General features: G+C 43.3%; 4 protein-coding genes and 1 long non-coding RNA gene across 11 annotated transcripts; 1 reads left to right on the forward strand and 4 right to left on the reverse strand.

The window, feature by feature from the left end:
* Nucleotides 1-5798: 5798 nt before the first annotated feature.
* LOC114912232 (uncharacterized) lies at nt 5799-6653 on the reverse strand. Its single transcript, XR_003798162.1, has 3 exons — nt 6609-6653; nt 6403-6482; nt 5799-5867 (listed from the first exon to the last, which is right to left on the reverse strand). It is a non-coding gene; the product is annotated as an uncharacterized LOC114912232 (long non-coding RNA).
* Nucleotides 6654-20862: 14209 nt separating this feature from the next.
* On the reverse strand, nt 20863-24591 carry LOC114912172 (uncharacterized). 2 transcript variants are annotated; one of them, XM_029257719.1, is made up of 3 exons: nt 24542-24591; nt 24336-24415; nt 20863-23776 (listed from the first exon to the last, which is right to left on the reverse strand). In XM_029257719.1, the coding sequence occupies exon 3, from the start codon at nt 23774-23776 to the stop codon at nt 21191-21193; it is 2586 nt and encodes an 861-aa protein (XP_029113552.1). In that variant the 5' UTR covers nt 24336-24415; nt 24542-24591; the 3' UTR covers nt 20863-21190. The 2 variants fall into 2 exon arrangements, with proteins under 2 accessions (XP_029113552.1, XP_029113551.1); XM_029257718.1 differs by having other exon boundaries at nt 20863-23779.
* Nucleotides 24592-38823: 14232 nt separating this feature from the next.
* LOC114912188 (uncharacterized) lies at nt 38824-71010 on the reverse strand. Of its 3 annotated transcripts, none has more exons than XM_029257845.1 (3): nt 70957-71010; nt 42297-42376; nt 38824-41740 (listed from the first exon to the last, which is right to left on the reverse strand). In XM_029257845.1, exon 3 carries the CDS (start codon nt 41735-41737, stop codon nt 39152-39154), a length of 2586 nt encoding a protein of 861 aa, XP_029113678.1. In that variant the 5' UTR covers nt 41738-41740; nt 42297-42376; nt 70957-71010; the 3' UTR covers nt 38824-39151. The 3 variants fall into 3 exon arrangements, with proteins under 3 accessions (XP_029113678.1, XP_029113679.1, XP_029113677.1); XM_029257846.1 differs by lacking the exon at nt 70957-71010 and adding an exon at nt 42503-42552 and having other exon boundaries at nt 38824-41737; XM_029257844.1 differs by lacking the exon at nt 70957-71010 and adding an exon at nt 42503-42552.
* On the reverse strand, nt 67281-71028 carry LOC114912189 (uncharacterized). Its single transcript, XM_029257847.1, has 3 exons — nt 70968-71028; nt 70754-70830; nt 67281-70197 (listed from the first exon to the last, which is right to left on the reverse strand). Exon 3 carries the CDS (start codon nt 70192-70194, stop codon nt 67609-67611), a length of 2586 nt encoding a protein of 861 aa, XP_029113680.1. The 5' UTR covers nt 70195-70197; nt 70754-70830; nt 70968-71028; the 3' UTR covers nt 67281-67608.
* An 83-nt stretch (nt 71029-71111) lies between these two features.
* On the forward strand, nt 71112-85585 carry LOC108920582 (male-specific lethal 3 homolog). Of its 4 annotated transcripts, none has more exons than XM_018729453.2 (13): nt 71112-71359; nt 72267-72349; nt 72692-72787; nt 73181-73281; nt 74346-74449; nt 74528-74647; nt 75769-75929; nt 77002-77160; nt 78689-78936; nt 79550-79659; nt 80245-80344; nt 80688-80772; nt 85124-85585. In XM_018729453.2, exons 1-13 carry the CDS (start codon nt 71261-71263, stop codon nt 85221-85223), a joined length of 1566 nt encoding a protein of 521 aa, XP_018584969.1. In that variant the 5' UTR covers nt 71112-71260; the 3' UTR covers nt 85224-85585. The 4 variants fall into 4 exon arrangements, with proteins under 4 accessions (XP_018584969.1, XP_018584968.1, XP_018584966.1 ...); XM_018729452.2 differs by having other exon boundaries at nt 71114-71359; nt 74525-74647; XM_018729450.1 differs by lacking the exon at nt 71112-71359 and adding an exon at nt 71384-71590 and having other exon boundaries at nt 74525-74647.
* Nucleotides 85586-133131: the final 47546 nt, after the last annotated feature.

Here is a 133131-nt window from a genome sequence, read left to right on the forward strand (position 1 = left end):
GCGGCGGAATGTGCTGCATTTAACAGATGGTCTCTTAGCTCAGCACTTTTCATGCCACACATGAATCTATCGCGTAAAGCCTCATCTACAACCGATCCAAACTTACACGTCGCCTACAATTTTCTCAGATTCGCAACGTACTCACTTATCGATTCACCATCCAGGTGATTCCTGAAGTGAAACTTCAACTTGTATCTCTCCGCAATGAAATTTGTCCGGGGCACGTAGTGATTTTTCAACAGCTCAATTAGCTCTGTGAAAGTCTTTTGCGCTAGTTTTAAATGGTGTGCGTAAGTCCATTAGCAAACTGTGAGTCCTTTCCAATCGTCAGAAATACCACTTTCGTCTTTTTGTCGGTGACTTTCAATCCATTTGCCACAAAATACAGTTCGAGCCTTTCCAAGTAGGCATCGAATTGTTCCTTACTTTCGTTGAAGTGGAAGTCCTCTGGCTTACCGAAAGTCATGATTTTCGACCACCTCTGTTTGCCGTCATTCTTCAGCACTCTCTGTCCCAGGGCCTGGCCTCACCGGAGTTACTCATAAGTCTGTTTCTTCACGGTAAAACATTCCATCCTTGTCGCCAAAACTGTGGTGTCCGAAATGAAGGTGCACCGTTTTTTGGAGGTTTTACTGGAACACTTGGAGTGCACAAATAAAAGAGTTATTAAGAACGGTAGCTCGTATCACAATCTCACTTCTCACCATGGAACCTCTCCTGCTCCCGCGCGAAAAAGCCTACGTTATACATAGTGCAGCCTATAACAATTCCCGCTTCAATCAAGGAATAATCAATAACAATTATCCATTGTGTACGTACACCTTAGCTGGCAGGAACCTTTCTTTTACAAAACTTTCAATGATTCGTTCTTGGTGTATAACACCACATAAGATATACCAGGTTACGACGGTATCCAAGAAAACATTAAAATCCTGCTCTGCCAGTTATTTATACAGCTACAGATGTATAGTTTTTTGTTGTAATAAACTAAATCGTCGTGTATCACTTTGTGTCTTTGACGGAATGGGTGAAATAGCGATTGAGGAGAGCACCATCTAGTGGTGAATGTCTCCAGCATTACTCGATTCCGCTTTATTTTACTGCGCTTCATTGGCATGACAAAGATTTTATACACTTACTTCCAAATGGTTTATGAAGGGCTTTAGGAACATTTTCTGACGAAAAAAAACGGTACATAAACGTAGCAGTAAGCAGTAAAAGTAAACTGATATCAATAGCAATAGTGTACTGATAATCCATATAATAGTGAGGATGTGGATGAGTGCATTCACTTCCCCTTTTGTGGCAAACGTTACATGCTGTGCTGCGAATTTCAGTCTCTTCTTTCTCCTAATAAAAACGTGAGCAAGTCATCATCCCTGAGATTGTGGAGCTCGGCACTGGTATTTACGAACGTACGGAAGTATTTCTCTTTGATTCCTTTATACCTGTCGCCGCATTTTGTTGGTCACAGTTAGAGCACAGCTGCTCCTCTCTGGGTAAGCAGGACTGGGCTGTGAGGTCTCACCTTGCTCTGTCATCGGTCACCACGGTAAAGTAGGCTGCGGTGGTGCACTGACTGTTTAGGCCCAAATAGCACTCCAGTTGACTTTAGGCTTCTGCTGTCGGGCTCCGATGGGTCCGATATTCTTTTTGTTTATTAATGATTTGGTGGGGCCAGATTTTTCCAGTTGGGGTTTGAGTGTCGCGAGGGACACTGTTGTTACTGCTCTGGGACTGGCGAGTCAGATGAGCCTGAGGGGTCGAGCCGGAGGCTGACGGGACTGTACAGTTGCCTCTTAGCTTCTTAGCACCTTGAAGCGATAAGAGATGAGCTCCCTCGTTTCTAGGCGATTCCAAAATATTACGGCTCTTTCCTTTGGATTTTCATCAGTACAAATAAGGGGTTCCATCTAACTCAGCCTGCTGTGGGTCAATAGATGCTTTTCTCTGCACCCTGAGGACATTTAACAAAGCTCTGTAGACAGGATTTGTCCCATTTTTCAAATTCCTCATTGCTGAGCAGACCCCGCCTCCCTCACAACCATACATTGCACTTCTCTTCTATAAATTAATGCTGAGTGGCACAGCATAGGAAAAAGAACAAGCAACAGCTAACTGATAGTGTAGTGGTTACTGGTGCTGCCTTTGGACCAAAAAAAAAAAAAATAGCAGGTTCAACTCCCACCCCTAGCTGTAATATCATTGGGCAGTATAGTCACTCTCAATTGGTTAGTGGAACAGGGAACTAACAGTGTAGTCGTCACAGGTGCTAACTTTAGACCCAAATGTAGTGTCCTTGAACAGTGCATTACCCTAAATTGTGCATTAAAATTGCCCATTTGTGTAAATGGGTAAATAATTGCAAGTTGCACTGGTGAGAAACAGCTAAATTAGTAAACGTAATGTGAAAGACTGAAATTCGGAGACTTTATTAATCCCAGACTTAAATACGACACAGTTAGAGCAGCATCCAAACAACTGAGTTTATGTTATAGAGCAGTCTTCTCGTGCAGTGACACAGAGCACTTGAACACATGAAAAAAAAAAAAAAATAAATAAATAAAAAGACAATAGTTGACTACAGACTATGGTAACACAAAGCTTTTACAGAACTATAAGTATGCCTACTGGCCACAGAGGAAAAAAACAAAAACTCCTCCTAAAAGTAAAGAGAAAAAAAAAAAACCCCTGAGGGTCAAGTGGCAGTGGCTTCCCACCCCTCCTGGGCATTCTAGGTTAAATAAGAATTTTATGTTTACAAGTAATAATGGCATTCTTGCTGTACGCTAGCTTTATTTCCCAGTTCAGCAAGGTACATCTCGTCCATCACGGCAGTTGGTCTTCGTTCTTCAGTCGGCATAGGGTGCACCTGCGACCGCCGGCCGGCTGGTCGACCTTCTCGGGTATGACTGTAGGGAAACAATGCTCAACAACAAGAAATTTAGTAATTTATAACAAAGTAATTTAATCTGCTTTGGTATAGAGGTGGGAAAAACAAACACAGCTAAGTGGAATTATATTCAAAGTGAAATTCCTGAGAAAACTGCAAGTCTTTAGATTTGAAGACAGACAGACGGGGCACTTCGGACCGTCACAGGTAGACTCTTCCACAGTTTAAGCAAAGATACACATGTGATGACTGCGCATACGTACTTGCATAGAACCAACAAAACAACAATAAGTAGATAAGTAAGCACACGAATACCCAAGAAAGGGGAGAACAAAGTGAGGTCGAAGCCAGCATACGGTATAGTGAGAAGGCACAGAACAGAGAGCGTTCAGCGCTACTAGGTCAATAAGAAGGGACCCCTCCCCCTAAACCTTCTTTCTTGTAATGTTTTTTCTTTCCTGCTGTTTGTCTTTCTGCCGCCTAATCAGCTCCAAACTCAGTTCTCTGCGAGTCATCCTTTTCCTGTCTCTTTGCATTCGCCCCCATCGGACAGCCTTTTCCAGCACAAGTTCCCTCCTTTCATCGTCTAGCTCCTCCAGGTACTCCACCGTCTTGTTCTTGCAGGCTCTCATCCGGGCAGAGAGAAAAACTGACCGTGGCACTCGGTGCCTTTTTTAGTAAAGCATAAACATCCCTATTAACCCTTCTGAATCCATGTTGTGACATCTAACGAAGCGGTTTCCTCCCGAAGCTTTTCTGTCACTTCCAGCGCGAAGTACTTGGCATACTGGCGCTCAAGGACATCAATAGTTGCCTGAAGACAAGAAGACATCATGGGAACAAATTGGCGATGATGAGGCATTGCCTCAACTTCGCTAATGTATTGCCCAACACAATCTCTTGGCCAAAAAAATCCTCGTGGATGACAGAATCTGAGAGGGGTCCTGCAACATCTCCTTGAGTTCCGAGTGGCCTGCTTGACCAGTTCTATGCCATCAACCATGACTTATCCCAGCACCCACTGGGGTGTACAAATTTAGTCATCCAAGGACCCTGTCAGGTGCTTCCCAATGATTCCTAGGAACTGAAGTTCCACTTGAGCTATTTCACTTGAAAAATCTTGCAAAGGCTCTCTCTCCAGTTACGCTCTAGCGTTGGCCATCTTTCAACAACTCCGAAAATACCTCATAGTGCTCAATAAGTACACCAGCACTGTGAAATAACACGTGAAATCGATTGCCCCTGTAACGAGGTAGAATGCCCCCTCGGGAGTTTCTTCTGATCCAAAAAAAGTCGCAAAACCACGGGGGTCCTCCCTTTCCGTCCTTGTAACGAAGTTTGCTAAGGACAGTATGACATTTGCTGCCATACAGTCCCCGCCATAAACATTCCCCTCAGTTTCTTCAACTTTCTTCAATGCAGACCTACATGCTGTCGCAATCGAATCCAGGGGGTGCAAGTGGCAGTTCATCTCGTTCAGCGTTTTCCCCCACTCGCTACTTACGAGACGGACGGCCGCGTGATTGGTCGCACATCGGTTCAGTCATCGTATTCGATATTTCTCAATCAATTTTGCCCTAGTTTCCTCGAAGTTTGTCCCTTCAGTAAAGAAAACATAAGTGTGGGCCAAGTCATCTACAGTTTGGCAGATATGATTGCAGTAGTCTTCTGCTGTTCCTCCTGCCAACTCATCCACTGCAGCTGACATGCTGTCATGTTCGGTACTAAATGGATTTCGTTGACATGGGTACCTTCCGGGTAGTTGCATCAAATCCCAAAGTCACATTATTATTAGCCAATATCATTTCAGCCGTCTGCAGTTGAGAAATCCTAATTCCTGGGCCATCAACTCAACAGTGCTCCTTTGGGGTACAGTTTTGAGCTCAATTCCATCATGCTTCGCTATTCTCTGTAGATTACTGGTATACTTGCTGTTGACGTTTACTACTTATACAGTCATATACTTTCAATCTCATGGCTGATGAGTACATCTTTCCATTACTTCTTGCTCCTCAGGATGTTCCGTGGTTGAAGTCAGCTCCAACTCTTTCTGAAGAAGCAGGATTTCATGTTGAAGTTGTGATATCACATTGTCCTTCTTCTTCGTCTGTATTCGGACTTCATTATACTTGGCCACAGAAACAGTCTTGGTCCTTTTTCGGAGAAGTTCCTGTGCGCATCCTTCAGCCTTTTGTTGCGAATTCTCTGTTCCTGTATGCAGGAAGCATTCAGGCAGACATCCCAATCCTTTAGCTTTTAATCTCTTCCTTTTTTCTGTTAACTCTGTCTTTTGCCTCTGATAGCTTGATTTGTGCACTTTCTTGGGGTCTGAAGCTGTCTCCTCAATTCTCTCACTTTTTCGGGTATCTCTTTTTCATTGCTCTGTGGGTTGACAACATAAAATCCGATCGTTGTTTCATCTTAGCTTCTCGAGGAGGAGCAGGTCACCTCGACAACTCCTTGAATTGGCAGAGGAACCTGGCTCAGAATGAACTTGAAGGACTCTCTGGAGTTCTGGTCATTGTGTCAGAATCTGTTTGTTCAACAGTTAATTTCTCATCAAATTCCAGGTGAAACACAGGAACTTGAGGAACTGGCAACTGTGCAACAGGAACTGTGACTCAGGATCAACTGCCTCAGTGAGGTCAACGGTTCATCCACATATTGCTGAAAACTGTTCAAATGCTTTTGGGTCAGTGAGTTTTTTAAACTATTCCATGTTGCGTCACAACCACTCTTATATCTTACTCAGGACTTACTGAAAGAAAGCCCTCAGATGAAAATGTGTTTTTAATTGTCTCGCTGCTCAGCTCTACTACTTCCCGCTGCAGAGACGTACGGTGTAATACATGTCCCTTTTTCAACTCAGTGCTGGTAGCAGGAAGTGTTGAAAATTCTCGTTCAGGTGCCATCTTCCACACCCGTTGGGCATGTGCATTGACAATGAGGTTGCGTCTTTTTTTGGAGGCATCTTCTCGAGAAGTGGAACTGATTAGGTGAATTTCTAGACAGGTCAAAAATCTATGATCCGATGACCTCAGAGAAATATTAGATATTGGGTACAGGTTGTTATAAAACCCAAATTAATTGCATCACCAGATTTTCAGCACAATGGATAAACCAAGGAACACAATCAACATTTGATTCCCCGCCAGGATAGCAACTGACTTGTTTGAAGAAGAATGCTTTCAGCCTGGGTCCAGGCAAAACCCCTAAACCCCCTCTTTTTTTGAAAGACAAAGAAGTGGGACAAGCCACTCGTTTTGTGGGACAAAGCCTTCTGAATTAAATTAGAAAATGCCCAAAACCCCCAATTTTCTCCTGTTTCTGCACAAGTCTTAATGCCATGATCATTAATTGGATAAAATAATATTATACAAATTGCAATAAAATTAATTATGCATTTCCCAGGTTCAGAAACAACTTTAAGTTAATAAATACTGGACTGATGCGAAACTTCATCAACATCTATAGATTCTAGGAAAATATTATATTAAATTCCTACTTACCTCAGAAAAAAATCGGGTCGATCAAACTTGGTAACCTGGCTGAGGCTGAAGAGTGGACCAAGCCACAAAGTACAAGATATCTTTAAATAAAATAAAATAAAAATTCGATTACTCAGGTTTTTTATAACACGAAAGTGGAGCGATGCGGTTTTCAGAGTTAGAAAGCGCTTTTTAATTCAAACGGACTCGCAATGTATGCTACTCACTGCTCAGCTGTAGTATCCCGCTTCCCACGTGCCACTGCACAGCAGACGTTTGTTCTCGCTCTTACGTGTTTTAGCGTACTACAGTGACGTCACTTCACTGTCTACAGTGCCCCTGAAGCCCCATTCCACATGTATTCGCATTCCGCGTTTCCGTAAAGTGCGATGGGCTGTATCCTTGGTCTCCTCGGTTTTTTCCCCCAGCGCCAGTATTTATTTGATCAAGCCCGGCGGTGAACGGGTTAAGGAGTGGGGGCTCGCATTCCTCCTCTCCTGCTCGCCATCATGAACAAATGAACTCTCGGGGAATGAAATTTAAATTCCACAAAGGAGAAAAGTTCTCTGCTTTGAATCAGACACAACCAAGCGTGGAAACGGCTGGACGACACTCCCATGTTTGTTCCTCGGCAGTATTATCATGCTAAAAAATGTTAGCGTTAATGTATCGTATCATATATATATACGCTACGTTACTGTACAGTTTTATCCCATGATCTTCCGCTCGACTGTCCGCCGTCGTGGGAACGTATAATTTTAATGTCACTACAGTACACATCAGCAGCATAATGCCATGAAGATGTGTTTGCAGGATCAGCAAGTAGAGAGAAACCTCCCTGCACGAATGAAGACAAACCAAGTTCCTTTTTGCACATAACGCACATCCAGACCTTTCAGCTACACAGTCAGTACGGAATGCCATCGACTATTCTATTTGTCCCTGGAAGTAGCACTAAAAATAGCCGCCAAATACGTTTCTGCTGGAATTTCATTATCTGCATAGCTGCCATAGTGTATATTAATTGAGGGATGTTTTTAGCCGTAAGAAATTTTGCCATGACCTCGCTTGGCAAGGAGAGGGTCGTTTTACTCCTGCGCTTCCTTCTCGAAGTCGGTTTTTATTCTCAATCTTCATTCTCTTTCTATACTATATATAATATATATATATATATATATATATATATATATATACACACATACTATACACACACACACCACAACATACTTTTTGGTGAACCGATAGATATCCATGTTATAGAACACATACATATAACACATAAGGAGTAGTGTGTATGTGTGTGTTCATACTGTGTGTTTACTGTATACCGTGTACTGTACTGTGTATATTTATTGTTTATATTTTTTATGTTTATATATTTATTGTTACTGTGTAGGTAACCGAGTTGTTTCAATGTAACACCGTAGTCCTGGATGAACGTTGTTTCGTGTCACTCTACTGTACCAGCTGTATGTGGTTGGAATGACAATAAACTAAAGCCACTTTGACTTTTGACTTTGTTTTGTAACTGCCATGTCCTGAAGAGACTCTGTGTTAGGCACCCTTGTCAATTTGCAAGTATCGACTGTTAACATTAATAGTCGCCTAGTATAATCTGGTATCTGTAACGGAACTGTACCGATTGACGGCGCGCGATCCTGTACACAGTTTTTTTATTATTAATTAGCTTCATTTAATAAAGTTATCAATAAATAAAATAAAATACACAACCAAAAACAAACATCAATAAATCCACAGTCAAACGAACCCAAAACCATTTTCCTATAGTTGGGCAGCAATATTACTAACCATTACATAAAATACATTATCAAGACAGTGAAACTGGGGTCGCGGGCAGTCGGGACGTCCGGTCGGACCTATAAAGTTTCTCCATTACGGGTAGTCTTGGAGGCACTGCCAGTTTAGATCCTGAGCCTATTGTCGAGCTCCTTTGGCTGAATTCGGGCCCAAATGTCTTCCTCAAGGCCTAACATCACTCATGTTCCCCTCCTCTCTAACAAAGCATTATATAACACTTTGTGCTTCAGGGGGGTATCTGCGTCAGTGTCTGTCGGAATGATCTTGCTCCATTTCACCATCTGTTTGTAGTGATCTGGCAGAGACTCGGCCTTGGTCCAGCATTAGACCACGAATTCACCAAATGCCGCAACGGGAAAGACAGCCAGAGGCGAACAAAATGCTGGTGTGGGTGTTCCAGCGGAGCTGCCAGATGGAAACAGTGCTGCGCAAAAAAGAGGCAATCAAATTTTAGGGGGAAATCAGGGACCTCCCCTTCTGCCCCTGTTCTTCCCTAGGTACATCACCTCCCTCCTCACAAACTCATGCTTCCCACCCCATACTATGCCAAACACGTCTTTCACAAACCCTTCCTTAAATTACGAGGCATGTGGTAGACATGAGCCAATACAGTAAGGTCGGGAGGACGTCAACTTTCAAGATCAGTACTTTTACCCAGGAAGGACAGGGACCTTGCCTTCACACGCCCCATCTTCCACCTAGCTATCGCAAGACACTCCTCCCGTTGATCCAGGCTACTCCTTTTGAAAGAAAACTCACACCCAGCACTCTGAGGGGACTGCTATAAAGCGAGAGACCACCAAAGTTTTTTTTTTCGCGCTCCCCAGAATCCAACGTACTTTACCTCTGTCTTCCCGAGGTTGAGCACCGAACTCGAGGCCCTACCGACGTCTGAGTCAGGTGCAGTCCTGGGCAAGTGAGCGGTCGGAACATGCAAACAGGACTGTGTCATCTGCCATACTGGACCAACTTAACAGTCCTACCCCTGTCTTCCTGGAATGAGCAACACCATCTATTCCCGGTGGGCCCGAACTGCTGCTTGCCAACGGCTCCACGTACAAAATGTAGAGGAGGGTAGACAGTGGACACCCCTGTCTGACCCCACTCATCTGCGGCAACCACTCCCCGAGGAAGCCGTTAATAAGAACCCGGCTACCAACCTGTGATAAAGTGTTCGGACCCACCCGAGAAAGGTGGGCCCATCTCGATCCGCCCAAAACGTTAAACTAAAAGTATGGTCCACCCGATCAAACGCCTTCGCCTGGTCCAGGCTGACCAGTGCTAGAGAAATTCTTCAGTCCTCCACCTAGGCGATCGCGTCTCTAATAGATGTAAATTCCAGACTGCTGAGCGCCCTGGAACCCCGCACGTCGGCGTTCACGGACCAGGAGGGTCATAACCTTCATCAGATGCTCGGTTAGGATTTTAGCAATTAACTTTACATCAACACACAGCATGGTCAGGGGCCTCCAGGTGCCCAGGTCGGCTTCTATCGGCTTTCTATGCAACAAGGATAAAACCCCCGACATCATGCTTGTCCGTTAACTTACCTCGGGTCAGCACTTCTTCCACAACCTCAGGGAAACAGGGCCCAGGACATCCCAAAATGTGGAATAAAATTCCACCGGCAGTCCGTCCAAGCCTGGGACTTCCTCTGGTTCATTCTGGAGAGCACCTCAGACAGTTCCCCCAGAGGTGATGGGTGCCTCTAGGCAAGCCTGGGAATCAGCCGGGAGGGTCGCCTGCAAATGCTGTCAAAAGGAATCCCCTGTGACAGGGTCAGTTTCCCTTACGTTAAAAAGAGTTTCATAAAATTCTGTAGCAACCTCAATCATCCAGGCCGTATCCTTAACCAGCTCTCCTTGTCTAGTTCGCAAAGAAGTAAAACCCATATCATGTTGAAAGCCCCTCATTTTATTAAAGAAAAAGGAGCAACATTTTTCGTCTTGCTCCAATTCTCTTATCTGGGCTCTTGCAAGGAGAGCACTAGCTTGCTGGTCATATAGTCACCTTAATTCCGCCTTTAATTCCGCTTCTCTGTCGCTGTTCAAATCTTTTCCATTATTATGGTGGGAATAGAGCTTTCCCAACTTTTTCTCCACTTTCCGCATGGCTCTGCAAGATCGAGCCCTCCTACAAACACAGTACTGCCTAGTAATGATTCGCACCTTCGTTTTGGTGGCTTCCCACCAATCCGAGACAGAGCTACAGAAAGATTGAGCTCCTTCCATAACTTAAAATGTTCATAAAAAAGGTCCCTGTACTCTTCTCCTTTAAACATCTACGTTCAGTTTCCAGTACCCAGGACCGTGCCAATGGGAACTCTATGGAAACCGTGGCCTCTACCATCAATGATCCGTTGGCTAATAAGGAGAGAGATGAACCCGCTTGAAAACAACAGAGTCAGAAGCTAAAATATAAATCCAGGTGACTTTGTGCTCCTCTACTATTAGACCAGGTAATGCCCGGATGATTGGGGTTGCACCTTTAAAACCATTCGAAGATCAATCTGAGCATAAATTCTTAAAATGTTTGATGCTAACATCCTCTCTACCCTCCAGATGTATATTAAAATCACCCCCAATTATTAAGTATCTATTGCAGACACAAAAGGGGTCAACTCTTCTAAAAATGTGGAATGTGGCCTCTACCGAACGTAGACACACATCGCATGGATGAGCTGTCCACTCCCAGTACTCTACCCTGTAGACTGTAAACATGCTTACATTCTCAAGCTTCGTTCACCAAAGAGAATGCCAACATCTGTTGAGTGGACGCCACCTACACTCCAGGTATGATCTACCTTTCCGTCCAACCCAAAGAGAAATGGCCACATCCCACTGGTCTCGAAGATGGACTTCCTGTAAAAAACATAGCTGGAAGGCAGAGGATGCAAGCTGACCAAACACTGCTGCTCTTCTTCAAGACATTCTTTATTTGTATGACGTTTAAGGTTAAAATGTTAAAATCAGCATAAAAGGGGGCAAATTAAATAATTAACCAACCATAAGAACAATAAAAACCCTACTAAAATCGTTAATAAAACAGATTAAAAACAAAATCATTCCCCTCCCGACATTTCTATTATACTCTGAAGATCTGCAGCAACATATGGCTGCTCATTAATATCATCCATTCTGGTCTGAATAAAGAGGGGAACTCATCACACTGTAGGGGGGTGCAGTCACAACCGGCCAATCCGTATGGCTTCCATCCCCTACCAGCAAACATTGATCTCGGTCCTCCTCCATCTTTGCTGCTGGCTTTTCTTCTTTCCTGCTCACCCCCTCCTCTTTTCTGCTCTTCTTATATTCCTTTGGAGTAGGGCCTTTGCTCCTTTTCCGATTTGTATCCTTTGAGGTACTCTGGGCTTTGGTGGGCGAGGTCCTTGGGGTCACAAACATCAGGTGTTCCTTCTCTACTGCTAACTCTGCATGCACCTGCACCTCAGAAACATTAGATTGAACAAACATTTCTTCCTCCCTTCCGCCAGACACCAGCTCCCTGACACAGCGTCGGCATAGGTGGGTTTCCTCTGAGAGCAGGTGCAGGAAAGATGATCTTCTGCCCCGAAGATATTACACCTGTGTGGACCTTTACGATCTCTAGCCATGTGACCTTCCTCCAAACAGTTATTGCACTGCATATTGGTGCACTCAGCCCCCGTATGCCCAAACCCCTGACACACTCGACAGAAGGGTGGCTGGTTAGAATAAAATAAATAGCCCTTGCTTGTGCCCAAATTAAACGTAGCAGGTGGGTGGCGAAACCCATCAAAACCTTGTGGATCAGGGAGCAAACGGACCCGAAACTGTCTTTTCCCATTCCAAAAACCAAGTTCATCCTTCATGTCTTTGTGACCGGGCAGAACTTCAATATACCTCTGTAAAAATTCTTGTATCGACTCCGCCATAATAAAAGGGTTAAAAACATGCACAGTCACTATGCGCTGGTTGTTAACCCAGCGGTTCTCAACATCAAAGAATTTCAATGCAGGATGATCAGCGAGGGTTCGGCAACTCTCAATCACCTTTTTAAAACAAAGTTCTGTAGTTAAAGTGACGTCAAAGAACCACAGCAGGTTATTCCGTTGAATGCAAATAATGTCCTCCACAGTAAGACCGAGGAGACCAAAAATTACCTCTTTATAAAGGTAAGTCGGTCATGGAAGTCTCTGTCTTCCTCCTGGGATCTCCAATAAAAATGGTCCTCCATCTGCTGCCTGCATTCCATTTGGCGGAAAAGAAGTTCTGCCAGGGTCCATTGTTTCGCCAATGGTCCGTCGGCGTTCTTCAGTGGTGAACCCATCAAAGGTTCCTCCCTTGCAGATGGAGTCCTTCTTGGCGAATACTTCATGTATAAACTAACATAAAACTGATAAAGGGATTTAGGAAACAAAAAACTCCAGCTCACCCCATGACAGCAGCGGTCATGCCACCTACTAGACACGCATTAGGATCGCTGGGCTACCCAAGAAAATAAAAGCCTTCCAGAGGATAGAGGATCACCCCATGCCAACGGCGGACAAGCCACCTACTGGTCACGCAGTAAGATCACCTCTGTCCCCTCTAAGCTCTGCAGCAGCACCTGTGGCAAGAAAGCGGAAAACAATCTTAGCCAAAAAGCCAAGAACCGATACTGAGAAAGGGAGCCCCGTACACAGTTACTTACTGCAGTACACTGGCTGGTGTATGAGTGAAGCTTGCGCTTTCGGCCACTTCTGCCCCCTTTATTCATCGCGGACCGAACTTCCCGGCGGGACCGCTGGGGAGGGAGGGAGGGAGGGAGGAAGGAAAGGAGGGACACCGCTCACGACCGCTCACACGCGTCACCTGGGCTGGCGCTCTCACCTCGGACCTCCACGCGGCGCACGGCTGCACTCCGGACCCCTGCAGCTTCCTCTGGAGCCACCTGCGCGGCGAGAAGATGGAGCTCGTGCTGCCGTGTGGCGTGATCGCGGGGCTCCTGGCCAGTGAGGAAGGACAGCTCCCAGGGGGCCCCCCGCTTGGCAGCGCGCACGTCGTAGTGGAAGACGGCGGACGGGGACACCTGGAGCGGGGTGGACGGGCTGGAGAAGGACGAGGGTTTGAACCTGGGCGCCTTTTCCGCGCAGCTCCAGCCTGGAGGAGGACAGGCAGTCGAAGAAGCTCTGCACCGTGCACAGGGCACCAGCGGCGTCCCCCGAACATGCTGCGCACTCCGGCGGCGGCCTGGAGAAGCTCTCCGGACGGCCCTTCAACCAAGGTGTCGTTGGACCGCTGCAGTGACATCACCACCACCTCCGTCCGAGACCCACGAGTTTATCGCACTCAGTAGACAAATCTGACCATCAGCGGTCCGGTCCTGTTTGACTAGTGGGTCACACACTGGGATCCCATCAGAACCAAAAAGGACTTGGACCGATATCAGAGATGTTTTAGGAATTTAAAAAAAAAAACAGCACTGACTGTAGTAAAGGTTTCCCTCTGCAAAGAAATGAGTAATGTAATAAAACAGCCTTGTTTTTCAGGCTTCTGAAGACATCATTAAAAAAAGTAACTGGAAAAATAACACTTACCAAAAGGCTCCTATTAAAGAGCAGCAAATAAACGCAAATCATGATCACGTTAGGAGAAAAAAAGGTGTGGTGTCCGAAATGAAAGTGCACCGTTCTTTAAAGGTTTTACTTAAACAAAGCACTGGAACACTTGAAGTGCACAAATAAAAGAGTTTTATCAAGAACAGCAACTCGTGTCACAGTCTCACTTCTCACCCTGGCATCTCTCCGCTTCGCGCAAAAAAGTCTGCGTTATACATACAGTGCAATTCAATTAAGAAATAACCAATGACAATTATCCTTTTTCAACTTACACCCTACAGGCTGGCAGGAACCTCTCTTTTACAAAATTCTCAATGATTTATTCTTGGTTTAAAACACCACACCTCCTCCCCTGTAGCTTCCAATCTCTTACTAATCCTTAAGAAAACACACACTTTCTGAACCACTTGTCCCATACAGGGTCATGGGGAACTGGAGCCTAACCCGGCAACACAGGACACAAGGCTGGAGGGGGAGAAGACACACCCAGGACAGGACTCCAGTCCATCACAAGGAACCCCAATGCAGGACTTGAACCCCAGCCCCACCAGAGAGCAGGAACAGGTCCAACCCACTGCACCACTGCGCCCCCATTCCTTAAGAGAACAATTATTTACAATCCTTATCAACCTCTAACCAAAACAACCAACACAGAATTTTGTTTTGTTTTTCTTTCTTTGGTTACAGGTTGAAATTTTCCCTTATGACTGTGGTTACATTATTTTCTTTACCAGTTCAACCTTTGGGGAGCACGCCTGCTACGAACCGGACGAGCTTTCACAAAAATGCTTTCAGTGGTGGATGAAGGTGATGAGGACAATACCAACAAGGGCGGCACTGCTTCAGGTGCTGACTCTGCCTCCGATTCAGTCGCAACTCTTTCTGATACGACAGTTTCACTGCCATCCTTAACATCCATGTCAATGTCACCATAGTCCCAGTTTCTTCCCTTGTAAGGAACCCAACCATGCTCAACATCACCACTGTTACACATAGATTTACTACTCAACATCTGATTCACATGTCTCTTTACACAGTTTCCGTTCACATCAATCATGTAAGTTACTGGATCCAGCACTTTTGAAATGATACCATTCAACCATTTCTCCCCTCCCCTGTAATTCTTTACCAAAACATTTTGCCCAACAGTAAAGGTCCTGACTTTACAGGGTGTCTCAGTTTTGGCAGGGCTCTCATACTTCAGAGCTTGTGAAAAGTGTGGCTTGATAAGATAATCGCATACAAACTGATCTCTTGAGAAGTAATTCTGCTGGTGTCTTGTGAGTAGTACTATGAGGTGTGTTGCGGTAACTGTAAAAAAAAAAAATTAGCAACACAGTGTTGAAGCGTCCTACGCCCAACTGTTCTCTTCTTTGCAAGTGTTCTTTTTAGATTCTGCACCAACCGTTCAGCCACCCCATTTGAGGCAGGATGATACACAGGAGATGTAGTATGTTTTACCCCATTCAGCAGTAAGAATTGTTCAAATTCTCTGGATGTAAACTGGGGTCCATTATCAGTTACTACTTCCTGAGGAAGACCGTAAGATGCAAATAAATTTCTCAGCACTTCGATCGTCTTTGCTGAAGTAATTGATTGCGTACGAACAATCTCAGGCCATCTAGCATAAGCATCCATTACCACCAAAAACAACTGCTGGTGATCCTCAGCAAAATCTAAGTGGATTCGTTCCCAGGGTCCCCATGACCATTTCCATGTATGTACAGGAACAGGAGCAGGCATGCTACGCTGCTGCTGACACACGTCACGCTGACTAACTACATTCTCAATGTTCATATCAAGAGCAGGCCACCAGAAAAAACTTCCGGCCAAAGATTTTATCTTTACCATACCCCAATGACTGTCATGAAGTTATGCCAGTAGTCTGTCATGCAATTTTTCAGGTATTACTACATGATACCCCCAAAGACGACAACCATTTTCCATGGAAAGTTCAAATTTCTTAGAAAAGTACGGCTTAAGTGCTTCTTCGGATACATGCTTTGGCCAACCACACATTACATATTCCTTAACCCTTTTAAGCACAGGGTCAGTCTCCATTTCTCGTGCTATTTCGTTTTCAGTGACAGGTAATTCTTCAAGATAAGACACCCTATACACTGGATTGGACCTAATAGCGTTATTGTCGTTCATGGGTAGTCTTGACAAGGCATCAGCATTTCCATGCTGTTCTGATCTCTTGTACTGGATTTCATACTTGTATGCAGACAAGATCAAGGACCATCTCTACATCCTAGCTGCAGCGAGACAAGGTACCCCCATTTTAGGACCTAGGATTTTCAGCAGTGGCTTATGATCTGTTACTATGGTAAACTGTCTACCAAACAGATAATCATGGAATTTCATTACTCCAAATTCCAGTCCTAAAGCCTCTTTTTCAATTTTGAGAGTAGTTTCTCTCAGTTTTTGTTAGCATCCTTGAAGCAAATGCAATAGGCCTTTTGCTACCATCACTCATTCTGTGGGAAATTACCGCACCAACTGCTACAGGAGACGCATCACATGCTGAGACTAAAGGTAACTCAGCGTTGAACTGAATCAGAACTTGAGTGGACATCAAATGCCTTTTTGAATTCTCAAAAGCTGCCTGACATTTCTTTGACCATTCTCAGTTCACATCTTTATGCAACAACTCTGTCATGGGCTGTATGATGGTGGAAAGATTAGGAATGAACTTGGCATAATAATTTAGCAGAGCTAAGAAAGACCTGAGTTCCGTCACATTTGTGGGAACTGCAGCGTTTTCTATGGCATCTGTCTTTTCTTTCATGGGGTGAATACCCTCCGCATCAATGACATGTCCTAAGTAAGAGATGCTACTTTGGAAAAAAGAGCATTTATCTCATCTGACTCTGACATTATATGCTTGCAACCTCTTTAGAACTCCTTCTAAAGCTTTCATATGCTTTTCAGTGTCACTTCCTGTGATCAAGATATCATCAAGATAACATATTACACTATCCATGCCCTGTAGTACTTGATCCATAATTTTCTGAAAAATGACTGGAGCACTAGTAACCCCATAAGGTAGCCTATTATAGGTATACAACCCTTTTGGTGTATTTATGGTAGGATATCTTTTGGAGCTTTCCTCTAGTGGTACTTGTTGATAAGCTTGAGACAAATCTAATTTAGTGAATCTCTGACCTCCTGACAACTTAGCAAACAAGTCCTGTGTTCGAGGTAAAGGATACTGCTCTACTTCCAACCAAGGGTTAATAGTAACCTTGTAGTCACCACATATCCTTACACTGTTGTCCTTTTTGGGAATATACTCAATGGGTGCTGCCCATTCACTGTAACTTACAGGAGAGATTACACCTTCTGCTTCTAGCTTGCATAGCTCCTTTTGAACACTATCCCTCAAAGCATAGGTAACAGTGTGTGGCTTGCAAAATTTTGGCACTGCCTCTTTCACTACATGGAGTTTAGCACTTATTCCCTTAAGCATCCCTAAATCTGACTGAACACTGAGGAATATCTGTCACACAACTGCTCAACTGTCTCACTAGTCACTATGTTTATGCATGACCAATCAAGATTCAGGTGACTAATCCAGTCTACCCATTAGAGAAGGCCCATTACCTTTTACAACCATCAAGTCTACAATCATCATGTGTGTTTGTTCCTTATTTTTCACTCTTACTGTGATTTTACCCTTAAGCTCTAAGGACTCTTTACTGTATGTTTTCAAAACACAGTTAGCTGGAGGTAGTTTTACCTTGTAAAATCTACGGTGGTACAATTTTTCTGAAATCACAGAAACAGCTGCCCCTGTATCTACCTCCATTTTCACTCGCACATTATTGATTTGGACATAAACATATGGTTTGTTTACTTAGTGCACATTCGTGTCAATAGCAAACAGTTCTTTCCCTTGTATGTCACTTTCTCTGTAAACATCACTGACTTGTGACTCCTTAGTGCGGTCAAGTCCGACCTTCTGTAGCTGGAGTGCATCGCAATCACCTCCGCGTCCGCGCTCGTGTGCGATGCAATCCGATGCATGGAGTTTGTTGCTCCTTGCAGTTAGCGGCGGTCTCGGATCCAGCGAAATGTTGTCCTGTAACGCGGCGGAATGTGCTGCATTTAACAGATGGTCTCTTAGCTCAGCACTTTTCATGCCACACATGAATCTATCGCGTAAAGCCTCATCTACAACCGATCCAAACTTACACGTCGCCTACAATTTTCTCAGATTCGCAACGTACTCACTTATCGATTCACCATCCAGGTGATTCCTGAAGTGAAACTTCAACTTGTATCTCTCCGCAATGAAATTTGTCCGGGGCACGTAGTGATTTTTCAACAGCTCAATTAGCTCTGTGAAAGTCTTTTGCGCTAGTTTTAAATGGTGTGCGTAAGTCCATTAGCAAACTGTGAGTCCTTTCCAATCGTCAGAAATACCACTTTCGTCTTTTTGTCGGTGACTTTCAATCCATTTGCCACAAAATACAGTTCGAGCCTTTCCAAGTAGGCATCGAATTGTTCCTTACTTTCGTTGAAGTGGAAGTCCTCTGGCTTACCGAAAGTCATGATTTTCGACCACCTCTGTTTGCCGTCATTCTTCAGCACTCTCTGTCCCAGGGCCTGGCCTCACCGGAGTTACTCATAAGTCTGTTTCTTCACGGTAAAACATTCCATCCTTGTCGCCAAAACTGTGGTGTCCGAAATGAAGGTGCACCGTTTTTTGGAGGTTTTACTGGAACACTTGGAGTGCACAAATAAAAGAGTTATTAAGAACGGTAGCTCGTATCACAATCTCACTTCTCACCATGGAACCTCTCCTGCTCCCGCGCGAAAAAGCCTACGTTATACATAGTGCAGCCTATAACAATTCCCGCTTCAATCAAGGAATAATCAATAACAATTATCCATTGTGTACGTACACCTTAGCTGGCAGGAACCTTTCTTTTACAAAACTTTCAATGATTCGTTCTTGGTGTATAACACCACATAAGATATACCAGGTTACGACGGTATCCAAGAAAACATTAAAATCCTGCTCTGCCAGTTATTTATACAGCTACAGATGTATAGTTTTTGTTGTAATAAACTAAATCGTCGTGTATCACTTTGTGTCTTTGACGGAATGGGTGAAATAGCGATTGAGGAGAGCACCATCTAGTGGTGAATGTCTCCAGCATTACTCGATTCCGCTTTATTTTACTGCGCTTCATTGGCATGACAAAGATTTTATACACTTACTTCCAAATGGTTTATGAAGGGCTTTAGGAACATTTTCTGACGAAAAAAAACGGTACATAAACGTAGCAGTAAGCAGTAAAAGTAAACTGATATCAATAGCAATAGTGTACTGATAATCCATAATAATAGTGAGGATGTGGATGAGTGCATTCACTTCCCCTTTTTGTGGCAAACGTGTACATGCTGTGCTGCGAATTTCAGTCTCTTCTTTCTCCTAATAAAAACGTGAGCAAGTCATCATCCCTGAGATTGTGGAGCTCGGCACTGGTATTTACGAACGTACGGAAGTATTTCTCTTTGATTCCTTTATACCTGTCGCCGCATTTTGTTGGTCACAGTTAGAGCACAGCTGCTCCTCTCTGGGTAAGCAGGACTGGGCTGTGAGGTCTCACCTTGCTCTGTCATCGGTCACCACGGTAAAGTAGGCTGCGGTGGTGCACTGACTGTTTAGGCCCAAATAGCACTCCAGTTGACTTTAGGCTTCTGCTGTCGGGCTCCGATGGGTCCGATATTCTTTTTGTTTATTAATGATTTGGTGGGGCCAGATTTTTCCAGTTGGGGTTTGAGTGTCGCGAGGGACACTGTTGTTACTGCTCTGGGACTGGCGAGTCAGATGAGCCTGAGGGGTCGAGCCGGAGGCTGACGGGACTGTACAGTTGCCTCTTAGCTTCTTAGCACCTTGAAGCGATAAGAGATGAGCTCCCTCGTTTCTAGGCGATTCCAAAATATTACGGCTCTTTCCTTTGGATTTTCATCAGTACAAATAAGGGGTTCCATCTAACTCAGCCTGCTGTGGGTCAATAGATGCTTTTCTCTGCACCCTGAGGACATTTAACAAAGCTCTGTAGACAGGATTTGTCCCATTTTTCAAATTCCTCATTGCTGAGCAGACCCCGCCTCCCTCACAACCATACATTGCACTTCTCTTCTATAAATTAATGCTGAGTGGCACAGCATAGGAAAAAGAACAAGCAACAGCTAACTGATAGTGTAGTGGTTACTGGTGCTGCCTTTGGACCAAAAAAAAAAAAAATAGCAGGTTCAACTCCCACCCCTAGCTGTAATATCATTGGGCAGTATAGTCACTCTCAATTGGTTAGTGGAACAGGGAACTAACAGTGTAGTAGTCACAGGTGCTAACTTTAGACCCAAATGTAGTGTCCTTGAACAGTGCATTTACCCTAAATTGTGCATTAAAATTGCCCATTTGTGTAAATGGGTAAATAATTGCAAGTTGCACTGGTGAGAAACAGCTAAATTAGTAAACGTAATGTGAAAGACTGAAATTCGGAGACTTTATTAATCCCAGACTTAAATACGACACAGTTAGAGCAGCATCCAAACAACTGAGTTTATGTTATAGAGCAGTCTTCTCGTGCAGTGACACAGAGCACTTGAACACATGAAAAAAAAAAAAAAAATAAATAAATAAAAAGACAATAGTTGACTACAGACTATGGTAACACAAAGCTTTTACAGAACTATAAGTATGCCTACTGGCCACAGAGGAAAAAAACAAAAACTCCTCCTAAAAGTAAAGAGAAAAAAAAAAACCCCTGAGGGTCAAGTGGCAGTGGCTTCCCACCCCTCCTGGGCATTCTAGGTTAAATAAGAATTTTATGTTTACAAGTAATAATGGCATTCTTGCTGTACGCTAGCTTTATTTCCCAGTTCAGCAAGGTACATCTCGTCAATCACGGCAGTTGGTCTTCGTCTTCAGTCGGCATAGGGTGCACCTGCGACCGCCGGCCGGCTGGTCGACCTTCTCGGGTATGACTGTAGGGAAACAATGCTCAACAACAAGAAATTTAGTAATTTATAACAAAGTAATTTAATCTGCTTTGGTATAGAGGTGGGAAAAACAAACACAGCTAAGTGGAATTATATTTCAAAGTGAAATTCCTGAGAAAACATGCAAGTCTTTAGATTTGAAGACAGACAGACGGGGCACTTCTGACCGTAACAGGTAGACTCTTCCACAGTTTAAGCAAAGATACACATGTGATGACTGCGCATACTGTACTTGCATAGAACCACAAAACAACAATAAGTAGATAAGTAAGCACACGAATACCCAAGAAAGGGGAGAACAAAGTGAGGTCGAAGCCAGCATACGGTATAGTGAGAAGGCACAGAACAGAGAGCGTTCAGCGCTACTAGGTCAATAAGAAGGGACCCCTCCCCCTAAACCTTCTTTCTTGTAATGTTTTTTCTTTCCTGCTGTTTGTCTTTCTGCCGCCTAATCAGCTCCAAACTCAGTTCTCTGCGAGTCATCCTTTTCCTGTCTCTTTGCATTCGCCCCCATCGGACAGCCTTTTCCAGCACAAGTTCCCTCCTTTCATCGTCTAGCTCCTCCAGGTACTCCACCGTCTTGTTCTTGCAGGCTCTCATCCGGGCAGAGAGAAAACTGACCGTGGCACTCGGTGCCTTTTTTAGTAAAGCACTAAACATCCCTATTAACCCTTCTGAATCCATGTTGTGACATCTAACGGAAGCGGTTTCCTCCCGAAGCTTTTCTGTCACTTCCAGCGCGAAGTACTTGGCATACTGGCGCTCAAGGACATCAATAGTTGCCTGAAGACAAGAAGACATCATGGGAACAAATTGGCGATGATGAGGCATTGCCCTCAACTTCGCTAATGTATTGCCCAACACAATCTCTTGGCCAAAAAAATCCTCCGTGGATGACAGAATCTGAAGAGGGTCCTGCAACATCTCCTTGAGTCTCCGAGTGGCCTGCTTGACCAGTTCTATGCCATCAACATGACTTATCCCAGCACCCACTGGGGTGTACAATTTAGTCATCCAAGGACCTGTCAGGTGCTTCCCAATGATTCCTAGGACCTGAAGTTCCACTTGAGCTATTTCACTTGAAAAATCTTTGCAAAGGCTCTCTCTCAAGTTACGCTCTAGCGTTGTGCCATCTTTCAACAACTCCGAAAATACCTCATAGTGCTCAATAAGTACACCAGCACTGTGAAATAACACGTGAAATCGATTGCCCCTGTAACGAGGTAGAATGCCCCTCGGGAGTTTCTTCTGATCCAAAAAAGTCGCAAAACCACGGGGGTCTCCCTTTCCGTCCTTGTAACGAAGTTTGCTAAAGGACAGTATGACATTTGCTGCCATACAGTCCCCGCCATAAACATTCCCCTCAGTTACTTCAACTTTCTTCAATGCAGACCTACATGCTGTCGCAATCGAATCCAGGGGGTGCAAGTGGCAGTTCATCTCGTTCAGCGTTTTCCCCCACTCGCTACTTACGAGACGGACGGCCGCGTGATTGGTCGCACATCGGTCAGTCATCGTATTCGATATCTTCTCAATCAATTTTGCCCTAGTTTCCTCGAAGTTTGTCCCTTCAGTAAAGAAAACATAAGTGTGGGCCAAGTCATCTACAGTTTGGCAGATATGATTGCAGTAGTCTTCTGCTGTTCCTCCTGCCAACTCATCCACTGCAGCTGACATGCTGTCATGTTCGGTACTAAAATGGATTTCGTTGACATGGGTACCTTCCTGGGTAGTTGCATCAAATCCCAAAGTCACATTATTATTAGCCAATATCATTTCAGCCGTCTGCAGTTGAGAAATCACTCCTAATTCCTGGGCCATCAACTCAACAGTGCTCCTTTGGGGTACAGTTTTGAGCTCAATTCCATCATGCTTCGCTATTCTCTGTAAGATTACTGGTATACTTGCTGTTGACAGTTTACTACTTATACAGTCATATACTTTCAATCTCATGGCTGATGAGTACATCTTTCCATTAACTTCTTGCTCCTCAGGATGTTCCGTGGTTGAAGTCAAGTCTTCAACTCTTTCCTGAAGAAGCAGGATTTCATGTTGAAGTTGTGATATCACATTGTCCTTCTTCTTCGTCTGTATTAGGACTTCATTATACTTGGCCACAGAAACAGTCTTGGTCCTTTTTCGGAGAAGTTTCCTGTGCGCATCCTTCAGCCTTTTGTTGCGAATTCTCTGTTCCTGTAATGCACAGGAGAGGGCATTCCCATACAACATATCCTTTAGCTTTTTAATCTCTTCCTTTTTTCTGTTAACTCTGTTCTTTTGCCTCTGAATAGCTTGATTTGTGCACTTTCTTGGGGTCTGAAGCTGTCTCCTCAATTCTCTCACTTTTTCTTGGTATCTCTTTTTCATTGCTCTGTGGGTTGACAACATAAAATCCGATCGTTGTTTCATCTTAGCTTCTCGAGGAGTGAGCAGGTCACCTCGACAACTCCTTGAATTGGCAGAGGAACCTGGCTCAGAATGAACTTGAAGGTGACTCTCTGGAGTTCTGGTCATTGTGTCAGAATCTGTTTGTTCAACAGTTAATTTCTCATCAAAAATTCCAGGTGAAACAACAGGAACTTGAGGAACTGGCAACTGTGCAACAGGAACTGTGAACTCAGGATCAACTGCCTCAGTGAGGTCAAACGGTTCATCACATATTGCTGAAAACTGTTCAAATTCTTTTGGGTCAGTGAGTTTTTTAAACTTATTCCATGTTGCTGTCACAACCACTCTTATATCATTACTCAGGGACTTACTGAAAGAAAAGCCCTCAGATGAAAAATGTGTTTTTAATTGTCTCGCTGCCTCAGCTCTACTACTTCCCGCTGCACAGACGTACAGGTGTAATACATGTCCCTTTTTCAACTCAGTGCTGGTAGCAGGAAGTGTTGAAAAATTCTCGTTCAGGTGCCATCTTCCCACACCCGGTTGGGCATGTGCATTGACAATGAGGTTGCGTCTTTTTTTTGGAGGCATCTTCTAAGAAGATAAATGGTGAACTGAATTAGGTGAATTTCTAGACAGGTCAAAAATCTATGATCCAGATGACCTCAGAGAAAATAATTAAGATATTGGGTACAGGGTTGTTATAAAACCCAAATTAATTGCAATTCACCAGATTTCTAGCACAATGGATAAACCAAGGAACAACAATCAAACATTTGTATTCCCCGCCATGATAGCACACTGACTTGTTTGAAGGAATGCATTTCAGCCTGGGTCCAGGCAAAACCCCCCTAAAACCCCCTCTTTTTTTGAAAGACAAAGAAGTGGGACAAAGCCCACTCGTTTTGTGGGACAAAGCCTTCTGAATTAAATTAGAAAATGCCAAAACCCCCAATTTTCTCCTGTTTCTGCACAAGTCTTAATGCCATGATCATTAATTGGATAAAATAATATTATACAAATTGCAATAAAATTAATTATGCATTTCCCAGGTTCAGAAACAACTTTAAGTTAATAAATACTGGACTGATGCGAAACTTCATCAACATCTATAGATTCTAGGAAAATATTATATTAAATTCCTACTTACCTCAGAAAAAAATCGGGTCGATCAAACTTGGTAACCTGGCTGAGGCTGAAGAGTGGACCAAGCCACAAAGTACAAGATATCTTTAAATAAAATAAAATAAAAATTCGATTACTCAGGTTTTTTATAACACGAAAGTGGAGCGATGCGGTTTTCAGAGTTAGAAAGCGCTTTTTAATTCAAACGGACTCGCAATGTATGCTACTCACTGCTCAGCTGTAGTATCCCGCTTCCCACGTGCCACTGCACAGCAGACGCGTTTGTTCTCGCTCTTACGTGTTTTAGCGTACTACAGTGACGTCACTTCACTGTCTACAGTGCCCCTGAAGCCCCATTCCACATGTATTCGCATTCCGCGTTTCCGTAAAGTGCGATGGGCTGTATCCTTGGTCTCCTCGGTTTTTTCCCCCAGCGCCAGTATTTATTTGATCAAGCCCGGCGGTGAACGGGTTAAGGAGTGGGGGGCTCGCATTCCTCCTCTCCTGCTCGCCATCATGAACAAATGAACTCTCGGGGAATGAAATTTAAATTCCACAAAGGAGAAAAAGTTCTCTGCTTTGAATCAGACACAACCAAGCGTGGAAACGGCTGGACGACACTCCCATGTTTGTTCCTCGGCAGTATTATCATGCTAAAAAATGTTAGCGTTAATGTATCGTATCATATATATATACGCTACGTTACTGTACAGTTTTATCCCATGATCTTCCGCTCGACTGTCCGCCGTCGTGGGAACGTATAATTTTAATGTCACTACAGTACACATCAGCAGCATAATGCCATGAAGATGTGTTTGCAGGATCAGCAAGTAGAGAGAAACCTCCCTGCACGAATGAAGACAAACCAAGTTCCTTTTTGCACATAACGCACATCCAGACCTTTCAGCTACACAGTCAGTACGGAATGCCATCGACTATTCTATTTGTCCCTGGAAGTAGCACTAAAAATAGCCGCCAAATACGTTTCTGCTGGAATTTCATTATCTGCATAGCTGCCATAGTGTATATTAATTGAGGGATGTTTTTAGCCGTAAGAAATTTTGCCATGACCTCGCTTGGCAAGGAGAGGGTCGTTTTACTCCTGCGCTTCCTTCTCGAAGTCGGTTTTTATTCTCAATCTTCATTCTCTTTCTATACTATATATAATATATATATATATATATATATATATATATATATACACACATACATATACACACACACACACACACAACATACTTTTTGGTGAACCGATAGATATCCATGTTATAGAACACATACATATAACACATAAGGAGTAGTGTGTATGTGTGTGTTCATACTGTGTGTTTACTGTATACCGTGTACTGTACTGTGTATATTTATTGTTTATATTTTTTATGTTTATATATTTATTGTTACTGTGTAGGTAACCGAGTTGTTTCAATGTAACACCGTAGTCCTGGATGAACGTTGTTTCGTGTCACTCTACTGTACCAGCTGTATGTGGTTGGAATGACAATAAACTAAAGCCACTTTGACTTTTGACTTTGTTTGTGTAACTGCCATGTCCTGAAGAGACTCTGTGTTAGGCACCCTTGTCAATTTGCAAGTATCGACTGTTAACATTAATAGTCGCCTAGTATAATCTGGTATCTGTAACGGAACTGTACCGATTGACGGCGCGCGATCCTGTACACAGTTTTTTTTATTATTAATTAGCTTCATTTAATAAAGTTATCAATAAATAAAATAAAATACACAACCAAAAACAAACATCAATAAATCCACAGTCAAACGAACCCAAAACCATTTTCCTATAGTTGGGCAGCAATATTACTAACCATTACATAAAATACATTATCAAGACAGTGAAACTGGGGTCGCGGGCAGTCGGGACGTCCGGTCGGACCTATAAAGTTTCTCCATTACGGGTAGTCTTTGGAGGCACTGCCAGTTTAGATCCTGAGCCTATTGTCGAGCTCCTTTGGCTGAATTCGGGCCCAAATGTCTTCCTCAAGGCCTAACATCACTCATGTTCCCCTCCTCTCTAACAAAGCATTATATAACACTTTGTGCTTCAGGGGGGTATCTGCGTCAGTGTCTGTCGGAATGATCTTGCTCCATTTCACCATCTGTTTGTAGTGATCTGGCAGAGACTCGGCCTTTGGTCCAGCATTAGACCACGAATTCACCAAATGCCGCAACGGGAAAGACAGCCAGAGGCGAACAAAATGCTGGTGTGGGTGTTCCAGCGGAGCTGCCAGATGGAAACAGTGCTGCGCAAAAAAGAGGCAATCAAATTTTAGGGGGAAATCAGGGACCTCCCCTTCTGCCCCTGTTCTTCCCTAGGTACATCACCTCCCTCCTCACAAACTCATGCTTCCCACCCCATACTATGCCAAACACGTCTTTCACAAACCCTTTCCTTAAATTACGAGGCATGTGGTAGACATGAGCCAAATACAGTAAGGTCGGGAGGACGTCAACTTTCAAGATCAGTACTTTACCCAGGAAGGACAGGGACCTTGCCTTCCACAGCCCCATCTTCCACCTAGCTATCGCAAGACACTCCTCCCCGTTGATCCAGGCTACTCCTTTTGAAAGAAAACTCACACCCAGCACTCTGAGGGGACTGCTATAAAGCGAGAGACCACCAAAGGTGTTTTTTCGCGCTCCCCAGAATCCAACGTACTTTACCTCTGTCTTCCCGAGGTTGAGCACCGAACTCGAGGCCCTACCGAACGTCTGAGTCAGGTGCAGTGCCTGGGCAAGTGAGCGGTCGGAACATGCAAACAGGACTGTGTCATCTGCATACTGGACCAACTTAACAGTCCTACCCCTGTCTCCTGGAATGAGCAACCCATCTATTCCCAGGTGGGCCCGAACTGCTGCTGCCAACGGCTCCACGTACAAAATGTAGAGGAGGGGAGACAGTGGACACCCCTGTCTGACCCCACTCATCTGCGGCAACCACTCCCCGAGAGAGCCGTTAATAAGAACCCGGCTACCAACCTCGTTATAAAGTGTTCGGACCCACCCGAGAAAGGTGGGGCCCAATCTCGATCCGCCCAAAACGTTAAACATAAAAGTATGGTCCACCCGATCAAACGCCTTCTCCTGGTCCAGGCTGACCAGTGCTAGAGAAATTCTTCAGTCCTCCACCTAGGCGATCGCGTCTCTAATAAGATGTAAATTCCAGACTGCTGAGCGCCCGGGAACCCCGCACGTCTGGCGTTCACGGACCAGGAGGGTCATAACCTTCATCAGATGCTCGGTTAGGATTTTAGCAATTAACTTTACATCAACACACAGCATGGTCAGGGGCCTCCAGTTGCCCAGGTCGGCTCTATCGGCTTTCTTATGCAACAAGGATAAAACCCCCGACCTCATGCTGTCCGTTAACTTACCTCGGGTCAGCACTTCTTCCACAACCTCAGGGAAAACAGGGCCCAGGACATCCCAAAATGTGGAATAAAATTCCACCGGCAGTCCGTCCAAGCCTGGGACTTTCCTCTGGTTCATTCTGGAGAGCACCTCAGACAGTTCCCCCAGAGTGATGGGTGCCTCTAGGCAAGCCTGGGAATCAGCCGGGAGGGTCGCCTGCAAATGCTGTCAAAAGGAATCCCCTGTGACAGGGTCAGTTTCCCTTACGTTAAAAAGAGTTTCATAAAATTCTGTAGCAACCTCAATCATCCAGGCCGTATCCTTAACCAGCTCTCCTTGTCTAGTTCGCAAAGAAGTAAAACCCATATCATGTTGAAAGCCCCTCATTTTATTAAAGAAAAAGGAGCAACATTTTTCGTCTTGCTCCAATTCTCTTATCTGGGCTCTTGCAAGGAGAGCACTAGCTTGCTGGTCATATAGTCACCTTAATTCCGCCTTTAATTCCGCTTCTCTGTCGCTGTTCAAATCTTTTCCATTATTATGGTGGGAATAGAGCTTTCCCAACTTTTTCTCCACTTTCCGCATGGCTCTGCAAGATCGAGCCCTCCTACAAACACAGTACTGCCTAGTAATGATTCGCACCTTCGTTTTGGTGGCTTCCCACCAATCCGAGACAGAGCTACAGAAAGATTTGAGCTCCTTCCATAACTTAAAATGTTCATAAAAAAGGTCCCTGTACTCTTTCTCCTTTAAAACATCTACGTTCAGTTTCCAGTACCCAGGACCGTGCAATGGGAACTCTATGGAAACCGTGGCCTCTACCATCAAATGATCCGTTGGCTAATAAGGAGAGAGATGAACCCGCTTGAAAACAACAGAGTCAGAAGCTAAAATATAATCCAGGTGACTTTGTGCTCCTCTACTATTAGACCAGGTAATGCCCGGATGATTGGGGTTGCACACTTTAAAACCATTCGAAAGATCAAATCTGAGCATAAAATTCTTAAAATGTTTGATGCTAACATCCTCTCTACCCTCCAGATGTATATTAAAATCACCCCCAATTATTAAGTATCTATTGCAGACACAAAAGGGGGTCAACTCTTCTAAAAATGTGGAATGTGGCCTCTACCGGAACGTAGACACACATCGCATGGATGAGCTGTCCACTCCCAGTACTCTACCCTGTAGAACTGTAAACATGCTTACATTCTCAAAGCTTCGTTCACCAAAGAGAATGCCAACATCTGTTGAGTGGACGCCACCTACACTCCAGTATGATCTACCTTTCCTCCAACCCAAAGAGAAAATGGCCACATCCCACTGGTCTCGAAGATGGACTTCCTGTAAAAAACATAGCTGGAAGGCAGAGGATGCAAGCTGACCAAACACTGCTGCTCTTTTCAAGACATTCTTTATTTGTATGACGTTTAAGGTTAAAATGTTAAAATCAGCCATAAAAGGGGCAAATTAAATAATTAACCAACCATAAGAACAATAAAAACCCTACTAAAATTCGTTAAAAACAGATTTAAAACAAAATCATTCCCCTCCCGACATTTCTATTATACTCTGAAGATCTGCAGCAACATATGGCTGCTCATTAATATCATCATTCTGGTCTGAATAAAGAGGGGAACTCATCACACTGTAGGGGGGTGCAGTCACAACCGGCCAATCCGTATGGCTTCCATCCCCTACCAGCAAACATTGATCTCGGTCCTCCTCCATCTTTGCTGCTGGCTTTTCTTCTTTCCTGCTCACCCCCTCCTCTTTTCTGCTCTTCTTATATTCCTTTGGAGTAGGGCCTTTGCTCCTTTTCCGATTTGTATCCTTTGAGGTACTCTGGGCTTTGGTGGGCGAGGTCCTTGGGGTCACAAACATCAGGTGTTCCTTCTCTACTGCTAACTCTGCATGCACCTGCACCTCAGAAACATTAGATTGAACAAACATTTCTTCCTCCCTTCCGCCAGACACCCAGCTCCCTGACACAGCGTCGGCATAGGTGGGTTTCCTCTGAGAGCAGGTGCAGGAAAGATGATCTTCTGCCCCGAAGATATTACACCTGTGTGGACCTTTACGATCTCTAGCCATGTGACCTTCCTCCAAACAGTTATTGCACTGCATATTGGTGCACTCAGCCCCCGTATGCCCAAACCCCTGACACACTCGACAGAAGGGTGGCTGGTTAGAATAAAATAAATAGCCCTTGCTTGTGCCCAAATTAAACGTAGCAGGTGGGTGGCGAAACCCATCAAAACCTTGTGGATCAGGGAGCAAACGGACCCGAAACTGTCTTTTCCCATTCCAAAAACCAAGTTCATCCTTCATGTCTTTGTGACCGGGCAGAACTTCAATATACCTCTGTAAAAATTCTTGTATCGACTCCGCCATAATAAAAGGGTTAAAAACATGCACAGTCACTATGCGCTGGTTGTTAACCCAGCGGTTCTCAACATCAAAGAATTTCAATGCAGGATGATCAGCGAGGGTTCGGCAACTCTCAATCACCTTTTTAAAACAAAGTTCTGTAGTTAAAGTGACGTCAAAGAACCACAGCAGGTTATTCCGTTGAATGCAAATAATGTCCTCCACAGTAAGACCGAGGAGACCAAAAATTACCTCTTTTATAAAGGTAAGTCGGTCATGGAAGTCTCTGTCTTCCTCCTGGGATCTCCAATAAAAATGGTCCTCCATCTGCTGCCTGCATTCCATTTGGCGGAAAAGAAGTTCTGCCAGGGTCCATTGTTTTCGCCAATGGTCCGTCTGCGTTCTTCAGTGGTGAACCCATCAAAGGTTCCTCCCTTGCAGATGGAGTCCTTCTTGGCGAATACTTCATGTATAAACTAACATAAAACTGATAAAGGGATTTAGGAAACAAAAAACTCCAGCTCACCCCATGACAGCAGCGGTCATGCCACCTACTAGACACGCATTAGGATCGCTGGGCTACCCAAAGAAAATAAAAGCCTTCCAGAGGATAGAGGATCACCCCATGCCAACGGCGGACAAGCCACCTACTGGTCACGCAGTAAGATCACCTCTGTCCCCTCTAAGCTCTGCAGCAGCACCTGTGGCAAGAAAGCGGAAAACAATCTTAGCCAAAAAGCCAAGAACCGATACTGAGAAAGGGAGCCCCGTACACAGTTACTTACTGCAGTACACTGGCTGGTGTATGAGTGAAGCTTGCGCTTTCGGCCACTTCTGCCCCCTTTATTCATCGCGGACCGAACTTCCCGGCGGGACCGCTGGGGAGGGAGGGAGGGAGGGAGGAAGGAAAGGAGGGACACCGCTCACGACCGCTCACACGCGTCACCTGGCTGGCGCTCTCACCTCGGACCTCCACGCGGCGCACGGCTGCACTCCGGACCCCTGCAGCTTCCTCTGGAGCCACCTGCGCGGCGAGAAGATGGAGCTCGTGCTGCCGTGTGGCGTGATCGCGGGGCTCCTGGCCAGTGAGGAAGGACAGCTCCCAGGGGGCCCCCCGCTTGGCAGCGCGCACGTCGTAGTGGAAGACGGCGGACGGGGACACCTGGAGCGGGGTGGACGGGCTGGAGAAGGACGAGGGTTTGAACCTGGGCGCCTTTTCCGCGCAGCTCCAGCCTGGAGGAGGACAGGCAGTCGAAGAAGCTCTGCACCGTGCACAGGGCACCAGCGGCGTCCCCCGAACATGCTGCGCACTCCGGCGGCGGCCTGGAGAAGCTCTCCGGACGGCCCTTCAACCAAGGTGTCGTTGGACCGCTGCAGTGACATCACCACCACCTCCGTCCGAGACCCACGAGTTTATCGCACTCAGTAGACAAATCTGACCATCAGCGGTCCGGTCCTGTTTGACTAGTGGGTCACACACTGGGATCCCATCAGAACCAAAAAGGACTTGGACCGATATCAGAGATGTTTTAGGAATTTAAAAAAAAAAACAGCACTGACTGTAGTAAAGGTTTCCCTCTGCAAAGAAATGAGTAATGTAATAAAACAGCCTTGTTTTTCAGGCTTCTGAAGACATCATTAAAAAAAGTAACTGGAAAAATAACACTTACCAAAAGGCTCCTATTAAAGAGCAGCAAATAAACGCAAATCATGATCACGTTAGGAGAAAAAAAGGTGTGGTGTCCGAAATGAAAGTGCACCGTTCTTTAAAGGTTTTACTTAAACAAAGCACTGGAACACTTGAAGTGCACAAATAAAAGAGTTTTATCAAGAACAGCAACTCGTGTCACAGTCTCACTTCTCACCCTGGCATCTCTCCGCTTCGCGCAAAAAAGTCTGCGTTATACATACAGTGCAATTCAATTAAGAAATAACCAATGACAATTATCCTTTTTCAACTTACACCCTACAGGCTGGCAGGAACCTCTCTTTTACAAAATTCTCAATGATTTATTCTTGGTTTAAAACACCACACCTCCTCCCCTGTAGCTTCCAATCTCTTACTAATCCTTAAGAAAACACACACTTTCTGAACCACTTGTCCCATACAGGGTCATGGGGAACTGGAGCCTAACCCGGCAACACAGGACACAAGGCTGGAGGGGGAGAAGACACACCCAGGACAGGACTCCAGTCCATCACAAGGAACCCCAATGCAGGACTTGAACCCCAGCCCCACCAGAGAGCAGGAACAGGTCCAACCCACTGCACCACTGCGCCCCCATTCCTTAAGAGAACAATTATTTACAATCCTTATCAACCTCTAACCAAAACAACCAACACAGAATTTTGTTTTGTTTTTCTTTCTTTGGTTACAGGTTGAAATTTTCCCTTATGACTGTGGTTACATTATTTTCTTTACCAGTTCAACCTTTGGGGAGCACGCCTGCTACGAACCGGACGAGCTTTCACAAAAATGCTTTCAGTGGTGGATGAAGGTGATGAGGACAATACCAACAAGGGCGGCACTGCTTCAGGTGCTGACTCTGCCTCCGATTCAGTCGCAACTCTTTCTGATACGACAGTTTCACTGCCATCCTTAACATCCATGTCAATGTCACCATAGTCCCAGTTTCTTCCCTTGTAAGGAACCCAACCATGCTCAACATCACCACTGTTACACATAGATTTACTACTCAACATCTGATTCACATGTCTCTTTACACAGTTTCCGTTCACATCAATCATGTAAGTTACTGGATCCAGCACTTTTGAAATGATACCATTCAACCATTTCTCCCCTCCCCTGTAATTCTTTACCAAAACATTTTGCCCAACAGTAAAGGTCCTGACTTTACAGGGTGTCTCAGTTTTGGCAGGGCTCTCATACTTCAGAGCTTGTGAAAAGTGTGGCTTGATAAGATAATCGCATACAAACTGATCTCTTGAGAAGTAATTCTGCTGGTGTCTTGTGAGTAGTACTATGAGGTGTGTTGCGGTAACTGTAAAAAAAAAAAATTAGCAACACAGTGTTGAAGCGTCCTACGCCCAACTGTTCTCTTCTTTGCAAGTGTTCTTTTTAGATTCTGCACCAACCGTTCAGCCACCCCATTTGAGGCAGGATGATACACAGGAGATGTAGTATGTTTTACCCCATTCAGCAGTAAGAATTGTTCAAATTCTCTGGATGTAAACTGGGGTCCATTATCAGTTACTACTTCCTGAGGAAGACCGTAAGATGCAAATAAATTTCTCAGCACTTCGATCGTCTTTGCTGAAGTAATTGATTGCGTACGAACAATCTCAGGCCATCTAGCATAAGCATCCATTACCACCAAAAACAACTGCTGGTGATCCTCAGCAAAATCTAAGTGGATTCGTTCCCAGGGTCCCCATGACCATTTCCATGTATGTACAGGAACAGGAGCAGGCATGCTACGCTGCTGCTGACACACGTCACGCTGACTAACTACATTCTCAATGTTCATATCAAGAGCAGGCCACCAGAAAAAACTTCCGGCCAAAGATTTTATCTTTACCATACCCCAATGACTGTCATGAAGTTATGCCAGTAGTCTGTCATGCAATTTTTCAGGTATTACTACATGATACCCCCAAAGACGACAACCATTTTCCATGGAAAGTTCAAATTTCTTAGAAAAGTACGGCTTAAGTGCTTCTTCGGATACATGCTTTGGCCAACCACACATTACATATTCCTTAACCCTTTTAAGCACAGGGTCAGTCTCCATTTCTCGTGCTATTTCGTTTTCAGTGACAGGTAATTCTTCAAGATAAGACACCCTATACACTGGATTGGACCTAATAGCGTTATTGTCGTTCATGGGTAGTCTTGACAAGGCATCAGCATTTCCATGCTGTTCTGATCTCTTGTACTGGATTTCATACTTGTATGCAGACAAGATCAAGGACCATCTCTACATCCTAGCTGCAGCGAGACAAGGTACCCCCATTTTAGGACCTAGGATTTTCAGCAGTGGCTTATGATCTGTTACTATGGTAAACTGTCTACCAAACAGATAATCATGGAATTTCATTACTCCAAATTCCAGTCCTAAAGCCTCTTTTTCAATTTTGAGAGTAATTTCTCTCAGTTTTTGTTAGCATCCTTGAAGCAAATGCAATAGGCCTTTTGCTACCATCACTCATTCTGTGGGAAATTACCGCACCAACTGCTACAGGAGACGCATCACATGCTGAGACTAAAGGTAACTCAGCGTTGAACTGAATCAGAACTTGAGTGGACATCAAATGCCTTTTTGAATTCTCAAAAGCTGCCTGACATTTCTTTGACCATTCTCAGTTCACATCTTTATGCAACAACTCTGTCATGGGCTGTATGATGGTGGAAAGATTAGGAATGAACTTGGCATAATAATTTAGCAGAGCTAAGAAAGACCTGAGTTCCGTCACATTTGTGGGAACTGCAGCGTTTTCTATGGCATCTGTCTTTTCTTTCATGGGGTGAATACCCTCCGCATCAATGACATGTCCTAAGTAAGAGATGCTACTTTGGAAAAAAGAGCATTTATCTCATCTGACTCTGACATTATATGCTTGCAACCTCTTTAGAACTCCTTCTAAAGCTTTCATATGCTTTTCAGTGTCACTTCCTGTGATCAAGATATCATCAAGATAACATATTACACTATCCATGCCCTGTAGTACTTGATCCATAATTTTCTGAAAAATGACTGGAGCACTAGTAACCCCATAAGGTAGCCTATTATAGGTATACAACCCTTTTGGTGTATTTATGGTAGGATATCTTTTGGAGCTTTCCTCTAGTGGTACTTGTTGATAAGCTTGAGACAAATCTAATTTAGTGAATCTCTGACCTCCTGACAACTTAGCAAACAAGTCCTGTGTTCGAGGTAAAGGATACTGCTCTACTTCCAACCAAGGGTTAATAGTAACCTTGTAGTCACCACATATCCTTACACTGTTGTCCTTTTTGGGAATATACTCAATGGGTGCTGCCCATTCACTGTAACTTACAGGAGAGATTACACCTTCTGCTTCTAGCTTGCATAGCTCCTTTTGAACACTATCCCTCAAAGCATAGGTAACAGTGTGTGGCTTGCAAAATTTTGGCACTGCCTCTTTCACTACATGGAGTTTAGCACTTATTCCCTTAAGCATCCCTAAATCTGACTGAACACTGAGGAATATCTGTCACACAACTGCTCAACTGTCTCACTAGTCACTATGTTTATGCATGACCAATCAAGATTCAGGTGACTAATCCAGTCTACCCATTAGAGAAGGCCCATTACCTTTTACAACCATCAAGTCTACAATCATCATGTGTGTTTGTTCCTTATTTTTCACTCTTACTGTGATTTTACCCTTAAGCTCTAAGGACTCTTTACTGTATGTTTTCAAAACACAGTTAGCTGGAGGTAGTTTTACCTTGTAAAATCTACGGTGGTACAATTTTTCTGAAATCACAGAAACAGCTGCCCCTGTATCTACCTCCATTTTCACTCGCACATTATTGATTTGGACATAAACATATGGTTTGTTTACTTAGTGCACATTCGTGTCAATAGCAAACAGTTCTTTCCCTTGTATGTCACTTTCTCTGTAAACATCACTGACTTGTGACTCCTTAGTGCGGTCAAGTCCGACCTTCTGTAGCTGGAGTGCATCGCAATCACCTCCGCGTCCGCGCTCGTGTGCGATGCAATCCGATGCATGGAGTTTGTTGCTCCTTGCAGTTAGCGGCGGTCTCGGATCCAGCGAAATGTTGTCCTGTAACGCGGCGGAATGTGCTGCATTTAACAGATGGTCTCTTAGCTCAGCACTTTTCATGCCACACATGAATCTATCGCGTAAAGCCTCATCTACAACCGATCCAAACTTACACGTCGCCTACAATTTTCTCAGATTCGCAACGTACTCACTTATCGATTCACCATCCAGGTGATTCCTGAAGTGAAACTTCAACTTGTATCTCTCCGCAATGAAATTTGTCCGGGGCACGTAGTGATTTTTCAACAGCTCAATTAGCTCTGTGAAAGTCTTTTGCGCTAGTTTTAAATGGTGTGCGTAAGTCCATTAGCAAACTGTGAGTCCTTTCCAATCGTCAGAAATACCACTTTCGTCTTTTTGTCGGTGACTTTCAATCCATTTGCCACAAAATACAGTTCGAGCCTTTCCAAGTAGGCATCGAATTGTTCCTTACTTTCGTTGAAGTGGAAGTCCTCTGGCTTACCGAAAGTCATGATTTTCGACCACCTCTGTTTGCCGTCATTCTTCAGCACTCTCTGTCCCAGGGCCTGGCCTCACCGGAGTTACTCATAAGTCTGTTTCTTCACGGTAAAACATTCCATCCTTGTCGCCAAAACTGTGGTGTCCGAAATGAAGGTGCACCGTTTTTTGGAGGTTTTACTGGAACACTTGGAGTGCACAAATAAAAGAGTTATTAAGAACGGTAGCTCGTATCACAATCTCACTTCTCACCATGGAACCTCTCCTGCTCCCGCGCGAAAAAGCCTACGTTATACATAGTGCAGCCTATAACAATTCCCGCTTCAATCAAGGAATAATCAATAACAATTATCCATTGTGTACGTACACCTTAGCTGGCAGGAACCTTTCTTTTACAAAACTTTCAATGATTCGTTCTTGGTGTATAACACCACATAAGATATACCAGGTTACGACGGTATCCAAGAAAACATTAAAATCCTGCTCTGCCAGTTATTTATACAGCTACAGATGTATAGTTTTTTGTTGTAATAAACTAAATCGTCGTGTATCACTTTGTGTCTTTGACGGAATGGGTGAAATAGCGATTGAGGAGAGCACCATCTAGTGGTGAATGTCTCCAGCATTACTCGATTCCGCTTTATTTTACTGCGCTTCATTGGCATGACAAAGATTTTATACACTTACTTCCAAATGGTTTATGAAGGGCTTTAGGAACATTTTCTGACGAAAAAAAACGGTACATAAACGTAGCAGTAAGCAGTAAAAGTAAACTGATATCAATAGCAATAGTGTACTGATAATCCATAATAATAGTGAGGATGTGGATGAGTGCATTCACTTCCCCTTTTTGTGGCAAACGTGTACATGCTGTGCTGCGAATTTCAGTCTCTTCTTTCTCCTAATAAAAACGTGAGCAAGTCATCATCCCTGAGATTGTGGAGCTCGGCACTGGTATTTACGAACGTACGGAAGTATTTCTCTTTGATTCCTTTATACCTGTCGCCGCATTTTGTTGGTCACAGTTAGAGCACAGCTGCTCCTCTCTGGGTAAGCAGGACTGGGCTGTGAGGTCTCACCTTGCTCTGTCATCGGTCACCACGGTAAAGTAGGCTGCGGTGGTGCACTGACTGTTTAGGCCCAAATAGCACTCCAGTTGACTTTAGGCTTCTGCTGTCGGGCTCCGATGGGTCCGATATTCTTTTTGTTTATTAATGATTTGGTGGGGCCAGATTTTTCCAGTTGGGGTTTGAGTGTCGCGAGGGACACTGTTGTTACTGCTCTGGGACTGGCGAGTCAGATGAGCCTGAGGGGTCGAGCCGGAGGCTGACGGGACTGTACAGTTGCCTCTTAGCTTCTTAGCACCTTGAAGCGATAAGAGATGAGCTCCCTCGTTTCTAGGCGATTCCAAAATATTACGGCTCTTTCCTTTGGATTTTCATCAGTACAAATAAGGGGTTCCATCTAACTCAGCCTGCTGTGGGTCAATAGATGCTTTTCTCTGCACCCTGAGGACATTTAACAAAGCTCTGTAGACAGGATTTGTCCCATTTTTCAAATTCCTCATTGCTGAGCAGACCCCGCCTCCCTCACAACCATACATTGCACTTCTCTTCTATAAATTAATGCTGAGTGGCACAGCATAGGAAAAAGAACAAGCAACAGCTAACTGATAGTGTAGTGGTTACTGGTGCTGCCTTTGGACCAAAAAAAAAAAAAAATAGCAGGTTCAACTCCCACCCCTAGCTGTAATATCATTGGGCAGTATAGTCACTCTCAATTGGTTAGTGGAACAGGGAACTAACAGTGTAGTAGTCACAGGTGCTAACTTTAGACCCAAATGTAGTGTCCTTGAACAGTGCATTTACCCTAAATTGTGCATTAAAATTGCCCATTTGTGTAAATGGGTAAATAATTGCAAGTTGCACTGGTGAGAAACAGCTAAATTAGTAAACGTAATGTGAAAGACTGAAATTCGGAGACTTTATTAATCCCAGACTTAAATACGACACAGTTAGAGCAGCATCCAAACAACTGAGTTTATGTTATAGAGCAGTCTTCTCGTGCAGTGACACAGAGCACTTGAACACATGAAAAAAAAAAAAAAATAAATAAATAAAAAGACAATAGTTGACTACAGACTATGGTAACACAAAGCTTTTACAGAACTATAAGTATGCCTACTGGCCACAGAGGAAAAAAACAAAAACTCCTCCTAAAAGTAAAGAGAAAAAAAAAAACCCCTGAGGGTCAAGTGGCAGTGGCTTCCCACCCCTCCTGGGCATTCTAGGTTAAATAAGAATTTTATGTTTACAAGTAATAATGGCATTCTTGCTGTACGCTAGCTTTATTTCCCAGTTCAGCAAGGTACATCTCGTCAATCACGGCAGTTGGTCTTCGTCTTCAGTCGGCATAGGGTGCACCTGCGACCGCCGGCCGGCTGGTCGACCTTCTCGGGTATGACTGTAGGGAAACAATGCTCAACAACAAGAAATTTAGTAATTTATAACAAAGTAATTTAATCTGCTTTGGTATAGAGGTGGGAAAAACAAACACAGCTAAGTGGAATTATATTTCAAAGTGAAATTCCTGAGAAAACATGCAAGTCTTTAGATTTGAAGACAGACAGACGGGGCACTTCTGACCGTAACAGGTAGACTCTTCCACAGTTTAAGCAAAGATACACATGTGATGACTGCGCATACTGTACTTGCATAGAACCACAAAACAACAATAAGTAGATAAGTAAGCACACGAATACCCAAGAAAGGGGAGAACAAAGTGAGGTCGAAGCCAGCATACGGTATAGTGAGAAGGCACAGAACAGAGAGCGTTCAGCGCTACTAGGTCAATAAGAAGGGACCCCTCCCCCTAAACCTTCTTTCTTGTAATGTTTTTTCTTTCCTGCTGTTTGTCTTTCTGCCGCCTAATCAGCTCCAAACTCAGTTCTCTGCGAGTCATCCTTTTCCTGTCTCTTTGCATTCGCCCCCATCGGACAGCCTTTTCCAGCACAAGTTCCCTCCTTTCATCGTCTAGCTCCTCCAGGTACTCCACCGTCTTGTTCTTGCAGGCTCTCATCCGGGCAGAGAGAAAACTGACCGTGGCACTCGGTGCCTTTTTTAGTAAAGCACTAAACATCCCTATTAACCCTTCTGAATCCATGTTGTGACATCTAACGGAAGCGGTTTCCTCCCGAAGCTTTTCTGTCACTTCCAGCGCGAAGTACTTGGCATACTGGCGCTCAAGGACATCAATAGTTGCCTGAAGACAAGAAGACATCATGGGAACAAATTGGCGATGATGAGGCATTGCCCTCAACTTCGCTAATGTATTGCCCAACACAATCTCTTGGCCAAAAAAATCCTCCGTGGATGACAGAATCTGAAGAGGGTCCTGCAACATCTCCTTGAGTCTCCGAGTGGCCTGCTTGACCAGTTCTATGCCATCAACATGACTTATCCCAGCACCCACTGGGGTGTACAATTTAGTCATCCAAGGACCTGTCAGGTGCTTCCCAATGATTCCTAGGACCTGAAGTTCCACTTGAGCTATTTCACTTGAAAAATCTTTGCAAAGGCTCTCTCTCAAGTTACGCTCTAGCGTTGTGCCATCTTTCAACAACTCCGAAAATACCTCATAGTGCTCAATAAGTACACCAGCACTGTGAAATAACACGTGAAATCGATTGCCCCTGTAACGAGGTAGAATGCCCCTCGGGAGTTTCTTCTGATCCAAAAAAGTCGCAAAACCACGGGGGTCTCCCTTTCCGTCCTTGTAACGAAGTTTGCTAAAGGACAGTATGACATTTGCTGCCATACAGTCCCCGCCATAAACATTCCCCTCAGTTTCTTCAACTTTCTTCAATGCAGACCTACATGCTGTCGCAATCGAATCCAGGGGGTGCAAGTGGCAGTTCATCTCGTTCAGCGTTTTCCCCCACTCGCTACTTACGAGACGGACGGCCGCGTGATTGGTCGCACATCGGTCAGTCATCGTATTCGATATCTTCTCAATCAATTTTGCCCTAGTTTCCTCGAAGTTTGTCCCTTCAGTAAAGAAAACATAAGTGTGGGCCAAGTCATCTACAGTTTGGCAGATATGATTGCAGTAGTCTTCTGCTGTTCCTCCTGCCAACTCATCCACTGCAGCTGACATGCTGTCATGTTCGGTACTAAAATGGATTTCGTTGACATGGGTACCTTCCTGGGTAGTTGCATCAAATCCCAAAGTCACATTATTATTAGCCAATATCATTTCAGCCGTCTGCAGTTGAGAAATCACTCCTAATTCCTGGGCCATCAACTCAACAGTGCTCCTTTGGGGTACAGTTTTGAGCTCAATTCCATCATGCTTCGCTATTCTCTGTAAGATTACTGGTATACTTGCTGTTGACAGTTTACTACTTATACAGTCATATACTTTCAATCTCATGGCTGATGAGTACATCTTTCCATTAACTTCTTGCTCCTCAGGATGTTCCGTGGTTGAAGTCAAGTCTTCAACTCTTTCCTGAAGAAGCAGGATTTCATGTTGAAGTTGTGATATCACATTGTCCTTCTTCTTCGTCTGTATTAGGACTTCATTATACTTGGCCACAGAAACAGTCTTGGTCCTTTTTCGGAGAAGTTTCCTGTGCGCATCCTTCAGCCTTTTGTTGCGAATTCTCTGTTCCTGTAATGCACAGGAGAGGGCATTCCCATACAACATATCCTTTAGCTTTTTAATCTCTTCCTTTTTTCTGTTAACTCTGTTCTTTTGCCTCTGAATAGCTTGATTTGTGCACTTTCTTGGGGTCTGAAGCTGTCTCCTCAATTCTCTCACTTTTTCTTGGTATCTCTTTTTCATTGCTCTGTGGGTTGACAACATAAAATCCGATCGTTGTTTCATCTTAGCTTCTCGAGGAGTGAGCAGGTCACCTCGACAACTCCTTGAATTGGCAGAGGAACCTGGCTCAGAATGAACTTGAAGGTGACTCTCTGGAGTTCTGGTCATTGTGTCAGAATCTGTTTGTTCAACAGTTAATTTCTCATCAAAAATTCCAGGTGAAACAACAGGAACTTGAGGAACTGGCAACTGTGCAACAGGAACTGTGAACTCAGGATCAACTGCCTCAGTGAGGTCAAACGGTTCATCACATATTGCTGAAAACTGTTCAAATTCTTTTGGGTCAGTGAGTGTTCTAAACTTATTCCATGTTGCTCTCACAACCACTCTTATATCATTACTCAGGGACTTACTGAAAGAAAAGCCCTCAGATGAAAAATGTGTTTTTAATTGTCTCGCTGCCTCAGCTCTACTACTTCCCGCTGCACAGACGTACAGGTGTAATACATGTCCCTTTTTCAACTCAGTGCTGGTAGCAGGAAGTGTTGAAAAATTCTCGTTCAGGTGCCATCTTCCCACACCCGGTTGGGCATGTGCATTGACAATGAGGTTGCGTCTTTTTTTTGGAGGCATCTTCTAAGAAGATAAATGGTGAACTGAATTAGGTGAATTTCTAGACAGGTCAAAAATCTATGATCCAGATGACCTCAGAGAAAATAATTAAGATATTGGGTACAGGGTTGTTATAAAACCCAAATTAATTGCAATTCACCAGATTTCTAGCACAATGGATAAACCAAGGAACAACAATCAAACATTTGTATTCCCCGCCATGATAGCACACTGACTTGTTTGAAGGAATGCATTTCAGCCTGGGTCCAGGCAAAACCCCCCTAAAACCCCCTCTTTTTTTGAAAGACAAAGAAGTGGGACAAAGCCCACTCGTTTTGTGGGACAAAGCCTTCTGAATTAAATTAGAAAATGCCAAAACCCCCAATTTTCTCCTGTTTCTGCACAAGTCTTAATGCCATGATCATTAATTGGATAAAATAATATTATACAAATTGCAATAAAATTAATTATGCATTTCCCAGGTTCAGAAACAACTTTAAGTTAATAAATACTGGACTGATGCGAAACTTCATCAACATCTATAGATTCTAGGAAAATATTATATTAAATTCCTACTTACCTCAGAAAAAAATCGGGTCGATCAAACTTGGTAACCTGGCTGAGGCTGAAGAGTGGACCAAGCCACAAAGTACAAGATATCTTTAAATAAAATAAAATAAAAATTCGATTACTCAGGTTTTTTATAACACGAAAGTGGAGCGATGCGGTTTTCAGAGTTAGAAAGCGCTTTTTAATTCAAACGGACTCGCAATGTATGCTACTCACTGCTCAGCTGTAGTATCCCGCTTCCCACGTGCCACTGCACAGCAGACGCGTTTGTTCTCGCTCTTACGTGTTTTAGCGTACTACAGTGACGTCACTTCACTGTCTACAGTGCCCCTGAAGCCCCATTCCACATGTATTCGCATTCCGCGTTTCCGTAAAGTGCGATGGGCTGTATCCTTGGTCTCCTCGGTTTTTTCCCCCAGCGCCAGTATTTATTTGATCAAGCCCGGCGGTGAACGGGTTAAGGAGTGGGGGGCTCGCATTCCTCCTCTCCTGCTCGCCATCATGAACAAATGAACTCTCGGGGAATGAAATTTAAATTCCACAAAGGAGAAAAAGTTCTCTGCTTTGAATCAGACACAACCAAGCGTGGAAACGGCTGGACGACACTCCCATGTTTGTTCCTCGGCAGTATTATCATGCTAAAAAATGTTAGCGTTAATGTATCGTATCATATATATATACGCTACGTTACTGTACAGTTTTATCCCATGATCTTCCGCTCGACTGTCCGCCGTCGTGGGAACGTATAATTTTAATGTCACTACAGTACACATCAGCAGCATAATGCCATGAAGATGTGTTTGCAGGATCAGCAAGTAGAGAGAAACCTCCCTGCACGAATGAAGACAAACCAAGTTCCTTTTTGCACATAACGCACATCCAGACCTTTCAGCTACACAGTCAGTACGGAATGCCATCGACTATTCTATTTGTCCCTGGAAGTAGCACTAAAAATAGCCGCCAAATACGTTTCTGCTGGAATTTCATTATCTGCATAGCTGCCATAGTGTATATTAATTGAGGGATGTTTTTAGCCGTAAGAAATTTTGCCATGACCTCGCTTGGCAAGGAGAGGGTCGTTTTACTCCTGCGCTTCCTTCTCGAAGTCGGTTTTTATTCTCAATCTTCATTCTCTTTCTATACTATATATAATATATATATATATATATATATATATATATATATATATACACACATACATATACACACACACACACACACAACATACTTTTTGGTGAACCGATAGATATCCATGTTATAGAACACATACATATAACACATAAGGAGTAGTGTGTATGTGTGTGTTCATACTGTGTGTTTACTGTATACCGTGTACTGTACTGTGTATATTTATTGTTTATATTTTTTATGTTTATATATTTATTGTTACTGTGTAGGTAACCGAGTTGTTTCAATGTAACACCGTAGTCCTGGATGAACGTTGTTTCGTGTCACTCTACTGTACCAGCTGTATGTGGTTGGAATGACAATAAACTAAAGCCACTTTGACTTTTGACTTTGTTTGTGTAACTGCCATGTCCTGAAGAGACTCTGTGTTAGGCACCCTTGTCAATTTGCAAGTATCGACTGTTAACATTAATAGTCGCCTAGTATAATCTGGTATCTGTAACGGAACTGTACCGATTGACGGCGCGCGATCCTGTACACAGTTTTTTTTATTATTAATTAGCTTCATTTAATAAAGTTATCAATAAATAAAATAAAATACACAACCAAAAACAAACATCAATAAATCCACAGTCAAACGAACCCAAAACCATTTTCCTATAGTTGGGCAGCAATATTACTAACCATTACATAAAATACATTATCAAGACAGTGAAACTGGGGTCGCGGGCAGTCGGGACGTCCGGTCGGACCTATAAAGTTTCTCCATTACGGGTAGTCTTTGGAGGCACTGCCAGTTTAGATCCTGAGCCTATTGTCGAGCTCCTTTGGCTGAATTCGGGCCCAAATGTCTTCCTCAAGGCCTAACATCACTCATGTTCCCCTCCTCTCTAACAAAGCATTATATAACACTTTGTGCTTCAGGGGGGTATCTGCGTCAGTGTCTGTCGGAATGATCTTGCTCCATTTCACCATCTGTTTGTAGTGATCTGGCAGAGACTCGGCCTTTGGTCCAGCATTAGACCACGAATTCACCAAATGCCGCAACGGGAAAGACAGCCAGAGGCGAACAAAATGCTGGTGTGGGTGTTCCAGCGGAGCTGCCAGATGGAAACAGTGCTGCGCAAAAAAGAGGCAATCAAATTTTAGGGGGAAATCAGGGACCTCCCCTTCTGCCCCTGTTCTTCCCTAGGTACATCACCTCCCTCCTCACAAACTCATGCTTCCCACCCCATACTATGCCAAACACGTCTTTCACAAACCCTTTCCTTAAATTACGAGGCATGTGGTAGACATGAGCCAAATACAGTAAGGTCGGGAGGACGTCAACTTTCAAGATCAGTACTTTACCCAGGAAGGACAGGGACCTTGCCTTCCACAGCCCCATCTTCCACCTAGCTATCGCAAGACACTCCTCCCCGTTGATCCAGGCTACTCCTTTTGAAAGAAAACTCACACCCAGCACTCTGAGGGGACTGCTATAAAGCGAGAGACCACCAAAGGTGTTTTTTCGCGCTCCCCAGAATCCAACGTACTTTACCTCTGTCTTCCCGAGGTTGAGCACCGAACTCGAGGCCCTACCGAACGTCTGAGTCAGGTGCAGTGCCTGGGCAAGTGAGCGGTCGGAACATGCAAACAGGACTGTGTCATCTGCATACTGGACCAACTTAACAGTCCTACCCCTGTCTCCTGGAATGAGCAACCCATCTATTCCCAGGTGGGCCCGAACTGCTGCTGCCAACGGCTCCACGTACAAAATGTAGAGGAGGGGAGACAGTGGACACCCCTGTCTGACCCCACTCATCTGCGGCAACCACTCCCCGAGAGAGCCGTTAATAAGAACCCGGCTACCAACCTCGTTATAAAGTGTTCGGACCCACCCGAGAAAGGTGGGGCCCAATCTCGATCCGCCCAAAACGTTAAACATAAAAGTATGGTCCACCCGATCAAACGCCTTCTCCTGGTCCAGGCTGACCAGTGCTAGAGAAATTCTTCAGTCCTCCACCTAGGCGATCGCGTCTCTAATAAGATGTAAATTCCAGACTGCTGAGCGCCCGGGAACCCCGCACGTCTGGCGTTCACGGACCAGGAGGGTCATAACCTTCATCAGATGCTCGGTTAGGATTTTAGCAATTAACTTTACATCAACACACAGCATGGTCAGGGGCCTCCAGTTGCCCAGGTCGGCTCTATCGGCTTTCTTATGCAACAAGGATAAAACCCCCGACCTCATGCTGTCCGTTAACTTACCTCGGGTCAGCACTTCTTCCACAACCTCAGGGAAAACAGGGCCCAGGACATCCCAAAATGTGGAATAAAATTCCACCGGCAGTCCGTCCAAGCCTGGGACTTTCCTCTGGTTCATTCTGGAGAGCACCTCAGACAGTTCCCCCAGAGTGATGGGTGCCTCTAGGCAAGCCTGGGAATCAGCCGGGAGGGTCGCCTGCAAATGCTGTCAAAAGGAATCCCCTGTGACAGGGTCAGTTTCCCTTACGTTAAAAAGAGTTTCATAAAATTCTGTAGCAACCTCAATCATCCAGGCCGTATCCTTAACCAGCTCTCCTTGTCTAGTTCGCAAAGAAGTAAAACCCATATCATGTTGAAAGCCCCTCATTTTATTAAAGAAAAAGGAGCAACATTTTTCGTCTTGCTCCAATTCTCTTATCTGGGCTCTTGCAAGGAGAGCACTAGCTTGCTGGTCATATAGTCACCTTAATTCCGCCTTTAATTCCGCTTCTCTGTCGCTGTTCAAATCTTTTCCATTATTATGGTGGGAATAGAGCTTTCCCAACTTTTTCTCCACTTTCCGCATGGCTCTGCAAGATCGAGCCCTCCTACAAACACAGTACTGCCTAGTAATGATTCGCACCTTCGTTTTGGTGGCTTCCCACCAATCCGAGACAGAGCTACAGAAAGATTTGAGCTCCTTCCATAACTTAAAATGTTCATAAAAAAGGTCCCTGTACTCTTTCTCCTTTAAAACATCTACGTTCAGTTTCCAGTACCCAGGACCGTGCAATGGGAACTCTATGGAAACCGTGGCCTCTACCATCAAATGATCCGTTGGCTAATAAGGAGAGAGATGAACCCGCTTGAAAACAACAGAGTCAGAAGCTAAAATATAATCCAGGTGACTTTGTGCTCCTCTACTATTAGACCAGGTAATGCCCGGATGATTGGGGTTGCACACTTTAAAACCATTCGAAAGATCAAATCTGAGCATAAAATTCTTAAAATGTTTGATGCTAACATCCTCTCTACCCTCCAGATGTATATTAAAATCACCCCCAATTATTAAGTATCTATTGCAGACACAAAAGGGGGTCAACTCTTCTAAAAATGTGGAATGTGGCCTCTACCGGAACGTAGACACACATCGCATGGATGAGCTGTCCACTCCCAGTACTCTACCCTGTAGAACTGTAAACATGCTTACATTCTCAAAGCTTCGTTCACCAAAGAGAATGCCAACATCTGTTGAGTGGACGCCACCTACACTCCAGTATGATCTACCTTTCCTCCAACCCAAAGAGAAAATGGCCACATCCCACTGGTCTCGAAGATGGACTTCCTGTAAAAAACATAGCTGGAAGGCAGAGGATGCAAGCTGACCAAACACTGCTGCTCTTTTCAAGACATTCTTTATTTGTATGACGTTTAAGGTTAAAATGTTAAAATCAGCCATAAAAGGGGCAAATTAAATAATTAACCAACCATAAGAACAATAAAAACCCTACTAAAATTCGTTAAAAACAGATTTAAAACAAAATCATTCCCCTCCCGACATTTCTATTATACTCTGAAGATCTGCAGCAACATATGGCTGCTCATTAATATCATCATTCTGGTCTGAATAAAGAGGGGAACTCATCACACTGTAGGGGGGTGCAGTCACAACCGGCCAATCCGTATGGCTTCCATCCCCTACCAGCAAACATTGATCTCGGTCCTCCTCCATCTTTGCTGCTGGCTTTTCTTCTTTCCTGCTCACCCCCTCCTCTTTTCTGCTCTTCTTATATTCCTTTGGAGTAGGGCCTTTGCTCCTTTTCCGATTTGTATCCTTTGAGGTACTCTGGGCTTTGGTGGGCGAGGTCCTTGGGGTCACAAACATCAGGTGTTCCTTCTCTACTGCTAACTCTGCATGCACCTGCACCTCAGAAACATTAGATTGAACAAACATTTCTTCCTCCCTTCCGCCAGACACCCAGCTCCCTGACACAGCGTCGGCATAGGTGGGTTTCCTCTGAGAGCAGGTGCAGGAAAGATGATCTTCTGCCCCGAAGATATTACACCTGTGTGGACCTTTACGATCTCTAGCCATGTGACCTTCCTCCAAACAGTTATTGCACTGCATATTGGTGCACTCAGCCCCCGTATGCCCAAACCCCTGACACACTCGACAGAAGGGTGGCTGGTTAGAATAAAATAAATAGCCCTTGCTTGTGCCCAAATTAAACGTAGCAGGTGGGTGGCGAAACCCATCAAAACCTTGTGGATCAGGGAGCAAACGGACCCGAAACTGTCTTTTCCCATTCCAAAAACCAAGTTCATCCTTCATGTCTTTGTGACCGGGCAGAACTTCAATATACCTCTGTAAAAATTCTTGTATCGACTCCGCCATAATAAAAGGGTTAAAAACATGCACAGTCACTATGCGCTGGTTGTTAACCCAGCGGTTCTCAACATCAAAGAATTTCAATGCAGGATGATCAGCGAGGGTTCGGCAACTCTCAATCACCTTTTTAAAACAAAGTTCTGTAGTTAAAGTGACGTCAAAGAACCACAGCAGGTTATTCCGTTGAATGCAAATAATGTCCTCCACAGTAAGACCGAGGAGACCAAAAATTACCTCTTTTATAAAGGTAAGTCGGTCATGGAAGTCTCTGTCTTCCTCCTGGGATCTCCAATAAAAATGGTCCTCCATCTGCTGCCTGCATTCCATTTGGCGGAAAAGAAGTTCTGCCAGGGTCCATTGTTTTCGCCAATGGTCCGTCTGCGTTCTTCAGTGGTGAACCCATCAAAGGTTCCTCCCTTGCAGATGGAGTCCTTCTTGGCGAATACTTCATGTATAAACTAACATAAAACTGATAAAGGGATTTAGGAAACAAAAAACTCCAGCTCACCCCATGACAGCAGCGGTCATGCCACCTACTAGACACGCATTAGGATCGCTGGGCTACCCAAAGAAAATAAAAGCCTTCCAGAGGATAGAGGATCACCCCATGCCAACGGCGGACAAGCCACCTACTGGTCACGCAGTAAGATCACCTCTGTCCCCTCTAAGCTCTGCAGCAGCACCTGTGGCAAGAAAGCGGAAAACAATCTTAGCCAAAAAGCCAAGAACCGATACTGAGAAAGGGAGCCCCGTACACAGTTACTTACTGCAGTACACTGGCTGGTGTATGAGTGAAGCTTGCGCTTTCGGCCACTTCTGCCCCCTTTATTCATCGCGGACCGAACTTCCCGGCGGGACCGCTGGGGAGGGAGGGAGGGAGGGAGGAAGGAAAGGAGGGACACCGCTCACGACCGCTCACACGCGTCACCTGGCTGGCGCTCTCACCTCGGACCTCCACGCGGCGCACGGCTGCACTCCGGACCCCTGCAGCTTCCTCTGGAGCCACCTGCGCGGCGAGAAGATGGAGCTCGTGCTGCCGTGTGGCGTGATCGCGGGGCTCCTGGCCAGTGAGGAAGGACAGCTCCCAGGGGGCCCCCCGCTTGGCAGCGCGCACGTCGTAGTGGAAGACGGCGGACGGGGACACCTGGAGCGGGGTGGACGGGCTGGAGAAGGACGAGGGTTTGAACCTGGGCGCCTTTTCCGCGCAGCTCCAGCCTGGAGGAGGACAGGCAGTCGAAGAAGCTCTGCACCGTGCACAGGGCACCAGCGGCGTCCCCCGAACATGCTGCGCACTCCGGCGGCGGCCTGGAGAAGCTCTCCGGACGGCCCTTCAACCAAGGTGTCGTTGGACCGCTGCAGTGACATCACCACCACCTCCGTCCGAGACCCACGAGTTTATCGCACTCAGTAGACAAATCTGACCATCAGCGGTCCGGTCCTGTTTGACTAGTGGGTCACACACTGGAATCCCATCAGAACCAAAAAGGACTTGGACCGATATCAGAGATGTTTTAGGAATTTAAAAAAAAAAACAGCACTGACTGTAGTAAAGGTTTCCCTCTGCAAAGAAATGAGTAATGTAATAAAACAGCCTTGTTTTTCAGGCTTCTGAAGACATCATTAAAAAAAGTAACTGGAAAAATAACACTTACCAAAAGGCTCCTATTAAAGAGCAGCAAATAAACGCAAATCATGATCACGTTAGGAGAAAAAAAGGTGTGGTGTCCGAAATGAAAGTGCACCGTTCTTTAAAGGTTTTACTTAAACAAAGCACTGGAACACTTGAAGTGCACAAATAAAAGAGTTTTATCAAGAACAGCAACTCGTGTCACAGTCTCACTTCTCACCCTGGCATCTCTCCGCTTCGCGCAAAAAAGTCTGCGTTATACATACAGTGCAATTCAATTAAGAAATAACCAATGACAATTATCCTTTTTCAACTTACACCCTACAGGCTGGCAGGAACCTCTCTTTTACAAAATTCTCAATGATTTATTCTTGGTTTAAAACACCACACCTCCTCCCCTGTAGCTTCCAATCTCTTACTAATCCTTAAGAAAACACACACTTTCTGAACCACTTGTCCCATACAGGGTCATGGGGAACTGGAGCCTAACCCGGCAACACAGGACACAAGGCTGGAGGGGGAGAAGACACACCCAGGACAGGACTCCAGTCCATCACAAGGAACCCCAATGCAGGACTTGAACCCCAGCCCCACCAGAGAGCAGGAACAGGTCCAACCCACTGCACCACTGCGCCCCCATTCCTTAAGAGAACAATTATTTACAATCCTTATCAACCTCTAACCAAAACAACCAACACAGAATTTTGTTTTGTTTTTCTTTCTTTGGTTACAGGTTGAAATTTTCCCTTATGACTGTGGTTACATTATTTTCTTTACCAGTTCAACCTTTGGGGAGCACGCCTGCTACGAACCGGACGAGCTTTCACAAAAATGCTTTCAGTGGTGGATGAAGGTGATGAGGACAATACCAACAAGGGCGGCACTGCTTCAGGTGCTGACTCTGCCTCCGATTCAGTCGCAACTCTTTCTGATACGACAGTTTCACTGCCATCCTTAACATCCATGTCAATGTCACCATAGTCCCAGTTTCTTCCCTTGTAAGGAACCCAACCATGCTCAACATCACCACTGTTACACATAGATTTACTACTCAACATCTGATTCACATGTCTCTTTACACAGTTTCCGTTCACATCAATCATGTAAGTTACTGGATCCAGCACTTTTGAAATGATACCATTCAACCATTTCTCCCCTCCCCTGTAATTCTTTACCAAAACATTTTGCCCAACAGTAAAGGTCCTGACTTTACAGGGTGTCTCAGTTTTGGCAGGGCTCTCATACTTCAGAGCTTGTGAAAAGTGTGGCTTGATAAGATAATCGCATACAAACTGATCTCTTGAGAAGTAATTCTGCTGGTGTCTTGTGAGTAGTACTATGAGGTGTGTTGCGGTAACTGTAAAAAAAAAAAATTAGCAACACAGTGTTGAAGCGTCCTACGCCCAACTGTTCTCTTCTTTGCAAGTGTTCTTTTTAGATTCTGCACCAACCGTTCAGCCACCCCATTTGAGGCAGGATGATACACAGGAGATGTAGTATGTTTTACCCCATTCAGCAGTAAGAATTGTTCAAATTCTCTGGATGTAAACTGGGGTCCATTATCAGTTACTACTTCCTGAGGAAGACCGTAAGATGCAAATAATTTCTCAGCACTTCGATCGTCTTTGCTGAAGTAATTGATTGCGTACGAACAATCTCAGGCCATCTAGCATAAGCATCCATTACCACCAAAAACAACTGCTGGTGATCCTCAGCAAAATCTAAGTGGATTCGTTCCCAGGGTCCCCATGACCATTTCCATGTATGTACAGGAACAGGAGCAGGCATGCTACGCTGCTGCTGACACACGTCACGCTGACTAACTACATTCTCAATGTTCATATCAAGAGCAGGCCACCAGAAAAAACTTCCGGCCAAAGATTTTATCTTTACCATACCCCAATGACTGTCATGAAGTTATGCCAGTAGTCTGTCATGCAATTTTTCAGGTATTACTACATGATACCCCCAAAGACGACAACCATTTTCCATGGAAAGTTCAAATTTCTTAGAAAAGTACGGCTTAAGTGCTTCTTCGGATACATGCTTTGGCCAACCACACATTACATATTCCTTAACCCTTTTAAGCACAGGGTCAGTCTCCATTTCTCGTGCTATTTCGTTTTCAGTGACAGGTAATTCTTCAAGATAAGACACCCTATACACTGGATTGGACCTAATAGCGTTATTGTCGTTCATGGGTAGTCTTGACAAGGCATCAGCATTTCCATGCTGTTCTGATCTCTTGTACTGGATTTCATACTTGTATGCAGACAAGATCAAGGACCATCTCTACATCCTAGCTGCAGCGAGACAAGGTACCCCCATTTTAGGACCTAGGATTTTCAGCAGTGGCTTATGATCTGTTACTATGGTAAACTGTCTACCAAACAGATAATCATGGAATTTCATTACTCCAAATTCCAGTCCTAAAGCCTCTTTTTCAATTTTGAGAGTAATTTCTCTCAGTTTTTGTTAGCATCCTTGAAGCAAATGCAATAGGCCTTTTGCTACCATCACTCATTCTGTGGGAAATTACCGCACCAACTGCTACAGGAGACGCATCACATGCTGAGACTAAAGGTAACTCAGCGTTGAACTGAATCAGAACTTGAGTGGACATCAAATGCCTTTTTGAATTCTCAAAAGCTGCCTGACATTTCTTTGACCATTCTCAGTTCACATCTTTATGCAACAACTCTGTCATGGGCTGTATGATGGTGGAAAGATTAGGAATGAACTTGGCATAATAATTTAGCAGAGCTAAGAAAGACCTGAGTTCCGTCACATTTGTGGGAACTGCAGCGTTTTCTATGGCATCTGTCTTTTCTTTCATGGGGTGAATACCCTCCGCATCAATGACATGTCCTAAGTAAGAGATGCTACTTTGGAAAAAAGAGCATTTATCTCATCTGACTCTGACATTATATGCTTGCAACCTCTTTAGAACTCCTTCTAAAGCTTTCATATGCTTTTCAGTGTCACTTCCTGTGATCAAGATATCATCAAGATAACATATTACACTATCCATGCCCTGTAGTACTTGATCCATAATTTTCTGAAAAATGACTGGAGCACTAGTAACCCCATAAGGTAGCCTATTATAGGTATACAACCCTTTTGGTGTATTTATGGTAGGATATCTTTTGGAGCTTTCCTCTAGTGGTACTTGTTGATAAGCTTGAGACAAATCTAATTTAGTGAATCTCTGACCTCCTGACAACTTAGCAAACAAGTCCTGTGTTCGAGGTAAAGGATACTGCTCTACTTCCAACCAAGGGTTAATAGTAACCTTGTAGTCACCACATATCCTTACACTGTTGTCCTTTTTGGGAATATACTCAATGGGTGCTGCCCATTCACTGTAACTTACAGGAGAGATTACACCTTCTGCTTCTAGCTTGCATAGCTCCTTTTGAACACTATCCCTCAAAGCATAGGTAACAGTGTGTGGCTTGCAAAATTTTGGCACTGCCTCTTTCACTACATGGAGTTTAGCACTTATTCCCTTAAGCATCCCTAAATCTGACTGAACACTGAGGAATATCTGTCACACAACTGCTCAACTGTCTCACTAGTCACTATGTTTATGCATGACCAATCAAGATTCAGGTGACTAATCCAGTCTACCCATTAGAGAAGGCCCATTACCTTTTACAACCATCAAGTCTACAATCATCATGTGTGTTTGTTCCTTATTTTTCACTCTTACTGTGATTTTACCCTTAAGCTCTAAGGACTCTTTACTGTATGTTTTCAAAACACAGTTAGCTGGAGGTAGTTTTACCTTGTAAAATCTACGGTGGTACAATTTTTCTGAAATCACAGAAACAGCTGCCCCTGTATCTACCTCCATTTTCACTCGCACATTATTGATTTGGACATAAACATATGGTTTGTTTACTTAGTGCACATTCGTGTCAATAGCAAACAGTTCTTTCCCTTGTATGTCACTTTCTCTGTAAACATCACTGACTTGTGACTCCTTAGTGCGGTCAAGTCCGACCTTCTGTAGCTGGAGTGCATCGCAATCACCTCCGCGTCCGCGCTCGTGTGCGATGCAATCCGATGCATGGAGTTTGTTGCTCCTTGCAGTTAGCGGCGGTCTCGGATCCAGCGAAATGTTGTCCTGTAACGCGGCGGAATGTGCTGCATTTAACAGATGGTCTCTTAGCTCAGCACTTTTCATGCCACACATGAATCTATCGCGTAAAGCCTCATCTACAACCGATCCAAACTTACACGTCGCCTACAATTTTCTCAGATTCGCAACGTACTCACTTATCGATTCACCATCCAGGTGATTCCTGAAGTGAAACTTCAACTTGTATCTCTCCGCAATGAAATTTGTCCGGGGCACGTAGTGATTTTTCAACAGCTCAATTAGCTCTGTGAAAGTCTTTTGCGCTAGTTTTAAATGGTGTGCGTAAGTCCATTAGCAAACTGTGAGTCCTTTCCAATCGTCAGAAATACCACTTTCGTCTTTTTGTCGGTGACTTTCAATCCATTTGCCACAAAATACAGTTCGAGCCTTTCCAAGTAGGCATCGAATTGTTCCTTACTTTCGTTGAAGTGGAAGTCCTCTGGCTTACCGAAAGTCATGATTTTCGACCACCTCTGTTTGCCGTCATTCTTCAGCACTCTCTGTCCCAGGGCCTGGCCTCACCGGAGTTACTCATAAGTCTGTTTCTTCACGGTAAAACATTCCATCCTTGTCGCCAAAACTGTGGTGTCCGAAATGAAGGTGCACCGTTTTTTGGAGGTTTTACTGGAACACTTGGAGTGCACAAATAAAAGAGTTATTAAGAACGGTAGCTCGTATCACAATCTCACTTCTCACCATGGAACCTCTCCTGCTCCCGCGCGAAAAAGCCTACGTTATACATAGTGCAGCCTATAACAATTCCCGCTTCAATCAAGGAATAATCAATAACAATTATCCATTGTGTACGTACACCTTAGCTGGCAGGAACCTTTCTTTTACAAAACTTTCAATGATTCGTTCTTGGTGTATAACACCACATAAGATATACCAGGTTACGACGGTATCCAAGAAAACATTAAAATCCTGCTCTGCCAGTTATTTATACAGCTACAGATGTATAGTTTTTGTTGTAATAAACTAAATCGTCGTGTATCACTTTGTGTCTTTGACGGAATGGGTGAAATAGCGATTGAGGAGAGCACCATCTAGTGGTGAATGTCTCCAGCATTACTCGATTCCGCTTTATTTTACTGCGCTTCATTGGCATGACAAAGATTTTATACACTTACTTCCAAATGGTTTATGAAGGGCTTTAGGAACATTTTCTGACGAAAAAAAAACGGTACATAAACGTAGCAGTAAGCAGTAAAAGTAAACTGATATCAATAGCAATAGTGTACTGATAATCCATAATAATAGTGAGGATGTGGATGAGTGCATTCACTTCCCCTTTTTGTGGCAAACGTGTACATGCTGTGCTGCGAATTTCAGTCTCTTCTTTCTCCTAATAAAAAATGTGAGCAAGTCATCATCCCTGAGATTGTGGAGCTCGGCACTGGTATTTACGAACGTACGGAAGTATTTCTCTTTGATTCCTTTATACCTGTCGCCGCATTTTGTTGGTCACAGTTAGAGCACAGCTGCTCCTCTCTGGGTAAGCAGGACTGGGCTGTGAGGTCTCACCTTGCTCTGTCATCGGTCACCACGGTAAAGTAGGCTGCGGTGGTGCACTGACTGTTTAGGCCCAAATAGCACTCCAGTTGACTTTAGGCTTCTGCTGTCGGGCTCCGATGGGTCCGATATTCTTTTTGTTTATTAATGATTTGGTGGGGCCAGATTTTTCCAGTTGGGGTTTGAGTGTCGCGAGGGACACTGTTGTTACTGCTCTGGGACTGGCGAGTCAGATGAGCCTGAGGGGTCGAGCCGGAGGCTGACGGGACTGTACAGTTGCCTCTTAGCTTCTTAGCACCTTGAAGCGATAAGAGATGAGCTCCCTCGTTTCTAGGCGATTCCAAAATATTACGGCTCTTTCCTTTGGATTTTCATCAGTACAAATAAGGGTTCCATCTAACTCAGCCTGCTGTGGGTCAATAGATGCTTTTCTCTGCACCCTGAGGACATTTAACAAAGCTCTGTAGACAGGATTTGTCCCATTTTCAAATTCCTCATTGCTGAGCAGACCCCGCCTCCCTCACAACCATACATTGCACTTCTCTTCTATAAATTAATGCTGAGTGGCACAGCATAGGAAAAAGAACAAGCAACAGCTAACTGATAGTGTAGTGGTTACTGGTGCTGCCTTTGGACCAAAAAAAAAAAAAATAGCAGGTTCAACTCCCACCCCTAGCTGTAATATCATTGGGCAGTATAGTCACTCTCAATTGGTTAGTGGAACAGGGAACTAACAGTGTAGTAGTCACAGGTGCTAACTTTAGACCCAAATGTAGTGTCCTTGAACAGTGCATTTACCCTAAATTGTGCATTAAAATTGCCCATTTGTGTAAATGGGTAAATAATTGCAAGTTGCACTGGTGAGAAACAGCTAAATTAGTAAACGTAATGTGAAAGACTGAAATTCGGAGACTTTATTAATCCCAGACTTAAATACGACACAGTTAGAGCAGCATCCAAACAACTGAGTTTATGTTATAGAGCAGTCTTCTCGTGCAGTGACACAGAGCACTTGAACACATGAAAAAAAAAAAAAAATAAATAAATAAAAAGACAATAGTTGACTACAGACTATGGTAACACAAAGCTTTTACAGAACTATAAGTATGCCTACTGGCCACAGAGGAAAAAAACAAAAACTCCTCCTAAAAGTAAAGAGAAAAAAAAAACCCCTGAGGGTCAAGTGGCAGTGGCTTCCCACCCCTCCTGGGCATTCTAGGTTAAATAAGAATTTTATGTTTACAAGTAATAATGGCATTCTTGCTGTACGCTAGCTTTATTTCCCAGTTCAGCAAGGTACATCTCGTCAATCACGGCAGTTGGTCTTCGTCTTCAGTCGGCATAGGGTGCACCTGCGACCGCCGGCCGGCTGGTCGACCTTCTCGGGTATGACTGTAGGGAAACAATGCTCAACAACAAGAAATTAGTAATTTATAACAAAGTAATTTAATCTGCTTTGGTATAGAGGTGGGAAAAACAAACACAGCTAAGTGGAATTATATTTCAAAGTGAAATTCCTGAGAAAACATGCAAGTCTTTAGATTTGAAGACAGACAGACGGGGCACTTCTGACCGTAACAGGTAGACTCTTCCACAGTTTAAGCAAAGATACACATGTGATGACTGCGCATACTGTACTTGCATAGAACCACAAACAACAATAAGTAGATAAGTAAGCACACGAATACCCAAGAAAGGGGAGAACAAGTGAGGTCGAAGCCAGCATACGGTATAGTGAGAAGGCACAGACAGAGAGCGTTCAGCGCTACTAGGTCAATAAGAAGGGACCCCTCCCCCTAAACCTTCTTTCTTGTAATGTTTTTTCTTTCCTGCTGTTTGTCTTTCTGCCGCCTAATCAGCTCCAAACTCAGTTCTCTGCGAGTCATCCTTTTCCTGTCTCTTTGCATTCGCCCCCATCGGACAGCCTTTTCCAGCACAAGTTCCCTCCTTTCATCGTCTAGCTCCTCCAGGTACTCCACCGTCTTGTTCTTGCAGGCTCTCATCCGGGCAGAGAGAAAACTGACCGTGGCACTCGGTGCCTTTTTAGTAAGCACTAAACATCCCTATTAACCCTTCTGAATCCATGTTGTGACATCTACGGAAGCGGTTTCCTCCCGAAGCTTTTCTGTCACTTCCAGCGCGAAGTACTTGGCATACTGGCGCTCAAGGACATCAATAGTTGCCTGAAGACAAGAAGACATCATGGGAACAAATTGGCGATGATGAGGCATTGCCCTCAACTTCGCTAATGTATTGCCCAACACAATCTCTTGGCCAAAAAAATCCTCCGTGGATGACAGAATCTGAAGAGGGTCCTGCAACATCTCCTTGAGTCTCCGAGTGGCCTGCTTGACCAGTTCTATGCCATCACATGACTTATCCCAGCACCCACTGGGGTGTACAATTTAGTCATCCAAGGACCTGTCAGGTGCTTCCCAATGATTCCTAGGACCTGAAGTTCCACTTGAGCTATTTCACTTGAAAATCTTTGCAAAGGCTCTCTCTCAAGTTACGCTCTAGCGTTGTGCCATCTTTCAACAACTCCGAAAATACCTCATAGTGCTCAATAAGTACACCAGCACTGTGAATAACACGTGAATCGATTGCCCCTGTAACGAGGTAGAATGCCCCTCGGGAGTTTCTTCTGATCCAAAAAAGTCGCAAAACCACGGGGGTCTCCCTTTCCGTCCTTGTAACGAAGTTTGCTAAAGGACAGTATGACATTTGCTGCCATACAGTCCCCGCCATAAACATTCCCCTCAGTTTCTTCAACTTTCTTCAATGCAGACCTACATGCTGTCGCAATCGATCCAGGGGGTGCAAGTGGCAGTTCATCTCGTTCAGCGTTTTCCCCCACTCGCTACTTACGAGACGGACGGCCGCGTGATTGGTCGCACATCGGTCAGTCATCGTATTCGATATCTTCTCAATCAATTTTGCCCTAGTTTCCTCGAAGTTTTGTCCCTTCAGTAAAGAAAACATAAGTGTGGGCCAAGTCATCTACAGTTTGGCAGATATGATTGCAGTAGTCTTCTGCTGTTCCTCCTGCCAACTCATCCACTGCAGCTGACATGCTGTCTGTTCGGTACTAAAATGGATTTCGTTGACATGGGTACCTTCCTGGGTAGTTGCATCAAATCCCAAAGTCACATTATTATTAGCCAATATCATTTCAGCCGTCTGCAGTTGAGAAATCACTCCTAATTCCTGGGCCATCAACTCAACAGTGCTCCTTTGGGGTACAGTTTTGAGCTCAATTCCATCATGCTTCGCTATTCTCTGTAAGATTACTGGTATACTTGCTGTTGACAGTTTACTACTTATACAGTCATATACTTTCAATCTCATGGCTGATGAGTACATCTTTCCATTAACTTCTTGCTCCTCAGGATGTTCCGTGGTGAAGTCAAGTCTTCAACTCTTTCCTGAAGAAGCAGGATTTCATGTTGAAGGTGTGATATCACATTGTCCTTCTTCTTCGTCTGTATTAGGACTTCATTATACTTGGCCACAGAAACAGTCTTGGTTCCTTTTCGGAGAAGTTTCCTGTGCGCATCCTTCAGCCTTTTGTTGCGAATTCTCTGTTCCTGTAATGCACAGGAGAGGGCATTCCCATACAACATATCCTTTAGCTTTTTAATCTCTTCCTTTTTTCTGTTAACTCTGTTCTTTTGCCTCTGAATAGCTTGATTTGTGCACTTTCTTGGGGTCTGAAGCTGTCTCCTCAATTCTCTCACTTTTCTTGGTATCTCTTTTCATTGCTCTGTGGGTTGACAACAATAAATCCGATCGTTGTTTCATCTTAGCTTCTCGAGGATTGAGCAGGTCACCTCGACAACTCCTTGAATTGGCAGAGGAACCTGGCTCAGAATGAACTTGAAGGTGACTCTCTGGAGTTTCTGGTCATTGTGTCAGAATCTGTTTGTTCAACAGTTAATTTCTCATCAAAAATTCCAGGTGAAACAACAGGAACTGGAGGAACTGGCAACTGTGCAACAGGAACTGTGAACTCAGGATCAACTGCCTCAGGAGGTCAACGGTTTCATCACATATGCTGAAAACTGTTCAAATTCTTTGTGGGTCAGTGAGTGTTCTAAACTTATTCCATGTTGCTCTCACAACCCTCACGACCGCTCACACGCGTCACCTGGCTGGCGCTCTCACCTCGGACCTCCACGCGGCGCACGGCTGCACTCCGGACCCCTGCAGCTTCCTCTGGAGCCACCTGCGCGGCGAGAAGATGGAGCTCGTGCTGCCGTGTGGCGTGATCGCGGGGCTCCTGGCCAGTGAGGAAGGACAGCTCCCAGGGGGCCCCCCGCTTGGCAGCGCGCACGTCGTAGTGGAAGACGGCGGACGGGGACACCTGGAGCGGGGTGGACGGGCTGGAGAAGGACGAGGGTTTGAACCTGGGCGCCTTTTCCGCGCAGCTCCAGCCTGGAGGAGGACAGGCAGTCGAAGAAGCTCTGCACCGTGCACAGGGCACCAGCGGCGTCCCCCGAACATGCTGCGCACTCCGGCGGCGGCCTGGAGAAGCTCTCCGGACGGCCCTTCAACCAAGGTGTCGTTGGACCGCTGCAGTGACATCACCACCACCTCCGTCCGAGACCCACGAGTTTATCGCACTCAGTAGACAAATCTGACCATCAGCGGTCCGGTCCTGTTTGACTAGTGGGTCACACACTGGAATCCCATCAGAACCAAAAAGGACTTGGACCGATATCAGAGATGTTTTAGGAATTTAAAAAAAAAACAGCACTGACTGTAGTAAAGGTTTCCCTCTGCAAAGAAATGAGTAATGTAATAAAACAGCCTTGTTTTTCAGGCTTCTGAAGACATCATTAAAAAAGTAACTGGAAAAATAACACTTACCAAAAGGCTCCTATTAAAGAGCAGCAAATAAACGCAAATCATGATCACGTTAGGAGAAAAAAAGGTGTGGTGTCCGAAATGAAAGTGCACCGTTCTTAAAGGTTTTACTTAAACAAAGCACTGGAACACTTGAAGTGCACAAATAAAAGAGTTTTATCAAGAACAGCAACTCGTGTCACAGTCTCACTTCTCACCCTGGCATCTCTCCGCTTCGCGCAAAAAAGTCTGCGTTATACATACAGTGCAATTCAATTAAGAAATAACCAATGACAATTATCCTTTTTCAACTTACACCTACAGGCTGGCAGGAACCTCTCTTTTACAAAATTCTCAATGATTTATTCTTGGTTTAAAACACCACACCTCCTCCCCTGTAGCTTCCAATCTCTTACTAATCCTTAAGAAAACACACACTTTCTGAACCACTTGTCCCATACAGGGTCATGGGAACTGGAGCCTAACCCGGCAACACAGGACACAAGGCTGGAGGGGGAGAAGACACACCCAGGACAGGACTCCAGTCCATCACAAGGAACCCCAATGCAGGACTTGAACCCCAGCCCCACCAGAGAGCAGGAACAGGTCCAACCCACTGCACCACTGCGCCCCCATTCCTTAAGAGAACAATTATTTACAATCCTTATCAACCTCTAACCAAAACAACCAACACAGAATTTTGTTTTGTTTTTCTTTCTTTGGTTACAGGTTGAAATTTTCCCTTATGACTGTGGTTACATTATTTTCTTTACCAGTTCAACCTTTGGGGAGCACGCCTGCTACGAACCGGACGAGCTTTCACAAAAATGCTTTCAGTGGTGGATGAAGGTGATGAGGACAATACCAACAAGGGCGGCACTGCTTCAGTGCTGACTCTGCCTCCGATTCAGTCGGCAACTCTTTCTGATACGACAGTTTCACTGCCATCCTTAACATCCATGTCAATGTCACCATAGTCCAGTTTCTTCCCTTGTAAGGAACCCAACCATGCTCAACATCACCACTGTTACACATAGATTTACTACTCAACATCTGATTCACATGTCTCTTTACACAGTTTCCGTTCACATCAATCATGTAAGTTACTGGATCCAGCACTTTTGAAATGATACCATTCAACCATTTCTCCCCTCCCTGTAATTCTTTACCAAAACATTTTGCCCAACAGTAAAGGTCCTGACTTTACAGGGTGTCTCAGTTTTGGCAGGGCTCTCATACTTCAGAGCTTGTGAAAAGTGTGGCTTGATAAGATAATCGCATACAAACTGATCTCTTGAGAAGTAATTCTGCTGGTGTCTTGTGAGTAGTACTATGAGGTGTGTTGCGGTAACTGTAAAAAAAAAAATTAGCAACACAGTGTTGAAGCGTCCTACGCCCAACTGTTCTCTTCTTTGCAAGTGTTCTTTTTAGATTCTGCACCAACCGTTCAGCCACCCCATTTGAGGCAGGATGATACACAGGAGATGTAGTATGTTTTACCCCATTCAGCAGTAAGAATTGTTCAAATTCTCTGGATGTAAACTGGGGTCCATTATCAGTTACTACTTCCTGAGGAAGACCGTAGATGCAAATAAATTTCTCAGCACTTCGATCGTCTTTGCTGAAGTAATTGATTGCGTACGAACAATCTCAGGCCATCTAGCATAAGCATCCATTACCACCAAAAACAACTGCTGGTGATCCTCAGCAAATCTAAGTGGATTCGTTCCCAGGGTCCCCATGACCATTTCCATGTATGTACAGGAACAGGAGCAGGCATGCTACGCTGCTGCTGACACACGTCACGCTGACTAACTACATTCTCAATGTTCATATCAAGAGCAGGCCACCAGAAAAAACTTCCGGCCAAAGATTTATCTTTACCATACCCCAATGACTGTCATGAAGTTATGCCAGTAGTCTGTCATGCAATTTTTCAGGTATTACTACATGATACCCCCAAAGACGACAACCATTTTCCATGGAAAGTTCAAATTTCTTAGAAAAGTACGGCTTAAGTGCTTCTTCGGATACATGCTTTGGCCAACCACACATTACATATTCCTTAACCCTTTTAAGCACAGGGTCAGTCTCCATTTCTCGTGCTATTTCGTTTTCAGTGACAGGTAATTCTTCAAGATAAGACACCCTATACACTGGATTGGACCTAATAGCGTTATTGTCGTTCATGGGTAGTCTTGACAAGGCATCAGCATTTCCATGCTGTTCTGATCTCTTGTACTGGATTTCATACTTGTATGCAGACAAGATCAAGGACCATCTCTACATCCTAGCTGCAGCGAGACAAGGTACCCCCATTTAGGACCTAGGATTTTCAGCAGTGGCTTATGATCTGTTACTATGGTAAACTGTCTACCAAACAGATAATCATGGAATTTCATTACTCCCAAATTCCAGTCCTAAAGCCTCTTTTTCAATTTTGAGAGTAATTTCTCTCAGTTTTTGTTAGCATCCTTGAAGCAAATGCAATAGGCCTTTTGCTACCATCACTCATTCTGTGGGAAATTACCGCACCAACTGCTACAGGAGACGCATCACATGCTGAGGACTAAAGGTAACTCAGCGTTGAACTGAATCAGAACTTGAGTGGACATCAAATGCCTTTTTGAATTCTCAAAAGCTGCCTGACATTTCTTTGACCATTCTCAGTTCACATCTTTATGCAACAACTCTGTCATGGGCTGTATGATGGTGGAAAGATTAGGAATGAACTTGGCATAATAATTTAGCAGAGCTAAGAAAGACCTGAGTTCCGTCACATTTGTGGGAACTGCAGCGTTTTCTATGGCATCTGTCTTTTCTTTCATGGGGTGAATACCCTCCGCATCAATGACATGTCCTAAGTAAGAGATGCTACTTTGGAAAAAAAGAGCATTTATCTCATCTGACTCTGACATTATATGCTTGCAACCTCTTTAGAACTCCTTCTAAAGCTTTCATATGCTTTTCAGTGTCACTTCCTGTGATCAAGATATCATCAAGATAACATATTACACTATCCATGCCCTGTAGTACTTGATCCATAATTTTCTGAAAAATGACTGGAGCACTAGTAACCCCATAAGGTAGCCTATTATAGGTATACAACCCTTTTGGTGTATTTATGGTAGGATATCTTTTGGAGCTTTCCTCTAGTGGTACTTGTTGATAAGCTTGAGACAAATCTAATTTAGTGAATCTCTGACCTCCTGACAACTTAGCAAACAAGTCCTGTGTTCGAGGTAAAGGATACTGCTCTACTTCCAACCAAGGGTTAATAGTAACCTTGTAGTCACCACATATCCTTACACTGTTGTCCTTTTTGGGAATATACTCAATGGGTGCTGCCCATTCACTGTAACTTACAGGAGAGATTACACCTTCTGCTTCTAGCTTGCATAGCTCCTTTTGAACACTATCCCTCAAAGCATAGGTAACAGTGTGTGGCTTGCAAAATTTTGGCACTGCCTCTTTCACTACATGGAGTTTAGCACTTATTCCCTTAAGCATCCCTAAATCTGACTGAACACTGAGGAATATCTGTCACACAACTGCTCAACTGTCTCACTAGTCACTATGTTTATGCATGACCAATCAAGATTCAGGTGACTAATCCAGTCTACCCATTAGAGAAGGCCCATTACCTTTTACAACCATCAAGTCTACAATCATCATGTGTGTTTGTTCCTTATTTTTCACTCTTACTGTGATTTTACCCTTAAGCTCTAAGGACTCTTTACTGTATGTTTTCAAAACACAGTTAGCTGGAGGTAGTTTTACCTTGTAAAATCTACGGTGGTACAATTTTTCTGAAATCACAGAAACAGCTGCCCCTGTATCTACCTCCATTTTCACTCGCACATTATTGATTTGGACATAAACATATGGTTTGTTTACTTAGTGCACATTCGTGTCAATAGCAAACAGTTCTTTCCCTTGTATGTCACTTTCTCTGTAAACATCACTGACTTGTGACTCCTTAGTGCGGTCAAGTCCGACCTTCTGTAGCTGGAGTGCATCGCAATCACCTCCGCGTCCGCGCTCGTGTGCGATGCAATCCGATGCATGGAGTTTGTTGCTCCTTGCAGTTAGCGGCGGTCTCGGATCCAGCGAAATGTTGTCCTGTAACGCGGCGGAATGTGCTGCATTTAACAGATGGTCTCTTAGCTCAGCACTTTTCATGCCACACATGAATCTATCGCGTAAAGCCTCATCTACAACCGATCCAAACTTACACGTCGCCTACAATTTTCTCAGATTCGCAACGTACTCACTTATCGATTCACCATCCAGGTGATTCCTGAAGTGAAACTTCAACTTGTATCTCTCCGCAATGAAATTTGTCCGGGGCACGTAGTGATTTTTCAACAGCTCAATTAGCTCTGTGAAAGTCTTTTGCGCTAGTTTTAAATGGTGTGCGTAAGTCCATTAGCAAACTGTGAGTCCTTTCCAATCGTCAGAAATACCACTTTCGTCTTTTTGTCGGTGACTTTCAATCCATTTGCCACAAAATACAGTTCGAGCCTTTCCAAGTAGGCATCGAATTGTTCCTTACTTTCGTTGAAGTGGAAGTCCTCTGGCTTACCGAAAGTCATGATTTTCGACCACCTCTGTTTGCCGTCATTCTTCAGCACTCTCTGTCCCAGGGCCTGGCCTCACCGGAGTTACTCATAAGTCTGTTTCTTCACGGTAAAACATTCCATCCTTGTCGCCAAAACTGTGGTGTCCGAAATGAAGGTGCACCGTTTTTTGGAGGTTTTACTGGAACACTTGGAGTGCACAAATAAAAGAGTTATTAAGAACGGTAGCTCGTATCACAATCTCACTTCTCACCATGGAACCTCTCCTGCTCCCGCGCGAAAAAGCCTACGTTATACATAGTGCAGCCTATAACAATTCCCGCTTCAATCAAGGAATAATCAATAACAATTATCCATTGTGTACGTACACCTTAGCTGGCAGGAACCTTTCTTTTACAAAACTTTCAATGATTCGTTCTTGGTGTATAACACCACATAAGATATACCAGGTTACGACGGTATCCAAGAAAACATTAAAATCCTGCTCTGCCAGTTATTTATACAGCTACAGATGTATAGTTTTTTGTTGTAATAAACTAAATCGTCGTGTATCACTTTGTGTCTTTGACGGAATGGGTGAAATAGCGATTGAGGAGAGCACCATCTAGTGGTGAATGTCTCCAGCATTACTCGATTCCGCTTTATTTTACTGCGCTTCATTGGCATGACAAAGATTTTATACACTTACTTCCAAATGGTTTATGAAGGGCTTTAGGAACATTTTCTGACGAAAAAAAACGGTACATAAACGTAGCAGTAAGCAGTAAAAGTAAACTGATATCAATAGCAATAGTGTACTGATAATCCATAATAATAGTGAGGATGTGGATGAGTGCATTCACTTCCCCTTTTTGTGGCAAACGTTGTACATGCTGTGCTGCGAATTTCAGTCTCTTCTTTCTCCTAATAAAAACGTGAGCAAGTCATCATCCCTGAGATTGTGGAGCTCGGCACTGGTATTTACGAACGTACGGAAGTATTTCTCTTTGATTCCTTTATACCTGTCGCCGCATTTTGTTGGTCACAGTTAGAGCACAGCTGCTCCTCTCTGGGTAAGCAGGACTGGGCTGTGAGGTCTCACCTTGCTCTGTCATCGGTCACCACGGTAAAGTAGGCTGCGGTGGTGCACTGACTGTTTAGGCCCAAATAGCACTCCAGTTGACTTTAGGCTTCTGCTGTCGGGCTCCGATGGGTCCGATATTCTTTTTGTTTATTAATGATTTGGTGGGGCCAGATTTTTCCAGTTGGGGTTTGAGTGTCGCGAGGGACACTGTTGTTACTGCTCTGGGACTGGCGAGTCAGATGAGCCTGAGGGGTCGAGCCGGAGGCTGACGGGACTGTACAGTTGCCTCTTAGCTTCTTAGCACCTTGAAGCGATAAGAGATGAGCTCCCTCGTTTCTAGGCGATTCCAAAATATTACGGCTCTTTCCTTTGGATTTTCATCAGTACAAATAAGGGGTTCCATCTAACTCAGCCTGCTGTGGGTCAATAGATGCTTTTCTCTGCACCCTGAGGACATTTAACAAAGCTCTGTAGACAGGATTTGTCCCATTTTTCAAATTCCTCATTGCTGAGCAGACCCCGCCTCCCTCACAACCATACATTGCACTTCTCTTCTATAAATTAATGCTGAGTGGCACAGCATAGGAAAAAGAACAAGCAACAGCTAACTGATAGTGTAGTGGTTACTGGTGCTGCCTTTGGACCAAAAAAAAAAAAAATAGCAGGTTCAACTCCCACCCCTAGCTGTAATATCATTGGGCAGTATAGTCACTCTCAATTGGTTAGTGGAACAGGGAACTAACAGTGTAGTAGTCACAGGTGCTAACTTTAGACCCAAATGTAGTGTCCTTGAACAGTGCATTTACCCTAAATTGTGCATTAAAATTGCCCATTTGTGTAAATGGGTAAATAATTGCAAGTTGCACTGGTGAGAAACAGCTAAATTAGTAAACGTAATGTGAAAGACTGAAATTCGGAGACTTTATTAATCCCAGACTTAAATACGACACAGTTAGAGCAGCATCCAAACAACTGAGTTTATGTTATAGAGCAGTCTTCTCGTGCAGTGACACAGAGCACTTGAACACATGAAAAAAAAAAAAAATAAATAAATAAAAAGACAATAGTTGACTACAGACTATGGTAACACAAAGCTTTTACAGAACTATAAGTATGCCTACTGGCCACAGAGGAAAAAAACAAAAACTCCTCCTAAAAGTAAAGAGAAAAAAAAAAACCCCTGAGGGTCAAGTGGCAGTGGCTTCCCACCCCTCCTGGGCATTCTAGGTTAAATAAGAATTTTATGTTTACAAGTAATAATGGCATTCTTGCTGTACGCTAGCTTTATTTCCCAGTTCAGCAAGGTACATCTCGTCAATCACGGCAGTTGGTCTTCGTCTTCAGTCGGCATAGGGTGCACCTGCGACCGCCGGCCGGCTGGTCGACCTTCTCGGGTATGACTGTAGGGAAACAATGCTCAACAACAAGAAATTTAGTAATTTATAACAAAGTAATTTAATCTGCTTTGGTATAGAGGTGGGAAAAACAAACACAGCTAAGTGGAATTATATTTCAAAGTGAAATTCCTGAGAAAACATGCAAGTCTTTAGATTTGAAGACAGACAGACGGGGCACTTCTGACCGTAACAGGTAGACTCTTCCACAGTTTAAGCAAAGATACACATGTGATGACTGCGCATACTGTACTTGCATAGAACCACAAAACAACAATAAGTAGATAAGTAAGCACACGAATACCCAAGAAAGGGGAGAACAAAGTGAGGTCGAAGCCAGCATACGGTATAGTGAGAAGGCACAGAACAGAGAGCGTTCAGCGCTACTAGGTCAATAAGAAGGGACCCCTCCCCCTAAACCTTCTTTCTTGTAATGTTTTTTCTTTCCTGCTGTTTGTCTTTCTGCCGCCTAATCAGCTCCAAACTCAGTTCTCTGCGAGTCATCCTTTTCCTGTCTCTTTGCATTCGCCCCCATCGGACAGCCTTTTCCAGCACAAGTTCCCTCCTTTCATCGTCTAGCTCCTCCAGGTACTCCACCGTCTTGTTCTTGCAGGCTCTCATCCGGGCAGAGAGAAAACTGACCGTGGCACTCGGTGCCTTTTTTAGTAAAGCACTAAACATCCCTATTAACCCTTCTGAATCCATGTTGTGACATCTAACGGAAGCGGTTTCCTCCCGAAGCTTTTCTGTCACTTCCAGCGCGAAGTACTTGGCATACTGGCGCTCAAGGACATCAATAGTTGCCTGAAGACAAGAAGACATCATGGGAACAAATTGGCGATGATGAGGCATTGCCCTCAACTTCGCTAATGTATTGCCCAACACAATCTCTTGGCCAAAAAAATCCTCCGTGGATGACAGAATCTGAAGAGGGTCCTGCAACATCTCCTTGAGTCTCCGAGTGGCCTGCTTGACCAGTTCTATGCCATCAACATGACTTATCCCAGCACCCACTGGGGTGTACAATTTAGTCATCCAAGGACCTGTCAGGTGCTTCCCAATGATTCCTAGGACCTGAAGTTCCACTTGAGCTATTTCACTTGAAAAATCTTTGCAAAGGCTCTCTCTCAAGTTACGCTCTAGCGTTGTGCCATCTTTCAACAACTCCGAAAATACCTCATAGTGCTCAATAAGTACACCAGCACTGTGAAATAACACGTGAAATCGATTGCCCCTGTAACGAGGTAGAATGCCCCTCGGGAGTTTCTTCTGATCCAAAAAAGTCGCAAAACCACGGGGGTCTCCCTTTCCGTCCTTGTAACGAAGTTTGCTAAAGGACAGTATGACATTTGCTGCCATACAGTCCCCGCCATAAACATTCCCCTCAGTTTCTTCAACTTTCTTCAATGCAGACCTACATGCTGTCGCAATCGAATCCAGGGGGTGCAAGTGGCAGTTCATCTCGTTCAGCGTTTTCCCCCACTCGCTACTTACGAGACGGACGGCCGCGTGATTGGTCGCACATCGGTCAGTCATCGTATTCGATATCTTCTCAATCAATTTTGCCCTAGTTTCCTCGAAGTTTGTCCCTTCAGTAAAGAAAACATAAGTGTGGGCCAAGTCATCTACAGTTTGGCAGATATGATTGCAGTAGTCTTCTGCTGTTCCTCCTGCCAACTCATCCACTGCAGCTGACATGCTGTCATGTTCGGTACTAAAATGGATTTCGTTGACATGGGTACCTTCCTGGGTAGTTGCATCAAATCCCAAAGTCACATTATTATTAGCCAATATCATTTCAGCCGTCTGCAGTTGAGAAATCACTCCTAATTCCTGGGCCATCAACTCAACAGTGCTCCTTTGGGGTACAGTTTTGAGCTCAATTCCATCATGCTTCGCTATTCTCTGTAAGATTACTGGTATACTTGCTGTTGACAGTTTACTACTTATACAGTCATATACTTTCAATCTCATGGCTGATGAGTACATCTTTCCATTAACTTCTTGCTCCTCAGGATGTTCCGTGGTTGAAGTCAAGTCTTCAACTCTTTCCTGAAGAAGCAGGATTTCATGTTGAAGTTGTGATATCACATTGTCCTTCTTCTTCGTCTGTATTAGGACTTCATTATACTTGGCCACAGAAACAGTCTTGGTCCTTTTTCGGAGAAGTTTCCTGTGCGCATCCTTCAGCCTTTTGTTGCGAATTCTCTGTTCCTGTAATGCACAGGAGAGGGCATTCCCATACAACATATCCTTTAGCTTTTTAATCTCTTCCTTTTTTCTGTTAACTCTGTTCTTTTGCCTCTGAATAGCTTGATTTGTGCACTTTCTTGGGGTCTGAAGCTGTCTCCTCAATTCTCTCACTTTTTCTTGGTATCTCTTTTTCATTGCTCTGTGGGTTGACAACATAAAATCCGATCGTTGTTTCATCTTAGCTTCTCGAGGAGTGAGCAGGTCACCTCGACAACTCCTTGAATTGGCAGAGGAACCTGGCTCAGAATGAACTTGAAGGTGACTCTCTGGAGTTCTGGTCATTGTGTCAGAATCTGTTTGTTCAACAGTTAATTTCTCATCAAAAATTCCAGGTGAAACAACAGGAACTTGAGGAACTGGCAACTGTGCAACAGGAACTGTGAACTCAGGATCAACTGCCTCAGTGAGGTCAAACGGTTCATCACATATTGCTGAAAACTGTTCAAATTCTTTTGGGTCAGTGAGTGTTCTAAACTTATTCCATGTTGCTCTCACAACCACTCTTATATCATTACTCAGGGACTTACTGAAAGAAAAGCCCTCAGATGAAAAATGTGTTTTTAATTGTCTCGCTGCCTCAGCTCTACTACTTCCCGCTGCACAGACGTACAGGTGTAATACATGTCCCTTTTTCAACTCAGTGCTGGTAGCAGGAAGTGTTGAAAAATTCTCGTTCAGGTGCCATCTTCCCACACCCGGTTGGGCATGTGCATTGACAATGAGGTTGCGTCTTTTTTTTGGAGGCATCTTCTAAGAAGATAAATGGTGAACTGAATTAGGTGAATTTCTAGACAGGTCAAAAATCTATGATCCAGATGACCTCAGAGAAAATAATTAAGATATTGGGTACAGGGTTGTTATAAAACCCAAATTAATTGCAATTCACCAGATTTCTAGCACAATGGATAAACCAAGGAACAACAATCAAACATTTGCATTCCCCGCCATGATAGCACACTGACTTGTTTGAAGGAATGCATTTCAGCCTGGGTCCAGGCAAAACCCCCCTAAAACCCCCTCTTTTTTTGAAAGACAAAGAAGTGGGACAAAGCCCACTCGTTTTGTGGGACAAAGCCTTCTGAATTAAATTAGAAAATGCCAAAACCCCCAATTTTCTCCTGTTTCTGCACAAGTCTTAATGCCATGATCATTAATTGGATAAAATAATATTATACAAATTGCAATAAAATTAATTATGCATTTCCCAGGTTCAGAAACAACTTTAAGTTAATAAATACTGGACTGATGCGAAACTTCATCAACATCTATAGATTCTAGGAAAATATAATATTAAATTCCTACTTACCTCAGAAAAAAATCGGGTCGATCAAACTTTGCTTGGTAACCTAGCTGAGGCGGACCAAGCCACAAAGTACAAGATATCTTTAAATAAAATAAAATAAAAATTCGATTACTCAGGTTTTTTATAACATGAAAGTGGAGCGATGCGGTTTTCAGAGTTAGAAAGCGCTTTTTAATTCAAACGGACTCGCAATGTATGCTACTCACCCCCGGCTCACTGCTCAGCTGTAGTATCCCGCTTCCCACGTGCCACTGCACAGCAGACTCGTTTGTTCTCGCTCTTACGTGTTTTAGCGTACTACAGTGACGTCACTTCACTGTCTACAGTGCCCCTGAAGCCCCATTCCACATGTATTCGCATTCCGCGTTTCCGTAAAGTGCGATGGGCTGTATCCTTGGTCTCCTCGGTTTTTTCCCCCAGCGCCAGTATTTATTTGATCAAGCCCGGCGGTGAACGGGTTAAGGAGTGGGGGGCTCGCATTCCTCCTCTCCTGCTCGCCATCATGAACAAATGAACTCTCGGGGAATGAAATTTAAATTCCACAAAGGAGAAAAAGTTCTCTGCTTCGAACCAGACCCAACCAAGGCCAAAGTGTTGTATGATGCGAAGGTAAATCGGACAGCGTGGAAACAGCTGCTGGGCGACACTCTCCTGACATGTTTGTTCTTCGGCAGTATCATGCTAAATCAAATGTTAGCATTAACCGTACGCTACGTTACTGTACAGTTTTATTCCATTTTCCACTCTGAGTCTGAGCTTCTGCATTTGGAGTTGGACTTGATGCGCCTCTCTCTGCTCTTCCTGTACTTTGTTTGTGTTGTGCGTGTTAAGACCTCTCTGGTAAGAGGCATTAGACCGCACATTTCACATTTCGGAGACCAGAAATAGCACGTTGGTGTCGAATCTCCATGTTTGCTGTCCTGCTCGGTCGCCCAAGCGCCTGCAAACACAGCGCTTTTGCGTTAACACAGCATTCCGGCGCGACGCGGCCTGCGGCCGACTCACTGTCCGCCGTCTCCCCCTCCCCCCTTCTTTCTTTTTTGTTGTGTAATAATTATATACATTCAGTTCGGAGTGTAAATTACCCTGCTGACAAATGTCTTTCTAATTTTCAAAGCAGCTTGCTTGCTTGCTTTTCGCTCCCCTGGCTGAGTAACAGTGGCGTGAACTTGTTTTAGGTTAGAGGCTAACGTTAGCATAGCCCGCTAGCACCGCTCTATTTATATCGCGAAGCTCACCTTCTTTGCAGTATATGAATGATCTATTGGATTGTCGTGTTATGTCATCGAATATAGACTCGAAACATGATTGTCACGACAACGGCAGTGAGCAGTCTCAGTGTCACGCTTGTTGGTTGTATGTATGTAGCTTCTCTGTGCTGTTAGTGTTAGCATCATGCTCGCAGTGGAGGTCGGACCGCAGCGTGAGGCGCCAAACAATCCGATCGATGTGGCGCTGATTATAGACATGTCATATTCCGCACCTATAACTTTCTCCATATCATATGGACTCTTAGGTGGTTGATGTTGTCCTTGGAAAAGATGAGCGAGGCAAGAAGGTCCCAGAGTACCTGATTCACTTCAATGGTTGGAACAGAAGGTAGGATCCGCTGGAGCAGGGATGACTGACACAGGCCGGGGGGGGTTCTCGATTTTATTCATGATTATGTTATAATCGATGTACAGTATGGGAGCAGGTGGAATAGTATTAGGGCTCTTGCCTTGCCATCGGATGGTTCCTGGTTCAAATCCCTCTCCTGTAGTCCTCTTAAGTAATAGGCAAATCAGTGTGAAATTGATGATCTAACATTGTAAGTAATTTCAGGCAGAGATATCAGCTCAGTAAATTATAATTATGCAGCGTTATTGGCATGTAACAGTTACAGCAGCATTCTATGGTAGTGTCGCATGAGGAGATCCTTTTGTTTCCTTTGTGTTTCAGCTGGGATCGCTGGGCAGCAGAGGATCATGTTCTCCGTGACACAGATGAAAACCGCAGGTTACAGCGTAAACTGGCTCGCAAAGCTGTGGCTCGCATGTAGGTGTTACTCATGAAGAAATAAAACAGGGTTCTGATTTCTCTTGTTGGATAAACGTTTTGATTTGTTGAGAATTTTGGATACTTGTGAGCCCCCCCCCCCCCCATTTTTTTTAGAGATGAAAGTTTGAGGCCATTTGTGTATAATAAAACATATCAAATAAATGTTCCTTAAGTGCGGTCTGTGATTGTAAGCCGAAAAGGCAAATTTAAGTTTCTACTAAAGTTTTTAATGTTTATTTAACAGTTGAGATTTCTGTATTTCTGTTTGCATGTTCCATTTTATTGAAATGATTTGTTTTGTACTGCTCCTTGTGAAAACAAGCAGGAGGAAGCAGCGATTGATTTTAAGGGGAAAAAGGGGCCTGACAGTAATGACTTTCTTTCATTTAGGAGGAGAAAGGGATGGAGGAAGAGACGCTGTCGTCTTCCAGGTGTTGACTCTGTGTTAAAAACTCTACCTGAAGAGGAGAAAGAGGAGAGCGATGATGCCTGTAAGTGTTCACTTGTGTCACCTAGTAAATACAGGAAAACAGGGGCTCCATCCATGTTTGGAGAAGGTACTCTTCAGATGTGGGAGAACTTGGGCAGGTTCAGCAAGAAGAGTGCTCCCGATTGCTGGCACAGAGGTGCTGGAAGCTCATCGGTGGCTATAGGAAGCGCTTGATTGTGGTTATTTTGACCATATGCTGTACTACCAAATAGTGAGTCTATAGTGACAATTTTTGCAATTCCCTTTCTTTTTTTATCTTGTGATTTAAAATCATTTGTTAGATTCTGAATGAAAATAAAGGCCCTATAATACTAGTCTTTGGGGGAACACCTGGTTTATGAAATCGGCTGGAGGCTGAATGAGCAGCAAAAGGGAGACATTTTCTGTTGGAGAAAGGATAACACCCAGAAGGTATGTATCCTGAGGATTGGTGCAGGGGCTGGCAGGGAGATGCCCCTTCCTTTCACCCACTACTAGGTGGTGTTCTAGGATTAAAGGGGAGAAATATCAGTTGAGTGACTGCTGGCTGTTGACTCTTCAGCTGGTTCAAAGACAATGACAAAGTGCTTAGCTGGAGATACACTAACCTGTATATGTAACTAACAGTGAAATAAAGAATTGTGGAGACTGAATACTTTGTTCAGTTTCCACTTGTTTTTAGAGCAAACTGTGGGTTATTTGCAAAAACAAGTATTTTGGCCTTGACTATATTCCACAGCAGTCTCAGCTTGTCAGTCTCTTGAGTTAATCAGCTTGTCTCATTCATTACATTAACTTTCTTAAGGTGGTATTTAGTGCTCGGTTAGAAAATCTTTAAATGGGCTAAAAGATAATATCTAATTTTGTGTAGAATTACATTTATTTATTCATTTAGCAGACACTTTGCTCCACAGCTACATGGTTTGTAATCACTGCAATGACATTCAGGTGTGGGTTTGAAGGCCCTGCCCTGTAAAAGAATCTCACAGGGTTTGCTGTCTGTTGTGAAAGCAGCTATCATTTCAACTGCCACATGGCCTTATCTTGTACATGTATGTGTAAATATCCTTTTCTCCTTCTTTGTAGCTCTAATTTCATCGTCATCTGAAGACAGTGACGAGGGCAATTCAGAGGACATTGAGTCGTTGAAAAGCGAGGATAGTGACTCATCTGAGGAGCTGAACGAAATGGTAGTGTTTCCTTCAGATGTGGTGTATTTTAAAATGAAGAAGCAGGGTATTGGCTAATAGCTCCTCGTTCCTCAGAAGGAAGAACAAGAAGCTCATAACAAGAGGGACAATGAAGATAAAACCATCAACATCGAGATCCCAGAGGTGCTGAAGAAGAAGCTGGAGGATGACTGCTACTACATAAACAAAAGGAAAAAGGTACGGAGTCATAACGGCAGGTTTCAGATGATATTCCTAAAACTTCGAAGTGATTTTAAATATCACAAGACTCTGTGTATATGGGTGCTATACTACTCCGTAGCACTGGTGTCTCATTGGCTCTTCGCTTGAATGTAGGTTTGAATCTGGCTAATAGTTTGCATATTCTCCCTACCATGATTGCATGACTTTCCTCTGGCTGCTCAGGTTGTTTCAACAGTCCACAGATGTTTTTCAGGTGGATTTGTGACTAAATGGCCCTTTGTGTGTATGCGTGAGCGAGTATGTGTGCAATTGCTGTGAAACACCGGTGTCCCGTTGAAGGTGATCCCTGCTTTACACATGATTAGGTGACTGTAAAGGATAAGCAGTTTCAAAAAATTAATGGGCAGAGTTAGCATAGTAGCTTGGCAATAATAATGATGATTCCATAATGTATTCTTCATTACATTACATGTGTATTTCATGGCATGGGAGTATAGGTGTTGCAGAGACACTTTGTAGCATGCCAAATGGATATACGCCCCTCCCCGCCAGATAGATTTCATCATTATTAAATTTGGTGCACATCATAAGTACTTCATGGGTTTTCAGTTTCAGTGTAAAGTAGACTCATTTGTTCACTTATAAAAAGTTTATAAGCAGCAGATGGCAGACAAGAATTGTCGGAGTTGGCTTCTTGCAGCTTAGTCCAATAAGGCTTGTGTTACATCTAAATCAATAAAATCTGTATGGAAGAAGTGCAGAGCTGATATGCTGTGTAGTTTACAAGATCTAAGTGAAGGATCTTGGCTTTTTAAATGCTTCTTTGTACGGTTGGGAGCATTTAGCAACAGCTCCTCAATCAGGCCCGTACGTGATGAGTTCTCCTCCTTTGGAAGTGTATTAAAATGTTTAAATAAGAGGAAATGGTACAGGTCATACATGCATGTAATCTTTAGAATCACATAAACCTAAATATGTTATATAATTTAAATTAGATTTTGCCGAAACATTCTTTGCTCAGTTTTTTCTCTGACTGAGGAGTTGGATCTTTCAAAGAGGTATGCAGATTATGAGCTAACATTCCTGTGTAACTGCTGCTGTTCTGAAGGCTTATTTGTTTTTCTGTTGTCCAACAGTTGGTGAAGCTTCCCTGCCAAATGAACATTGTTAACATCTTAGAGTCCTATGTAAAGCACTTCACCATAAATGCTGCCTTTTCTGCTAACGAGAGGTATCGGCATCACCACAGTGCAACCCAGACTGGCCACAATCCGCACTACGTTCCCCCTGAGAAGAAGTAAGTTCCAGCACAGAGTGGACCCACAGCCATCAACAGTCCCTTTAAGATTCCTGTAGATCATTGTAGCTGTTCTTCCTTATAGAGGAGTGTACTGTATATCTATGGGAGGTACCAGTGCTACTTCAGAAATAACGCTTGGAGAAACAATTAGCATTACAGACACGTGTCGCTTAACAACAGGGATACATTCTGAGAAATGCGTCGTTAGGCGATTTCATCGTTGTGCAAACATCATAGTGTACTTATACAAACCGGGATGGTATAGCCTCAATACAGTCAAGGGATGCGGTAAACACGAGATTTATGGAGCTGTTCCCAGTGTGACGTAGCATACTGTTTTACAGTAAACTTTTTTTTTTAGAAGTACAGAGTACACTTAACTATAAAAAGTACAGTATAGTAAATACCTAAAACAGTAACAGGTGTTATCATTATCAAGCATTATGTCCATCCCTTGTCAACAACCACTTGTCCCGAGCGGGGTCGTGGTGAACTGGAGCTTTACCCCACAACGCGGTGCAAGGCCGAAGGGGGAGGGTGTACACAGTCCGTCGCAAGGCACCCTAACTAGGGCTCGAACCCCAGACCTGCCACACACCGGGCATCGGCTGAACCCGCGACAGCCCCCTCCTCAAGCCTTATGTACTTTACATAATTGTATATGCTGTATTTTTATGACTGGCAGCGCAGTAGGTTTGTTTACACCAGCACCACCATGAACACATAACATGTTGTGTTATGACTTTGCTAGTCTTAGAATTTTTTTTTTTTTAGCTCCGTTATAATCTTATGGCACCATCGTCGTCTGTGTGGCCGGTCGTTAAGCGGTGCATTACTGTATATATCTTTGTTAGAGCTGCATCCTGTAGCCCAGTTCTTGTGTTCATTGTTTGTGTTGTGCATCAGCTATGTATGCATTGTCATTCTCAGCAGTATGCACCTTTGATCAAAACATAAAAAGCTGAATATTTGAATAGCCCTCTTTATGTTTGCAAACCTGTAATTGCTGTTGTGTGTTTTTTTTTTTTTTTTTTTTTTTTTTTTTTTTTTTAATTTGTTTAACTTTTAGTGAGGAGCTGTGCAAGGAGATGGTGGATGGATTGCGAATAACATTTGATTTCACTCTCCCAATGATTCTTCTGTATCCTAATGAGCATGCTCAGTTCAAGAAGGTCAGCTCTGCCAAATTCTTCCTGCCCATTAGGGACACAGCTGCAAGTTCTGGAAGGTAAAACTGACAAAATGTAGAACAAGTTCTATTTTAGTACTTTATTCAGTTTCAGGAACCAGATATGGTTGTGATGCTTCCTCAGGAGGTGTCATCTCAAGTGTTTGGCCTTTGCTGCTGCTGTTGCAAATGTCAGAGTTTGGCCCTTCTTTACCTTTGGAACTGAATGGCAACTTTTTTCTGTATGTAAGTAGGATTGAGGTGATTGTGTCCCATTGGGCATTAGCAACCTTGACTGCCCAAGTGGGAATACCACTTGGTTCTTTCCCAAAGTATCTGTTTGTTTTTTTTTTTTTTCTTTTCTTTTATAAAAAAAAAAAAGAAAAAATTTATTGTGGGTACTTCTTGACTTACCCTCGTATAATCAGTGTAATACTGTGACCAGTGAAGTGGGGTCATGTTCATTTGAGCATTAGCCCGAAGAAAGTATAGAGAGAAGGTACATCACTTGCAGACAAAACATGTAATTTTTCATAATGTTAATATATTCCTTTTTGGGGTGCTTTTACTTTATTTCTGTAGTTTTCAGTAAACCTCACTACCCTATCATAAATTTTTTCCCTCCGTCACACAGCAATACACAATGGGTGGAACTTCCACAGTAATAACACCTATGACATAAAGGTGTCAAATAATAGTATGCGTGAGTTTGAATAAATGGCTCAGGCCGAACTGAGTGTAGTGAGATCAGCTAGTTCTCATGACATCACTGTAGTTGGTATCAGTTTATTTTAGCTACTGTGGTAGCTGTGTTAAGTGTTCTGAAGATGTTTGTGCAACCTTCAATCTAGAGTAATGAGGTGAAGTAAATCGTAGAGATCACGTTGTTTCAAGGCCTACTATGTTTCCATTTCTTCATATGCATGTGTATAGTACAGTATTATGTCTATGTGGGGCCAGCAGGTAGCATAGTGGTTAAAGCTGTCACTTCCCACACATATGATCCTAATCTACGCCCCTGCCTAAACCATGTTATAGTACCCTTTGAGCAAGATACTTATCCTAAATTGCTAAAGTAAAAATGACCTACCTGTATAAATGAATAAATCGTTGTAAGGAGTTTAGTATACAAACCTAACATTGCTTATTGCAACATCACTTTTTTTTTTAAATTAACTTAGCTGATGCTTTTTTCCAAAGCAAATTACAGTGTTATAATTATTTACCCATGTGTACAGCTGGGTAATTTTACTTGAGCATTTTAGGGTAAGTACCTTGCTCAGGGGTACTACAGGTGGAGGTGGGAACTAAACTTGTGACCTTTGGGTCCAAAGGCAGTAGCTGTAACCACTGCATTACCACACAGAACAGAGTACTTCTAAAAATTTAAACTGTGTATACGATGCTTATAACTGCATACACAACTGATAGGAAAGGAATGAAAATCAAATGGCAGAGTGCTAAATGAAATGCAGATGCTGTTGTTAAATTGTTTTGTTAATGTGCTGTTAATGGTCTGAATTACGAAATGAATGCCTTCTGCTGTTATCCTTGGCTGCTCACAAGCATTTTTATTTTACGTGCACAGAACGCTGCGGGAGCGTTCGCCCAGCCCGTCCGGCCTGAACTCCTCCACCCCACAATCCACAGACAGCCAGCCGGCACCGAGTGAACCATCTACGCCCAAGCGGCGCCGGGCTGACCCCGATGCTGGGCAGTCGCTGCGTCGTTCTACACGACACACATCCGGGGGGGAGCGGCTGTCTCCACAGCCTAAGCGCCGACATGCAGATACTCCTGCTGCACTGCCCAGGTTCTTCCTTAACTTGGAGAAGAGTGAGTTTCCAGTTGTGGACTATGTCCTGTGCTGTTAACTGCAGCACTTGTCAAGTGTCAGTTCAGTGTTTTATTCTAGACAGCTTGCTAGGATCTAACTTTTACACAGCACTTTGATGTCGAACAGACTGACTACTTATGTTTGTTATTCCTGTTAGTTTTCTTCTTGTTACTCGGTGAACATTGATTACTTACAAACACCAGCATCCTGCTTGTCTGAGCTCATTCAACCTTAGAGTGGATTATTTCGATGTTATACAGACAATATACATTCTTATATGCAGATATTGTAGTAGTTAGAAATGTCAAATTGAAATACAAAGCCTTGTATTCAAATCCCCCACCTTAAGCAAGGTACATACTATGAATTGCTGTAGTCAAACTTACCTTGGTGTATAAGTTGGAAAATAATTAATTGAAATAGTGTGTGTCTAAAGAGAAACATCATCTGACTGGGTAAATTATCTCATTATTTAGAACTCAGAAATAATATAGATCTTCGAGCCTTAGTCTTATTCTAGGCTCAAAGATTTTAGTTCATTCAGGAATGTACATGTTGCATTCTTTCCTCTAATGGTTGGGGTTTTTTTTTTTTTTTTTTCTGTCTCCTTAGAAACACCTGTTCACAGTGGTTCCTCATCCCCCCTGCCCCTGACCCCCAGCAAAGATGGCAGCTGTGTGTTTTCTGGCCTCGAGAGCAGGAGGAACAATGAACTCAATGAGGTGAGTTTATCCACAACAGTTTCATCCACCTTTACCTTTGTTGTGGAGTGGTAGGTCATGAGAATCATTTGTCACACATTGACTCTTTCTCTAGAATCTTTCTCTGTGTGTTTGTGTGATATCCCCCCCTTCCCTGAACTTTTTATTTAAAGGCTTTCCAGGAGTCAACGTATGTAGCACTTTCATATACACAAATTTTGGTTTTCATTCTCAACTCGGATGACACGGATTGTTGTAGAACTGCTTAGTTAGAATCTCTTTGGTTACACCATTTTTGATAGCTTCTAAGAACTTATTTAGAGCTTCACACATTGTATAATCCTCTATCAAAGTATTAATTACATTATTTTACAGCACTCAGTTGGCAGTATTCATTTGTGTCAGTGGATGCCAACTTGTGTTGCTGGCCAAAAGTGATGTACCTAGTTCTTTATTTTTTACTTTCTTTTAATTGAATCACTCAGTATGTTCCCTACCCTCTTAATATTGCTGTTGCACCCCCTCCCCCCCCCTTTCAGTTTGCATACTTGAGCCATAAATGCACTTTAAAAAAAACCAAGAGTATTTTCTGGCTTTTGTCTTTAGGTTTTGAGCTGGAAACTCACGCCTGACAACTATCCTCAAAGTGACCAGCCTCCACCACCTTCTTACATGTATGGATCCCAGCACCTCCTACGCCTCTTCGGTAAGAATCTTCAGTGCATTCACCAAAGTACTTCAAACTTGCACCTCACTGTTTGATGATAACTTCACAAGAGTACTGAGCAGCAGTCAGATTATGGTGGCAAAGTTCAGTGGTTGTCTTCGCAATCTCACAGCAAGAAACGCATTCGTTCTGCATGCCCATCCACTTTACGGAAATTAAATCCCTTTGTTAGCAGTTGTGGTTTCGTTTCCTGTTGTCTAGGGCCCACAAGGTTGAAAGCTTATCATTTCCTCACCTGCAGTACACTTGTACTCATTGGCTTTTGTTTCTTTAGTACACTCTCCCATATGCTTTATCATGGTGTTGTTTTCTTTCCAACCAGTGAAACTTCCAGAGATCCTGGGTAAAATGCATATTCCTGACAAAAATCTGAGGGCCCTAGTGAAACACTTGGAATTATTCCTCAGGTATGTCTGTTTTTCTGCTCCCACTTAAGTTTCCTGCCTGTAGTGTCAATTGACCTTAAAACTTGCTCTACTCATAATTTTGCAGCCCCCCCATCCCCCCAAAGTTTGGCTCTGCATAAATCTGATTTTCATCTAAATGGACCAAGCAGAAGTAGAACATATGCACAAATGAGCCCATCTAGTGGTTCTTCACGTGGCAAATTAAATGAAATGCTCAATATACTGCCAGGAATGAATAGTTTGCCTTAGTGTAATTACATTCTTCAGTGAAAACGGATGGGTATTGCATAGTTGCAGTCTAAATGACACCAATAACAAACTGCTCAGCTTAAGTTCATTAATGAGTAGCTAAATGCCAACTTTCAGGGCATTTCCAGTGTGACAGCTTGCACATCCTAAATACTACTTAAGCATTATGCAGGCAAGTAACACGGGAATGTGATTGCTTCCACGTTCAAGTTACAAACGTTTACCATTTATCTGTTACTTTAGATCCATCAAAAGTGTATTTCCAGTTGTATCCTTAGGTTGAACTAGCGTCTGAACTTCAGTTTTAAATGCATTTATGTACATTTTGGAGGTCTAGTGCATCATAAATAAGAAGCATAGCAGCAGTGTTCTCCCTTTAGTGGCACAGTAGGTAGTACTGGTGCCTCACAGCTCCTGGGTTTGAGATCTGTGCTTTCTTTGTGGAGTCTGCAACATTCTTCATTTTTTATAGGTTGTGTGCTTTTTCTTCCCACAGTGCAAAGGTGCGTTGCAGCTCGATTGGTGACTCTAAATTGGTGTTACTGCTTGTGTGAGTGAATGAGTTGGTGCGTATGCTAGTGCTGCAATGGGCTGGGATCCCATCCTGCCCTGCCCCACATGCTGTGTGTCGGCAATAAAGGTGGATGGATAGTGAAAGTGTACATTTTTGAGCTGAAGGTGGTATTCTTGTGGAAGGTTAACCTAATTTTCTTGACATATAACTTTTTTTTTTTTTGTGTAAACAGAATTCAAATGGACCTAATTTTGATTAGGTTTCATGACTAAAATGGTAACTTTGTGTTGTTGGCAGTGTGGTATGTTGCTTGTCTAAATAATAAATGGGTAAAAAAAGCTGACAGAAGCAGCTAAGTTACTTGTTGAGATGAAGAGATCAAATTGCTTGGGACATTATATACTTTGCTGGGTTTTCTAATTGGACAGAAAACCCTATATGCTTTCCAATCTCTTTTGAACACACAATAAAAGTGAGGAAGATTAGTGCAGTTATGCAAGCCCCTCTATGAAGAATAATCTTTAAATCCTGCCAAATGATCTTCAACTGGCACAAGCTGAAGGGATTTTTTTTTTTTTTACACACACACACACACACACACACACACACAAAAATCAACATGCAGTTTTCTTTTCTTTCCACTAGTCTGTGCTGATTGGCAGAGAAGCTTCTCGTAGTGCATGTGTTTTTTCTAATAAAGCTCATGTTAGATTGGCAGAGACTGTTTTCAGCCATGGCCTTTAAGAGTCTGCTCTGGCATAGTGGATAAGTCCATGTAAGGACTGAGCATGGAGCTGTACATAAATAATTGAGCTTTTTCCTTCTTTCCAAGTTTGGTTGTTTTGTAGTTCGGTGTGTCTTGTCCTTAAGTGCGCTCCCAATGTTCCCGAGTCCATCAGGAGGCAGACAACAGCTGAAACATGGTCTTCCAATTCATGTCCTTGTCAGTTTGTCACACTGTGAGTCTGGCATCGTGTGGGTGGACTAAGGATAGGAGCAGCAACATAATACAGGGACCTGACAACGTCGAGGTTCATGATTACAGATATATTACGATCATTCAAGGGGCAGATCCCTACTGATTCTCTACCCGTTTCCAGTGGAATGAAGCCAATTTGTTCTGGTAGGACTCCTAGTAACATTTTATTCATGTTGTAGTGTGGATCTGAACCTCAACTTTTGCTTTTTCTTCCACTCTCTACAGAGGTACTATCACTCTGGTGCCCCCAGAATTCTGGTGATTACAGATAATTAAAATATCTGATTAGAGAAATATTTCTGGGAGAAGCTACGTCCATCTGTATTAATTGGAATATTGTAACGGTCCTTTAAACCCTTATATACCAGGAATAAATTTGGTAATCCTTAGCAGGTAGTGTTAATTTTACTTTCCATAGGAAATGGGTCTTTGTTTAATTTCTTTGGTTATAAGAATAATTGCTGCCATAAGATTAAGAGCTATGAGGCTAAGATGGCTAAGATGTAATGGCAAGATTTAGGGATTTAGCCATACAGCAGATACTAAGAACATGTGGGATTATTTCTGATTATACAGGAGATTTTGCCTTCAACTTTGAATTGGGTTATTCAAGGCAAGTAAATGTCCTGTTGGAGATTTCTTGTCACAGTGATTTCTCCTTTATGTGTGGGTCGGCAGCAGTGAGAGTGGCCCTGGGGGCTATGAAAAGGGAGGGAAGCTGCATCAGTCCGATCCAGTCAGCTGCGTAACTTGCTACGCTGGAGTAGGCAAGCGTCACTGTCACCAAGTGGCTCTGATGATTCCGGTATCGCTTCTGCTGAGTGTGGTTATCTCTCCACCAGACACCATCAGGAATTCAGCCAGAAATATGTCCACCCCCAGTTCCATCTCCCAAGATGCACGTTGGCACGGTGTCTGTGCCAGAGCTTTGTGTTTTTTTTAAAAGCTTCAGTCTTCACGTTGCTGGGCAACAATTTAAACCACACTCTGTGAGCAGCGAAGAATGAAAAGGCTCTGTACAAATTCACCCCAAATGTGGCTGAAGAGCCAGATTGTCCATATGATGATAATGGTTTGGGCAGCATCGTGAATGTTTTAACTTGTTTGAACTGGAGTGTGATCAACATTTGTGTTTTTGTACACATTAAAAAAAAAAAAAAATGCCCACTCTCTAAATTAATAAAATTTTAAGCTGCTTTGGGTAGAAGGCAGCTAAGCAATGTAGTAGTATGGGGCGACACAGTGACACGATGAGTAGCGCTGCTGTCTCAGTGCCTGGGTGGTGAGAAGACATAGGTTTGATCCCCACTCAGTCTGTATGGACTTAGCATGTTTTCCCAGTGTCTGTGTGGGTTTCCTCCCACGGTTGAAAGATGTGCGTTTATCACTGTAAAATCACCCATAGTGTGGAAAATGCTTCAGTGGAATGGGGAAAACAAGCTGTATTTTCTGTGAGATGTACAGGTGGTCCCCGATTTACGATGGGGTTACGTTCCCCGAAAATGTATGTCGAAAATATCTTAAGTCAGAAATGCATTTAATACACGCCTCTACGTGACAAAACGGGAGATGTGGATTGCTGTTGCTGCCCAGGATTGCAAGAGAGTAATCGCTCTGAGTATCGCTTGCCTGGGAAAAAAAATCAAAATTAGAAGTACAGTTTCTACTGAATGTCTATTGCCAGCTCACTATCGTAAAGTTGAAAAAGTTGCAAGTCAAACTGTCGTAAATCGGGGACCACATGTATGTTTTGGAGAGAAGTCTGCTAAATGAATAAATGTAAATGTGGATAAATGGCTCATAAGTAGTGTATCTAGCAGTGTAAGTCACCTTGGTGAATAAGGTGTGGGCAGATAGTAACAGTACATAGTGTTCATTGGAATTTGCTTTGGAGAAAAGTGTCTGCTAAATGAATTTACATAAACATAGTAGTAATGTTTATCTTAATTTGTGCAGTGGGTAGCACTGGAGCTTCACAGCTCCTGGGCTTTGGGTTTGGATGTGGGTTCAAATGGAGCTCAGTTTCTGTGGTGTTGGCATGTTGTCCCATTGTTCCCTTGGGTTTTCTCTGGGTTATGTGGTTTCTTCACAAACTCCAAAGATGTATTTTTCAGGTCAACTGGTGACGTTAAATTACCCGTGGTGTGTGTGTGTGTGTGTGTGTGTGTGTGTGAGAGAGCGAGAAAGAAAGAATGTGTGTTCAACTGATCTCACATAGACTGGTGTCCCTCCATCCAGTGTGTCCTGCCTCATTCCCTGTACTTCTACTACATTCTCCATACCGTCTGCACATTAAACAAGTGGCTATATATGATGACTTGAAGGGTCAGTTAAGATTAAATTTACTTGTTGTGTGTTTTTTTTTTTTTTTTTTTTTTTTTTTTTTTTTTTTTGAGAAACATATTTCTGTAGTGCTTTTGTAAAGTACTCTCAATATAAGTACTTGAAGGCATGTCTGGTCCATGGAGCTGTTTAACAGAGGGGATGTGAATATTATAGAGGGCATATGAATAGGAATATTTCCTATTATAAATGGCCATTTACAATAGGTTCTTGCTGTTTGTCATCACAGCCTTGCAGTAGTCTTACCTTTGTTTGCTTCATACTAGGTTCTTGGCCGAGTACCACGAGGACTTCTTCCCCGAGTCAGCCTACGTCTCAGCCTCAGAGGCCCACTACAGCATGAAGCACCCTCGGGCCGTCTGCTGATGCGCGGCTGAACAAAGTGCTGCTGCATGGTGGTCCCGTGTGTTTAAGCCATGCTTCAGCACTCGCTGCGCTCCTTGGCTGCCAACTACTGCATTTTGCCTCCATAAACTGATTTTCTACATGGGCATCTGGAGGCTGTTTCTCTGCATCAGTCTCTTGTATCCTGGACTGCAAGTGGTCACCTATGGACGCCCACTTCAACAGGAAATGCCCTGTTTTTCTTATGCTGTTGCTCTTTTGACGTTCAGTGACTTTTGATCTCCCCCGCCTTGCAGTGTTGGCACTGCAGTGGTGTCTTTGCTTTCTTGAGCAAATTTTGAGGGAACGAAGGCAAACGTCATTAAAGACATACTTCGCTACCAGTCCTGACCTTCGCCTCCATGTGAGCTTTCCATCTCTCTTGCAGTTCTGACTCCCTTCAACAAACTTTGATTCATAGTTTCTTTTATGATTAGGGATATTGATTCTTTTTACTGAAAAAATACTTGGAGAATAATTCACACCACTGAGACTTTCGCTTTATCCGTTTCTTTAGATATCTTCTTTTAACGACTTTCTACAGCTTCATTGGTTTATTTAAATTAACAGGAAATTATCCAGAGAAGTTTTTCCATCTATTTCTATTAAGAATCTCTATAAAGATTTATTAGTTGGTAAATACAAAGTGAACTCTTCAGAATAATTTGAACAGCTTATTCAGCAAATATTAACTTTTTTTGTCTGACCAAGTTGAAATGATCTCTGAAAGCATCTCCTTTCTTAAGTGTGACATAAGTAACGAAAGGGAAGCTGCCTACAACATGGAGAATGTTTAGTTGCACTTCCCCTGTCACTGGGTTGTTGCAGTGTAAATGTAGCTTTCATAAAATCTGATTTATTTTTTGAGGGGTTGTGTGTTCTGTTTCATCTTTTTTGTGTTGCCTTGTTGCTCTCCTTTTCCTCAACTGTTTCCCACTGAGAATGTAGGCATTTTTTTTTACTCCAGCTGGCAGTCTGTACAGAGTACTGTTAGTCACACAACCTTATCGTTGAGAAATGGAGGCAATTGAGTGATAAGCACTGTAATTTAACCTGTCAGTTCACCCTGATTTGGGTTTTGTACATTTTTTGCCCTAAATTGATGTGTATATAACCAATGTTAAATTAAGTAAACCGTCATAGTTCCTCATCATTGCTGATTTAAGTTAAAGCTAGACTTAGATTTGCAAAGGAAGTGATACGTGTAAAGTATTGCTGAAGGACTGGATTGTTTTGTGGATGATTCAAAACTTCCTTGTAGACTTAAATGATCAGCCATATCTATTGAAGGGGTGGCATGATGGAGCAGCGGATTCTTCAGTTCTCGGGCTATGCGATTGGAGTCTGGGTGGAGTTTGCATGTTCTTCCTGTGGGTTTCCTCATGTTCCAGTTTCTTCCCAACATCTAAGGACACTTATTTCAGGGGTCTTGATGAATAAATTACATTTAGTGTGAGACCGTTCATGAATGAGTGTGTTTGTGGCTACCCTGTAGTAGACTGGCATTATGTGCAGTCTGTGCACATAATACCAATCCACTACAGCAGCCTGTGATTCTGGGATAGGCTCCAGACCACTGCCAGCCTGACCTGGACAAGTAATTTTGCACTTTGGAGCTTAACCTCAAAATATAAGAAAATTGCAAAGGTTTTTCATTAATTACCTAAAGAATATTTTCAGGTTTCAAATGTTGATTTATCTTTCTGGATTCCTAGCAGGCTTGTGAATTTTTAAAGCCCCCCGCAGGTTACCTAAGTGTGCCAGAGGGAAATTTCCTCATCTGCAAAAATATTACTTAATATGAAGTGTTCTGCCATCCACAGTGGTTTAAGTATGTTGACAACTGTAGAAACGGCTTACAATGATGGTTAAAGTTTTATTTTTAAACAATGCATATAGAACATATAGATTAAAGAACTATTTTGATAAACTCTTGTGTGATTTTCATTAATTTAAATTGCATTATTTCACTTGCTTGCTACAGAATGCTCTGTACCTTTTATTCTCATGATTAAAAATGCACCCTTATTGTTATGTTCTTAGCAGACAGGCGTGAACCCAGTGTGGTCATCTGCTGCTGTAGCCCATCCGTTTCGATGTTTGACAAGTTGTGTGTTCAGAGATGTCTTCTGCTATTCTACTGAGCTGTCATTTTTGCACTTGTTACCTTTAATGTTTCTGGTTATTCACCTCTGACCTCTTCCAGGTATAAGGTAATTTTGTCCAAAGAGCTGCTTAGTGGATTTTTACATTTTATTTATTTTGCCATTCTCTGTAAATCCTAGATTCTGCAGTAGTCAAAAATCCAAAGAGTGCATCTTTCTGAGATACTGGCACTCATAATTATACTATGTTCCAAACTAATGTTCAGAACAGTAACAGGACTACTTCACCCTGTCTGCATGTTTTGTACAGCATGGATTGAGGTGCACCTTCTTTTGTTTGTAATAGTTGCTGCTAATTCAAAGGTGACATTAAGGTTTATTTTTCAAAAGGGGTATGGGGGGTGTGCGGTGGCGCAGCGATCTTGGCTGGGTCCTGCTCTCTGGTGGGTCTGGGGTTCGAGTCCCGCTTGGGGTGCCTTGTGAAAGACTGACGTCCTGTCCTGGGTGTGTCCCCCCTCCCCATCCAGCCCTATACTCTGTGTTGCTGGCTCGCCGCGGCCCTGCTCGGGACAAGCGGCTTCAGCCAGTGTGTGTGTGTGTATGTATTTTTCAACAAGCATGAAGGTAATTGGTGGTATGCGTTGTTTTAAAAAACATGTTACACACAAGTATCTTAAAGTAAATTGGTTGAGTCCATGACTTTTTCAGATTCTGTTGTATCAATAGTTTTAAGCACAGTTCAAAATTTTGCTTGTGCGGAATGTGACCCCCAGCAGTACTCTGGAAAATTATTTTACAACTGCAATCATTACTCTCTTTACAGCTGAGCTTTCACAGAAGGATCTGGAGGTGATTAAAATAAATTTAATCTACACCCAAGAGATCACAGCTACTAAACAGTATGTGTGTTAGTGATCATGTAAAACGCTGTTCAGCAAATAGTCTTTGGTAGGACATGTTTTCACATGGCAGCTGTGAGATCACGAGCACACGATCTCGTGTAATGAATATGATCTCTATGGGTTCTGTACCATCTGAGTTTCCTCTAGGGGCGAAGCTTGGCCCTGTTATTGGTAATCATGCAAGTAAAGAAGCAGAATTTGCTAAAGGCACATTAACCATGTTTGGCACAATTTCTGTCCTTGCAAATATAAAGCAGTTTCTTTGTTGCTTATGGTTACTTGTGGTACTTTCTCTCTTTGTAATTTCATGGTTTCAAAAACAAATCAAATCATGCAAAACATACCCTTACAATTAAAATTATAAACAGGGTATCCTTACTGAGTTACTCGCTCACTTTTGTCAACCACTTGTTTCTGTCATGGTTGCAGGGGTCCATAGCTTATTCCGGAATCACTAGGCAAGGAGGGGTATGCCCTGTTGGGGGTACAGCTAGATTTGTGGTTTTAAATAATCAGCATAAACAATTTGCTTTTTATAAATATCTAAATATTTGTTTGTTCATTCATTTAACTGATGCGTTTCACCAAAACTTCATACAGTCTTATAAGCAACGCATTCCCTATTGGTTACTTCTGTACAGTTTTGGCACCTTTCAGAAACCTGTCTAGGTACAGTTTACCATTGAGCCACTTGATTTCATCTGTAGCTGTAAACATACCCTTCAGAGAATACTGGAATAACAATCCGTTCTCAGTATTTGCTGCTGATCTGATCTGTTTTCACGCAGCAGGTGCCTGATAATGGCTGGTACTATACAGATTTTGAAGCTATTGGTTGATATTATTGATCATGATACTGTTGTTCATTTGAGCTGTCATGAATACATTCAACACAAGTATCTGATTTTATCCAGCCCCAGGGAGTATAGTGGATAAACGACCACGATTTTTGACCATACGCTTTTACCTTGGAATTGAGATGCTTAAATCCAATTTTTCCAATGGCATTATGCAAAAGTAAAACTGAATCAAAGAGGAACAAACCTCTTTCAATAAGCAGCCACCCTAAATATTGACAGTTTGTCATAACACTGTCCTCTATTTAAAGCAAGAAAACTTTCATGTTTTTTTACACAATATTTAGGCTAACGTGTCACCACAGGCTACACTACCTTTTAAATATAACAGTTCTTAGTACAGTATTTTAATTTTGAAGAATAATTCAAATAAGTATTGCATCCATGATGCAAAATAGTTACACTATGGCAACCGAAACTTTGAACACAACTCTGTTACACACTTTGAATGGAGGTGCATGTGAAGAAATGAGTCGTTAGAAGGACTTTGAACAGAATCAGTTTTTACTGGAATGCCATGAGGTCTTTTGCCAGGCAGTATATGACCACTTTTGCTCTTGAACAGGGCATTTCAAATAATGAACAAATATGCTTATAATCAGTTTTGAATCCCTTTGCAGCCTATGTTGTTGAGTAGAGCAACGTGATCGTCGCCCACCAAGCTGCCACGCTTTTAGTGCCCTTCTTTAGGATTCAGATCACAAAATCGACTGACGATGATTAATGCTTGTTTTTACAGATGTCCATGCAAACAAGAAATAGGTTCATTAGTATACAATGGATGAGAAAACGGTTAGTGAGGTAACTGCTTATCTTAGCACTAACAGCATGATGGGCAAAACAGTTCAATCTATTACCATATCACACCTTTTGGCACTTTTCAGAAGTGTTTCTTTTTTTTTAAAATTTTTGTGTAATTTGATTTCACATCTCCTCCGTGAACCGCCACCTTACCATGGTGGAGGGGTTTGAGTGCCTGAATGAGTCCAGGAGCTATGTTGTCTGGGGCTATATGCCCCTGGTAGGGTCTCCCATGGCAGACAGGTCCTGGATGACAGACGAGACAAAGCGCGGTTCAAAAACCCCTTATGAAGAAAAAATCAAGGCTTTCGTTTACCCCGCCCGGTATGGGGTCACCGGGGCCCCACCCTGGAGCCAGGCCTGGGGGGGGGGGCTCGCATGCGAGCGCCTGGTGGCCAGGTCTGTGCCCACGGGGCCTGGCCGGGCTCAGCCCGAAGCCACGACGTGGAGCCGCTCTTCGGTGGGTTCACCACCTGCCGGAGAAACCGTAAGGGGCCGGTGCATTGTGATTTGGGCGGTGGTCGGGGCCGAGTGCCCGGCCGACCCAAACCTCGGGCGCCAACTCTGGTTTTTGGGACTTGGAATGTCACCTCACTGGCGGGGAAGGAGCCTGAGCTGGTGCGGGAAGTTGAGAGATACCATCTAGATATAGTCGGGCTCACTTCCACTCACAGCTTGGGTTCTGGAATCACTCTTCTCGATCGAGGGTGGACTCTCCACTATTCTGGCGTTGCCCAAGGTGAGAGGCGGCGGGCTGGTGTGGGCTTATTAATAGCCCCCCAGTTCAGCCGCCATGTGTTGGAGTCTACCCCGGTGAATGAGAGGGTCGTCTCCCTACGCCTTCGGGTCAGGGAACGGTCTCTCACTGTCGTTTGTGCTTATGCGCCTAGTGGCAGTGTAGAGTACCCGGCCTTTTTAGAGTCCCTGGGGGGCGTGCTGGAAAGCGCTCCCACTGGGGACTCTGTCGTTCTATTGGGGGACTTTAACGCCCACGTGGGCAGTGACAGTGATACCTGGAGGGGCGTGATTGGGAGGAACAGCCTCCCTGATCTGAACCCGAGCGGTGAGTTGTTATTGGATTTCTGTGCTAGTCGCGGTTTATCCATAACGAACACCATGTTCATGCATAAGGGTGTCCATCAGTGCACTTGGCACCAGGACACCCTAGGTCGAAGGTCGATGATCGACTTTGTAGTCGTTTCTTCTGACCTTCGGCCATATGTCTTGGACACTCGGGTGAAGAGAGGGGCTGAGCTGTCAACTGATCACTACCTGGTGGTGAGTTGGATTCGATGGCGGGGGAAAAAGCTGGACAGACCTGGCAGGCCCAAACGCATAGTGAGGGTCTGTTGGGAACGTTTGGCGGAGGCCCCTGTTAGAGAGGTCTTCAACTCCCACCTCCGACAGAGCTTCAACCAGGTCCCGAGGGAGGTGGGGGACATTGAGTCTGAATGGACTATGTTCCATGCCTCCATTGTCGGGGCGGCGGTTCGGAGCTGCGGCCATAAGGTCTCCGGCGCCTGTCGCGGCAGCAATCCCCGAACACGGTGGTGGACACCGGAAGTAAGGGATGCCGTCAAGCTGAAGAAGGAGTTCTATTGGGCCTGGCTGGCTCATGGGACTCCTGAAGCAGCTGACAGGTACCGACGGGCCAAACGGAGCGTGGCTCTGGCAGTCGCCGCGGCAAAAACTCGGGCTTGGGAGGAGTTCGGTGAGGCCATGGAGGAAGACTTTCAGTCGGCCTCAAAGAGATTCTGGTAAACCGTCCGGCGACTCAGAGGGGGGAAGCGGTGTTCCACGAACACTGTTTACAGTGGAAGTGGTGCGCTGCTGACCTCAGCTGAGGATGTTCTCGGGCGGTGGAAGGAGTACTTTGAGGATCTCCTCAATCCCTCCGACACGCCTTCCGTAGAGGAAGCTGAGGCTGGGGACTTGGAGGGGGACTCGTCCATTACCCTGGCTGAAGTTGCTGAGGTAGTCAAAAAACTCCTCGGTGGCAAGGCTCCGGGGGTGGATGAGATCTGCCCCGAGTTTCTCAAGTATCTGGATGTTGTGGGGCTGTCGTGGCTGACACGCCTCTACAGCATCGCGTGGAGTTCGGGAACGGTGCCTCTGGACTGGCAGACCGGGGTGGTGGTCCCTCTTTTTAAGAAGGGGGACCGGAGATTGTGTTCCACTACAGGGGGATCACACTCCTTAGCCTCCCTGGGAAAGTCTATGCCAGGGTACTGGAAAGGAGAATCCGACCGATAGTCGAACCTCGGATTCAGGAGGAGCAATGCGGTTTTTGCCCTGGCCGTGGAACACTGGACCAGCTCTATACCCTCACTAGGGTGCTGGAGGGTTCGTGGGAGTTTGCCCAACCAGTCCACATGTGTTTTGTGGACCTGGAGAAGGCATTCGACCGTGTCCCTCGTGGCATCCTATGGGGGGTACTTCGGGATTATGGGGTTCAGGGCTCGTTGCTACGGGCTGTTCGTTCCCTGTATGACCGGAGCAGGAGCTTGGTTCGCATTGCCGGCAGTAAGTCAGACCTGTTCCCGGTGCATGTTGGACTCCGCCAGGGCTGCCCTTTGTCACCGATTCTGTTCATTATCTTTATGGACAGAATTTCTAGGCGCAGTCAGGGAACGGAGGGTGTCTGTTTTGGTGGCCGCAAGATCTCGTCTCTGCTTTTTGCGGACGATGTGGTCCTGCTGGCTTCATCAAGTCAAGACTTGCAGCGTGCACTGGGGAGGTTTGCAGCCGAGTGCGAAGCGGCGGGGATGAGAATCAGCACCTCCAAATCCGAGGCCATGGTTCTCAGTCGGAAAAAGGTGGATTGCCCCCTTCGGGTTAGGGGGGAGTTGCTCCCTCAAGTGGAGGAGTTTAAGTATCTCGGGGTCTTGTTCACGAGTGAGGGAATAATGGAGCGGCAGGTTGACAGACGGATCGGTGCGGCGTCCGCAGTAATGCGGTCATTGTACCGGTCTGTTGTGGTGAAGAGGGAGCTGAGTCGTAAGGCGAAGCTCTCAATTTACCGGTCGATCTACGTTCCTACCCTCACCTATGGTCATGAACTCTGGATCATGACCGAAAGAATGAGATCGCGGATACAAGCGGCAGAAATGAGTTTCCTCCGCAGAGTGGCTGGGCGCACCCTTAGGGATAGGGTGAGGAGCTCAGTCACCCGGGAGGAGCTCGGAGTAGAGCCGCTGCTCCTCCGCATCGAGAGGAGCCAGTTGAGGTGGCTCGGGCATGTGTTCCGGATGCCTCCTGGACGCCTCCCTGGGGAGGTGTTCCGGGCTTGTCCCACTGGGAGGAGGCCTCGGGGCAGACCCAGGACACGTTGGAGAGACTATGTCTCCCGGCTGGCCTGGGAACGCCTTGGGGTTCCCCCAGAGGAACTGGAGGAGGTGTGCGGGGAGAGGGAAGTCTGGAGGACTCTGCTCGGACTGCTGCCCCCGCGACCCGGCCCCGGATAAAAGTGGAGGAAGATGGATGGATGGATGGATTGATTTCACATCCTGAAAATTATTTGTAATTTGATATTAATAGCTAAATTGGAAGTACAGCGCATTTAAATAAAGTCCTTGCAGTTTTTCCCTCTGCTTTTCTCAGCAGTATTTTGGATATAGTCATGTCATGATACAACTGTTTGTCCACCACAAAAACCTTGAATATCTGAATACAAAAATGACAGTACTATACCTGTGCCATCATTGCCAGTATGTGTAAGCAACATTTTATATGTGAATACGAGCCCCATATTTGCGTGCAAGTGGAGGGAACCCACTGACATTTACATTTATTCATTTAACAGATGCTTTTGTCCAAAGTGACATACATCTCAGCAAAAGTACAATTTATGCATTACATTAAGAGAAGGAGACATGAAAGTCTGACGCCTCCAATATAGAACCAATTTCACCACATTAACCATGTTTTTAACAACTTTGACCTGAGACTAAAGAAACATCTGAAGGATGGACTGTAAACCTGCTAATGGGATCATAACCTTCTGCTCCATATTTTTTGGATTTATCCTGTTTTTAAAAATTTAGTAACATGTAGGTAGTGTAGTGTTAAAGTTGTTACCTTGTTGTAGTAGGACCTGTGTTCAAGTCCCTGCTCCTGCTCTTGTTTTCCTGGCCCTGATTTGTTCTAGTAAGAATACCCTGCTGTATAATTGGGTAAATTATTGTAATTAGCTTAATATACAAATTCCCTTTTATACATCATCACCTAGAAAAAAAGTGTCAATTAATCACTGAATTTTTGGCTTCTCCATCATCCAGACTCAACCTTGAGTTTTTAACCTGTGATTGTCACAATTCCCCAACAACTGACAGCACAAACACAGGCTGTTTGAATTTATAACGGTCATGGTGGCTGCACTTTGACATGCTAAATGAAATCTGTGTATTTAATGATTTTTTTTAATCAAACGCGCTCATATGTGAAATGCTTTCGCCAGGCAGTCATTTATTTCTACCTTGCTGCCTTGGAAAAAGGAAAGCCATCCAAGCCCAGGGAAGTGGATGGACGACATCATATCAACGAATGCGAACTGAGAAACCGCAAAGGGTCTGAAGTGATGCCGTCTGACATTCCTCTGCTAGGTGCTCCATACCGTGCTGCTCGGCTGCTTCTGATGACAAAACAGAATATTGCTGCTCCAGGCCGCTTGCTCAGCCACTCCGTCTTCTCCGCTGTACCATTTAACGGCAAAGAGGAGGTGTTGCTCATCCATTTAATTGGCTTTCTGCCACTTTCCGCTTCTTTTCAGTCATGTCCCCCGCAGGAAACACGATATCGATACATGCAGACTATACAGTATATATAAGGTAGGTATCTACACAAGGTATTAAAACCAGGATTTTCTGCATTTCAGAGTATTTGTTTAATTTTTCAAAATGTAGTCATTGAGATTCTGTGTTGGGCTTGGCTGTCAGCACACTCCCCCCCCGCCCATCCCGCCCCACCTCGCATGGGAATATGCCCCGGGGGCCGCAGAGAATTCTCCTCCGGCACACGTCCCACCAAGCCAATTAGCGGTGAAGAGCTCAAGTATGCTGGCGTGTCTCTTGCAGCAGCCTGCTGCCACCTGACAGGCCTGCGGGACACGTGCACAGAGCCGGCAGACCGTGGTGGAGTGATGTAACAGAGACTGTAACCTGGCCTTCCTGACAACTACCCGAGGGTCCCTTGGTGTGTGCAGTCTTTGTGCGACTCACATGATTTCACTGGTTATATGAGTAAATTACTCACACGTTCCCGTAAAAAATTCTGGAAATTGGAGGCCTAATCCCCCTTTCTGAATAGGGTGATAAGAGCAAATTAATATTTTTTCTTCTTTGCTATATGTTTATGGTGCTAATGATTATTTTGAGTTTGGCTGGATTAAAATAATGGTTTCTTCAAACCTGGACAAAACAACAGCAAAGGAGGGGAAATCACACTGGTCACAATGACACCAAGCTTTACTTTAGGAGTGTGACAAATGACACTCTGTGTTATTAGATAATTTTTTAATTGTAACTGACAATAGAACACAACTGCACCACAACAACGCAAAGAGACGGTGTAGACAATGCAAATATATACTGTATATAGATACAAGTAAATGCAGCACAAGGGAAAAGGTTACAGTATTTAGCAGCGGTGGCCATGCAGCTCTAAGATGTTCCAAAGATCTCCCAAAATTCATCAGAATGATGACTCAAATATTAACCTTTCTAATGGAATCAACCATATGTCTGTTCTGTTTCTTCTGCTGTAGATACAGCAATGAAACACCTTTTTTGGATAAAAGAGGCAAGAATAATCAACATGCACTCAAAGAACAAGCTTGACTTACGCTTTAATAATAATTAAGAAAGTACTGAAGAATCTTTAAACCTATTATATCCAGTATTAATTACCAATACTACAAATGTGTGTTCATTCCACAGTATTCCAGGCAATACCATAACCTGCAACTGTAAGGAAATTATGTTCAGTAATACAGTCACAGAATATTCTAGTGCCACACAGTCTGCACACTTAGATTTTTAATTTTCAATGGAGTACAGTGAGCCATCAGCTTTGAGTGCTATGATTAAAATATACAGAGAATCTCTTATGCTGAAATGGATCTAGTGGAGAGAGCTAAATGTAATTTAAAAGTGAGAGAAGTTCTTTTTTCATGCACTTATAAGAGCAACCCTAGCCTGGAATGTGACGCCATGGAGTATCATATTGAAGCAGGCAGAGCTCTAAAACACGTCCACCCACAATATATTGATCTTCGCTTCCAGTTACTGCGAATAGAATTTATAGTAGAACTAACAGTGAGTGAAGCCATTTCACCCTGCAGGGCAAGTCAGAATAGCTGCTGTTCTTCACTTAAATGTTCTGGGTGTTATGGAGCAGCAGGATCAGCCTCGGGAGGTGAGCGTGGACCAAGAAGACAGCAGGCAGGCTTGGATGCCATCCTTGGATACCACAGTCGCTGGAGCCCAGGATCAGCAGCAAATGGCGTGAGTGTGTGCATGCATGCTGTAAACTCGCATTTCTTACACCACAGTGCCACGTGTTCTTACCACGCAATCACGGCATGGAGTCCGCAATAAACGAAAAACGATTATTATCGCATTACAAGGAGTCTGATCATGACCTTAGTGATATGTAGCCGGTTTACAAGTTTGCATGCAAAGCATTCCAGACAGCGACAGTGTTTTGGTAAAAACCTGGATTTACTGAAGTTATACCTTTCCCTGCTTGCTTTGACTTGAGTGTTTCACCATTTGCATAATGCATAGTTAAGTTGCATTAAACTTCAGAACACTTCATTAAAATTCACCACAACCTCAATCAACACATCATGCTTGATTTAGGAATCAATGACCTGCTGTCGCATCCAACAGCTGTAATCATAAACTTATTGCCAGGATTTTAGCTGTTGCTCAGTGATAAGATAATAAGTGACAGGCTTCCTGTCAAAGATGCTATTAACTCACATTAGGAATGTCATAGAGTAGCATTATGGTATTACTGCCTGCCAAACTAAATTTGGGGATGGGGTTCTGATGGCGTGTGCGGACGGACGTGGCACTGGGTAACGGGGTGCTCTAGTCACATATGTCACACATTTCGACTTGCAAACAACAACTTGGATGATTAATTTGCAATTGAGGGGTGAACAATTGAACGGTGAGCACGTCTGGAAGATGCCGAGTGCTGCAGTTCTTAGTGCCTTGCAGCACGGTGACCTCGGCGGCTTCTCCAGTAGCAGAATGGATTTTTCTCCTGTATTACAGATAATTGCCGATTACGCAGAATCCGATCCCCCCCAGAGGGTTCGAGAGAGGACCGCTCGTGCTCATGAGTGCTGCTATCAGATATCTGGAGTGTGGCCCCTGGAAAACTCATTGTCTGGGATTTACTGCTGCCACGCACTGCACTCTCACTTCACCGTTAGGGGCTGTTTGCTTCTGATTGTGATGTATGTTCCTATCCATCTGTTTCTTTACACATACCCATTTTTAGCCAAAGGCACCTACATCACTATCAACAGGCTTCAGTGCTTGATATATGTAAGAAATTTCACTTCCACCTCATCCACTTTGGAATGCGTTGGTGTGCATTCACTGACACAGTTGTATTTGCACATGGTGCCTGTTGCGTGTCCATCATCGGTCGGATTTCCATTCAATCTGTAGCCATACACTACAGTTTAAAGATCAAAAATGCAGAGACAGTCTATATTTCTTCATAATCCCAATGACTATGAAAATGTGATTTTTTTGTATTTATATGCTGACGCCCTAGCTTACTTGGTCAAGACAATTCGAATGGGTAATTCTTGTTTCTATACACAGATGTTGTCAAAAATGAGTTACTATCTGGACAGTTTAAATGAAACGGTAAGACAAGAAATGTCTGTTTAAGAGCAGAAAATAAGGAGAATGGCTGTATAATTGAATATAGTTACATTTATAGGCTAAATCAGCTCTGCCCTACATAGAGACAAGTTATTCATCGATATTCATTCTCATTAAAGAGGGGTCGTCCCAGTAGCATTACGAGGGTGTGAATTTCCTCTATTTTATAGGAGCACAAACCCCTCCCCAATTTTTCGCAGCCTGCGCCACATTTTGTTTATTTCCACGAGTGTATCAACACACAGAAAAGTTTTGTTTTTTTCCCCCCTTTCTTCCAAGAATCATAGCATAGTAATATAGGAGCTCTTTCCAAGCTGAGTGCAAGGTTACTGGGAATGGCTGAATCATGAATGATTCATCGTGCTCCTCTGTACCGATCATTGTCTCAGAATCGAGGTTTTCTTGCTTCCTCCGTGTGCGCAAGGGTGTTTTTAAAATAGCTTCTCCCAGCATCTCGACCGAAACAAGCCTCCTCTTGCCAGATTCTATCTGCCGCCACTTTCTAGCTGCAAAAGCACACAAACAATGGCAAAAACGCAGCAAAAGTGTGAGCCTTGGAGGTGCCAGGAGACACGCTCCCCATTAACGGTCCTTCTTCACAAGTACATCAGGTTAAGGGCTTTTGGGGAATGGCAGCGATGCAGACTGCACATGGAACAATGGACACTGGGTCTGTTCATAAGCCCCGGTAAAACGTTTCTAAGATGATGCCGTCATTCACCGAAAACAAACTCTGTGCCAAAGTAGTTAGATAAAATATATTGACTAATTAACAACATTAATGCCACTACAAAAGCCCTTTTTGGCCCATTAAACCTTTTCTTTTAATTAGTAAAGGCAATACTGGTTTCCTGTCTCTTTCCACATCTATGATGTACAGTGAAATACAGCAGCAATAATAAAAAGTGACACATTTATAGGCAGTTCTGCAATGAATAACAGTGGAACGTGTCGTGTCTTCCTGATGCACTGTTTATTTACACACCGCGGCTCCCTGCAGTTCTGCATGAAGCTACTCTCATCACTTTATGCAAATGACACCACCAAAGACTTGCTCTGCTTCATAAACTCCAGCACGTCCTGATGAGAAAACTGCTTTTCTCTTTATCAGCCTGCTGGACAAGAACGCCAAATGTTTTCGCTCGAGAATTGATTAGAATTGTTTTATGACGGAGTCAGGAATGTGGCCCTTGTTTCGCTGCAAGTAGGATGTGTTCAGTTGAGAAAAGAAAGCATTCAGCAGATGTGAACATTTTGCTGGAAGTTATATCTATAAAAGAATGCATTGTTTAAAAATGGATTGCAAGTAACTTAATTGTAAGCTTGTTGTTGGTATTGTTAATACCAAAGAGTAATAATGATGATAAAGAGAAACTTATTAATAAGGTAAATTAAGAACTGACATAAAGTCAAACCACAAAATGCAATAGTTAAGATTTTTACTTAAAAAGCAATAGCAATGGTCTTTACAACTTTTTTCCATGTGAACTCAGCTCGAGCTCGCCTTCCCCTTCCCCCTTAACATCGAAACTGTGGCAGTTATTACTGTTTGTACTTGACCCATCTGAAAATGTATAATTCTGCACAGAAATCTTAATGAATACTTCATAACAAAGTGTGATTTGTGTGTTTTTATAGGTCATCATAGGAATAGAGGTTTTTTCAGTGCTGTAGGATAACCCACATTGCTGTGATTACCAGGCCCAGTGCAGGTCAGGGATGTGTGGCTTATGTGGGAACCGAGACAAAAAATCCTTTTGCTTTACGTAACATTATGTAAGAAGGACACGGACCTCACGTTGCCAATATATGTGCCAGAGAAGCGAGAGGCTCTCACATCCGTGATGAGGCTAACCGGACTGGGTTGTCAGATAACTAATATTGACAGCTGTGGCAATTATCTTGGGCAGGAAGATTTCCCCTGCGTGCAATGTGCCCCTCACAATAAAGTGTGGCGATAAAACAATTCTAATTATAAAGCTGTAACTGTGCATATTTCATTATGCAGAGCATTTAAATTTACCAGTTAATTTCCTGTTTTCCATTTTCCTTCCTTTTAATTGCACTTTTGGCACAAGCAACGCTATTCACATTTCCTTGTGATTTAATAAGGGGAAATTTAAAGTACTGTCAGCGCTATTCATCGTAGGAATCGCACCCTGCGCTATTTGCTCTGTCTGTTGACGATACGGACGACGTGACTGCGCTGTGGTGCATATTGGAAGAGGTTTCCATCGCTGTTCTGTAGGCATTGTAGTGGAGGAAAAAAAGGCTTCAACCTCAGCAGAGATGAATATGATTTCTTACGTTATAACAGAGACTGCTGATGTCAGCAGTTAAAGATGAGACAAGTGACTGAGTAACAGCAGGCAAAGCAAAAAAAGTTTTTTTTTTTTTTTTGGTACACAGCTTCTAGTTCACTAATTCTGACTAGTTAACAAACATTTTAAGCAAGCGTTACAATGAAAAATTCTGCATCACCCTCTGCTATCCACAGAACCCCCACAGCGAGGGGTAGAAGAGACATTCAAAGCCGAACATGAGCAGTTTGGTCTCATAACTGTAGGGTTTCCAGCCAAAGACCATAGAGAGTCTAACCTGAGATTGCAGACTGAGCAGGAGGACAAGGTTTATAGTTTTGGCAAAATGAAGACTTCCACTCTAGGTCTCAGTGCACATCATTTTTTCTGTTATAGCTACAAAACTCCTAATGAATAATAAGCTACAAAATGAAAAGGCTGATGATGATTATTTAATACAAACAAATCTGCATCTCATCATGAGCTTAATGAATGTAAAGACTAGATCTGCAAGGTATGTTTTGAATTATGTTTATTATTGTTTAATGCTTTAGGATGACCCAGTGCATGTCTAAACAGCACAAAGAGCAGAAATGAAGAAGCAGAACCTCAGTCTGTTGAGCAGTCACAAGAACTACTCTTGCAGTGGAAAAAATCACATTCTCATCCTCATATCTAGCAAACAACTCATTCTTTTCATTCAGTGATGATATTTATTGATCACCCTTAAAACTCCAGGCGATTTTTTACGAGTGAATTTACATGTCTATATTTAAAGATATTCTCTTCAGGAAATATATGGAGTAGTCGCATGTGGGTAATTGTTTTTCTCTGACTCAGCTGTTCTACGTTAATAATTCTCCCAACAATAATCTGAGATATTTTTATTTTTGAACATAATGGCTCACATGATTATAGTCTTGAGATTTTGCCCTTCGGAGTGAAATTAATATTCGTACTGGAACCTCATTTTTACGGAGCACAATTTTTACATGGGTTTATATAGGCCATCGATTTCATTCAGTTAATTATATGCTGAGCTGGCATGTGTACTTGTACGTTTTTAAATCATAGGCAGTATTCATTTTTTTTCACACATGTTCATTATGTTTCTAATATCATTTGGAGAGCTGGTAGACTTGGAAAAAGTTAATCTAGTGGTATTTTTCATAGCCGCAGTACAACACTATTAATTAAAGCAGTGAACAAGAGTTGTTTTTTTAAGCAAGCAATTAACTCTTTTCTATAATAAATAAATAAATCTATAAATAAATTATCAAATGGCATCCCAGAGTTACATAACCCTTAACAATCTAATTTTTCAAATTAATTGCTTTGAAACATCTGCATATTGTGTAACTATCGATGCGTTTGGGCTAAATACACTAAATATAGTGTGTAACTAATTTGTTGAGGTGTGTTGTCCCTGTATGAACTTCACAGCAGTGCTGTTTTTGTGACTCTCAGGAAGCAAAACAGATGATCAATGCAGAGCTTATCACTATTCTGTAGAATATTTGGGGCAAGCATATTAGGGTCAAGAGATTTGTCAGCTTTTTTCCTTTATACATGATTCCGACTGTCCAGTTGTGTTTTATTCTGCAGAGACACACATTTTCCTTCTGAATATTAATTTGGAAGACTGGAGAATAAAATTGCAACTGTTGCATGTCATATTCTTGTACCGCATATTCTGATTCTTTCAAAGTATTGTTGCAGATCCAGTAACACCTGTTTAGTAAATAAATATTCACTAAACTGATAGAGGCACCCAAATAGAATATTTTTGTCATGGTGACATGCCAGAGAATAGTTTAAAAGAATTTCAAAAAATAATTCAATTTATCTGTTGCCCTTATTGAGTCAGAACAGTTCAGTAATTAAATGAGGCCCAGAGGAAAGCTCAGTTAGCGATAACTGTACACTTGTCATGTCATTATGAAGCCTTCATTGAGCACGCACTTTATATAACCCTTGCATTGTTCAGTGGAATGTAATACAGTACATTTTATTAGTAGGCAGTATTGTGTTTTTTTGTACATATCTTGCCACCAAATTCTAATTTTGTCGTAACTGAACTGGGGGATCATTTTAGGTCTTACATTTATTCATTTAGTAGATGCTTTTCTCCAAAGTGACTTATAATGTTAAACTACCTACAATTGCTTACCCATTCATACAGCTGGGTAATTTTACTGGAACAATTTAGAGTACCTTAATTGGGCACCATCATGTACCTTACTTGAGGGTACTGCAGCTGGAATTCAGACCTGCAACCTTTAGGTATAAAAGTAGCAGCTCTTACCCTTAGGCCACCAGCTGCCCCATGTCTCATTGTAAACGAACCCTATGCCTGTTACACTGGGCAGTAAGCATACTATTAGCACATTGATCATGATCACTAACATCATCAGTGACAAAGTGATCGCTGTCATTGTCACATCAGCAATTACATAGTCATTAGTGATTCTATTAACTGAGTGAACAACGGTTTGCTGCTGATAACGAAACCCCCTGAATAATGTCTGTACCTTATTACTGGAAGACTGCTCTTCTTGAAATGCTGCACAATTTAAATTGTGATTATTGGGCTGATCTGCTTGGCATGCCCTTTAATATAAAACTCATATAAATTAAATCAAATTAATCTGTTTCAGCTGAAAAGAAATTAATTAGTTGTAAATTGTTCATTTTCTATGGTCTGGCTCAAATCTGTAAAGAAGAGCGAATGAAATTTTCTACTTGAAATTGCATATAATGCTTCTGCTATAAGTTTCATAAGCAGAGTGCATGGAAAAGGCATGCAATGATCCCAAGCTGCATGCACTCATTTTAAAGCTGCACGGGAGAGCTGAGGCTTTGGGGCAATGCCCGGTGAGCGCCTCCTTGCCCCTAGGGATGGTAAGGGATTTGCTGTCTCTCTGTGCTCTGCGTGCTCTGTGTGCTGTTCTCATTTTCTCCCCCTTCCCCCGTGAGCTCCTCATGGCTCTGCTTTCGCCTCGTGTCTGAGCACAGCTGTTCACCATTGATCCCTCTCTTGTCTGCTAATGCACTGGCCTGGAATGGGATGTTATTTCATTACCAAGGCAGAAGGGACGCGCTTGTCTCCACCCGCGCCCCTTCCACTGCCCCCCACCCCCTTCCTCGGCCCCCTGAACTCCACGCAGCGACAGACCACGTTAATATCTGACAGTTTATCCGGGCCGGCCCCGAAGTGCAGGCTGAAGCGCCAGTTCCGATGTAGTGCAGAAGGCACCGAGCTCAAGCGACCACTTAAAGGAAGGAAGTAGATGAAAAAACAGAAAAACAAAACAAAAAAAAAAGGGCCACAGATTTTGGAGACCGGGAGAAGGTTTGGAGTTAGCCAGCCTGGGCTTTAATTTGAAAGTCCATCAGAGCAATGGATCTTTGCGACAATGAACTCGGACTCCTCACAGTCATCCAGTGAGTACAGTGCCTCACTCATGTTATGATCTCGGAATGTGTTGCTTCTTTTTGCAAATAGGCTGTTTGCTTTAACACTTGGCATTAGTAAATGCGGGTTGTTCAGAGATGACTTATGCAGCTGCAGTTTTGTTGGACATAAGGCTCATATAAAGGAAATGTCAAGTTCTGTTCCTGCACTATTCCAGTCTTAGCTGGAAATGGTGTTGATTTTGCTGAACCGATTCTGAGGTTGTGATGAGTTGGTGGGTATTCTTGTTTTAGGGTCACCATGCTGGCATGCAAGCACATTTTGCTGGCTGTCCACCCAGCATTACTGCCACATATGGGTCACCTCCGAGCATCTGAAACCAGTGCGACAGCTTTTATTTTTCTACAAGTTGATCCTTTTGTTTGTCTGATTTGTGATTTAGGGCAGTTCACCAGTTGTTTTATATCTGTGGCAACATGAACAATATTCTTTCATAAAGACATAGATCTATAATGTAAATGATACATGCTGTATATGTGGCATTTTTAAAATCCATGCTGTTTTTGTAGGTAAAACAAGAGATTTGATATGAATTACGTAAATACTCAGCATGTTTTGACATGACAATTTTATCTCAAAGGTCATTAAACTGTGTTAAAAAATTATTGTAAAAATTAAAGGGAAGCTTTTTGTATTCAAAATAAATTTGCAAATATGTTGGATAATCCCAGCCCGTGCACTATTTAAAAAGATTGTTTGCTGTGCAATTTTTTAGTCCATTTCAAAACCGCATTTAGCCATAATTTGTCTACATTCCCATGGATTACATTGTGTATCTCTCCTTGTAAATTTTCTGTCTGGTGAAGCAGATTTACTGCGTCAGATTTACTAAACCTCCTGCTACATTAACTGCGTCTGCTGCCCTTAAACTTTTATGTAACACACTCTTGGTCTGCCCCTGGTTCACCCACCAGAAACAAAAGACATCGCTGTTCCACAGGGGCTCTGTGTCTGTCCTCACCTCAGACGCAAGAAGTTAGAGCGTGATGAAGCTGCAATGGTGTGATACTGGAAGAGAAGAGGTGACGAACAGTGACCAAAAAAAAGGGTCCAATTACAGCATCAAACTGCCGAAACAGATTGAAGACATAAAGGACATAAGTGGTGGTGTCTTTAGTTGAGTTAATTTCCGTTGAGCAATGTGGCCTTCAGGATGTAGTTCTGCTTCTTTGCTGTACTGTCCAGTGGTTACCTGCATACTGACAGCTGTGATTTATGTCAAGGCCATTGGATTTGTGTCCCCAGGGCTTTTTCAGAAAGATCAGTTTTATTCTCATATTGTCACGTTTCCCAGATATATGAAATCAAAGGTATGCTATTTAAGTTGTGGCATTTAAAATATCACTTCCCCGTCTTAACATACTGATGTGCTTAATAGGGATAGGGCAGCTGGTCAGTGTACCCACCTCAAGGGCCACAAAGTTCAGGATTTCTCATTACTTTTAAAATACAATGTGCAAGGCCAGTAAGGTTTGGTTTCTCCAAGCTGAGGAACACCAGTAACCTCTGACTGCTGGAAACATCAAGAGGGTAACGGAAAGATCAATACGTGCATAGGAGTGGAGAGTCTTCTCCGTTTTACTCTTCTGTCAAGAGTTCAGGACCTTTGTTTTGCTGTGTAGTGAAACAACTATTTCATCAACGCATCAGGGTGTCTACTGGCTAAAGCCGCAAACTTCTCACTGCAACGGCATGAAAAACTCAACATGGTGCTTCAAGTATAATGCGAGGTGGCAAAAAGTTAGTGCTGTCAAAAGTAATTTTTGCACTCTGAATAAAACATACACACACACACATTTTTCTTTTTTCAGAAACGTTTTTCTAGTCAGAGTGAAAGCTTTTAGGCTAATGTACGATAATATATATTACAGACAGACAGATAGATAGATAGACAGCACCGTTTAAATGGCACTGAATGATTTGTGAGCTTGTCTAACTGGAATTTGATATGTCTGTTTTCTTTACCTTCTCCCTTCATGATGCAGCCATGAAACACCAGAGAGCAAAATCAAGAATACCAGTGTAATTTGGGCATTTCGGCATTGTACTGTCAAAAAGTGTTGAAAATTTTGAACTTCTCATTTTTCAGGAGAACTACACAAATGCTTACAAATCGCATATATATTTTTTTTTGTCACAAAAAATAGGCTAAATATACATTCCTCCATAGGAATCTCACAAAGAGAACATGAAAAGGAATATAACTGGAACAGCATCAAAGTGTTGTCTTGTGTGCAGAGAACAGCAGAGCGCCGGGATTTTGATGAATGAGACGAGAAGCTGCTCTTTCCCTGTGGAGAGCACGAGCTGCTGAGAAAGGATCCGTCTCTGCTGAGCGCTCATTATATTACATTATTTATTCACTTATCTTATTAGCACAGCCAATACGTTCACTGTACCTGTGTCGTTGTCGCTACAAAGCGGGCAATTCTCGGAAATAAGATTTAATCGCTGAACAAGGGTATGAAACAGCAACCATTTGGCAACATGATGGGTCATTTTGGCATCAGTGAAAGTGAAATTTGGACGGTGAGCTATTAAAAAGAAGTTTGCTGCGATTGGGAAAACAAAATCCAGGTGGAGTTTGCTTGTCGACACACCTCGATAACAAAAAAAACCCTGGCATACTTGTAACTGCAAGACTTATGATCTGTGAAATATAATCAACTTCGGTCTGTGGCCTCACCTCCTCTCAGGTATTGAGGGGACCAAAAATGTGGACAGTGCTCAGGGCGAAATATGCACAAACTTGTACACCTGTGACTTCAGGCATGGAGCTTTAAATAACGTGTAGTATTTCAGTACCATGTCATATCATTGTGCTGCTTAAGCATAAAGGGGATGCAGTGGCGTGGCAGGTTTGGCTGGGTCCTGCTTTCTGGTGGGTCTGGGGTTCAAGTCCTGCTTGGGGTGCCCTGCAATGGACTGGCATCCCTTATGCCCTGTGTTGGTGGGCTAAGCTTTGGTTTGCCACAACCCCACTTGGGACAAGTGGTTTCAGACAGTGTGTGTGCTTAAGGGTGACATAAACCTGAGCTGTGACACTGACTGCAAAACATATCTAAATATTAATTAATGTTAATCAGAGTTTAAATATTCAGATGTTGATTGTCATACTTCCCAAAATGTTTCTAAATACCGCTGATCCATGTCTGTAAAATCTTCTTATTAATAAATGAATGAAGATGAACAGAGAGGGCTGACGCTGTGCCATTTCAATTGCCTCTGCCGCACCCCTGAGATGTCGTATTTCCACACACTACCTCAGACCCCCTGGGCAACCAGTGCCCTTTATTTTGTCAGTAAAGTCATCTCACGGGCATCAAAGGTTCTGCAGTGCTTTGTGAAGATGCGTTCGCTGCAACAGACTGGACTCGAAGGGTCTTCTGCTGAGGCATGGACACCTCCTGCTGTTTTGCACATCTGGCAGGTGGCTAGGAGTGCAGCTCACCTGGGTGGAAGAAGAAAGGCTGAAGGGAGGCATCTAACGCCACCCGAAGCCCTTCCCCCTCCCCCATGCCCAATCCCCCTACTGCCATCCAGTTCCATCCCAGGCCACCTGGGGATAAAACCCACACCATGTCTTTCGTACCATTTAGTGTTTGACATCTTCAATGGAAACATTTAACCAGCAATGAAAACAAGCAAGAAAAAATATTACGTAAAGGTCTTTTTTCCATACAAATTCAGGTAGGTGAAATACAACTGTAATATCTCACAAAATTTGAATAAAAAGGGAGAATTTAATGTACAGTATCACTGCCTGGCTGTTACTCCAAATTGTTTAACTTTGGTTTTATAATGATTTACTCATTCAGACATGTTAATTGGTGTGCAGAGTTATCCATACACACATGTGCATGCATCGCTGTTTGCTATTTAGAGCGTGAAGCACACTGCCTGAATTTGGAGTTTTTTATAGCATCACCTTCGGTTCCTGCTTCTCTTGACTGTGAGCTTAGCAAAACAAACACACGAGCTTGAAGCAAATAAATAGAAATGAAAAAATCTAGTCGTAAATCACTGTAAAATCATTAGCATTAGCGCAAAGCTGCCAATGTTTACTCGAATAAATCTTTTAAAGAATAATGTAGGACAATCCACGCAGCTCCGGTTGCCAATGTACAGTTTATGTTTGGATGCAAAAACCTGCACTGAAAACAGATTATAGAGATAATAAAAGAGAGCGCTCGCTAATAAAATAAGAGAAATATTGGATTTATTTTGCACATTTGCACAGATGCACTGAAAACCTGAAAAACACAACCAAGCTAATGTGCAAAGTAAATGTCATACTATTCCATCGTCATGAGTGGTGCCCTTTATTATCTCTGTTAACTGACATTGAAATTAAGTACTGTGAGAGGGTATTGCAACCATGGTCTTTATGTATTCTGTTAGTATTCTAGAGCAAAGACTCCCACATGATCTCTTCTAGCCAAGAAAGGCCGGGTTTGTTCATCAACAATCCTGTTGTTTCCATGTTGTTACTGCAGATTTAGCAAATCCAATGACAGGAGATGTACTATCTCTTTTGGTTTTTATAAGATTTAAAAAAGAAAAAACTGTATTCTGTAAAAGTCACTCAGTTGCGTAACAGTCACGAGTCTGTAACAAAAACTTGGAAATGCAAAGTTTCTCTGACTTTGAGGGACAGTGCAGCATGTCTGAGTGACAGATACACCTTTTAGAGCTTGCACCATCTCAGCCATGCGATAACTTGAAAATACACCTCCAAAGTGCTTACTGGAGGAGAAATGCAAATGCTGAGCTGTAAGTGAGTGTGATGGAGGATGGTAAGAAGCTGAAATAGCTGCTGTGACAGGTCAAGGTGTGAGCCCCCGTCTCTCAGACACGCCTCCATCCTGGTCCCTGGGCTCCCATGCTTGGTTCGCTGCCCATCGGCATGACAGACACACTTCCCAGAAATCCCTGAGTCTCAGAATCACACACCCATCTCGTACGAATTCTACTCATCATGTGCTTGAGCTCATTTACACATTAATCAAACCAGGAATTGTCTTAATCCTTATTAAGAAGCAGTAATTTATTGATTTAGTTGGCTTTTCTTCCTGGTTATTTTGGATGTTAAGCTTAATATCCATTTGCGACCACCAGCGAAGATGCTCAGTAGGCAATGTTCACTCGTAGGAATGACCTTTGCCCCACTAACTGAGTTTCATCTTTTGCTAAGGGGGGGTTGCAGGAAATGGCATCTTGGATTTCCCTCATCATTTCTTCGCCATAGAAGCACTGCTGTTACTCACACGACCCCAGTACAACCTCCCCCCCCAATGTTTTTTAATTTTCCTCACTTTTTGTGTTATTACAGGGAGCTGCACAAAAACCATTTGCATCAGGAATGTTATTAGAAACCATCATTTTGCTATTGCTCATATAAATTACTTCATCATTAATATATCATATTAACTGTAATTGTGATTTGGCAGGCAAGCATTTCAGTACCGATTTCTTTAGAAATAAGTAAAGTGACATTTCATCTTTTGAACACAATACATGAAAATGTGAGCGATATGTCAGTCGTTGCAGAATGTTTAATTTGTCTTATGTGACGTGCAGGAAGGATTACATGGTGCTAAAGATAAAAATCATTTATTTCTGAAATCAAATGAAGTGCAGATGAATCTAGGTTATTGGAAGAAGACCTGGTTTTCCTAGAAGAATAGATACCTTATTGAAGGTTCTAATTTCTTCAGGTTCTTTCTTCAATTTCTAAATCTTTATTTCATCTACCCATCTTCACAAAGCAGGTGTCCAAACATGGTGGTGGAGATGCGATCCCAAGAATCATAGGGCACAGGACAGGATACGCCCTGGATGGGATGCCTTGGGAATCACCCATATACACTCACTGTCGCATACACATGAAGGGCAATTTAAAGTCACTGATCCACCTAAAACAGATGGTGGCACGCAGCCGTCATGGACAGTAGGAGTAAACCCGTGTAGACAGAAGGAGATGATGCACGTTGGCAAATACAACTGCCAACACAACCTACAGGTTCTATCCAGCACCGCATCCTGCTGCTGAAATAATACAAACTCATTTAGGATATATACCTGCTCTGATTTATTGGATAAAAGGCAAGGCCTGAACAAAACTGCAAATGAGCTGGAATAGTCATTAGCACCCAGTTTGCATGACTAATGACACAAGTGGCAAAACACCATGACCCCACACTGTTTCTCCCAATTACACATCATTCACTGACTTTTACAGGCACATAGTTCAGTAGCTTCTGCTATGTGCACAACGAGTGCGCTTTGTGATTTTCCTTCATTTTCCGAGAAGGCTAATTGCTGACCCAGATGCAAACACAGCATCGGTCGTCTGAGCTATTCACCTCAGTCTGCGCAAAGTCACTCTGGTACATTCTTAATATTTAAGTTCCACCAGGTGCCTAGACAAACTTTTAAAATGCGTTGGCCTCGTCTTTCCATTAGTATCATTATTTTATTATTATTACTTCAACAGCGCGATGTGGAAATGTATTATTGATGAGGTGGTTTTATCTTCAGACAGCTCTTCATCCATCATCCTGATCATTGACTCCTTTAAGAAGCTTCAGTTGCGACAGAATGCACCTGTGGAGCAGTGCTGATAGGTTGCGGCTGCTCTGTCAGACGGAGAGCAGATTGTACCCATTTTCGAACGTCGCAAACCATCCTCTTTTGCTGTTTTAACGGCTCAGCGCAGTTCTGACGGTCAGCGGCAGGGCCGGTTTTGAGTTGGCCTTGAGAGGCAGGTGGACTAAAAGGCTGACTTTCCCCTTCTGCTGGCCGTGCATGTACAGTATGAACAGCATCAGAGGAACCTCCTTTGTCCATAAGGCAAACCCCAGTGGGACGGTGACAGTGGTGCTGTCTGCAGGATTACTCACCCCCCAGCACGAGGAGGAAGTTTCCATCCTGATTACTGTAGATGATGAACTGGACTCAACGACCTTGATGTTTAGACTCAAGATGGAAGAGTGCTGTTGGGCAGATTACCAGTAATTACTGCAAGGAAATGAACCGTCAATCTGCTACGATCATATAGCCTTTAAAGGTTTCATTCTATGTAATGAAGTGCATGAAACAGGAACTTGTGAATATTTATGTTGAATGTAAGGAGGTGGGGGGGTGCGGTGGCGCAGTGGGTTGGACCGCAGTCCTGCTCTCCGGTGGGTCTGGGGTTCGAGTCCCGCTTGGGGTGCCTTGTGACGGACTGGCGTCCCGTCCTGGGTGTGTCCCCTTCCCCTTCTGGCCTTACGCCCTGTGTTGCCGGGTAGGCTCCGGTTCCCTGTGACCCCGTACGGGACAAGCGGTTCTGAAAATGTGTGTGTGTGTGTGTGTGTGTAAGGAGGTGGAATCTGGGGCAGAGTTATTATGACTCATTTGTTACTTAATACATTTCATATTTCGCTAATACTTTTCTCTAAGGTAGCTTACAATGGTGAGCTACTTGCAGTGATGTACCTATTCATTCAGCTGGGTCATTTTTACTCTAGGAGTTTTATCATAAGCACTTTGCTCAAGAGCACTACAGCAGCAGCTGGGGTTTGAACCTGTGACCATCAGATGTGAAGACAGTAACACTCATCACTATGCTACCTGCCTCCTTATTTTTCTGGGATGTAATAATAAAACTCATAAATCTTCAAGTTCATGTTTTAATACTACAGCTACTTTAGAGCTACTTATGATCAGTCATTGAATTGGAAGATGAGGTACTTTTAATTCTCATCAAAGAGTCTTATTTAATTGCAAATGCCCTCTTAAAAATATCATAATGTTATGATTAACATTCTGCAGATCTATTATTGGTGTATGCTCAACAGCTAAATCTGAAATAGAAGGTGAGACATTGAAACTTAACACATGAAGGATAAAAGTAGATTAATTTATATAATTGAAAAAGTATTATTTGTGTAACGAGTCATTTTTAGAGACACATATGTCTAGATCTGGTGAAAGTGCTTCATCGCCAAACAGATTCTTCAGGGAATCCCTGTCTGAGTGAAATGTGGTCATGAAAAATAAATATGGATAAAAAGAGCATCTTTGTGGATCAAAGGAAGCAGTGCGGCCTAAAAGGGTTTTTCATTTTCCATTTTCCATTCAGTACTTGTGGCTGGGCCACTTTATTTTGAGTCTTTTGTGGTCCGTAGGGCACAGAGAATTTCTCTGGCCGAATAAGTCCGCTGCATTAGAATATCTAAGATGTCAATGGTCTTTTATGTGTGGATAGTGTTAAACCAAAAGTCACTTTGATGCTGTTGTTTTCCTTAGCTTGTATGTTCGGCATCTGGTTATAGACGTGCCAGACTTGTGCGCCGTTTGCGGCAGAATGATTAGACATTATTTGTCTTTTTTGTCTTGTACTTTTGCTGAGATGTACGTTGCTTCGGACAAAAGCGTCTGCTAAATGAATAAATGTGAATGTAAATGTCTTTAGCCGATGGTTGTAGTCAAGGCAGTTAATTAGATCTGAATATGCAAAAAAAAAACATTTAATAAAAAAGAAAACAATCATAACAGGAGCATTCTAAGGAAATAAATCATTATAATAAATAAATAATGTGTATAATTCAGAATGAAAAAAAGTTCTTCCTGATTTTAGGGTAAGGATTGAAAGTGATGCTTGTCACTCAACCCTGACCTTTGCGGCGGTACGGTGTTGGGTGTCCCTGACGGGATGCGTTTGCGCCTGGGACATTGATTAACCACGCGTCCTTATCTACGACTTCAAAGTTTCATTACGCTCCAGTTAATTCTATTTTGGAGAATCAGCGCTCGGGACGCATCCAAATTACATTCCCGGCCTCAGCCCACTAGGATGGAAAGCAGGAGGCGACCACGCTTAGCGGAGGGCGGGGGAGTCGGAGAGAGCCCTCCAGCCTTCCCATCACGTGGCAGGATGGAATCTGCCGCATGTGACATCCTGGAGCTTTGGCCCAAATCTTTCGCTTCTTCCCTCCACAGTCTTTTTGCCTCGCCTTTTCTTACATTTTGCCTTGTTACACTTCAAGCACGTCCTCTCTACTTGTTATTTTACACACAATTCATATATGTCTTTCTAAACCTTGTGCGTAACAGTTTTAAACATGATACGCACAATTATGGCTCAATTGACCCCAACCCCCCCATGCTGCTCGCTGATAATTCTCCTGTATGCTTAGAGCCTTGGGCAGGCCTTCTTCAGCCACGCTCCTATTCCTGCTGTTTGTCCCATTCATGTCCATCCCCCGCCACACCTTCTCTCCCCTCTGAGCTGATAAACAGTCGACCCCCCACCAAGCGAGTGGCCCTGCTGATTCCCCCACTCGGCTGAAGAGGCTCGGTGAGAAAAAGGCAATCAATGAGACTGTCCTTTTTTGTGGTGGAGGAACAGGATCCACGGGAGTGCGGAACATCCATCAGAGGTGACTTGCATTCCTCGTCCCCAGCCCTCCAGCACCAGCGCACCACCCGTCCTCCACCTCGCTCAGTCTCTCTCTCGCTCCCTCTCTTCCTCTCTCCCTCTCTCTCTCTCCCTCCCTCTCTGCCTCTCTCTCCCCCTTCAAAGCTGTTGTTACGGTACGGCCTCTGCACATCTTTCTACTGCCATGGAAATTAAATAACGGCGGCTGTAACGTAGCCGGTGCACTCTGGACAATGTATCCTGGGAAAGATGCTCTACCAGATCCGGACCCCTGGACGGTGGATGTCTTGCAGCTGCTCTGAGGACCAGCAAGCCACCTGGAAAGGGGCTAATCTCTCCACCTGACTCCATGCCGCTCCTCTTTCATAACGATTCATTTATCTCTTGTGCCTGCAAGGAAATTTGCAGCATGAAGCTGGAGTAGCGTTGTGTCCCCCGAGCCGCTCAGCACAATCCGCAGCACCCATGGATGTATTTAGCTTCGTGAAGATGGCAAAGCTGTCAGGGTGAGTGTGTGTGTGTGCGCGGTGCAGGATTATCAATGCAATATTTCAAATAACTTTTTCTTGACTTGCATTTGGTGTTGGTGAGTTAGTTGCTCTGGAATGTAGTAAAGTGCATGTGAGCGTGGAGAGATGCTGCGAAAGAGCGCGAGAGATGATGAGGAAATGAAGAAGGGGGGTCTGGTGCGACAGAAAGCTCTGGGCAACACAGGCATGGGCAGTTTATAAACTACTGAAGTGTTTGCATCGGGACATGAGGAGCTCTGCCGAGAACACTGACTACTTTTATTTAGACTTCACAAATAAAATGCACAGCCCTAGCATTTTAAAAAAGGGTCAAACTATTTTTACTCTACAATTTTTGGTGTATTGCTGGTGTGATGAGTGTAAATACTCATCACAAATTAAATATTAATATGTTTTTATGTGGACTCATACTTTAAAATAATATGGGCCTCTTTGGAAGAGATGCAAACCAGAAGCTTTATGACATCATCAATAGGAATTAAAGAGATTACAGCGCATCTGTTTACAAATGGGCATCGCATATCCGCCAAATGGTGTGGGTACAGTGAGCTCTCCAGAGCTGCTCTGTCTCTGTTTCTGAGGCCACGTGGCACGCAGGTTTAACGGCTCCATTACACAATTACTTGCTGTGCCCGTGCAGACAGAAGGTTCACGCAGAGTGTTCTCTGGAGCCACATCCGATAACAGATAACTGGATGTCTTATCAGAAAAATTTCTATCTTAAAAATGTTGTAATGGATGAACTCAAAAATCTGATCGATTAAGGTATGATTGTCATGAATAAATACGATGGGATCTGGACACGCCGCTATATATGTACATATTAATCATTTGCTTCAAGACAGTTTTGACCTGTAATGACGGAACTTTACCAGAGCACAGGCCGCATGATATCTTGTGGCACGATCTAATAACCCCTCAGAATTAAGAGAGGCAGAGCAGAAAGCAATGTAAATCACCCCACTCAATGGACCATCAATAAACTTTGATAACCAGAAGCTTACATGTTTGATATAATATTTGTCTACTGCAGTCTTCAGATGACCAGCACTGCACTGCAGATTTCTCCATCCAGTGATTCAAAAATTGGGCAAAGAAACAGGTTTTATTTTTAGTAAAATTTTATGTGTGATTGTTAAATAATGTTTTAGCATTATTATTTAAAAGTAAGGGGTGCGGTGGCGCAGTGGGTTGGACCACAGTCCTGCTCTCGAGTGGGTCTGGGGTTCGAGTCCTGCTTGGGGTGCCTTGCGACAGACTGGCGTCCCGTCCTGGGTGTGTCCCCTCCCCCTCTGGCCTTACGCCCTGTGTTACCGGGTTGGCTCCGGTTCCCCGTGACCCCGTATGGGACAAGCGGTTCTGTAAATGTGTGTGTGTGTGTGTATTTAAAAGTATGGGAATCGCCAGTGGCTGTAAATTTTATGATTCCTACTCCAGTGAGCTCTTTGTTGTGTTTGAAAACTCTGTTTTGGGGACCAATTCGTATACTGACTGATACCTGAAATGTAAGAAATTATTTTTAAAAATGATGGATTATCCAAAGCTTAACCATCATGTGTCATTTTTCCCAGTTAACTGGTGTTTCTCGCCAATATAATATTTCCTATTTGGATGGCTTTAATCAGATCTGAGCTTATCCATGATTCGCTGAGATTTATTTCTCTCTAACAACAATTCTCAACTGGTCTTACAAGAAACAATAGGAAACAGTGAAGAGACTGTGAAAAGATCTAATAAAAAATTGTTAGTGGTAAAGCATTTCATAATACTTTTTCAGTCTTTTACCACCCATCAATGTTCTGTGAGAATCTTAAGATTGTGTACACGCTGTATTTTCAGCTGCTCAGAGAACCCATTCTTAAATTTCTAATATACCTCATGTTTAGATTCTGCACAACTAGCTGTATTACATTGTCAGCTTTTAGTGAAATTTATTAATATTTTCTTATGTTTACCATATTAAATGACAACGTTTCCTGAAACAAGTGAAGCTTATTTCATCATTCAAGGCATCACTTCCTGTCATGAGATTTAAATAATATACCTTTTGTCCCGTTTTTTAGCCTGCAGGATAATCTAACTGCTTCCGTGTTTAATTTTCATAAATTACAGCGAGGGGATATCATCAGTGGCTTACGAACCACTCCCTGCAACCTTTAAGTTGCATGATTTTCTTGATTTCATCCAGGATAATCTTCCTAAGGGACTTAAGCTCTTTGTGAATGCTAGTGCTGTTCATGAAGTGGTTGCAGTTTCTCCTCTTCATATATAGAAAAAAAAAAATCCACATTTGTACATACAATAGAATCTCATAAAAATAGATTAAGAGATTTAGAAAAGAGACATTTATTCAAGAATTAACCGGGGAAGCACTTGCAGACATTCACCATGCTTCAGGTATTTCATTTATTGGGATGTTTTTTGAGGTATTAGATCTGTGCAGGTTGATTTAACACATTTATTATAAAATATGGACTCCCACATTCATTCATTAATTTATACTAACCTCATCTTCATAGCAATACATAGCTTAGCGACAAATGCATATCTGTTATGTAGATTTTCAGAATGTTCTCCAGAGAAATATTCCTGTGATTAAGCACTATGATATCAGAACTTTATTGCAATATTTCAAACAAAAAGCTTTAGTACCTTATACAAAGTTCCCATTGAAATCTTGATTAGACAGCATGCGCTCTCATATATAAACAAATCACAGCCAGGACCTGTCTCTCCTGAGGGTTCACTGTTTTGTGTTGCAGGGAGACAGAGTCACAATGATACTATTCAGCATCATTACATTTGCTGGTAAATGACTTCTGTCTATTTCTCTTTCAGCCAACGTCATTATTAGTTGCTCCTTCAGAAATGCCGCATGGGGTCATTGGTCATGTCCCATGTTTTGATTAAGCTATCACGAATGTCAAAAAGGGTTTCCATAGACAGGTCACTGGCACGTGCTGGCTGCACTATATGCTTCAGGGCTTTAAAAACGTGCAGCCCTTCATCTCATAGCACAGCTGCAAACACAGAGAGTGTGACATAATTTGAGTGTGAGCAGTGTGGCATAACAAGCAGAACTCATATCAGGTGGGGTGGGCTGGAGTGGGCTGGGGTGGGATGGGCCTCAAGGGGAGCAGATCTCATGGAACAGCTTTTTTTCTGTTTCTGACTTGAGTGTTTCGTGCCACATGTGGGTCATTGACATGCACAGAGGCTCCCCGCTGGCTCCAGGCACCGGCAGGCAATGAGAATACCAAGTGCAATGCCTGTTGCATTTGATTATGTTGCTGTGTGGATGTGCCTGTTGGACTGAACTTTGGTTTTGCACCATCAAAAATATCCTTTAATGCAATGCATGTAACCAGCTAGATTTCATTTAACAATGATTAAATACCCCAAAAGTCAAACTGAAATACCGTTCTTGTAGAATTCCAGTGATGATAGTAGCAGTAATGGTCCATCCCTATCTACCGTCCCAGTGGGCCCCAGTATTCCAGTGGGGCAGCACGGTTGCACAGCGAGTAGCGCTGCTGCCTCACAGCACCTCGGTGGTGTGAGAGGACATGGGTTTGATCCCTGCTCAGTCTATGTAGTTTGCATGTTCTCCCCATGTCAGTGTGGGTTTCCTTACACAGTCCAAAGACATGCTGTTCAGGTTCCCCTATAGTGTGTGAGTGACAGAGAGAGTGTGTGTGTTCCACTGATGTATGGATGAGTGACCCGTTGTAGGTAGTGTATCTAGCAGTGTAAGTTACCTTGGTGAATAAGGTGTGTGGGCTGATAACACTACATGAAGTTCACTGGAAGTTGCTTTGGAGAAAAGTGTCTGATCAAGGATGTAAAGGATGGGCTACCATATACTGGAATTACATCTTTCTTTGCAGGGGCAAGTAAATGTTTAAATTCTGTAATGGATTGAAGATTTCATGCACACAGGCTGTCTGAAGCTGCTTGTCCCAAGTAGGGTTGCGGCAAGCCAGAGCCTAACCCAGCAACACAGGGTGCAAGGCTGTAGAAGGAGGGGGCACACCTAGGATGGGACACCACTCTGTCACAAGGCACACCAAGTAGGACTTGAACCCCAGACCCACTGGAGAGCAGGTCCTGTCCAAACCCGCTGCACCACTGCGACCCCATAGCTAAGATTTTACTTAGCAGCTAATGACATAGTCTACTTGTTTAAATATGTATTTAATTCCTCTGCTATGAAGCATGAATATTATGAAATAGAGTGTTCATCCACGCATTTTCAGTATCAGTTTCTTCAGACCAGAGTCACGGTGGTCCGGAGCTTATCCTGGAAGTGTCGGATGTGAGGCAGTGACACCACGGATGGGACACCAGTCCATCGCTGGGGAATCACAGTCATTCACTCTCACACTCGCTGACACACAAACATACTTAGCACCCTTTTATAGCAACTAATTGACCTGAAGCACATGAATTTAGAGTGTGGGAGAGAACAAAACATGCAAACTTCACACACTAGTTGCAAACCCATATCTGAACCCACAGCTCAGGAGCTGAGATGCCCAAGTGTTACCAAAAGTAAAATGCTAAATAAATTAATGCTGGAAATAAAGTTTTTACCATGGAAAATATAAAATAGTTTTCACAATTAGTTCCAATAAAAAGTTAGGTTCTTGTGGTGTATTGTCATGTAAGTGTTGTTCAAAGATTGAACCTTCATATTAACTAAAAACTGACAGTCCACCAACTGTATCAGAGACAGGGGCACAACTTCTGGATGGCCTTAAAAACAGTGGACCAGACTCTACATCCTGGGTAATTATTTTAAAGTAAAACTGTGTTCCAGTTAAAACTAACATTTGGGATGTTAATATAATTATAGGCTGCAGACTCTCAATATGCTGAAATATAGTTCATATAAATTCCATCTGTTCACAATTTCATTGAAATCTTTCAAATCCATGTCTGTTTTATTTATTTATTCTTAATAACAGTAGTATTCAGTAGTTGTGATCTATCCTCATAGCACTCTTTATGCTTGAAGGATGTTAATGATCAATTTTCTTCTGTCTTATAAAAATCTATCAGAATGATAACTCATGGATTCATACTCCCTCAAGCAACTGTTAATCACTTCTGTGAAACATCATTATTTGCTTTCCTTGATTTGTGCTTACAGTTTTAATTCCAGTTGTTGCAGTGTGGTGGTGTAGCAGGCTTGGCTTGTTCTGTTGTGTGGTGGGTCTGGGTTCAAAACCCACCTGGGGTGCTCTCCAAGAGCTAGTGTCCTACCTGGGCTGTGCCCCCCCACCCCCATCCTTGTGTCTTGTGTTGCTGGATTAGACACTGATTTGCCTCGGGACAAGAGGTTTCCAACAGTGTGTGTTTCAGTTCCAAAGTTACTCCGTTACCATATTCTGTATGTACTTGTGGCCCAGTGTTGCTGCAATATATATATATGTATATGTTTAAAAAAACAGGAGACATATCCACACTCATAGAAATTGATATTTTCGAAGGCGATTTTCCCAATGCACACTTTTGGTGAGGTTTGACTGCATTAAGTCATCGTAAATTGTATTTGTCCTTAAGCCTTTGACCTTTGGAGTAAAGAAGTTACGGTCAATTAATTTTGTTTGTCAGGAAATAACTGATTGTGTGCACAGCCCTGCAAATCTTAGATGTAATGATTCCGGAGATTAGTATCAGGAAAAGGCCTTGAGGTGCAGATTGAGGGGGAGAGAGCGGGTGTGGGGAGGGTTCAGTTGCAGTAAAGAAAACAGCAAGGATGAAAAGCATTTGGCTGAAGAACCAAATCTTGATCTTTCCTGGCATCTAAGGGTACGCTCAGTGTAATATGGCAGCAGTCTTGATTCAAGCTTGAACAGGTCAGCATGTGGGCAGATTACAGGGTTACATGGGTCTCCTCACAGGAGACTGCTTGGGAAACATTTTAGGCAATGAAAATGACAGCTTATGCTCAGAAATTATCTCTTTTTATCATCAATAACTGTGATCAAGATCAGTAAGTAGAGGAAAAATGCATATATGGTTGAAAGGTACCTTAATTACACAATATTTTAGGGAACCTATTATCGCAATATATATTTTACATATGTGCATTCATATGTTATTGAACAATTTTTGCCAAATCAGAAGACTCTTAACTCCGTGAAAGATTTAAGCAAATAGCTTGTTAGAATGGTTCTTGTTTACTAATTTAAGGTGGTGTAGTTTACAGTTATGCTTGTTTTAAAAGAAAACAATCTTACCGTTTGTTTTTAAATAATGAAAGTGTTGCATAAAAGGCTGCTGGCTCAGAAATCTGTTTTTGACAGCCAGTAGTGATGTCCTCCTGTGACATGTTTTCCTTCCTGAACTATGTTTATGTGTTGTGAATATGACTGTGTCTATTTATTAAAGAAATAGGACATTGGTTATTTGCTGAGTATTATTTGTCCATACTGTATATCTCTTCTGTTGAGAATAGCTTCTAGTTTGTGGCTTTGCACTTTCTGTAAAACTTGAAAATGATCAGTGGTGAGTTTTTGGACACATTTTGCTCTCTGTAATGTTAATTACATAACTTTACACCTTCTCTGATTGGGCAATTTTTATAATCACTAAACGTAAACGGGGGGGGGGGGTAAGATGGCGCAGCGGGTTTGGCCGGATCCTGCTCTCTGGTGGATCTGGGTTTGAATCCTGCTTGGGGTCCCTGTGGCGGACTGGCGTCCTATCCTGGGTGTGTCCCTTCCTCCTGCAGCCTTGCATCCTCTGTTGCCGGATTAGGCTGCAGTTCACCGCGACCCTGCTTCGGACAAGCGGTTATAGACACTGTGTGCGTATAAATGTAAACATTTGCAATACACATCGCAGATGACTTTCAGAACTAACAAAAGCTGACAAACACATTTGAATAAATGGAACTGCATGTGCTCATGTCGTTCCACCGCATTATAATAAGTGTGAAAACAATATGAAGAAAGCAATAAAGGGAAGGGACGTGAGAATGGCACAGCAAATATGTGAAAATTCTCTTGAGTCAATGTCCAGCTGGATTGCTACACCTGTGCGTCGCAGTAAACGTCTGGCACCTGTGAGGTGGGCGGAAAGCTGCATATCCTCACAACAGAACTGTACCACCCATACGTGAAGGGAGCCTACAGGGAACATCTGGATGAAGGACCACAGACATCTGTGACACAGAGGTGTACAGTATATACTCAGCAGCTGCATTGTGCCTCTGCTCCACCATAATTAATAATTCTGAAGAATAATCTTACCCACTGAGAAATATACTGTTCAAGTGTGTGTGTGTGTGTTGGCGGGGGGGCGGTGCGGTGCCGGGATGAGTTTGGCCGGGTCCTGCTCTCTGGTCGGTCTGGGGTTCAAGTCCCGCTTGAGGTGCCTTATGACGGATTGGCGTTCCGCTCTGGGTGTGTCCCCTCCCCCTCCAGCCCTGTGCTCTGTGTTGCTGGGTTAGGCTCCAGTTTGCCACGACCCTGCTTAGGATGAGCGGTTTCAGGCAGTGTGTGTGTGTGTGCGTGCTTACCTTCATGGCAGATGCAGAAAGACAACTAGCAAAAATCTACCTTCCTCAGAATAAAGTTACTGTCATAATGAGCTCCATCGGCCTCCCCTGCAGCACATCGGTATATTGCTGCGCGTCTTGCAGAAGAAATGCTACACTAGTGATGTGTCCTCGGGGATTTGAATCGGCCTGCGCTCCCTTGGCCCTCTGAGGTGGTTTGGCTACTTTTTCCTTCTACGTTCACCAGTGGTTGGTCAGGTGCTGATGGGGTGCTGGTGGAGCAGGGCAGATAAGCAGCCTGATGAAGTCTGGCGCCTGAAGAGTGAGGGGAAGCAGGTGTCTCACAGCATGAACATCAGAGCAGCAGTGTGTCGAGTTCACCCCCTCGAGATAGCGTAGACATAAGGACTGGGCAATTGGCTGTGACTAAGCATGCTGGAAAGAGGGCGAAATGCAAGAAAAATAAAATAAAACCAACTATATCCTTCCAAATAGGTGTTTTCTCTCCTTTTTTTTCATTCTCATGTGTAGCAGATCCAGGAGTGCCTTGGGCCTCAATCCTAGTGAGGCTCTAATGTCAAAACAGTCCCTTTGTTTTCTGAGGATGTTACCGTTATGTGGGAAGCCTTTGAAATTAAATTCTCTAGAGATCTATGTTTCCAAATCATCTCGAAACAGAGACGCTGTTTTTCAGTTGCATATGAGATGTTGTTCTCATTTACATTTTTTTTTTCCCGGTGATGCGTCTCGGCACTCTTAGAGTGTCTTCGACAGCACTCTCATATATTCAATCTGGAGCACGTCATCAGAAAGACAGGTGGTTATCAAACCTGTTTAAAATTGCAGGTATTTGGAATAAAACCACCACGAAATCAAAACAGTCTGTATGTACTCAGATATTACATAACTATATGAATAAAGCCCTCCTGGGCTAAGGTTTAATGCAAGAGGACTGATTCCTCAAGGTAACACTGTTGTCTGGACCGTGGTGCTGGACAGAAAATACAGCATTGCGTAATGTTGTCGTACATTGATTCTCACAGAAAAAGCTCACTATAATATACCCTTTTATCAGGATTCTTGTGTTTTCATATAGGTCTCAAAACGCTAAAGAAATAACCCACCAGAGCAACAGAACTACATTTGAGCACCTTAATATTCAAGCTAACACTCAAAGCTAAGATAAGAAGCTGTGATGGCATCATGCATTGATGGTGCAGCAATTAGGCTGATTCATAATTCATAATTACCATTTCATTCAGATCATGCATGGTGAGAGTACCCCAGCTGCTCAGTGATTGGCCATGGTTCAGCTCTAATTAATTAACACCGGTGAACCCCCTGCTCTGCCACGGCGGCTGCATGAAGAGTGACCCACGGCAGGGGCAAAGGGGACAGGTCCCTCAGAAGCATCCTTAGAGGAAGCTCAGTTTCAGCACTGATTTACAAAGCTGCAGCTTAATAGCATGTGTTTATCCATAAGAACGTGAAATTCATCCGCATCTATTTTGACCCACACTTCTGTTGTCCTTCTTCTCTGTATCTCTACATCATTTTTCTCTTTATATGCATATATATATAACCAGACATACATATATATAGTATGTATACAGTATATATGTATATACATGCACACACTCACTTTATATACTTTATATATATAGAGGTTAGATAACTGCAGTTTTGTATCATGACAGTTGCAATCAACTGCATGATTGTAAGTATTACATATTTGCCAAATATATAAAAGTTTTGTGTAAACATGAAAGTTCTACCTTTAAGTTTTCCATGGATATTACGCATTATGTAAAGTTTGCATTCCACGTGTTAAGAAGCTATAGACACTTTCATGTGCACTCCTTTTAAACACTCTATTTATGATCTTGACTTTGACTCTACTTCGATCTCTGCCACAGTATATTACTTCGATTACTGCAGTCCTGTTGTTTATTGGTACATGGTGTCTGTTCTGTGTGTTATTATTGTTTTGTATATTGTTATTGTCTTGTCCTTTAGTGTTTTGTGTAGTTTTATGTCATGTTTCATGTTTGGCGCCAAAGCACAAATACTTCCAGTTTAATTATATTACTGTATAGCGAAGGGTTCTGAGTTCTGAGTACGCTGTAAATGAACATGTGACGACACTAATGATGAGTGGGATTTGTCCACTAGAGGGAGCCACTGGGGCCGCTCTCTTTCTCTGCCTCCCAGTGCTGTCTTTCACACACTCGCACATTCCAGGGGCGAAGCAATCACTGGACGCCCCTGGAATGTGTGAGGAATGTGTGAATTGTGTGTAAATTGCATTTGCCCGTCGCTTTCTGGCTCCGTTAAACATTGTGATTTGGGCTGTTACTCATCAGTCAAGCCTCCTTCAGGGACACTTGAAAGTCAGACAGGAGTGTCTTTTTAGAACAGGGCCTATACAGAACCCCACAGCTGTGTATGCGCTGTAACGACATTTCGAGGGTGAATCGGCTTTCGGGGACTTGTAATTTATTCACTTCTTTTTGTTGTGAAATTTAACTCCTTTCTCATTTAACCAGCGGGAACAAGATTTAATATCGTTGTTGTTTTCTGTCACAACACGACACTTTATGGAGCTCCTGCTCCATGTACAGCCCATAGAACTAGGCGCTCTACATTGATTCAACATAGCATTTCAAAGTGTAGATGTTCAAACGTCTAATTTCGGGAGTGTGAGAAAGCACTACGAAGAAGGGCTTTACACTGCAGTACAGCGCATTGAAGTCCTAATTCCGCCAAAGCTGGTGTGTTAGAGATGGGGATTGTGTCCAGAAGGGAGGGCAGCAACATAACAGTGGTAGATCAACAGATCTATCTATCTATCTATCTATCTATCTATCTGTCTGACAGCATTAATGCAGTTAATTCAGCAAACCCCATGAGCTGGAACCACAGCAACGAGAACACCTCACTCTGCTTTCCACTCTCTTTGGCAACAGACTCAAATCTACAGGCATCACCTCTGCTTCCAGGATTAAACTTTTTATCTGCAATTGTAATCCAGCACTTAAAGTATCGCTGCTATGAAACTACTAAATGCTCCGCGTCTTGCTATAAAAATGTCAGTGTTATTTTGCCTAAGGTACTATAAAAATATTGTCCCGAATAGCAGCAAAGGTGCAAAACACACAAATAAGAAAGCAAGGTGGAGCGGACGGTGATGTGTTGCAGTGGTTGAGGTGCTGATGGATAAGTGGTGAGAGCTGGCAGTGCGTGAAGTTCCTGAACTTCGGTAGAATAAAGCACCACCGTAAAATAAGACATGTGGTACATCGAAAAAGGGGTAAGAAAGGTTGCCGTATAAAAGTATAATAGTTCATTAATGAACTCATGTTTAGAAAAAAAAACTATAATGGTTTCTGGCTTAAGGGAATATGGTTGATATAATTGGAGTGAATATGATGATGTCTACTTTTGTAAATGGAGTAGGAAACCTTACTTCTTCATGCCCATACTTGTGTGTCTCTCAGTGGTCCTGCTAATAGTTCACTCGCCTGTGAGACTTTGCGGAGTCCATTCATCTCGCCTGGACTCTCACCCCGGAACAAATGCAGTCAGACCTAATGCTCCATTAGCTTCTAAGTGGGTGAAGTAAGTGTACCGCATGTCTCTCTTTTCCCCTTCTGTCTTGCTCCTTTTGCTGGGATCAGCTTGTTAGGCTCAACTATTTTTGCCATCAGAAAGGGATAGGTGGGGGAGCCAAGCTGTCAGCAAGAAAGGGATGTTCCTGGGCTCACGCCTGTCCTATAGCTACTGCGTGAGAGGGCTTCAGCGTGCAGACATCCAGGCGTTGCTGTGCCAGAGTGCTGCTCGGGGCCACTGTTTGTTCAGTGCTTGTCGTGTGCGCTGAGGAGAGAAAGGAGCGCAACCTACGGGGATGGAAGGAGATACATTTGGTCAGACTCGCGGTAAAAAAGTCGTGTGGACGGGGATGAGCGGAGGTAGAGTGATGCCCCTTCATGTGCTGCCCCCTTCCTAAATGTGGAAGCTCACAAGCACAATATTCAGTCTTAGGTTCCCTCCTCGACATGCGCACTCACCTACACACTCTAAAAATATTCAGTGTTTCGAAAACTGACACACACCCATAGCCTGAAATCTAAAAAACTGAGAAAGCTGACAGCAATTTATGTCATGTAAGTTTCTTAAAATACCTCAAAAAAAGAAAAAAAAAAAAACATACTCTAAATCTTGGATTCCAAATAGCAACTCTTTGCCTTAATAACAGCTATAAAAGCAGAATGTTTGGTTTACATTTATTTATTTAGCAAACATTTTTCTCCAAAGCGACTTCCAATGAACTCCATGTAATGTTATCACCCCACACACCTTATTCACCAAGGTAACTTACACTGCTAGATACACTACTTACAACGGGTCACTGATCCATACATCAGTGGAACACACACACTCTCTCTGTCACTCACAAACTATGGTGGAACCTGAAGAGCATGTCTTTGGACTGTGGGAGGAAACCAGAGCACCCTGAGCAAACCCACGCAGACATGGGGAGAACATGCAAACTACATGTTCTAAAAATATCCCATTCATTGGTTAGAGCAAGCGCATTCTAACCTTTGACTCGCACAGCACATGCTTGCCTGCAGTCACTCAGACGCAAAATTAATTGCTATGGTATCATTTCAATTAATATGAAGAACACAGAGAGTTTTCCATTAACACGTCGACCACAGGTCTGTCATCAAATGTATTTCTGTGTGCTTTCGAATAATCTACAGGATTCACATGGAAATTAAGGTTCCTCTCTCACCCCATCTGTACCCCTGTTCTTGCTTCAGTTCCACAGACCACACCAGTAGTCAGCAGTGCTGCTTTTAGGCTCATCATCATGGGCTCGGTCTTTCATGTGTGTTGTGGGATGCACATGAATGCTTCAACATTCACATACACACACACGCACACACATTTTCTGAACTGCTAGTCCCATACGGGGTCGCGGGGAACCGGAGCCTACCCTGCAACTCAGGGCGTAAGGCCGGAGGGGGAGGGGACACACCCAGGACGGGACACCAGTCCGCCGCAAGACACCCCAAGTGGGACTCAAACCCCGGACCCACCAGAGAGCAGGTCCGGTCCAACCCGCTGCACCACCGCACCCCGCTTCAATATTCATTGATATTGTATTTCATCCTACCATGCAGTGGACAGGTGTCTCATTCAGGGCATACCCTGTCCTTCCAGGATATTCACTTACATTTATTAATTTAGCTGATGCTTTTCTCTGAAGCAACTTACAATATTAACCTACTTACAGTTGTTTACCCATTTATACAGCTGGGTAATTTTGCTGCAGCAATTTAGGGTAAGTACCTTGCTTAAGGGAACTACAGCCAGAGGTGAGAGTTGAACCTGCAACCTTTTTTGTGAAAAGCAGCAGCAGTAACCACAACACTACTAGCTGTTTCAGGTTAATTCAATGTACTTTTATAGAGAACTTTTCTCCCAAAGCTCTGAACAAAGGCTCACAAGATGTCACAGGTAAAAGTTAGCTATACATTAAATTACTAGAATAACAATATTAGATATTAAAGCTATAGTAAGACAACTGACAAAGAGGAAAGGAAAACAAAAAAACTCCCAACCAAAATGCAAGGTGAAAAACAAACCTCTGGGGGTCCAAGTGCCAATATCTTTCCACCACTCCTGGCCAATCTAGATGGAGAAATACTAAAGGAAACTTACACAGCTATTTATAACATTATTGCAATCACATTTCAGAACCGCTCGTCCCATACGGGGTCACGGGGAACCGGAGCCTACCCGGCAACACAGGGCGTAAGGCCGGAGGGGGAGGGGACACACCCGGGACGGGACGCCAGTCCATTGCAAGGCACCCCAAGCGAGACTCGAACCCCAGACCCACCGGACAGCAGGACCGTGGTCCAACCCACTGCGCCACTGCACCCCATTATTGCAATCATTTGAAGCCAATAACTTGATGAGTTGATGTTTAGGTTTAGCAATGCTGGTCTCGTCCACCACGGCGTACAATCATCAGCCTTTGTCAACATGGAGTGCTGGTCTCAGGTCTCATCAGAGGGGTATTCTCTGGACCCCTTCTACCCTGCACCTGATAAGCACTTAATGACAACGATGAATGAATGAACATCACTGCCTGGATGTGCGATGATTCTTGTCCAGTGACATTCTGTGATTTATCATCAGGTCATAGGAGTTGTGTGATGTTTGTTCCATGTATATATACATGTTTTGCCATTGTTGAACACATGCTGAAGAACACTTTGGGCTGAAATGTGTCCATGTTATAATCTCATGGCAATAAATTATTGTATTGTTTTCTTACTTGTAGTTTGTTGCATTTGACAGCTGGTAGTGCAGTGGTTAGAGCTACTGCCTTTGGATCCAAAAGCTGAACATTTAATACCCACCTCCAACTGTAGTATCCTTGAACAAGTTCTCTCTCTCACACACACACACACACATTGTCCAAGGCATCTTGTCCCGAGTGAGGTTGTGACGAGCTGGGGCCTAGCACGACAGCGCGGGGCACTGGACTGGAGGAGGGAGGGGACACACCCAGGACGGGATGCCAGTCCATCACAAGGCACCCCAAGCAGGACTCAGGCACAGGCCATCCCTGCTGCACCACCGTCCCTAAAATTGCTCCTGTGGAATTACCTAGCTGTCTAGATCGGTGAATAATCGTAACCTTAACTTTGTAAGTCACTTTGGAGAAAAGCATTAGCTAAATGAATAAATCATTTAAGAGGGTTCAGGACAATTATTGTGGTGAGCATGTAGTTTATCTCAAGTTTTATTAAAATAAAGAAATATATATCTGGTTGGACATTGTAGCAAAAGTTCAATAGCATCAAAAAGACTTTTTTTTTCAACACAGTTTTACTCTAAATGTAAAAAAATATTGGAGATGTGTTGCAAAAAAAAATCTGTATGGTCACAGTTCTCTCAAATTGTCCTTTCTGCCTCTTGCCCACCAGAGAATACCTCTTTTCTATTTCACAGACTTGAGATAGACTGAAGGTTCATGGCCCACAGCTAGAGCTATAGTTAGGGTCAAATTATAATTTGATTGGACAGATTTTCCGGATGGAACTTTTCAATTCCCGTTCAGCAGGAAATAGGTTTACTCATCGTGCCGCTTTGTCCATCCCCTCGAAGGTTTCCATCTGTCACTGGTATAATTGTTCAGTTGGCATATGTATCCCGTGGCAGTTACAGTCAAGGAGAAGCTTCTGTCACAGCTCCAAAGAGCGGAGCAATAACATCATATAGAGGGAGGGTTTTAAAAAAAAAAAGACAAGAAAGCATTATTTCACTCAGCAGGGAGTCACGTAATCTGGGTAGGTTATTTAAGGCTCTGTGCTTCCCTTGTTCATTGAATGATAATCTAAGGAAAGTAATGCATCACCCATGGCCAGGCTGAGATATTTTCCCCTTTGATTGTTTGCCAAAACCTAAATTTAAGCTATTTAATTCCGAATTGAATCGCATATCACGTTTAGCATAACATTCTAATTGTCGCTGGGTTTTCAGTCCCAGATTGGCAGGAAGGTACCTGCAGGATGGATCGAAGCCAAGGGACGCTGGGGAGCGGTAACAGACTCGGTTCTTTGCGGCTAATGAGGCCATTAGCAGGTGTTGACTGTGCTTCACATGCAGTTTGGGAGGCTGGGTGACACCTGTTTGACACCCCCAACTGATGTGTCGAGTCCAGCGCAGAGCATTGCCATGCAGGGCCAGCGAGGTCACAAACTTGTCCTTTCCGGGTCACTATTTTGCCATAAGTGTTTTAACCCGCTGACGCATTCACTGTGCAACCCAGACGTTTCTCATTTCACCACATGCAATACAGCACGGGTATGTTTTTTCAGTCGGATGTAGGAGTTGTTGTGTGGTCTGGTTATTAGTACATTCACTAATACATTTGCGGTTTGAGCGTGAACATGTATATTGATCTGTATGACTCATTGAGCAGCAGCTGTGAAAATGTAAGAATGTGCTTTGTAATAGCAACAATGGATCCACATTAGTTTCCATAGTGATGTCAGAGCTTGTCACTAGTACAATTACTGATGTGGACTACATGGAGGAAGATTCATTATTAATTTTTAATTATACATTGCTCTGAAAAGTACAACCCATCCGTGCATGAACTTATTAAAATACTGGAAAAAACAGGTGTGCAAGCACAAAGAAATGTCAGCGCGACAATTTTACCTTTTTGTGAATACAATAAATTAAAAAATACGTTCATTGTTTAATTGTAGAGGTATGTGAATAACGTTCAGCCAGGAAACATTCAGATTTTTTGGCAGCTGATAAATTAATTTATGGAGGTGTTACTCTTTTTTAATGAGAAAATTGCTCATCTGCATCCATTGGAGGTTTGAACTGGAGCTCTCTGACAGGTGTATTGTGACGAGAGGTCCCGGGAGGGCGGGGGGGGGCGACTAACTGAGAAGGCTGAGCCCATGGCCCCTCACATACCTGAGGCTTTTCTAGTATTATACTCATGAGAGTTATCACACTTCCCAGTTTAAACCAAATGTTAAAGCATTTGTTTTTATTTCCGTGAGTTATTATTATTACGCCACCTTATTACACTTTTGAGTCTCATGCGAGCTTCACAAATACTTTATTGATATATGTCAGTTTTGAGGTTGCTAAATATATAATGGCTTATACTGTAGGTTATCTTGTACATATATGTTTGTAGTCTACTTCTCTTCTTAGGACATTCTATCATTTTTATTGTATTGTTTTTTTCATTATTCATTAGCTTGTTGTGCTTATGATATTTTTACTCGTGTGCTGTTGCGGGTTTACTTTCAGCTGGTACACTCTTGGAACTTTCAGCAGCTGTTCTTTTTAATGTGTCAATTTTTTCAGTTTTTTCTTTCACCTTTATTCAAGGCTTCACATTGGTCTTTATGGATAATGCATAGGTGCAGAACAGCAGTCTATAACCTTCATCTTGGGCATCAGCAGGGCAGTCCTACATTGGATTATATTCCACATTTCAGTTGCATTCAATCGTCGGCATAATTGTTCTGCACATAGATTATAAAAAGTTAAAAATGAAGAGAATTTAGTCTTTGTGTAAAAAAGCCATGACACTGGTGGGCAGTATTCTCGTAGGCGAATGTGGTCGTAACCGAAGGTGGACTGACTGCCCGTGAGCACTGTGGTCCACTGCAAAGAGTGGTGCAGACCATCGTTTGCAAACCTACTTTTAAAAGAGAACTGAAGCATTAAGAGGTGTTGCTGAGGAATTCACAAGGCCACTTCAAGAAGAAGATGCTGAGCAAAAGAAACTATACTAGCAATAACGTTGTTACTGTTGCTGTTGTTGCTGCAACCACTTATGCAGAGCTCCTCCAGAATGTCCATTCCTCCACTTCTGTCCTTTGACAGGGGTGGGTTCTGTCTATTGCCTTTTGATTGAGTCCATCCATTTGGCTGCTGATCTTCCTTTTCTTCCTCCTCCACCTTTTACAACCATCAGAGAATTTTCAGCAGAACCCAGTCTTCAAATGACATGTCTGAGGTGTGATAATCCTGATTTTGTCACAGTGAGAATAAGATCCCATGTATACATACCATGCTTGATACACTACCATGTTACTACACCCACCAAGAGCAGACCTGTATTCATGCGATGCAAGAGACATTGATCTGTACTGGCAGCGCGTTTTACTCCCGTGACCATGATTTTACATACGTTTTATACTGTCCTTTGCAGTTTTCACACCCTCATTGTTATTTTTTGTTTCAGCCATGTCTTTCTGATCTCAGAACATAAACTATACATTGGAGATGTTCCATTAATGACCATATTTATACTTTACCACAAGTGTTTTTGTCACCCCTACGTGCTTGTGTGATTTATATTGTTCCAGTCCTATTTACCTCTTTTCACTGAGGTACATTTAATGTAGCTAGGGTCTGAAACTGTATTTTGATTATATTGCATAACATCTTATTTTATTTAGGAGTTAATCTTTAAATTTGGTTTTATTATGTACATCTACATACATGTTAGATTATGAGCATGGTCACTATGGTTTGCACCTGAAAAAGACTGAACATTTTACACTGAATATTTATAGAGATGGGAGTAGCTGACATAAAAAAAAAAAAACAGCATGGTGTCCAAAGAGCCATGTATGATCTATCCAAGGCCTTCTGGTATATTCCCTCATTCAGACTGGTGATGATTACATCACAGTCAAATACATACAGCATGTTTAACACTATATACTGTTCAAGCTGTTATCTCTTTTAATACAAAACAGCATAATAGTAAAATATCTTAACTGAACATTGGATATGTACATACCACTGGCATGCTTTGCTTCAGACAGAACATTAAGTCTTATTATGAGATGGCCATTTCAGTTTCCAGTGCAGCAGAAAACTACAAAATAAGCCACGCTGTAGCTCACTAGTGCACTCTAATGGTTTCGTGCAAGACTGCTGGAAACCGCCATACTTGGCAAGCATGATCAATCTCATGTGAAGGAGTTTGTTATTAATTGATAATAAGCACATTATTACAGACAACAGACACACAGCATCTGAGGAGTCATGTGGCTGCAAGAGCATGGGCGAAAGCCAGCATGCCTTTGCCAGGCTTTAGGGTGGCTCATTTGCACAACTGTCTGTGCGGTACTTCTGTCCATAGAAAAGTAAGTTTATTGCATTGTCAGCGCTCTTTATTTCCCACCCCAAACCAGCAGAACCAGGCAATCCCTCATCCACAAGCCAATGTGAATGCAACGTCATGCATACAATATTTTGCACGCTTAACTAATTCATGTGACGTAAAACAAGGTGTACTTCTGTGGACTGGCACAGCTGAAGTTGGAGAAGATGGGTGAACGAAGGTGGGAGTCAATTTAGATCAGGGCAGGAGGCATTTTTCCTCAGCTGGAGTCACCCCCAGAGACAGAGGTGCGGTGGGGAGGAGGCATAAAGGAAAGCCAGAGGCTCTCCATGCATATATATCTTCTAAGTGGATTTACACAGCAGCAGCTCTTTGACATGGAGCAATTTTTAAAAGCCATTCAGAAGATGTGACCCTTTGTGTTTACAGTCCAGGAGATGTAAAGTGATGTAAAGTGGTGCATCATGTTGCTGTAGCTTTCACAGAGACGCTTGCCTGTCTGCAGGGGCTGCTGGAATTAACATAAATACATGTGATCCAGGAAGAGGGCGGATGGGAGATGCAGCTGCTGGGCTTTTTTTTTTTACTCTCCATTTGCTGTAGGTGTGTCGCCGCAGCAGGGCGAGAACAGGGAGCCATGAAGGTGATGATGCTGAAGAAAGTGCCTTTTCTTTCCTTCATGTTAGTTGGATTAATGGGAATTTCAGCTGCAGGCCTTTGCCTGTGTGTTGTCATTATGTCAGCGCTATGCCATGAGGTATCAGGTCCACATTCTGCCACCCCTTCACCAAAACAATGGATGGAACATCTTCATGGCTTTTAAAGCTTTTTAGTTCATATACAAAAGCCAAGCAGCTTGCACTTCAGCAGCGTGAATATTCTTCAGTGTGACGTTGCAAAAAGTCACACCATAGCATCAGCCAGCGAAATGTTGACTGAGTACAATATGCTTTAATCTATAGGCACTGAGTTTACCATTTCATAAATATGCAAGTCTGCTAAACAGATGTGCAGTTCTTCTCTCTGTACAGTATGTTGCTAAATACATACCTTTGCACCTCAGTAACGTAACTTTCTTTGGAGCACATACACATACGCTGTCACTTCATTGTCATTAAATATGCGTGGGTTGTCCATAAAATCATACCAGCATAATCCCTTTAGAAGCTATGAATTATTTCTGAGTCTTCCTTTACTGCTCATGAAAGCATTATGCCTTACCTACTGTTATATAAATATATACTGTATATACATATACAAAGGGGGAGCAGTGGCACGGCGGGCTTGGCTGGGTCCTGCTCTCTGGCAGATCTGAGGTTCGAGTCCCTCTTGGGGTGCTTTGTGACGGACTGGTGTCCCGTCCTGGGTGTGTCCCCTCCCCCTCCAGCC

Source organism: Scleropages formosus, chromosome 14 (assembly GCF_900964775.1).
Source record: "Scleropages formosus chromosome 14, fSclFor1.1, whole genome shotgun sequence".
Classification (NCBI taxonomy): Eukaryota; Metazoa; Chordata; class Actinopteri; order Osteoglossiformes; family Osteoglossidae; genus Scleropages; species Scleropages formosus.

Bases quoted from the DNA above. Each gene is read 5' to 3' on its own strand.
- LOC114912172 (XM_029257719.1), bottom strand. From the start codon at position 23,776: ATGCCTCCAAAAAAAAGACGCAACCTCATTGTCAATGCACATGCCCAA.
- LOC114912188 (XM_029257845.1), bottom strand. From the start codon at position 41,737: ATGCCTCCAAAAAAAAGACGCAACCTCATTGTCAATGCACATGCCCAA.
- LOC114912189 (XM_029257847.1), bottom strand. From the start codon at position 70,194: ATGCCTCCAAAAAAAAGACGCAACCTCATTGTCAATGCACATGCCCAA.
- LOC108920582 (XM_018729450.1), top strand. From the start codon at position 71,429: ATGCTAAATCAAATGTTAGCATTAACCGTACGCTACGTTACTGTACAG. The intron at 72,788-73,180 runs GTAGGTGTTACT...TCTTTCATTTAG, and splicing joins CGCAAAGCTGTGGCTCGCAT to GAGGAGAAAGGGATGGAGGA. The intron at 73,282-74,345 runs GTAAGTGTTCAC...CCTTCTTTGTAG, and splicing joins AGAGGAGAGCGATGATGCCT to CTCTAATTTCATCGTCATCT.